This window comes from Centropristis striata, chromosome 15 (genome assembly GCF_030273125.1).
Source record: "Centropristis striata isolate RG_2023a ecotype Rhode Island chromosome 15, C.striata_1.0, whole genome shotgun sequence".
NCBI classification, from domain to species: domain Eukaryota; kingdom Metazoa; phylum Chordata; class Actinopteri; order Perciformes; family Serranidae; genus Centropristis; species Centropristis striata.
Genome location: NC_081531.1, coordinates 35,067,668 through 35,211,846, shown reverse-complemented (window position 1 = coordinate 35,211,846; position 144,179 = coordinate 35,067,668). Strand labels below are relative to the sequence as shown.

The window sequence follows — 144,179 nt, the reverse complement described above, 5'->3', positions numbered from 1 at the left end:
CCAATGGTGACAAACAGAGGAAAGGATTTTATATCCATCTATATAGCTGCTGATGTATTATTACGCTGAAAAAATGTCTTTTTCTCTTGTAAGGTTATTAAAGGAGACATTTTTTTTGCTTATTTCAAGAGACATTTTCCAGAAATATTTGAATGTCCTTGCAATTATTCTTATTTTTTTTATTTTTTTATACACTGTTGGTGAGACAAAATGAATTGGCTTGGCTAGGAGGAGGATGTGAAATGGGTTTAGTTTTTTTTTTTTTTAATAGTCAGCAATTGACTGCAACTGAACATTAATGTTTATTTAGCCAGTTATTTTATTCTTTATTTTCTCAGTTATCATTTATAGAATTGGCTGACAATGCAACTCATTGTATATTATATTATTCTATTATTTAATAATTTACAAACAATCCACATAAAAATGGCCCATTTTCATTCCAGCTCAAGAAATGACTAATATTATTAAAGGAGACATTTTTTTTGCTTATTTCAAGAGACATTTTTCAGAAATATTTGAATGTCCTTGCAATTATTCAGATTTTTGCTTTTTTTTTAATACACTGGTGGTGAGACAAAATGAATTGGCTTGGCTAGGAGGAGGATGTGAAATGGGTTTAGTTTTTTTTTTTTTTTTTAATAGTCAGCAATTGACTGCAACTGAACATTAATGTTTATTTAGCCAGTTATTTTATTCTTTATTTTCTCAGTTATCATTTATAGAATTGGCTGACAATGCAACTCATTGTATATTATATTATTCTATTATTTAATAATTTACAAACAATCCACATAAAAAATGGTCCATTTTCATTCCAGCTCAAGAAATGACTAATATTATCAAAGGAGACATTTTTTTTGCTTATTTCAAGAGACATTTTTCAGAAATATTTGAATGTCCTTGCAATTATTCTGATTTTTGTTTGCTTTTTATACACTGGTGGTGAGACAAAATGAATTGGCTTGGCTAGGAGGAGGATGTGAAATGGGTTTAGTTTTTTTTTTTTTTTTTAATAGTCAGCAACTGAACATTAATGTTTATTTAGCCAGTTATTTTATTCTTTATTTTCTCAGTTATCATTTATAGAATTGGCTGACAATGCAACTCATTGTATATTATATTATTCTATTATTTAATAATTTACAAACAATCCACATAAAAAATGGTCCATTTTCATTCCAGCTCAAGAAATGACTAATATTATCAAAGGAGACATTTTTTTTGCTTATTTCAAGAGACATTTTTCAGAAATATTTGAATGTCCTTGCAATTATTCTGATTTTTGTTTGCTTTTTATACACTGGTGGTGAGACAAAATGAATTGGCTTGGCTAGGAGGAGGATGTGAAATGGGTTTAGTTTTTTTTTTTTTTTTAATAGTCAGCAATTGACTGTAACTGAACATTAATGTTTATTTAGCCAGTTATTTGACAATGCAACTCATTGTATATTATATTATTCTATTATTTAATAATTTACAAACAATCCACATAAAAATGGTCCATTTTCACTCCAGCTCAAGAAATGACTAATATTATTAAAGGAGACATTTTTTTTTGCTTATTTCAAGAGACATTTTCCAGAAATATTTGAATGTCCTTGCAATTATTCTGATTTTTGTTTGTTTTTTTTATACACTGGTGGTGAGACAAAATGAATTGTCTTGGCTAGGAGGAGGCTCCAAGGAGAAAAGGTTGGGAACCAGTGGTCTCCAGGACCTGGAGTCCATGTTAACGATGTCAAGGTCACGTCAGTGTGAAGCGTCCTCGTAGCCAGAGGAGCTCTCGGTGTTGCAGCGGGATGTAATGGGCCATTTTCAATTCCAGTAGCTAATTCTCTCTTTCCGGCTCTGCTTTTCACAGCAGCACAGTTAAACTCTCAGCTCCACGCAGCCCCCCCACCCCCTGCTTTCTGTGGCCAGGTAGACAGCCTCCATCAGATGAGCTTGTTGCCATGGGGACAGTCAATGGGCTGGTGAGTGGGGACTTTGGGCCAGACATAAACACTCAGCGTTTAATTTTACCAGCTGGTAGACAACGGGAGAAAGACACAGGGGGGGGGGAATTCACAAAGGAGGCGAGCTGGAGGGCCTTTCTGTCCTGAAACAAAGCAAACGAGGACCGGGTCTCCCCTCGCTGCGCTCAATATTACAACATGTTCACATGCTGGAGACTAACAAAAACGAGGGGAAGTGAGGAAACATTTTGAATTACATCATGTGCGGCGTCCCACATGTGCGCGCCGGGCTGGGCTGGGTTGGGTTGGGGGGTATGCAGCATTAGAGAGCGAGAGATGATGTCATTTATAGAAGCACAAAGAGGCAGAGCAGTCTGAGTAATTGCACGCTCAAAAACCTCCAGAGAAAATAACTCACAGGTGCTAAGGTGCTTTATTGAACTAAAGTATCTCAAAAAAGGTTTGACAAAATAATGCTCCACTGACAATTTTTTTTCTGCCCTTCCAGAAACTTTACATTTTTTTTCTCCCATATATACAAAAAACAAACATGATCACAAGGTGCTTTTTTCATTGACAATGAGAGTTAAATCTTTACCCCTTTGAACAACAGTGACTACAGGAAATGAAAACCTGACTGATACCTGTGAAGTCGAGATGCTCCAACTTATTGTACATAAAAATGCATTCAAGCTTCATCTTTTTGTATTTTAATTAGAGCCCGACTGATATATGTGTTGATATTATCAAAGGCATATCGATATGCGGTGTATAATCTGTCCGAAACTTTTTTATATAATATATAATGCAGAAAACATTGATGGATGTGAAATGGGTTTAGTTTTTTTTTTTTTTTAATAGTCAGCAATTGACTGCAACTGAACATTAATGTTTATTTAGCCATTTATTTTATTCTTTATTTTCTCAGTTATCATTTATAGAATTGGCTGACAATGCAACTCATTGTATAATATTATATTATTCTATTATTTAATAATTTACAAACAAGCAATCCAAATAAAAATGGTCCATTTTCATTCCAGCTCAAGAAATGACTGATCGGCCACCATATCGGTTATCAATGTCTAAAATAATTATCCACATCAGTCTCAAAAATCCCATATCGGTCGGACTCTAGTTTTAATGCCTCTTGGTTTGCAAATATACTGCATCATTAACTCATAGTGTCATAGTGACAGGGGCAGGAGAGAGAGTATGGCACTATGGAGTATGCAGAAAACAAAAAAAAGTCAAGAAATAAATCTCAGAGCAACAAAACAGCATCCATAAGTAAACAATATCAAGAAAACACATTTCTTCTTCTAGGTATCTAAGGCACTAGTTGTAATTCTCAACCCAAAGTGAAGGACAATTCTCAAGGTAAAGATATTGATGACTGATCTCTATACAAAATGTCACAGTACAAAAGAACTTCATTAATCCAGGTGCGGGGCTGCAAACTGACGAGTCAAGCAAAAATAGTATATTGATTAGTGAGATTTCCGACTTAGTGCATAGAAGCAAACACAACAAGGGGTTAGGCAGCTGTGCTTCCTGTTATTCTCTGGATTTATGTGAAAATGCCCAGAAAGGCAGAAGAAAGGAGCTTCAGCTGCACGCCCACCCTGCAAACCTTAATTCAACAATCTAAATGAGGTTTTGTGGTTCACTAACTTCCACTTAGTTGTGGGCACTCCTGTTAAAGGGTCAGTTCACCCAAATTCAACATGTAGCGGTAATAATGCAGATAGTTTTGGATTAACTCAGGTGTTAAGAATCTCTCAGATCTCAATAGGATAAAGATGGAAGGTCATTTTGTCTGACATTCAAACATTTTACAGCAACATCACGATAGAAAAACAGGATTCTGGTTTCTTTTCCACCAGGCAACAGATACGAAAACGGTCCACTAGTGGTAGGTGAGGATTTATGTTAATGTGATTCTAGTGAACTGAAACTTAAAGGGGGTGGTTTTGATATTGTGAAGTGGGTTTGTAGAAGGTTCTTATCCATAATCAGTGTATTAACTTCAGTAGTTTCAGTTTAGTGGGAAACTGAAGCCCTTTGACAAACAGAACATGGTAGCTGCTGGTCTACTGCTGCCGTGGTGTTTTAGAAGGTTTTTGTTATTGTGTGACTTTGTTGATTTAAAGTCACACAACAACACAAACAAAACAAACAATTGAGGCAGTTGTTCACCACCACCTCCCTTCTTTGCGAGGTAAAATTACTGCATTTGTCAAAGGAGTCTGGTGGCTTTGACCAAAACATAAATCGGCTTCAGTTCCCCTGCGTTAACTTAAAGAGGAAGATAAAGAGATGAATTATATACACTACCGGTCAAAAGTTTTATAACACCCCAATTTTTCCAGTTTTTTATTGAAATTCAAGCAGTTCAAGTCAAATGAACAGCTTGAAAGGGTACAAAGGTAAGTGGTGAACTGCCAGAGGTAAATAAAAAAAGGTAAGCTTAACCAAAACTGAAAAACAATGTACATTTCAGAATTATACAAGTAGGCCTTTTTCAGGGAACAAGAAATGGGTTAACAACTTAACTCTATGGAGTCTTGGGCTATTTTGTCCATTTTTTAATTATTTTCATGCCTTTGTAAGTCACTTTGTGTCTTTTTTTTTTGGTAATTTTGTGTATTTTTTAGTCATTTTGTGTCTTTTTTTTGTCATTTTGTGTCTTTTTTTGTCATTTTGTGTCTTTTTTTAGTCCTTTAGTCCAACATAAAATGTGATTTTTACTTTCAAAACACTATCATGCTCAATAAAGAATTTTAAATGTTGCAAATGTGCATTCATTTCAGAGTACACTGAGACATTAAACTGCATCATTTTCAATTAAATTCTGGAAAAGTTGGTGTGTTCTAAAACTTTTGACCAGTAGTGTATATTCCAAGTGTAATGTAAATTAAGATTTTTTCTTTTAGCTGGGTCATTTGAAGGCAGCTTAAATAACTTTTGCTGACGGCCCTCTACTGTAGTAATGCAGTGGTTGTGGAAAAGAACCTTTAAACAACCCCATGTTACCATTAATGTATTTCTTCTGTCAATGGAAATAAATCAGTTCTGGTGTACTGCAGCGCATTTGAAACAACCGTTGAAACAACATGAACTGCAATAAAGGGGTCGTCTTCTCTGCTTGAAGGTTACAGTGGCACATTATCAAATCTCACACTCACCCACACAAAATTCACACCCTGACAAATCAGTGAGGGTTCATAACAATATAACTAATTCCCATTTTGACAACTGTTACTGTAATATTAAAGTGGCCTAAAGCATCTTTTCACTTCTATTTCAGGCTACAGGACCCTGTATACAACAGTGATACGTTAGTCATTTATATAAGCTTATAATTAGTTGTTAGCTAGTCAGCAATACTTATGTGAGACTGTCATCATATTTATACATACAAGTTAAACAAATATTTGGCATCTGGCAGCAAATATTGTATAGGTGACCACACTACTATAAGTTGGCATGTATTCACAAACACTAGTGCACATAAAATAAAACTGTTGGATCTTCTCCATGCAGTCTGGTAAATAGGTGCAAAAAAATGTATCTGTGTGCATCTGATCACGTACAAAAAATGATATTTATCTCAAAATCTAAAGTAGCTTTATCTAAGTTTGACACCTGAACTACTGGGGCTTCGCAGCCCGATGACACCGACATGTAAAACACCTTGTTCTCAGTTCAATCACAGTACTTGGTACATCCTGCAACGTTTGAGTCTTGACCAACAATAAAAATGTGGCTGGTTACAAATAAATACAGATTGAATTGTAAATCCAGCCCAAAATCCCTTTTAGAAAAAAAAAAAAGAACAGGGTGTATAGTATATGTACTTGACAACAAAATATAGTCAGTCTCATGTGGTAAATAAGCACTGTGCTGTGGCTTTGATAACCAACACACCATCACAGAAGACCTGATTTATCTGCATAATGTATAGTTTGCTGTGGTAATACTGGTCGTAATAATAAATGCATAATTTAAATGAAACGACTGGTGAACATGATTGTGCAGTTGCACATGGATAAGCAACAATAATCCTATTAATGCCTCAGATTGTGATTGTGCCACAGACTTTTTTTTTTACAGATTAAACAGAGTAATGAAATTAGTCCATCGGTGCTATTTGTGGTCGAGTGTGCTGGCTGCACTCTTGAATCACTTCTTTGTGTAACAAAATACTTTGTAACTAGGAGGCCAGCGTATGGTGGCTGCCATACTGTAGCCCGCTTTCAACAATGCCCCTGCTGATAGCACTCTTGAATTTCCAAGAGGTCTGGGTTTGTGCCAGAGTGCAAACTCTCAAACACATCCACTACCATCTGGTCGGACAGTAACGGAGAATGTGTTTGTGTCTCTACCCAAAAATCAATAAATCACACAAATGTTAAACACAAGTAATATTATCCCAGCTTATCTAAACTTGCAGAATTTTTTAACACGTTTGCATAACAAGGCTTGCCTTTGATAAACCCGGTCTGTAGTTACTGTGGAGTAGTTGCCTCACTCATGCAGACATCCTCCATCCCTCCCTCCTGGGGACAAAAGATGAGGCGAGGACCGACAGTAGAAATGTTCTTAAGTTTCCCCACTCGGTTTTAAAAGGACATTATTAGTGGTCAAGACCCCAAGTCTCCCACCATGGAAAGTTACAAAAAGGGTAGGCATTAGAGTAGAAAACGAATGGTGCGGCCATCTGTTTTAAATTTTGCAAAAGGGATATTCATTTCTGCAAAAAAAAAAAAAAAAGAAAAGAAAATAATATTTATATGCCCCTACTGAGTTTGGAAATAAGAATGAATTTTCATGGATTTAGTTCCATTCTTGAAATACCAGCCAATCATAGGGTCAGAGGTCAGTGTAAGCAATATCAACACATATAAATATGAATGAGCAAGTGTCACATAGCCTGAGAAGGCTGATTTTGTAGAAACAAACTTTTTTCTACCACAACCATATGTGATCTGCGAGCCCCCAGGGCTTTCAAAACAACTGAAATACATTAGTAATGCTAAATAAATTAGCAGTCTATGTAGTAAGGCAGAGACAGCACATACATCATGATCTTTCGTTAAGTCTCTACACACACAATCTAGTGACATGCCGACTTCTGTAGGCGTGTAGCTATTGACTTTCAAAGTGGCCGTGCAGTCCACAGTCTGTACACACTAAACAGAACATCACGTCTCAAGAGTCGACCAGGACCCTTGAACAAAACGAGGGAACTACAGAATTGAGATTAGTAGAAGTGCATGTGCGTACAGAAGAGAAATAGTGTTAGCGTTTTGTTTTCTTTCTAATTTGATAAATGAAACCTTGTGGTTTCTGTCACATCTCTGCTCCTGCAGGGATCGCTAGCTTGTCAAACGTACCACTCCCTACGCGAGATGACGGAGCCGTCCGTGTGAGAGACGTAGTCGCCCTCGGGTCCGCTATCGTAGCAGTCATCCGACAGGTAGGGGGTGCCGTTTCCCTGTGGTTTAGTTGAATGAGGGTATCTGGCACCTCTGGCCTGCCGTGGACTAGAATACTGCTTGTGTTCCCGGTGGTGGTTCTGTTGAGGGCTTCTGTGATGGCTGCTCTCCCTCATGGCCCTCGTGTAGCCGTTAGCGGGATACTCCTCGCCGCTGTAGCTGCCCTGCTGGCGGCGGTCGCGCTCCTGTTTGAGCTGGCGGTCGCCCCACTCCTCTCGATCCTGGTCCTGTTTGTTGGAGCTGCTGCTGCCGGCTTTGGTAGGGTGGAGCTCGTGCTGCGTGGGGGCTTTCTGGAGGTCGTTGGGACCCAAGTACTGCTTGGTGTAGTAGTTCCCGTGGAAGGTTTGCTGCTTCCGGAGGTAACACACGCCGACCAGAGATAGCAGCAGCAGCAGGAACAAAGCCCCGCCCACGGCACCCCCCACTATGGAACCAAGATTACTCTCAGGTAGGGCTTCAAGAGTGGGGGAGCTGAGAAGGACATGGCTCTTATCATCGACTAAGGTGGAGGAGGCAGAGCCAGTTAGGACAGGAGCAGTAATGGTGGAAGGCATGGTGGGAGGATCTAATGGAGGGAAGGAGGGTGAGAGAGGAGTAGAGGGTGGAGGGGAGAGATGAACAGACAGAGAAGCACAGAATGTCAATGCCAACTACATCAGCATTTACTAAGACAGGTTGACTAAAACATCATCTAAACTACCACACAGACTAACTAAGCAGCCCGTGCTCACAGCTAGCCTTAGGTTTGCATCGCCAGCTCCTCAGAGTCTAAGTCAGGGGTGGGCAATTAATTTTCCCAAGGGGCCACATGACCAATACCACGAAGGTTGCAGGGGCCAGACCAAAACTCTGACTGAACTAAATTCTGCTTAATATTAATGTAATCGCTTTATAAAATACAATTATCTGGTTTTGGTTAATGTGGAGTAAATCAAATATAGCAGTAAAAAGTAGTAAATACTCCAATCACTATCACTTTTACATTTATAACTGTAAATGACCTTTAGCAAGGTTCTATCCTATAGGTGTTTTTGTATTATATAGCTTGTTTTTCATGTTTGTAAATTTTCTAGGTGTTTTTCAATGTTGTGATGCTTTTATTTTGAAAAGGTGCCGTCCAGTGTGAAACGGGTGCTTTTATTTTGAAAGGTAGCGACAGGAAATAACAAGTGGAACGGTAAAATGAAAAACAAACGGTAAATAATAACGAGTGCGTCGTAATTCATAGAAAGTTGATATAAAGTACCAAAAATGCTTCTATAGTGCAAGTAAGTTTATTTTCTTCTGTCATATATTTTAGTGGCTATATTTGTTGTCTTAACGATTATTGTATATAGTAAAGTGCTTGTTTGGTCAAGTGCTAATGCTAATGATTGTTATTTCTCTTATGGTGGATTCACAAGGTGACCAAGGAATGTCTTATTGTTATTTTCATTTTACTCACTACGACCCTGTATTTCACTGCAGTATACAAGTCCTGTGCCTCTATGGAATCAAGTGGGAAGTATTTTTAACCAGATCTAGTTCCTATGATTTATTTTTGGCAATGTTTTAAATGAGACATGTAGAATAAAGTGATCTAGACAAAAATATCTAAATTTTAAGGTTCATTTTGGAAACTTAACCATAATGATCCATTCAAGGACTGTTGGAAAGTCAAAACTTCATGATAATGCCCGTTTTCACAGTTTCTTTCTATGATAAACTTTGTATTTTTAGCGATCTTTTAAAGAAAACATAAGTTTTAATCCTGCAAGATGGTGAGGTTCTGAGGGTTAAACAATTATAAATATAAATAAATAAATCATTGACATTCATATAGCAAAATGGGCTAACACAATTAACAATTAACATGATGGACAATAAAAAAAAGTTTGCCAGAAGCAGGTTCTGAACCCTCCTCTGTTAAAATTCAGACAAATACAGAAAAGTGCACCACATCCCTGGTAAGGTTTTCAAATTGTCACCAAATCACTGTAGTGTCTAATATCTTCCAAAGATAAGTCACAGTAAATACAGATCTGAAATATATTGAACAAGTATTCACTACCCTTTTCAATATTTAATTGGTTGGTTGGTTTAATTGTAACAATGACCATGGAAAAAAATCTTTTACAAATATTTTACAGACTGTTTTTCTGCATTAGCATTTCTTTTTATGAACACAGCTCCAGAATTGAATGAGCTTTTTACAGTCAGTTTCTGTAATTGGCACTTCAGACAAATATAACTCTGGATATTCTGGAGGCGAAGCAAATGCAAACCAAAGGCGACTGAAGAAACTGGAGACTAACAGGGTACTCTGTAGACAAGAAACAAACATAAAAGAACTTGAGTGAATGGATTTGGGCATAACTACAATAGGAACCTAACATGGAGGACACAACAAAAAACAGTCTTCAGATGGTTTGGTATTTATATTTCATGCAAGCATTTGCTGTTGGACTCGACGATATTCTTGTAAGTAATCCCTTGGTAGCGTGTCATATTTTAGAATGACTTGGTTCAGTAGGTGATAATATTGTCTCAATCACTATTTTTATTTGTTTTGCAGGAATGGTCAGGGATGTTAATAACAACCACCTCAACCTGAAACACTTCATGAGTGCAGCTCTGAAACAGCTCTTGCTTTTTTTGCAGAGGAGCTTTTGGTTGTTTAAATTCCTTAAACTTAAACAGTCTCAATTGAAATCACACAAATAACGACTAGTGACTGAAACCACTTTGAGTTTCTCAACTTCAGGATCCTGTCACACAATATCCAGAGGAATTTATAGTAGAGGACACTGATATATTGGCATGTGTTTGACAAATTTCTACAACCCCTAATCCCAAAAAGTTGAAACGTGTGTAAGAAGTAAATAAACACAGATGCAATTCAGAATTAGTGTTTGCATTTAAAAAAACAAACAAGTTTCCCACTTTTGCATTCTGTTTTTTAACTGCTTTCTTCACAACATTTTTGGAATCGGGGTTGTAGAACAAATAAGTCATGACTAATATTACCTTTGTGAAAGTCACTGCAGCTTCGTTTTTTTGTTGATACTGATTCAGAGAGTTGTTGATAAAACTACATTAAAACTGTGTAGTTCTTTAGGCTAAACACAACTGCCTTAAACATTACCAGTGGGTTGAACTATTAGCAAACTGTTACTGTAGAGAGCAAATGTGCAACTTACTGAGGTGATTAATGACAAAACTTTACAGAGAAACAACGTGATTAACCTTCTTGCACATATATTATTATTATTTTCAAATTTAAAAAGCACATAACCAAATTATGCATAATATAATGGATACTTTAATTGCATGATAATAAAGTATTACTGATTCTGAATATGCCTCCACAACCCTATTTTGCAAGTACAATGATGCATTGCCACTATAACATTATGCCATGATTACACCATCAAACTTAAAATGACCTGGATTTAGGGGATGCCCACAAAAAGGAAAAGCCAAAAGCCATAATCAGGAGCTAAAGTAGTGGAAAGAATCTGAGTCTAAAAGCTTTAATGGTGCTACAAAATTACTCTGCCACTTTAAACTCGGTGCCAGGCCAGATGTGAAGAAAAGACTCACATCTGAGAGATGACATAAACCCAAAAGTTTGTAGTTGCTAAGTATATGAATTGTACAACTCCATGCAGAGGCAGTGAACTGACACATGAGAACACACCCACAGCAACACATACAACCAAGGGTACACCAACATGTGTAAGCTTGTGCACACCAGCACAGGTCCTCTCAAAGGAAAATGAAATATGGATGATAAATAATAAATAGGAGTTGAAAAGAACTAGTTAATGTTTTATGAATCTGGGACATCATCTCACAGTAAGGCTGCAGGCTTTTGCCTCTTACTGCATGACACATGCAGAAATAAAAGAAACACAGAAAGGAAGTGAGAGAGATGTAAAAGAAAAATCAAATCATAATCAGAACTTCATTCAGGAAGAGAGCTTACACAGACAAGGCAGATTTTGTGAAACCAGAGGAACATGCTCATCATACACAACAGAGAGACACACTTAGAAGCCAAGCCAAGACGACAAAGCAGAGGCAGTGCACTGTGGTCTAAAGAGGCCTTAAATATTTGCAGCTGTTTGGCCCAGGAACTCCCCCTTTGAACATCTGGAGACCTAATGTTAATCAAGGCTAATCAGCATGCAATTAAGACTAAATGTAAAGGTCAAATATTATCAGTGCCGACACACTTTAGCATGGCTGAATGCTCGCTAGACTGTCAGTATATTCAGAATGGGTGAGAGTGATACAGTGTCACATTTCAGCTTGAAGGACAATGTCACAGGCAGTGATACTCTCCATGACGTGCACGCACAGTGCTTCCTAAGGGAAGAGAAGGCGATAGGAGTCAGCTGTGTTCCGGTGTGTATATTCCGCTCACCTTGTATGAGAATGCGCACATCCCGACTGCGGAGGCTGATGTCATTGGCAACCTCACACCTGTAAACTCCAGAGTCATTCCGATGTAGGGGTCGCAGGAAGAGCAAAGTGCTGTTCCTTACTTCCACCCCTTCTGGCATTTCACTGTCCAACCTATGATGCAAAAGAGGCGCAAACATTTAGAAAACCAGACAACTATCCTGTTATTTAACGATACACATGTGACATTTTATTAGGACAGTCCTCGCCGAAAGAAAGTCTTGCAATTGATTTAATCAACAGATCTGTAAAAATAAGTTTCTCCACAAAGAACCATGTAAACCCATCACTTTAAATATTGCTTTTATCAGCATGAAAAAGGCTAAAAAAAAATAACTCATCAAGACATCTTAGCCAACTAAGACGTCTAAAGTCAGAAGTCTAAAAACTGCATTTTAGGTTTCATGAGCTCACAACAAGCCACATCTCAATGTTTTGAGCAGCTAAAAGATATATTTTTTAAAATTTTACTTTATACTTTAAAAAAAAAACAGGTCAAAAAAGATTTTGGCCTGTTGGATAAGTTTTAACTCATAAAACAGACGTCATACACACCTGATCCATCTGAAGTGATTTGGCGCTGGGTTTGCATTGGCTTTGCACGTCATTTGAACATTTTCCCGACCCACATACCAGTCTCCATCATAGCCCACAACGGAAATATCAGGAGCAACTACAGAGGGAAAAAATTGAGACATCACATGAAACTGTCCAAAAACAATGTTGAACTGCACAGGCTCACGCTCCCTTTAGCCTTTAACTAAAACTAGTACCTGGTGTGCACCGGGGTCATTTTTCATATATTAAAAATATTTCTGCTGTGTTGTATTGACAGTTCTGGCAGAGGCTTTGTGCTTTACATCAGCAAACACATGCAAGAAGACAGTTTGCCTGGTTTGTGTGCAGCATTTTATGGAGTCTGAGGTCAGCTGTGGCCTGGAGACAGGAGCCTGTGTCCTCCAAATATACACTAAGGTGTTTCATAACCTATACAATCAAAAACACTGTACAATGTACAGAGAAGCAGACATAATGACTTACATGGTATGATGATTGCTAGCTATTTCTAAACCAATTTGTTATTATTCCCCAACTGCAGGCCAAGTTATCATGGGTTTTTTTAGTTTAGGGACACACACGGACATGCGCAGACAAAGAAAAAGAAAGAGAAATACAACAAAAAAACAGAATGAAAGAAAAAAGAAAAATCAAGGAAAACACCAAGGACAGCCTTTCTTGAACCATAATTAATAACTGTAAGGAGCCTGCATGGATTGTCCTTGATTTTCTCTCTGTCAATTCAGCCGTTTTCAAAAGTGAATTGTTGTTGAAGTGCTTCAAATAAATCAAACATCAACACTGACAGGGCCAAGCATCATAAACTAGATGCTGTTCGAAATGAAATACCTTTACTTTTAAGACCTGTACTTTCTGCTAAATACAGAGTTTAACTGTTGAAGGGAAGTAAAGGAATGGATCAAGGAAACGCTGTACTTGTTCCCTTTAATTGACAGATTGGAGCACCTCAAAGATTCACTCCATTTTAAAATGTAGACTTAACTACACCCTTTAATCCACCCACAAAAGCCTGCACATTTATTCTATCCTTAAAAATAACAAATGAAAGTCTTATAGCAGGACAGAATCAACATCAATAAATGTATTGACTATAAGGCCCTCTCTCAGCTGTTAAAAAGTTATCTATAAAGGCACCCACACTGCACATTGAGCTGGTAGGGGATCCTGAAGTCACTTTGCAGAGCCGGGTGGCGGACCACACAGGTGAGTGTATGGCCCTGGACGTGACGCGTGGGCTGCCAGAGGTAGCTCACTTGTGTGCTGGTCGTTCCGTTGGTTTGGTCAAAAAGCTGCACTTCTGACTGGCCAAAAAGGTTGGACTCCCAGGACACTTCGGCGGGGGGTCGTGCCCGCTCAGCAATACAGGTAGCCACCACGGTATCGTTGCCGCCGTCAATCAGGGCAGACGAACCTGCAGACACGTAGACTTTTGGCTCGACTGTGATTCAGAGAGGGAGCAAAGAGAAGGAAAGGAAACAGTTGGTACATTACAATTGCAAAATCCTTTTATCAGTACCAGTTTTCTTTTTGTATGTCGTTCCTCTACAACTTATTATAAGCAGGCCTAGCTACCCCCAAGGTAAACACATGCATTGTGTTTATGTGTCGGCAGTGAAAACCTAGGATGATACAGCCCAAGTTCTGAAGGCCATACTGAGGTAAAGCCCTGACTGAAGACGACAATAGTTCAAACATTGCTTGGCCCAGGAAATGGAAAATGTACAAAATCTACTTAAAGGGATAGTTTAGACTTTTTAAGTGGGTCTTTATGAGGTACTTACCCACAGTCAATGTATTACCTGCAGTAAATGATTGTCTGCGCGTTCCGTGTTTGGAGAACTAGATGCTCACTCCAGGTGATATACAAATGAATGTATTGCTGCAGACAGGGACTGCAACATAAAGTATTTTAACCAGCTAAATAAAGGCCCACCCTAAAACTAGAACTGAACCATATTCTGACCAAAACAGCTGAGCTGCGGCAGTGCATGAAGCATAGAAGTGCGCTTTTGTGTAGGAACACGGAATTCTATGACTGAGAAAGGACCAAACAGAACAAAAATTGGGTATAACATTTTTAGGGTGGGCCTTTGTTTAGGTGATTAAAATATGTTTTGTGTCAGTCTCCCTCTGCAGCAAAACATTAATTTGTTTCCTGTCTGGAGTACACGTCGGGTCCTCCAAACTAGCAATGTGCAGAGCATCATCTACTGCAGGTAACACATTGACTGTGGGTAAGTACCTCATACAACCTCACTTAAAAAAAACAGAACTATCCATTTAACCCATTGACGCCTGAAACGCCTGTAAAACCTCTGGGCGATTTTAAAATAAGCCCCTAAAACCTGAAGTTTTTCTGGAAATTCAACAGAAGTGTCAACGCTTCTACTAAATAATGCATTTTTCAGCCTCTGTAGCAGATAGAAATGAAATTCAAAAAGTATTTGAGAGCTTATACAAATACTACAAAACAACGTATCCGCTTTCCAGGTTTCAATGGGTTAAAGTTAAATGAATAAACACACATAAGAACACACATGTGTATGAATATTCGTACTTACCAAGTACATTGACAGTAGTGGAAGCTTGAGTGTTTCCCAGAGGAAAAGTGGCAACCTTACAGGTATAGATCCCAATGTCGGAAAAGCCCACGTTTCCAAGCACAATGGTGGCATCGTGGGAGGAGGGCGAGCGGAAATACAATCGATTGATAAACTCTGGAGGGATGGAGATGCCATATCGTGGGTTGTAGACAGCCACTGTGACGGAGCCTGAAGGCAGACGGCGCTCCCAGGAACTCTGAGTAAGAGTGAGGTTAGCGCCCACCTCCACCCTGCACTCCAATGTCACATTCTTCCCGAGCACAGCATTCACCCTCTGAGGCACCACCACCTGACTTCCCCACACACCTGCCAGAGAGACACACAAACAAGACTTTAAGCATATACAATCATGTTCATCTGCAAACCGCTTTGGATAATCTAACACTGTTAATAAAACAGTGGGAAGTTAAAAACACTTACATCTTTGATTGTTAAAACATTTTAAAAATGTATGAGGCCCACTTCCTTTGAAGCGTAATCCATACAGCCTAATTGGTACCGTAATTTTTAATTTGTACTAATCCAGATTCTTCAAAACGAGAACTCCACTGCTGGCAAAAACATTTACCTCCTGTTAAATGTTATTTAGCTATTTTGAGACCTCTTGAGAAGTAAATAAATTCCACCAGTACAGACACTTCAACTGAAACAATTAATTCAAGTTAATCAATAGAAAAAACACGTTTCTTAATAAATCATTGGGTCTATAAAATGTCTTAAACATTCAGTTTCCTGTCTCAAAATAATACAGAATAAGTTATTTTTCAGCAAACAATTGTTACTGATTATTTTGTGTTGACTGGCTGACTAATTGATGCTTCTTTAGTTAGAGCTTGTCAAATGTTGTCATTTTTCTTTATTTTATTTGTGGTTTGGTCAGACTAAACACATTTAAAAGAGGTCCCTTTGGGCTCCTAGAACATATGTCATGAACTTAATATTCAATTGTTTCATCTAAAAATAGTCAAAAGATGAATCTCTGATGAAAAACATTGCTTGTTGTTATTGATACGGCTGGCAATTCACTTTACTGATCAGAAATACAATGCTTTATTCTACTCAATGGCACAAATGATCAGAAGGAAAGTAAAGGAATGAAGCAAAGAAATAACTGCTGTACTTGTTCCCTTTTAATTGACAGATGGGAGCCCTCATTTGGATCGGGATTATCAGAGTGGACGAGTCATCAGTCTAATACCGAGTGACAAATCAAGAATACCACGATAGCATCAGTGAGTGGGGAGTATTTTCGGTGTTACCTCTGACGTCAGTCATTAAAACGAAGTTCAGTACTATCTGACATCTGTGGGTATCAGACTGGAATCAAAGCTAGATACCACCACAGCAGGAGTCGGGCTTTTAACAAGTACACAGCTGACTGAGTGATCCATTGATGAATTTGTTTTTTCTCTATAGCTTTCCTCTTCCTGACCTAAATTTGGGAATTAAAAAGCAGGCTGTCTGTATGTCCTTTGTCCAAATATAACTACCTCGTGCACTCAGTCACCGGCACTTGTCAGAAATGTGCGGCATGTCTCAAAAAGAAGAGAGCTCAACGTCGTGTTGAGGAAAGTCAAAGGGATATGAAGGGAACAGACTGAGACCGGCAGGAAAAAAAAAGGGGAAGAGATATGCAAACACGACAATGACATCATCGCTGGGAGAAGAAAAAGAGCACTGGGAGGGAGGAGAGGCATGAGCAAAGTCACGAATGAAATACAAGCAGAGGAAATATATCACCAGGATTCCAGTAAACAAAATACTGAGGAATTACATTACTGATTTAGAAAAGACAATATAGCACTGCTAGACTGCCAAAGCCCTCAACCAGATCACTAATTGCAACAAGCTGCCAGCAGGAAGACATCATCATAAATCAAAACCTTCTGCGCTGCTTGGCAACTGACTCCAAATATTCTATTGTTGTTTTGCCAAAAACAGCTCTGACTCGGGCCAATCTCCCTCTAAAAGGCCATTTCCTCAAATATTAGTGGGAATTCTCTCTTCTCCCTAAAGTATGACGTACAAATGTCTATTTTTTGTCTTCTGATTTTTTTTCTGGCATTGGAATAAAGTTGAAGTTTGTGAGAACACTGTACTTATTTGCCAGAGCTTATATCTTACCCTGTTTAACTTCAATGTAACACAGAAGGTTCAGGCATTAATCATAAGGTGAGTTATTAGGCACAGCAGTTCATGACTTAAGAAAATCTTTTTTTTGGTGTGATTCATTTGCCAAAGTGGGGGCAAATCTTGCAAATAATATCAAATTATAAGTACTTATTAACCCAATTTGTGAAATGTAATAATTGACACTGTAAACTTTAAAACTTTTTATATTTTGGCCCAGATTAGGCTGTAAAATATAGGCCAAATGTTCAGTTTTGGTTATCAAATCTTGAAAGCATATTTTTGTGGAGTCGGTGTAATGAGTCATCGTATTGCTCATACAGAGAAAGGGCAGCAGATATCAGCGCAACAGTGGGGAGATGTTCAGCTGTGGATGCTGTGGAAGCACTGTTCCTAAATTTATGTGCTATTTGGGCTAAGCATGGGTTTGGCACACACGTTTGCTTGCTTTAATCATTCCTTCTGTTCATACAAGCCAATGAGACATCCCCTCCTTATGCGCTTCCGATGGAAGTGATGTAGAGTGAACCCCCGTTCCTCGTTCTCTGCAAAAATGCATTCAAAACTTTAACTAATGAGAGTTCAGCAGTTTGAGTTATTCAAATCAAGTGGCTTGTCAAAGTTGCAGTCTTTTTAATAGAGAATTCCCTCTGCGTTTCATAGTGTCACTGGCCAATTTCACAGTGTCACAGAGGAAGCACAAAGAGGGTATTCTGTACTTCAAAGGCTGCAACTTTGGATGATGCCCACTTGATTTGGCTGACGCAGACTGCTGAAGCAAATAAACTTGTTGTGGAGTGCGTTTTTGCACAGAACGAGGACTGTGGATTTTGTAGCCCATCATGACTATTCGAAGCACGGAAGGAAGGAATACTTATCGCCTGTATGAGGAAGCAAAACACTTTCAAGGCACATTTAAGCACCTCTCTATTAGTTTAAGACAGACTTGGAAATGTAAAGCTATCCTTAAATCCAAAAGACAACTCAAGCTTACTCAGCCATGATAAGCTTTCATTTCCACTAGTGAATCCAATACAGTATGCTCAGCTATTCTACATTGCAGAGGCTGTTTTTTCTAGCAGGGTGGAAAGAATGAACACTGGATGCTTAGTTACCTGTGGCTTCCTGCTTCATTGAATATGTATTAGATATCTGAGTAAGAAATCTGGGTTAAAAAACTGTTTCTGTTTGCAAATGGTTTTCAAACTCTTGCATCACATTTCTTCAATTTATCCACATACATTAGACACCGTCTGCATTAGAAAACAGCAACTTCTATGTACATAGTGCGGTAAGTGAAACTCTTCTGAATGTAAAGGCATAGTCCCACGCTAATGGTGCCATTGTTTAGATGCTTCAGTTAATTAACAAGGGGCGTTTTTGAACGTACTGCATGGTTTGTTTTCTCTGGTCCGAATCAGTTGGTGATTTAGAAAGCTTGGTGTTTTCCCCATGGTTCTTTTTTATTTATTTATTTTAAACGAAAAAAAATCCAAGCAAACAAAGACGGGTGACTAAAAACCACATGAGAACACTCTGCTTATTGGTCAGATGTGTCTTGGATGGGACCAGGAAGAAGGTCCTGTGTTCTGGACTAGTGTAAACGTCTATGAGAGAAACACTGCTATGCAAATCTCTTGCTAGCTGCTACTTATACTAAGCAAGGTACCACAGTCTGCATGCTCTGCTGCATCCTAGAATGCAAAGCACACCTGGCTACAGGAACCATTCAGCTCAACCTTGCAGAGTACATCTGGTTGTTGGGACGGATCTAGGTCGGATCACGATACAATCACAAACTAACCACTCCAGAGATTGTTTGGAACCAGACAGAGACCACCTCCTCAGTAAGTCTTGGTGCAGTTTTTCTGAGTCCAAGTGCGATTACAGCATTTGAAACCTGCCCAAATGAACCATAGTCTAGTTTAACAAGACTAAACAGCGCTGGTAAAAAACCCTTAGTTAGGTGATCACGTAAGGAGGCAGAGGGCTGAAAACGCATTAAGATGAAGTGGTACTTTTTGCATATTTGTTGCATTTAACAGGCAAGGAAACAAGACAATATATTTTATAATTAATTATATGATAACATAACGCATAACATATTTGCTCCCCTTCTTGAACCTAAAATGTATGAAAAGCCACACTTGAACCGAGGCGGCAGCTATTGTACTGTAAGTGAGCCTCTGCCTCATGTAGTAAACCCATTTTATGACTTTGTCATGATCAGGCTAGAGTAAGACAAGAGTCTCAGCAGAGTAAGAGGAAAGAAAGCAGCATTTTTCCTGCACTGAATATGTAATGCAAGAGGTATAGCGACGTTATTAAATTTTTATTGGTGACATGACGACAACCTTACATAAGCTTGCCCTCGTTTTCTCCAACTCAGAATAAAGAAGTGATGAGAATACGGGCAAAGTCTATCTGATCTTATATGCAGCCTATCTTGACATAGCAATAAGAATGTTTTCTTATTGTGTTTTCAGAGACAAAGAAAAGAAAGTACTTTAAGTTCTTCTTTCACCCTTATATCCTCAAAGAGAGCAGCTACTGTAGACGCCGAGTTTGGTTTGCAAATGCAACACAATGTGTCTCATTCACTCACACACACACGTACACTCACAGAGTAGAAAACAGATTATAGATATCCTGGCATCAAGGACACATTGCTCCCTGGGGACATTCTGCTGCTCGTTCTCACTTTAGTCAATATTACCTTCACATGCACCACTTATGTGGCAGCAAGTGTATTAATATGTGTGTCTTGCCAGAGGGCAGCATGTCTTGTTAAAAGTGGAAATCAGAACATAAATGGTGATGGTGTTAGGGTGAAAGTGGCAGAGCCAGCTGTGCAGAACAGGACAGGGAAGGGTTGCACGATTCTTTGACAGTCTGGCTTTTCAGACCTTCAAAACTACTTTTCACACACATTTTCTAACCGGCTGCACAAAGACGGACGGAAGACTGTCCACTAATCCAGCTAGTAAAGGAGGATATTGTGATGCAATACAAATTTCAGTTTTCAAAACTTTAAACAAAAATATACAAATAAAACTTAATTGGCATGGGAAGTTTTTAAATTAGGTATTATAGTTGTAAGGCCTTTAATTTGCATGATTTTAATGATCAGATTTAATTTAAACTGACTGCAAATAGTGCTGATATTATGGATAATTAACACCAGTTATAAAGCCTGTGCTAACCAACTGCTTATTTATAAATGATTTACTCTGAACCCCTTTGAAACTTCCAATTGGATGCTAGTATTGCTCAATGAGTAAGCAGGAAATTGTTTGCTATAACAACTTTGGAAGCTAAATGTATTGTATGCATCTGTCAGCTTGTTTACATATTGTTTGGTCCCCTAGTGGCAAATAATAAAATTAATACAGCTTTTATAAAATACATGCACATCTAGATATATTAATCTAAAGAATGACATGTTTGTTCCTTTTAAGGTTGAGACACAGAGGGTGTGTGCATCAAATTTACATTCAGAAAAGGCACAAGGTCAAACCTCTCATTGAAATGTACATCAGACCTTAACTGAAGTTAGACAAAGGGGCGCCTGTCTTTGCACCTTCACTTGAACTCTCTGAAGAAGTAATCTGTCTGTTTAAGAATGGACAGGGATCCTGGTAATAACGTGGCACAACATGTAGTAAATTTGTAAAGTGATAGAGTCTCTAGGTTGCATCTCATGTCAAGTCTTTAAGGGTTACAGATCCATCCATGGGTTCAGTCCCAGTATAGTAGAATATAATTTCTTCTCCATACACTGTGCAGTTGCCTTAGTGCAAGAAAGGCATAACATTAACAGTATAGTGCTGGGTACACAAGTATCCTAGCATTTGCAGTATAACCATTTACTATAGCAGTGTAACCATACTTACTATGTCTAAGGGATGATGGGCATTTTAAAACCTTATATACTATGTAAATGTCAGTTTGATGCCTGAAATAACAGCCATTGTTTAACTGACAACTATCAGTGAGGAATAATGAGTGAGAAGAAATATTGAAAACCTCATTACTGTTCACTCGCTCTGCAGCAAACTGTTTGTAGTTACTATACATTTTGTTTGAGTGAACTCAAGTGTACAGGGATTTTTGGGTGCAGCGGTGTTGCATTTTCCTGTTTAACACTGCAAGATGTTCTCATCAACATATTAAGGGTACTTTTTCTAACTTACGATAAGCAAGAGAAATATGGTATGAGAAACAGTGTAGAGGACAAGCACACTGGCTTGATTTGTTCATTGGTCAGTGATGGTGTAGGCCTATCTGCAAGTAAAGGCAGTACAGTAAACCATTCACTGTTACCTTATTGCGATTATTTTGAATCACGATATTGGAGGAATTATTCTTGCATTATCATTCTCATTGAAAATTGTGGATTTTGTGAGGATTTTACTAAACAAAGACTTTTCTTCTCAAGTCTGTAGAATATTATTTGTAGGCTGGTAGATTTCTGCAGCACTACCAGACTTACTTTAGCCTTCTATGATTTGGATAGTATACTATTCCATATGGCAATTAATCAAAATTAAGGTTCACTGTTCAGCCCTAATAACACTTGATATTATGACATTTTACCTTTTTAATCATGGGTTTTTCTTGAACTTTAAATATTATTAACCCTTTGAGCCACCTGCTAGCGGGATTTAAACATATGTTTTCTTTAAAAGACCATCAAAGATACACCATTTATTAGGGGTGGCGCGAGATTAAACTCGACGATATTTCTCATTGCATTAAAAATCAGTCTCGCGAGATTTGTGAATTATCCAAACTTGTATTTGTGACCTGTGGGGCAGTAAAATGAAAAGAAGAAGAGGAGGAGAAGGAGAGGAAGCAGTAAGCAGCCAGAATGAAGTTGCAGGGGCTGGCGGCTTGTTAAGAAGAGGAAGAACGAATTGAAGCGGCACAGTCCTCCTGCAGCAGTCTCTCCCAGCTGCAGAGCCGGAGTCTGCAAATTGCTAACAGGCTAACAGTTAGCTCTGTAGCAGTACAGTGTGTATGTGCTGCTGCTACAGGAGGTGTTCACTTAGCGATCTCTGTTTGTTTACAACAAGCACCGGACACTCTGTACACAGTTAGCGATGCCGGTTAATTCAAGATGCTATGTTTATGATAATTAGCCATGCTGCTTTGTTTTGCTGCTGATGTTGTGCAGTTAGCGACGCCGCCACAGTTGCGTCTCCCGTCTTTAATCCGTCGCGTATGTGATCACGGTCGAAACTGTCCCTAAGCGATTACGAGACGATAGAAAAACCATACGTCACCTCCGGAGTCTCATTAATCCCTCTGGGGGATTTTATTTTTTTATTCATCTTATTTTAACATTTATAAATTTTAGTTTCAATTTGTGGAAGTTTATTAAAAGCTCATGCTTACATCATGCATGTAAAGAGTTATAATAAAACATTTCAAAATGCATGTGCAACTTGGTTAAATAAAAGTCTGTTGGTCCAGTCATATATTTTGTCATTGTAGTTTTCTTAAAATCTCGTCTCGTTCTAGTGAACCCAATATCGTGTCTCGTCTCGTGAGCAGAGAAATGTCACACTCCTACCATTTATTGTAGAAAGCAACTGTGAAAACTGGCGTTATTGTCGAAATTTGAACTTTCTGATGGTCCTTGAACAGATCATAGGTCACGAAAGTTTCCATTAGAAAAAGTTCCCAAAACGAAGCTTAAATTTGTGATATGTCTGTCAAAATCATTTTATTCTACTGGTCTGGATTAAATCCTGCACTCTTCAGAAACACGCTGAAGCCATGATTGAGAGGAATGTGACAAATATTCACTGAAAATCATACAGAACTGCAGGCTGTTTACACAGAGCAGAGGGGAGAGGACAGGATAAGCTGTTAAAAATACAAATAGTTCAAATAGTTTGATATTTATGGCATGTGGAAACCCATCCCCCCAGCATTCATGACACTTGTGGCCACTTGGAACAGTGTTTTAGATATAAATTCCATTTGATATATTTTTCCTTATTTAATGATTTATGTTACAATAACATTACATAATAAAAATTTGGAATCTAGTCATGATTGTGCTGATTCCGTAGAGGTGCAGGACTTATATATTTTATATATTACTGTGAAATACAAGGCCACACTGAGTAAAATGTAAAAAGAGCAAAAAAAAAACGGCGGAAACGGCTTGGGGTTCAGAGGGTTAATCATTAATCTTAACTACTAACATGTAGAAAGGGAGTTGGTATGGAAATCAGTCTGTGGGCAATACATCCTATTAATTATCACCACAATCAGCCACTGCTGGTTTCTTTTATACACATAATGTGCTACCTTCAGAGTAGGAAAGTTTTGAGTTTGTACAGAAGCACCACAGCACTGGACACCAAGTTGGCGTGTTTCAGGGTGGAGGTGGTGAATTAGCCGCCCCTTGATTAAACCATAATGAGCTCAGGCTGCACTGCAGGCACATGGTGGTTGACCCCCAACCCGACCTCAGAAGTACATAGCATTATCTTCTCTGGTGACAGAGAAGAGTTGTTTTTTTTTTGCAAAAGCAGCTGGCGTGACACATAACGTAGCACCATGTTACTTTAATAGCAATTTTTTTGGAGCCAATATGGCTGCCACTGAATCTGCAGTGACCCAAGTGTAGGTTGGGTAACGTTATAGATCAGGGATGGGCAACTTAAATGCTGCAGGGGGCCACAATTTTTCATCGACACTACCACAGGGCCACATATAGGGCCGTGTACTTAACCAGATATGATGAAGCTGCGATTTTAAATATGTTTACAGTGCAGTAACTTAACATATTCCATGCTCAAATGCATGTATAACAGTATAAATAGGAATATAAAAGGTTTGAAGCAAACAAAAAAATAACCACTTACTGTGATTTCTTTTTTTTCAGTGTAAGAACAGCAGGCCAACATTAATTGCAAGAAGTAATTATGTGCATTTTTACACTGCACTTTTAACCCTATAAAGCCAATTGTATCATATTTGATACACAAGTTTTTGAGACCTATACATCATCAGTGTGATATTTTTTTCCTGAAAAACCTGAAGTATACAAAAACTGAGCAACAAATTGCACAAAAATACAAGATATAGCAAAATTTATATGCATGGTCCACTGGTGGATCAGTCATTGCTGCGTGAAAACTTCATATCAGCAGATGTACGATGTTGTGTTATATGGAAAAAAATATTTTGCATGTTTGAGGAAAATGTTAAAAGGAAGTAAAGTCTTAAAAGGTTAAAAATGTTGGGTTTTATATGTTTTTGTTAGTTCAAGAACAAACTGTGAGCAACAAATTGCACAAAAAGAACTGATGTATCAAATATGATACAAATTAAAATCATATATGCCTATTGTTTTTAGATTTTTGTGTTAATTACCTGTCAGCAGGTTCAATAAACACTCCAGTTTAAAAAAAAAAGGAGAATTTTCTGGCAATTATTTAGTGGTTCAGGCTTTATAGGGTTAAGATTTCATGCTCAATAGCATGTAGTTGTACTGAGGGCCACTTCAAGTGAGGGTGCGGGCCGTATGCGGCCCCCGGGCCTCCAGTTGCCCACCCTTCAGTGGTGGTTCTACACAGGGGCCTCCAGGGGCCACTGCCCCTGTGAAGAAGCCCTTGGTGCCCCTGCTGTGGCCCCTGTGTCAAAATAATAATAAAATGATCGATTTATAACAATGAACAATGGAGCAATTCTAACCTTTTTTTTGTTCAAACAATATCTCATCGTACACAAAAGAAACCCAGAATGTGAACATTGTATAATAGTTTAACTCTATGGAGTCTTAAAGGGCTATTTTGTCCATTTTTAAATCCTTTTCATGTCTTTACATGTCTTTGTAAGTCATTTTGTGTCTTTTTTTGGTAATTTTGTGTCTTTTTTTGTCATTGGTGTCATTTATGTGTCTTTTGTGTCTGTTTTAGTTATTTTCTGTCTTTTTTTGGTCATTTTGTCTTTTTTGTGTCTTTTTTAGTTATTTTGTGTCTTTTTTGTCATTTTGTGTCTTTTTTGGTCATTTTTATGTCTTCTGTGGGTTTTTTTTTGTTATTCTGTCTTCTCATTTTGTGTCTTTTTTTTGTCATTTTGTGTCTTTTTCAAGACATTCAAAGATTTTGAATGCTTAAAAATCATCTTTGCCATTTTTTCATGTGCTAATGTGTCCCTCTGATTAAACACTGGCCCCTCCTTGGCCCCCACAGTAAAACTGGTCTAGAACCGCCACTGCCACCCTTGATACAGATAATTGGGAAGCATGCCTTTGCTTCTCGGCGGTTTATGGAGTGTTTCTAAGGCAGCCTCGGGTCGCATCACCATCCATGGCTAGCTACCACTCAAAAAGCGTCGGAGTGAACTTGCAACCAAGTTTCCTTTGCTCTTTAAAATGACACCTGCTAAACTTACTAAACTTCAAAACCACCCACACTTTAAATCACGTGCTGCTGGCTGTTTTTGTTTTTCGCGGCTCGTTAGCATGATATTCCAGCTAACGAGTGATGCGCGAGACAGTCACAAAACTTCTGTGTAACGGTCGCGGAGCAGATAAAACTACCGTACAAAAATCCCGACTCACCTGTAATACTGCACAAAAGGTGAAATAACGCGACCCTCCCTTGCTTTCCGATGTTACTCCGGTGATTTTGAGACATTTTTTCTTCAAAAGCAGTGCAGTCTCCTGCTACATACAGGACCCAAGCGTAGGCTGCATGCCAATTTAACGGTATGTGCCGAACAGTGGAACCTCCTCAGCAACAACTCCGAACTGCATGTGGACTGTACCATCTGCGCAGCGCGGAGCGGGGGGGCCGGGAGCTCACCTGACAATGGAATTAAACTGCCATTTGTCGTGATCCTCCAGAAACACCCCCACTGAAGGAAGGAACCATTAGTATACACATTACGTCATCTCTGTTGATAACCCGACATACATTGATTGATCAAACCACTTTATTCTTCGCTGTCTTTGGCGGTTACCCACTGGAAACACATGGTTTTACTACTAACCATAAAGGATATATATTTTATTTGGAAGTTCACGAATTATTTAACAGATTCCAGTCAAATTAAGTGGAAAGTAATAGGCCTGTTAATCAAAAAATATTTTTTTTGTGTGTGTGCAACTGAGGCTATCGTGTGAGAATTTAAAAAGGCAGCATTTCTTTTTCTATACATTTAATATCACAGCCATATTAGAATTTGAACAATCTAAAGTTTTTCCCCCCACCTGTTTGTCCCCCTTAGACAATTCAAAATGTCTGCAGTATAAAAAGGTTAACACCATCCATCTGGGTAGGTCCCTAGCGAAAAATCACAATTTATATCCCTGTGGGTTATAATATTATGGTATTCAGGAGTTTATGACGGTATATACTTCGAATGTCTTATACTGTTAAAAATACAGTTAATATCTGTATTTAAAACTATATATCTGTAGAATAACTTAAAGTTTTTTTTATTAATATGATGGTAAATGTTTGGCAACTTTTGCTGCCAGACCTTTTCTTTTTTCTTTTATTACATTAAATTTAAAGTTTTTCCTATTAAAAGCAATAGAAGCAATAGAATAATACTGTATATATATATACTACTATTCCAGTGCATGCAGGATACGATGTCTATATATATAAATCTGTGTGTGTGTGTGTGTGTGTGTATGTATATATATATATATATATATATATATATGTAAAATAATACAGTACATTTCTGGAAAATCACTTTTTACAATGTGCAGTCAATTTATTATTATTTTTCTTACAATTTATCACTGAATTAACTCATAGATGGTATGGTGTCTTCAAGTGATGCTTGTGACCTTTAAAAGTTGTTGATATTTTAACCTTTGCTCTTGCTGGTCTGTCACAGCTGTATGGGTCAGCCACATGCAGACGTGTACTTTCTGCTCATAGTCAGTCAACAAGTTAATCTTTGCAGCGTAATGTGTGGTTGGGATGGGGGTTGGGGGGCAGCACCCCCCTCTGCTGACAGAAAGCTAACCAGGTCAGTGCTTTAATTTGAGTCTCAGAGCTGTCTTCTGCAGAGCCACAAGGGATACAATTACTCTCCCACCATCCCATCCATCTGCAACTCCAGAGTGCAAACGTTTGTGTGTGTGTGTGTGCACACAAGCATGTCTTCTTCTTTTTTAAATCTCAAAGTGTGTAAAATGAGTGCATTGAATATTCCCATTGTTCTTAAGTTCAGTCAGAATATTTTGCCTTGAGTGCAATGCATCCACATGAAAGCTATATGTTACTGTGGCAAAGAATTTGTGATGAGGCAGAGAGAAGAGCAGACTAAAAGACTGCATCATTCAATTTAGGGATTTCTTCTGAAGTCTCAGCCATATTAGAATTTGTACACACTGTAAAATAGAAAAAGAAATCATAAAAAGAAACGTTAAAAGTCTGGCAGCAAAAGTGTCACTGTTATTTAACAGTCAAGACCATTAAGCAATTGAATAATACTATTAAAAAATATAGCACATTTCTGTTAAATATCCCTGTTTTATACAGTGCATTCTAAAGTTTCCAGACAACGAGCCCCTGGGCACAGACATGCAAAAGGACCCACCACCTTTTCTACAAGAGGCACAGATTTACAATGGTTTTACCTTGTTTCTTTTAGTCGTTTGTATCTTTGTGTCATTTTATGTCTTTCTTGAGTTGTACTGTATCTCTTTGTTGTCATTTTTTGTTTTTGGTCGTTTGTATACCTTTGTAGTCATTTTCAGTCATTTTCTTAAATTGTACTGTATCTCTGTATGTACCATTTTTAAAAAATCTATATGTAGTCATATTGTGTTGTTTTTGGTCTTTTTTAATGTCTTTGTAGTCATTTTGTATTTTTTTTGGTGGTTTGAATCTCTTTGTAGTCTATAATGATTTTTAGTCATTTATTATCACTGCGTTGTCATTTCATGTCTTTTCATTGTTTTTTTTTTTTGTTTTTTTTATCTCTTTGCAGTCATTTTGTGTCTTTTTTGTTGTTGTTTTTTGTCTTTGTCATCAATTAAATTTTTTGCAGGCTACTGCACTGGTTTACATCATAATGTGTATAGATTCTTGGTATTTGATCCCCATCTACTGTGCAAAGTTTTCACTGACTGACAGAAGAAAAAAATGTTTTATCAGTGTCATTACTCTGACTTTTTCCCATGAAAACTTTTTTTTATCTGTGCTTTTTACTGACATGTAACCCAAAAGTGCAATTTTGCCTTTTCCTTTAGATCACATCTCAGTTAATTAGCAAAGACAGATTTAAAGTTTATGTACCTTGAGTTATTCACCTAATGCCTTTCTGGATGCTCTCCCTGAGAGCCCCGTAACCTATGGAAACACCACAACACAGTGGAACGAGTGACAAATAACCTGTGTGTGACCACCAGTAAAACTGAGGCTGTGTTAATGAAACTAGCCTTTATTAAAGCAAAGCCACACAATCCATTTTCTTGGTTTTGAGGATGTGAAGGATTCTGTTATCATGGATAACAACCTTTCCCTCTTGCTCTCGCTCTGAACCAAAGCTGCTCTCCGTCACCAGGTACTTTCTCTCTCTGGAATGTTTTTCAACCCTTCAAGTGCTCTTTCATGAGGGCCGGAGAGGTACTGAGAGGGCTACAGGATTGTGGCGAAGTAAAGATCGGTTAAATTAGTCCACCTCCCGCTCAGACGCTTCTTTTATTCTATGGGTCAGCACCTCCCTCCCTGTTTACCCACATAAATTGGTCTCTTTCTGCTTTCTGTCTCTATCCTTTCTCCTACACAAGCTTCCATCTGTGACTGTGAGAAAAAGGAGGGAACCGGAATTTTATTAATAATATCACAAGTTAATGAACATCCCTATTTTTCACAGCCTCATACAAGTTTCCTTATGTGCATTATGTCTAAATATCAACCTTTTAACACATAAAAAAAATCAATTATTTGAGAGATAGGTCAAAATGTATGTATAAGGCTTCATTTAAAAGTGTTTTTCTTGTTTTGTTTCCATGTTGTTGTTGTTTTGTGCAAATGCCATGAAAAAATGAAAAGTGAAAGGGACATTATATAGAATTATCATTATTTAAAAAAAAATATTAGTAGTATTTTACAGGATTATTCAGTTGCTTCTTGGTCTTGAATGTTAAATTACAGTGATTTCTATTTAAAAACACAAAAAATACAGATCATGTTGCTGTATGTAAAACAAAGCAACTTTCTCTTTTGTTACAGAAAAATTTTAATTGGATATAAAGATTTTTTATTTTTTTTAAATCATAAAAAAACTAAAAAGAAAACAGCAAAAAGTCTGGCACATTAAAGTTAAAAAAAAAGAGAAAAAAAATCTGTTATTCTACAGATAGGCTATATATTTTTAAATACAGATATTTACTGTATATTATTTTTATTTTTTAAAGGGATTATTTGTTAAATAACTGTTATTAATGGTAAGTGTTCTGAACTTTTTTTTTTTACAGTGTACATAAACTTAAACATGGGTTTAAATAGTTAATAGTGTTTTGGTCCTTGTAAGTCATATTTGGATAACAATAACTAAAGGTTTAAAGACGACAGTGACACCACAAACTAAAACGGCCTGAAGGTCTGGACTTTTCTATAGGTGTGGTTGACAACATGTAGGAGGTGTGTTTATAGAAAAAAAGAGTTGTGGGGGAACTATATACAGTAATAATATACATATTGTCTAAAAAGCCACCAGGTTGGAGGTAAAGACTAAAATAAAAGGCTGTAGTTACATCATTGTGTAGTTTTGGACTGTATTTACAAACCGAAAGTGACATCTGCTGGTTAAAAGAAGAAACGCAGTCAGACTTAACATTATGCTTTTTAATGTGTCTTTTCAGCTTCTTAGCTTGCTCTCTGAACGGAATCACGGAATATGGAACATTTGAGACTAGATTAAAAATATCTGAAGTAATGTGTTGATATGTTACTTGAAAATGTGTATCTGAACTGCACTGATCTTTCATAAATGCTTATAGAATATCTTTGCAGCAATTGAAAATTCAAAATATGATATTTTTTTGCTCCTACTACATGTATAATGTGTAAATCTGTTTGATCAACTAGAGCCATTTTGTCTTATTATTGGAAATAAATCGGTTGTTTTTTTATTATATCAAAAAAGCACAACGATAATAGCAATTATTAAATATAGTGTGTTTAAAGTGGTGAATCTGGGAGAAAAAGTTCCGCGACTTTTTTTGCACAGATTTGCCATTTTTATCTAGTAAATTTGCAACTTTTTTGTCAAAATATTACCTGAAGTTACCAAAGATAGTTCTTTGCCTGATAAAGGGTTAAAGGCAACTGACAACAACATACTTAAGTTTAAATGACAGTGAATTCCATGCAAAAACAAAATACAAATCATATTGCTGAATGTAAAACTAGGGAAAATCTCTCTCTCTCTTTTCCAGTAAAACTTTAAATCCAATGTGGAAATAAAAAGAGAGTAAAAAGCCAGGCAGCAAAAGTTGCCAAACATTAATATTGAAGTAAAACTTTAGTTATTCTACAGAGAAATATTTTTAAATACAGATATTTACTGAATATTTTCTGTATCTTTAAATAAGATATCTGTAAAATAACTGATATTTGTTTTCTGTCAAAGTATCTCTCTCTCTCACACACACACACACACACAGACACACACACACACACACACACACACACACTGGTTTTCATAGATCATGGGGACTCTAGTTTTAATCATCACTTGTGGCGTCCACCCTTTCTAGAGGTTGTAGAGAGCTGAAAAAAATTGAGTTAACTTGCCATAACTCAGTTAACCTTCAAACCTCTGAAATGATGAAGTGATGTTTTAATCAGGCTTTATGGGGACATCCGGAAAAACAAGTAAACATGCTTTCAGGGTACATCATTTAAATGAATTGACATATTTCACACAGATTACTTGGTGACTAATGGGGACCTACTTTTACATAAAACAATGAGAATTAGATACTTTTCTAAGAAGCCAATTCTATAATTGTGGAATTTGCAAAAATAGTAAAACTTCAATTCAAACCTTGAAGCACACACACACACACACACACACAATAATTGATGGTAATTGTTGGGCAATTTTTACTGCCAGACTGTTTTTTTTAAAAGCACAAAGCAATATTTAAGTTCAAACTTAAGGTTTAATCTTGAATCCGAAGGTGAAATAGTATTTGAAGACGCGTCTGAAGGTGTGATCTCTGAGGCCATATATGAGAGGACTCAAACACTTGGGGAAAATGATAAGAGCTACAAAGAGGGCATACTGAATGTCAATGGCCACAGCAGGACTTACATTCCACTTGCTGCTGGTGTTTATCATCATGAACAGAGTGGAGGTGAGACACATGCAGAGCTGGAGCAGATGCAGCAGCACAGTCTTATGGGCCTTAGTGGCATTACGGACATTAGAAGAGGCTGATTTCACAGTTAGCATTATAGAAATGTATGTGTAGATGACAATCATGCTCACTGATACAAAAAACACAATTTTGATAGCCCTGTGCACAGAGTAATAAACTTGTAGCTGGAGGACCGGGTTGGCGCGGCAGATTCTTGGCAAGGTGACGCCCATGTGATCATAACTGACAAACACAAAAAGGTCAACAAACGACTCCAGAGTGACCACGGTCCACATCACAGCTATGACCACGCTGGTCTTCCTGGCGGTGACAACATCAGCATGCCTCAGTGGAAAACAAATGGCCACGTACCTCTCTAAAGACATCACAGTAATGGTCATGGGTGACATTTTGTGAGTGATGGATGCACATATTGAGATAATAACGCAAACATAACTCATCATTGTGACCATGGTCAGGGCGAAGATGTACAGCAGCATGGCTATGAGAAGCTGCAGAGAGTCAGTGAGGAGTAAATGACCAAACAGGATGTAGCGGGGAGACTCCAGCAGCAGAGGCTTCCTCAACAAGACAAACATCATGATGCAGTTCACATAGAGACAGAGGAGACATGGCAGCATGGACAGCAGTGCTTTGACAGGTTTGTAAACCAGCATCACTGAGATTACCTCTGTTGTGTCATTCATGATCACAGCTTCATGCACGGCACACAAACAACTGATCCTTAATCAACATTATGAACAGTCCTGAAGCCTGAAACAAAGCCCCCATCAGTTCAAAATACTACACAGCATCACAATGAATAAAAACATTCAAAACATACATATGATGCAAAAGTTAAAGACACAATACATAGATTTAATGTACATCTGAGGCACATTACTTACTCGTTTGCTCTGACTTCATTTGACAATAATGAATCACACTCCAGCCCCTCCTGTCCTTTTTTATACAAGTAATTTATGTGTTGACATCATCTCCGTCAAGGAGGGGCCAGTGTTTAATCAGAGGGGCAAATTTAAAAAAAGCAAAGATGATATTAAAGCATTCAAAAACCTTTATTTTAGCTGATTTAAACATCTCATTTAAGTATATTTGGAAGATACAAATACATTGATTGAAACAATGAGACTCACCAACAATAAGTTATTTTTGACATTTGTCATTTTTGTGACCAATTACTTTTTATTTTATTTTGAAAGTACAAAACAGTGAGAATGATCTTTTTTTATTTTTTATTTACACAAGCTTTTATTGCACAATTTAACTATTATACAATGTTCACATTCTGGGTTCTTTATGTGTACAATGAGATATTGTTTGAACAAAAAATAGGTAAGAATTGTTCCGTCGTTCATCGTTATAAATTGATCGTTTTATTATTAATTTGACACAGGGGCCACAGCAGGGGCCAAGGGCTTCTTCACAGGGGCAGTGGCCCCTGGAGGCCCCTGTGTAGAACCGCCACTGGTCACAACCAGTCAAATCTCTGCACAAGTCATTGTTAAGGAAACTTTTTTCCCTTCATTTACTGAGCATAACAATATATTGTATCTACTTTAATGTTATTCCAGATTCTTAAACTTAAGTGCACAAAATCCCCCAAAATACTATGTGGGGATTTTTTAATCCACAATCGCACAATCATGGCTAGAATTGGGAAAAACTCATATTTGTATTTTGTGCAGTTATAATGACACAAATCATACAAAAAGAGAAAAATGTCTCTGATAAATTGTTGTGTAAAAATAGGAATATCCTGTCCTCTCCTCTCTGCTCTGTGTAAACAGTGAATATTTGTCTCAGCAGAATCAATCGTGGCTTCACAGTATCGCTGAGGAGCAGAATTTATTGTTTTAAATGGGACCTTCTTGACTTTTATTCAAGCCCAATTGAGAATCTTTCTGACAAATATTGAGCTGAAGTTCACTTCATTAGCTGGTTATTGTGGCACGGCTGCCACTCAGGAATGTCAATCGCACCAAAGTATCATTTACAGACATTAATAGATCCACCAGTGGTGCAATGTACATTTACTCACGTATTTGTACTTTACTTGAGTTTTTCCATTTCTTTAACTTTATACTTCTACTTCACTACATTTAAGAGGCAAATATTGTACTTTAAACTCCTCTAAATTAAGCTGCCAGCTTTAGTAACTTTTCAGGTCGAGATAAAAAACAAAAATCATTTTAAAAGGATTTTTATAAATTTAACCACAAAACAGTATATTAAGAAGTTAAAAATAGCCAGGCCATGACAACTTTAAAATGCTGCTTACATATATGCATAATAATAATAATGATATTCAAATAACATATTTAGAAAATATAAAACAATCTGAGTGGATCCATTCTGCATAACGAGTACTTTTACTTTTGTTACTTTAAGAACATTTTGATGCTGATACTTTTGTACTTTTACTTTAGTAAGTTTTGAATGCAGGACTTTCTCTTGTAGTGGAGTAATTTAAATTTAAATTTGTGGTATTAGTACTTTTAATGAGGTAAGGGATCTAAAATACTTATAATTTACATTTACATTTAGTCATTTAGCAGACGCTTTTATCCAAAGCGACTTTCAGAGAGGGGAAACAATCAAGGTATAGTGTGATAAGAAGCGTTAGTGCAGCAATAAGTGCTAGTGATGATGTGACGAAGAGGCAATCAGAGACCGATGGGTCATCAGGAGGAAATGACAGATAGAGCTGAGTGTCATCTACATAGCAGTGATAGGAAAAGCCATGTGAGCAGATAATCTGACCCAGGGAGGTAGTGTAAATAGTGAATAGCAGGGGCCCCAGCAGTGAGCCCTGGGGGACCCCTGTGGTGAGGCGATGTGAAGCAGGCCTTGTAGATGAAGGACATAGCTTGTTAGACATGAGTTCAGAGTAGAGCAGAGTGGCATCATTAACCTTCAGAGAGGAGAATGTGCTGAGTGTAGGTAGGGTGGAGGCGACAATAGAGGAGATCAGTTACGGCGGAACCTAACCCTTGATGGAGGAGCAGAGGGAGTGACATTAAACTGAATAAAAAGTGATCTGATACCACCAGTGCATCTGTGGCACAGTTACGGATGAGAATCAAGTCAAGGTTTTTGCCAGCTTTGTGAGTAGGACTGTGGACCAGCTGGAGATCAAAGGAATGTATTAATGACATAAAGTTATCAGAGTCTGGACTGTATCAGTGGATGTTCATGTCTCCAGGACAATCAGCGGGCAGTCATGATCAGGTATGGAAGACAGCAGGGTATCTAGCTCATCTGTAAAGCCTCTTTAGCAAGTGTCCAAATAGGATATGGCTCTGTTCAGACTGGGCCACATTATTGACTGATCTGACAGGTTGCCATAGTGACGGCGTCACGGTGTCAGACGTCATATAATTGCGACAGCGACAAGAACAACAACAACAAACATGATGGAGGCAGGTCACCTCAGTATATTGGCCTTGTCACTGTCCAGTAGAGGTGCAGAACATCTCAGACGCACCAGGGGAGAAACCGAGCGGATGGACGCCCCGTCGGGCCGCATGAGTCGGGCGCGGCTGCCGGTGGACACCTCGTCTCCACGCTGCCGGCGCTACGCATAGAGTGACGTCACGGACAGTCAAAACCGATCTGAGTGTTTGGAGGTTCAGACTGAAACGCATCTGTCCAAATGCGATCTGAAACTACCTCCCGAAGGTGGTTTCGATCCGGTTCGCAAAAATTGGATTTCATGTGATTTGTGACTGTTCAGACTTCAAAAGAGCCATCCAGTTCCAATCTGGATGGGCTAAAAATCGGATTTTGGCTGGCAGTCTGAACGCGGCCTAAGAGGGGCCGTTGCTGCAATGGCATGGTATTAGAAAGTGTCATAATTGGTGGAATGCAACAGTGGAGTGAATTTCCATTTGTTGGAAATTAGCAGGCCGGTCCCCCTGATTGTGACTAGCGTAGCCCGCCCTCTGCCGTTGCCATGATCGGTTTTTCAATTGAGGTGCAAATTTCACACACCTGAGTGTTCTGATCACCTGTAGATGACCGAAGCTCACAGCTCTTTATTGTTCACTTGCCCTCAGTTGTTTACAACACACAGGAGTTGCTGAATGATTTCAGAATTCAGATTCAGACTGCCACAGAAATATTCTGACATATTCAGACCGCCCCAGTTGTGTAATGCTTACAACTTAATACTCTGACCGCCCCACACTGTAAAAAAGATAAACAATAGCTACTCAATAAAATTGAGGCAACAATTTGCACGCAATATTATTAATTAAATCTAACTACGTTACAAGTTGAGTTAATAACAACTTAACAGGAAGTGCCTGTCAAAAAACCCGGACTATTTCTATTGTGTTGGATTCATTCAAAACTATCTTGATTTAGAATTACATACACATAAAGATTATATTGAATGTGATCAAAATAAGTAGATTCTATCTCAAAAATGTTTATATTAAAGTTACCTAAACAACTGCCTCAAAATCAAGGACTCATTTATATTGAATACATTTTATCAAATATATTAAGTAAAATGAAATGACTACAGAATAATTTATGATAGTGCAGTCAGTATAGTGTAATGCTTACACCAGAGGACCTTATAATACTATCTGGACTGGCCCATGGACTAGTACAGTGCGAATACATCAGTATAAACCCCAAATTATTATGTTTGCTGTGATTTCATTCAGAATAGACAGATGAAAAGGATGCAGACATAATTACATCATGATGAAAAAGTGTGAAAGGTTTTAAATCGTGCTTTGTCAGGTCTATCTGCAAGACAGACTAGACAACCAAACAACTTTGTTTTCTGAGCAGTTTGGATCAATCAGAGCGTGTCTATCCAGGATAGAAATTCACAATTTTATTGTTGACATTGCATCACTGCAGCATTGATCTGTGGCACGTTCAAGGGTGTTTTTTTAGCCGCATCTTGTAAATCCTGCAGTTTTCTGCTTCATCTTCATCCCACAAGTTTAAGACCTTGTGGAAAATGTTCATCAAGTTCAGGGTAATATTTTTTAAGGATGCCACCAAAGACCAGCTTTGTTTACAGACTCATTATGATCTCAGTGACTGCAAGTCTTTGGAGGACAGTCATTAATGGTATTAATAATTCAGATGTTTATATTGCACATACTTGTAGTATCTTCCTCAGTGTGTTTGTCCATGGAGGGACAATTAAAAGCTGCATTTAATTCCCTGAAGTCAATGAAGAAAAACATGTCACAGTGGCCATTAAGTTTTGAAAACAACCTTGTTTTCTGTTTCTTTTTCGGACACATATCCTGCAACCAACTGCAGGAAAACGGGTCTTATGTCCCGTATCTGGGATGCTTTGATAAAAGAAATGGTCCATACAGCTACATGTGTTTAAAATATTCAGATATTGACATATGAAACCAATAAAAGAGTCAGGTGTACAGCATCTTTTCCAGATGATACTGAGAAATGGTCTCCACCAGTGTGACCCCTATTTGAGTCTTTGCACAACTTTTTTGCTTCACCTTTCAGCCGTCTAAACGCCACCATCCTGCTGCCGTATGTTTTCTTGAAAAGAGCGCCAAAGATATGATGTTTATCATGGAAAGAAACTAACATTGTCGTTGGAATTTGAACTTCCTGACAGTCTTTGAACAGATCGGTTGCAAAAGTTTCTGTTAGAAAAAGTAAATTGTGATGTGTCTGCCAAAATCACTTTATACATGTCTCATTTAAAACACAGCAAAAAATTAACAGTTTGGAATAACTAGATCCTGTTAAAAACATTCAATTCTGCTCCTCGGCGACACTGTGAAGCCATGATTGATTCTGTTGAGACGAACGGTCACATGACAAATATTAACTGAAAATCTGAGCAGAGAGGACAGGAGACATTGTAAAAATGTAAATAGTTCAATTTGTATAGCATGTGGAGACCCAATTTATCCCCTCAATATTTATGACACCTGGAATATTTTATATAATATATTATATAAAGTGCATTTTATTCCAATTGGAAATAAATAAAAATATCAGAGAAATGTAATGTCATTATAACTGTATTATTTTACAAAATACATTTTGAGTTGTTCCCACTTCTAGACATGATTGTGCTGATTCCATAGAAGAAAAAAAATACAAGGAAAGGCGACTTGTAACTGTCTCTGAAACAGTTTATATGTGCTTGTTTTTGCTTTATCCAGATTCATTCAGGTTCCTAAGGTTATTCAAAGGTATTTCCAGCAATTTCATTTTGTCTGCTTCTGAATATTATTTCTTAGTTTCTTTTGTTCAGACAGGGGTAAGTACATCTCCTACTTACCCTTGTCTGAACAAAAGAAACTAAGAAATAGTTATTAAAAGGTGATTAAAACTACAATAAATAAGATGGTTTGTTGATATGTCTTATAAAATGTTTGGTTAAATGTATTTCCTTTTGAGGGACTTTTATTGTGAAATATAAGGGTCTGATTTGAGGGCATTGTGGGAAATGTGAGGCTGGGTCAGTTTTGTTATGGTTCAGTTGCATTATGGGTCAGAGCAGCAGAGAGGGCTATAGAGGAGAGCAAGCAACGCCAAAACAATTCTACATGTGGTCCAAGTGGTGCACACGGTAACTTTCTGTTGATATGTTTACAACGATAATTAACAGTGAGTGGGAGTTGCATGTTTTCAAACTTGTCAGGCCAAAAGTTTGTACACACCTTCTCACTCAATGCGTTTCCTTTATTTTCATGACTATTTACATTGTAGATTCAACAAAACTATTAATGAACACATGTGGAATTATGTACTTAACAAAAAAGTGTGAAATAACTGAAAACATGTCTTATATTCTAGTAAGCAAAGGGTGGTTACTTTGAGGAATCTAAAATACAAGACATGTTTTCAGTTATTTCACACTTTTTTTGTTAAGTACATAATTCCATGTGTTCATTCATAGTTTTGATGCCTTCAGTGAGAATCTACAATGTAAATAGTCATGAAAATAAAGAAAAACGCATTGAATGAGAAGGTGTGTCCAAACTTTTGGCCTGTACTGTGTATATCTTTATTTATTGTAGTTTTAACGGTGTCTGCTGAAGTACTGAGAGAGAGAAAATAAACCTTTGAGACATCTGTATGAATCGTGGCCATTCATTTCGTTGGACCGATGTTGTTACATGATTAAAATGTGAAAAAGAAACAACAAAAAACGCCCTGAAACAGCATGTTGGCGTTCAGATGGTGGAAGTAGCGTTACCAATTTAATTTTCATCAACCATAACAGTGATCTTATAGCATGAGTGTTTCCTGAATCTGGTAAATAGTTTTTGAGCTGCAGGCCAGAGTCACTGATGCAGAACAAAAAGCAGGCACTGTTTAGTCATGTGTAAAATGTTCAATGAAGAGGATTTAGAAATGGGGAGCAGGCATCAGAAGTTTATAAGAGATTTTATGTAAAACAAACACCTGAACATAAAGTGGAGCTGCAAAAAATAACCACTAGATCTTCCCTGTTTGCCTAAAGCAAACTCTGTGGCAAATAACTACCACATTTAAAATCATCATGATGTCCTTTTTAATGCACAATAAAAAAATATACAAGCATGAGTGATATTTTTGCGGCATCCATCTTTAATCATTGTTTGAATTCAAACATTACAGACACATTAAGGATGCAATCACTCAAAATAAAAACATTAAACAAGGAGAGCAATACTTAAAAAAAATATATTGTAACGGAAAAGTACAATCAAATCCCAGTGCTTTAAAATAAAAATAAGGCAAAGCTCAAAGGCAAAGTATCTACACAACAAAAGCAACATAATAATAATAATAATAATAATAATAATAATTATAATAATTTCCTTAGTTAAATTGTACAGGGTTGTGGATGAATCTTGAAACTTTTCTTCTATGGCTGCTGGCTATATTTAGACTGAAAACTGGAAATTAGCTGTGGAAAGAGTATTACAAAATGAATACATTACATAATTTAAACAATCAAATTAATATTACATAATGGAATTGCTTCCACATTATGATCCTATATTCTGTAAAATAACATGAAATGTTACATATAATTAATACGGTGCATAAATTCTTTGGTACAAGTTCACTTACCACAGGTATCCTTCCTTAAACTCAGTGAATTTGTGCCGGACCATAAATGTTGCTAGAGCATCTGCTACCTGACAACAGATGACAGAGGAAAGAAAAAATGCAATAAAGTATTAAAAAGGTTTATTTTGAAAATCTAATGGGCAGTGGTGGAAGAAGTATTCAGATCCTTCACTTAGGTAAAAGTACTAATACCACACTGTGAAATTACTCCACTACAAGTAAAAGTCCTGCATTCAAGTACAAAAGTATCAGCATCAAATGTACTTAAAGTATCAAGAGTAAAAGTACTTGTTATGCAGATTATTTTATATATTATGGGATTATTATTATTATTCATGTATGTATGTATGTAGGCAGCTTTTCAAGGTAGGGCTCATTTTAACTACTTATATACTATATATACTTTTATGGGGTTTAATTTAAAAAATATATATGTCTAATTACTTTAAATGTATCATGTTTTTTATGTTATTGTTATTATGTTTTATTATGTTGTTATTATTATTCATGTATTTATGTAGGCAGCTTTTCAAGGTAGGGCTCATTTTAACTACTTATATACTATATATACTTTTATGGGGTTTAATTTAAAAAAAATATATATGTCTAATTACTTTAAATGTATCATGTTTTTTATGTTATTGTTATTATGTTGTATTATGTTGTTATTATTATTCATGTATTTATGTAGGCAGCTGTTCAAGGTAGGGCTCATTTTAACTACTTATGTACTATATATACTTTTATGGGGTTTAATTTAAAAAAAAAAGTCTAATCACTTTAAATGTATCATGTTTTTTATGTTAAATCTCGACCTGAAAAGTAACTAAAGCCATCAGCTCAATAGTAAAAACTACAATATTTGCCTCAAAATGTAGTGGAGTAGAAATATAAAGTTACATTAAATAGAAATACTCAAGTCAAATACACGTGCCTCAAAATAATACTTAAGTACGGTTCTTGAGTAAATGTACTTAGTTATATTCCACCACTAGTTATTGGACATGTTGAGGAGAAAAACATACTTTTTCAGGTGCGTCCTCGTGGACAGCGTGACCACACTGAGGGAGGACCTGCATCTGGAACTTCCCTGTGCACAAACAGGAGAACATTGATATTTTTGAGGTGTGCTTATTCGACCAAAAAACAGGAAAGGATGCATAAAATCTCAGTTTGTGCTCCTTACCTTGCATTTGTCCAATAGTAAGGTCTTTGTCGAGCCGGTCCACTCCTGCACAATGGATTAAGTCAGGGGTGAAATTGTGCAGTCAATGGCAAAACAGCTTGGAATAAGAAAAATCATTTGTATTCATCCAAACTCTGCCCTGGAATTGTGTTGATCTGGAGACTTTTTATGCATTTGGAGTAGTGAAGAATAATTGTGAGAGATCTAACCTGCAAGCAGTAGCAGTTTTGGCACAGAGCAGGTGAGAAAGAGAGCAGACAGGCCCCTGAACCAGCCCTCCCAGTACTTTTCTGTCTTCGACAGCTCCACTCTCCAGGTGAAGATGCTTTCCTTTTTTATCTGTAGAAAGAAATCAACAAACATGCATATCTCACAAACATAATCACATTAATATGTGACAGAGGAAAGACAAAACGCTAAGAGAGCTGGGACCTCTTGGTCGTCCTCCTTCATCCTTTTCTTGTTGGATTCTTCCTCCACTTCTTCATCCTCTTCCTCTTCTATTATACCTTCGATGCTATTAGACACACCTGGACTGCTGCTGGATTCCTCACATCTGTGAGAGACACAACAGATCAAATGAACACACAGTGTAGAACAGTAGTTCTCAACCTTTTTGAGTCGTGACCCCCAATTTAACATGCATGTTGTCCGCGACCCCCGCTCACTGAACACAATCTCACACGCACAGTTCAGATCACCCAAAAAAGAAACAAAATGACCAAAAAAAGACACAAATTGACCACAAAATGATCAAAAAAAGACACAAAATTACCAAAAAAGACAGAAAATTACAAAAAAAAGACACAAGATGACAAAAAAAGACACAATGACCAAAAAAAGACACAAAGACAAAAAAAAAGACACAAAGACAAAAAAAAGACACAAAATGACTAAAAAAAGACACAAAATGACCAAAAAAAGGAAACCAAATTACCAAAAAAGACACAAATTGACCACAAAATTATCAAAAAAGACACAAAATGACCACAAAATGATCAAAAAAAGACACAAAATGACCAAAAAAGACACAAAATGACCAAAAAAAAAGACACAAAATGACCAAAAAAAGACACAAAATGACCAAAAAAAAAGACACAAAATGACTAAAAAAAAGACACAAAATGACCAAAAAAGACACAAATTGACCACAAAATGATCAAAAAAGACACAAAATGACCAAAAAAAAAGACACAAAATGACCAAAAAAAAAGACACAAAATGACCAAAAAAAAAGACACAAAATGACTAAAAAAAAGACACAAAATGACCAAAAAAGACACAAATTGACCACAAAATGATCAAAAAAGACACAAAATGACCTAAAAAGACACAAAATGAACAAAAAAAGACATTAAGTGACCAAAAACACTTCAACAAATGATTTGGCGACCCCCAGAAATCATCTCCCGACCCCAAGGTTGAGAATAGCTGGTGTAGAAAACTGTCAATACTTGCTATACCCAACTTGATTTCTTTAATGATGTCAGAATGAAAATAGGCTCTATGGGTTGCCACAACTCTCTTCTTTACTCGTGCATTATATTCACCTATTACATATGAATCCAGAACAGCAATCTCCAAAATGTCAAGTTTTTGGAACCAAATCACAGCATAAATGTTTCTATGTTGTTTCAAAGGTCTTGGTGTATAGATATAATATTCTGAAGGGTTTTAATCAGCACCGAAATGTGTGTAACAAATGCCATCGACGTATTAACAACTTATAGGACATAGTTGAGGAGAAAATGGACTTCAGAAGGCCAAACATTAATGTTCAGAACCAATATACACATTAACAGGTTTAATTAATTGTACAGCCAATTTAAAGCACAGGAGAAAACAAAAAGACTTACTTCTTCACCTGGCCTCCCATTGACACTCTCGCTGACTCGATGTTTCGGATCTGTCCGCTCTTCACGCTGAACAAAAGAAAAAGTTTCAGACACAGTTAGATGTCATGAATACTATAAAATTAAATCTAAGAAAAGGAGGGCGTTAAAACTACACAATCAAAAGACAATATCAACAAGGCTCTGATTGTTTTTTTTAGCAAATAATGTTTATTAATAATAACTACATTCCAAAAGAGCGTAACTTGGTCCACTCATACAGCATCACTAACTGATCAGGTTTACCTCCACTCAATGGCGTTCTCCAGAGATTTAAATGTCTTTGGCCGACTTCTGAGGAAGTTCTGCATACTGTTCAAAGCATCCATTGCTGTTCCTGAATGCAGTTAATGTAAAGTACACGTTAATACACAGTAAAATCAAACTGTTATTTAAAGAGCAACACAAGTTATGATTTTACACAGATTACATATCTCCCCTCACCGCAGACATTTCTCTCCCCTATGTGTCTCAAATGTAAAACTGAAGTGGGAACCTTAACTCATTGTTTCTGGTCTTGTCATAAACTTCAAAGATATTGGGCTGAAATCATAAGTGAAATGGGGAGAATTTTTCATATTAACATAGAAATGGACCCCATTTCCCTGATTCTGGGTCTTCCAAGTGACTATTTGAAAACAGCAGTCAACAAAAGATTGTATAATATTCTAACGTTTGCAGCTAGGATAAATATCCTTTTGCAGCGGGTCAGTGACGAGGTTCCTTCTGTCTGTGCTTGGCGCAAAATCATTTTTGATCTGATCCCTTTAGAACATGGGTCTCAAACTCGCGGCCCGCGGGCCAATTGCGGCCCTCGTGACGATATTTTGTGGCCCCCACCTTGATATGAAAGTTTAATGTGAGTTTTATATGAATGGCACTTTACCGTGTTGTGTTTGGAAGGTCCCATTCTGTGTCTTTTTGGTAATTTTGTGTCTTCTTTAAAATAATTTAGTGTCTTTTTTTAATAATTGTGTCTTTTTTTAAATAATTTTGGGTCTTTTTAAAATTAATTTTGTGTCTTTTTTGGTAATTCTGTGTATTTTTGGTCAATTTGTGTCTTTTTTTAAGTAATTTAGAGTTTTTTCAGTAATTCTGTGTCTTTTTCTGTAATTTTGTGTCTTTTTTTTGGTCATTTTGTGCCTTTTTTGTCATTTTGTGTCTTTTTGAGTAATTTTGTGTTTTTTTCAGTCATTTTGTGTCTTTTTCTGTACTTTTGTGTCTTTTTTGGTCATGTTTTGTCTTTTTTTGGTCATTTTGTGTCTTTATCAGTCATTTTGTGTCTTTCTGTAATTTTGTGTCTTTGTGGGTCATTTTATGTCTTTTTTTTTTAAAAGTCATTTTGTGTTTTTTCAGTCATTTTGTGTCTTTTTTGTAATTTTGTGTCTTTTTTTGGTCATTTTGATACTGCCTCCAGCGGCCCCCAGGTAATTTGAGTTTGAGACCCCTGCTTTAGAATATCTTACCAACGTCATACATCACAGTGTAGATCAGTTCTACAGAGTGTGGCGCCCATTTTTGGACTATATCGGACCTCCACGCTATTAAAAGGTCTGATGTGCACCTGAATGACATTTGTGTAATGTAAAACTGATCCACCACCTTGTGTATAATGCCATATGTTCATCTTTTTTGTAAGAGCTGTCATGTTTTGTGTTTTGTGTTTGTTGTTTGTCTAGTTTTGTAGACAATTTTGTTTTGTTGAATGGAAACAAAAACTGCAATAAAAACAATGAAGGAAAAAAACTGTTATTCAGTTAGAAAATATCTGTGACGATGTTTTCGAGCAAACCTTCTACAACATCAATGACACAGAGGCCGAGCAGAGATGGTATATGATTGGCGGCGGCTGTGTGAACTGCGATGGCTCCGCCCATGCTGTGTCCAATAATCATGATGGGAGGCGGGTTCTCTCCATACAGAACCTCCACCACTTTGCCAATATCCCTTTGGAAAGATAGAGAGCAAGGACAACTTTGTTACATGTTTATCACATGTGGTCGTGTTTTGGATTAATACACAAAACCTTCTGGCAACAGAAAATGCGAGTGAATCCAACAGTGCAAAGAGATGCAACTTTAAGGTTTAATTGGTGACTCTAAATTGCCCGTAGGAGTGAATGGTTGTCTGTCTTTTCTGCACACACAGAAACTTACTTGGCCATCGTGTCGGCAGAGAGATCATCAGAATTTTTCACTTTGGTGTCGCCTACATGTGATGACAGGGAAGCAAATTTCACCATCAATTCCACATTTATTGATGTTTTAAGCAAAACCACTGCAGATATTTTACCTTCATCTTGTGATTTTATTGTAGAAAGTTTTAACAGTAAACTAAGGCTTGCAATTGATATATATATATATACACACATACATACACACACACATTTTTATCATGCTCAACTTCTTAATTATTTATTTATTGTTTTATCTTTTTTATTTCAAATTTTTTTATTTTATTTTCGAGCTTTTTTTATTTTTTTACTTTTTATTGTTATTAGTATTTACTTTTTTTTTTTTTAAATCTTATTTTATTTTAATCTTACTTTATTTTTTTATCTAATTAATTTCTAACCTGCCTCCAGTGTTTCCTCACTGCTCCATCGTGGGATGGAGGGTACTGGGCAGAGGGTGTTTGTTTGTTTCTATGTTTTGTTATTTTTATTAATATTACTTTGTCCTTTTTTAATGTAAAGCACTTTGTGTTGCATCTCTCTTGTATGAAAAGTGCTACACAAATAAAGTCTGATTGATTGATCACTGTGTTCTTATTGGAGGTCTGTTTTGTTTTGTTTTCAACCGGCATACATGCACATTGTCAATGTTTGTATACATAATCGGTCTATATTTACCATGAGCTCGAAGGTCCATAGCCACCACCCTGCAGTTGATCCTGCTGCAAATGACAGCCTGCAGAGACACAAACAGAAACCATTTGAATCAAAGAGCATTCAGTAAACATGCAAAATAAAAGAGGAGCTTCATAAATATTCCACTTTATGTCAGTGTGCATTTTAACCACATGGTTTATTAGAGTTTGTGTCGTAGTGTTTGTGCTCACAGTGAACACTGCCCAGGAGAGCGCAGAGTGGCCTCCTCCGTGGAGCAGCAGCAGCACAGGACCATGGGCACCACTGCAGTAAATTCTGAAAATGTTAATGGAAGTCAAGGAAATGTATAACAGAGGTGTGCAAGAGTTAGATTAAGATTCATATTCAGTTTTGCACGCACAGTCACTCACACTCACACACAGAAACAGAGAGAGCAAGAGTTAGAAAGTAGGAAAATGCTGCTCTCAAGAGAATAAATATTCATTGTATAAATTGCTTATCCAACAAAGTTGAAGTTAGACAGCACACTGGTGTACAGAAGCAGCTAAATCTGAAATGACCTAGTTGGATGTGAATGCTCTGGGTGATTGCCACCCCAAAGTCTCAATAATTCATGCTTGTTTTTTTCTGATAAATACAAGCAGCAGTCAAGGATATATCTTTGCCATTTTCATTTTCCACCTCAACATCTTCCATGGTTTCATAGTACTGACTCCAGGGCAGGGGGGTGAAATCTCTCTTCCGCCCAGGTCTGTATATACAAAGAAAAAAGACAAGCAAAATGTAAACATGTTGCAGCAGAATTATTAAAACATAGCAAATCCAAATGTTTGCATGGCTTTCTGTGAAGCTGGCCCTCTTTTACTGTTGCTTTTCCACAAATGCAACACTGAAATGAAAAAAATGTCATTGTTCACTGCATCATTCAGTGTTATTTATTCTCCAATCATTACGTCTTTACCTCAAACCTAAAGCAGCAAAACATGTAGCTGAGATTTGTAAGACTCTGGCTATTGAGCTCCGATGATAAGTCGATCGATTAGTTAATCTACAAAAGAATAATCGAAAAACAATAGAAAACTATAATATAAAAAGTACTTGTATGAAATAATAATAAACTATATACATCATCTATTAATTGTTAAGGTAATATTTCATCCAATACGGCAGAAACTGCTATTTTCATTCAGCCTCTTCATTATAGAAATGTCCTGCTTCTCTTTGTTTAACCCATTGAAGCCTGGAAAGCAGATACGTCGTTTTGTAGCATTTCTATAAGCTCTCAAATACTTTTTGAATTTAATTTCTATCTGCTACAGAGGCTGAAAAATCTATTATTTAGTAGAAGCGTTGACACTTCTGTTGAATTTCCAGAAAAACTTCAGGTTTTAGGGGCTTATTTTAAAATCGCCCAGAGGTTTTACAGGCATTTTAGGCGTCAATGGGTTAACATCATATTAAACTTAAATGTCTTTGGGTTTTGGACGGACAAAACAATGCATTTAAAAAAAATCACCTTAAGAAACAGATTAAAAGATGGTAGAAACAATCAGCCCAACCGTCCACTGGGGACTTTATTGAGGGTAATGTTCTAGTGTTTGTGAGTTGGTGTAGTTGTAGTTAGCTTGGCTTTATTTAAACCCCAAATATACATCACTGTGATGAAAGTGGTATAATATATGGGTAAATCTCCATCAGAGCCAACTTGTTCATGTAATCACTGATGTGAACCATTAATATCTTCAGACACTGCTCCTCGTTTGTCATGCATCCTCTCTCTTATCCTACATATAAGCTAATATCAGTTAACCCTCCTGTCGTCCTTCCGGGTCAAATTGACCCAATCTGTTTTGACTATTCCTTCTTTCCTCCCTCCTCCTGCCTTCCTCTCTTCTTTCCTCCTTACTTCCTTCTTTCCTCCCTCCTCTATCCTCCGTCCTTCTTTCCTTTCCTCGCCCCTCCTTTCTTTCTTTCCTTCCTTTCCTTTCCTCGCTCTTCCCTTCTTTTCTTTCCTCCTTGCGCCATCTCCTTTCCTTTCTCTCTTCTTTCCTTCCTCCTGATTTCCTCTCCTTTCCTCCTTCATTCCTTCTTTCATCCCTCCCGCTTCCATTCCTTCCTCTATCCTCCTTCCTTCTTCCCTTCCCTCGCCCCCCCTTTCCTTCCCTCCTTTCTTTCTTTCTTTCCTTCCTCCTTCCTTTCTGCCCTCTTTCCTTCCTGCATCCCTCCTTTTCTCCCTCCTTCCTTCTTTATTTTTTCCTTCCTTTCTTCTCCTCCTCCCCTTTCTTTCCTCCATCCTCCTTCCTTTCTCTCTCCTTTCCATTCTTTCTCCTTTTCCTCCTCTCTTCTTTCCTTCCTCCATCCTTCTTTCTTTCCTTCCTTCTTTCCTCCATCCTTTTTTACTTCCCTTTGCGTCCTTCCCTCTTCTTCCTTCCTTGACCCGAGGACAACAGGAGGGTTAAAATAGTTGTGTGCTACAACGCTGAACTGAGTTTAACTTAAACTAAATAAAAGGTTTAGGCTGTACTCCAAAAGATACGAACTAAACCGCGATTTAGCCGCAAATTGGTCAACTTAGCTTAGCATGCTAACGCGATCTGTTCAGCTGCCCTGTCCTGCAACAAACTGTAAGGATACGAGTCCAAGACAGCAAAGAGCTACTGGTGTGATAGTTGATAATATATAATATAACAATAAAAATAATAACAATAACAATAATAGTCAGCCAGCGGAGTTGGCAGCATGCTATTAGAGTGCTAGCTAGCTCACCCCATTTTCATCTTGGAGCTGGACTGGAAGCCTCCTGCCATAGGAGGTCTGGATGTTAGCAGGTTTAAATGCAGCTGTTTCTCCATAATGTCGGTGTCTGTCAGGGACTATTTAACGGGACTTTCCCTCTCTTTCGCACCATATATATATATATTTCCTTCGACACCTGCACCGACGCTAGCCAGGCATCGGATAGATGTCAGCTAGGATAACAGCAGGCTAGCGGCTAGCGCTCTTCTTCTTCTGCTGCTGTGATTATTTTGGGTCGATCTCTTCTTCTACGGTTTATTTCTTAGCAGCTGAACATGGAGGTTTGTAGTCGTTGCTGCCACCTAGCGACGAAGTCAACTACAGCAAACTAGTTTATTTTTTATTTATTTTTATTTTTTTTACATCGTTTCACTTCTGTCTACTAAAGACTGATTGAAGATACATTTTTTGTGATAAAATGTGTTTATTGTTTATTGTTTATTGTATCCTTTGGATCCCCATTAGTCTTCATAGAGATGAAGACTATTCTTCCTGTGGTCCACATTAAATCAAACAATTATTACACAATTACATCATTACAGCATTTACACAGATAATAACATGAAGTCATTCATCCTAACATGATTATAATGTATATTAACATGATTATAATATATATTAAGTAGTACAAGGTATGATTTTAAAAAGAGGTACGAGGTAAGCATACATTTTACCATGACGTTCAATGCAGATGTATTAACATATTTGAGTTCAACTTAACATGATTTCATATTTTCATAGAAGACTATTGGGTATTGTGTATTGACTTTTTAAGCACAACATTCACAAAGTAAGCTGACAAGTATGATAATCAAACAAAAATAAATCAAGAAAAAACATCAGTAACAACAAAAAGAAAAAATAAACAAAAAAAGACGACAACACAAGAATTGGTGTTTCTGGCATTCCTTTTTTAACTGATACTTTATTTTCCACATTAATATAGATAAAAGTAAAAATTTAAGACAGCACATTGTAGGATGACGTCATGTCCTCCAGCGTGTAATATTCTTCTTGAACACAAGGTGGCAGCACTGCACTCTTTACCCACATAACTGAGGCAATTTACTTAAAGGGGTACTGCACCTATTCTACATGCAGAGTTCAGTTTAAATGTACGATAGGAGTTTTGGAAATGTAGTTTTTAGAGCTATACCTGTATTTAAAAGTTTGTCTCTCACAAGCCTGTTGAGAACCCCTTCATGACTTGTCAATATCTGGGCAAACCATTAATTAAAGTAATGTCATTAACCACCATGCTGAATAACACAGTTATAATGACATCCATCATTAAAAACAAAACAAAACAAAAAACCTGGAAGTTGAATTTTTCTGTTATTTAAAAAAAAAGGAATAAAACTGAATTTATATCTACAGCACTTTTCCAAGTGCCCACAAGTGTCATGAATACTGGAAAATAAAATGGGTCTCCACATATATTGAATATATTGAACCACTTGCAAACAATTTATAGGCTATACGTGCAACTTCTACTGTCCTCTCCTCTCTGCTCTGTGCAAACAGCCTTCAGCCTGTCTGATTTTCAGTTAATATTTGTCACGTGGCGTCTCAGCAGAATCAATCACGGCTTCACAGTGTCGCTGAGGAGCAGAATTTAATGTTTTTAACAGGATCTAGTTATTATAAATTGTTTATTTTTGGCAATGTTTTAAATGAGACATGTAGAATAAAGGGATTTTGACAGAAGAATCAAAATTGTAAGCTTCGTTTCGTTTCGTTTTTCCTCATGGAAACTTTCATAACCTATGATCCGTTCATGGACATTCCAAAAGTTCAAACTCTGATGATAATGCCAGTTTTCACAGTTTCTTTCTACGATAAACTTTGCATTTTTGGCAGTCACTTAAAGAAAACGTATGTTTCAGAGTTTCAGGGTTCAGAGTTATTATTAAATATATTTATAACGAATAATAATTGTATAAATCAGCAGGTGTTGATGTTACTGTCACAGCTTCATGAGCACTAAATGTGTAGTTTTAGTACTGTAATGTGTCGGAGAGACGTGTTAATGCAGTTACATAAAGAGCAACAGCTGATCGTCTACAGTTTCAGACTTGCTAATTTGATTGTTCGAGGCACAAGAGGTGAAGGTGAATGATATTGCATTTAATTTTACTTGAAACTCTCCTCAGCAATCATTAGGAGGACTCAGGTGATAAATATCTTCATCAAGTATCAACACAATGCAGAAACAAGCAATTGTCACTGTTGCACTTTACTTTGCGAGAACAATGCCTTATTACTTGTCAATTAATGGTTATTAACCCTTTATCAGGCAAAGAACTATATTTGGTAACTTCAGGTAATATTTCGAGAAAAAAGTTGCAAATTTACGAGATTAAAGTGGCAAATCTACAAGAAAAAAAGTTGCAGATTTAAGAGATTTAAAGTGGCAAATCTGTGCGAAAAAAGTCGCAGATTTACGAGAAAAAAGTGGGGGAAAAGCAACTTTTTTCTCCCAGATTCACCACTTTAAATCTCATAAATCTGCACATTTTTTTCTCGTAGATTTGCCACTTTAATCTCGTAAACTTTTTTCTCAAAATATTATTTTCGTATGTTTTTTTTTAAACATTCCGTCTGTATGTAATATCCTCCAATATTCTCTAGGGTTGAAATTTGGAATTTGCAAGTATTTCAGTGAGTGTCCTATTAAGGGTTAAAGTGGTGAATCTGGGAGAAAAAAGATGCTTTTCTCCCACTTTTTTTCTCGTAAATCTGCGACTTTTTTCGCACAGATTTGCCACTTTAAACCTCTTAAATCTGCGACTTTTTTTCTTGTAGATTTGCCACTTTAATCTAGTAAATCTGCAACTTTTTTCTCGAAATATTACCTGAAGTTACCAGATATAGTTCTTTGCCTGATAAAGGGTTAAGGACCTTATTATAAAGCGTTACCAAAACGTTCAGTCCATATTTGTGTGCTCCACTAATCATGACCCCAGTGACGCAGCGGCTGACTTTATTTATAGTGTGATGGTCTTTATTTATAGTGTAATGGAGATTAGCTGTTTCACAGCTCTCATTCGAAGTTCATGGTACTGGAAGTGCCAGAGAGCGAGCGGTGACGGGGGTCCGCCTGCTCAGTTTCATTTTCAGAGAGTGTTGGCGAGGTCACTGTGAACTGGTCAGAGCCGGACCACTGAGCTGTTTACTGGTCTCATCTCAATGTGTTTAAAGGTCATTCACACAACGTTCTCAAGAGCCTGTTTTTAGCAAAGGAACCAGGTGCTGGAATTAACGGTTCCCGAGGGGGCTGGTCCTAAGGTTTAACCATGTCCAAAAGGAAAAGAAGGGGTTATTTTTCCAGAAATTGACTGTATTACTTCAGGGTTTGTTCGTATTATTTTAAGGTGATTCCTTTTCAGTGCAAACACCATAAATAAATAATTACAATAAGGTCCTTCATAACCATTAATTAACAAGTAATAAGGCATTGTTCTCGCTTTAGATCCGGTAGTTGCAAAAAGCATAGTTAACTTATAGTTAACTTATAATAGATGAGCAATAAAGTATATTTTAATATCAATAAGCAAACAAAATAAGATTAATAAAGGCATGGCAAAGACATAATGGGTGGGTCATGGGTGTTTGTAATGCAAACCCTAGAGAATATTGGAGGATATTACATACAGCCAGAATGTGTAAAAAAAACATACGAAAATAATATTTTGAGAAAAAAGTTTACGAAATTAAAGTGGCAAATCTACGAGAAAAAAAATGTGTAGATTTATGAGATTTAAAGTGGTGAATCTGGGAGAAAAAAGTTGCTTTTTTTCCCACTTTTTTCTCGTAAATCTGCGACTTTTTTCGCACAGATTTGCCACTTTAAATCTCTTAAATCTGCAACTTTTTTTCTTGTAGATTTACCACTTACCAAAAATAGTTCTTTGCCTGATAAAGGGTTAATAACCATTAATTAACAAGTAATAAGGCATTGTTCTCGCTTTAGACCCGGTAGTTGCAAAAAGCATAGTTAACTTATAGTTAACTTATAATAGATGAGCAATAAAGTATGTTTTAATATCAATAAGCAAACAAAATAAGATTAATAAAGGCATGGCAAAGACATAATGGGTGGGTCATGGGTGTTTGTAATGCCATTATTAACACTTATATAAGCTTATAAACACACAATATTGTTAATAAGCATCTAGTAAGGACTTACAAGGGCCTTATTACTTGTTAATTAATGGTTATTACAAGGACCTTAATATAAAGTGTTACCAAATTACTTTTATAACAAATATTAACCATAAAAATACATCAAAAATAATTTTATTTATTCATTTACAGGATTATTAATGGTCTTGAGTGTAAAATTGCATTGAATTCTATATAAAAAAAAATATATATATACACATTATATTGCTGAATGTAAAATTAAGGCAAATAAAAGTTAAAAAATGAATGTAAAAAATGTAAAAAAATAAAAATAAAAAAAATAAAAATTGGTAAAAAACAGTTAAAAGTCTGCAGATAAAGTTGCAAAATAATTATTCAAGTTAAAAAATGTTATTCTACATATATATATATATATATATATATATATATATATATACAGATATTTACTGTGTATTATCTGTGTTTTTAAAGAAATTATCTGAGAAATAATAAAATAACTTACCGTTGTTTACTGTTATTTATTGAAAAATTTATTACTGTATTAGGCAAGGCAAGGCAAATTTATTTGTATAGCACAATTCAACACAAGGTGATTCAAAGTGCTTTATATACACATTAAAACAGCAAGACACAATTGAAAAACAGTAAAAACAGTCAATCAAAACAGGGAAATAGAAATAAAAATAAGATAAAATAAGATACAGCAGGATAAGAAAATAGATAAAATGATAAAAACATTGCGTAGTTATAAAGTAAGGGCAGTAGAGTAGAGCAGATAAGTGTAAAAGTTAAGAGTACGCTGCAGTAAACAATAGTGTTTTTAGTCCTGATTTAAAGGAGCTGACCTCAGATTGATATTAATGGAGTTTACTGGGAAAACACTTGTGTGCATGTCACAAGTGAAAGAGCTAGCACAACAACATCTTGGCACATATGGCAGCAGGTTGATTAGATATGAGCGGACAGTTTTGCACTGTCAACTGGCTGATATGGCATGACGTAAGCCTGCTGGGGCCCCGACCTGGAGCTGCTGTGGAAAGTCACATGTGTGGAGGCATGCAGCACTCTGACACTCTACTGACAGAGTGAGCTAGCATCGCTAACACTTTCCATTCAGCATCCAAGTCCTCTCTTTGCTGTTTGTTGCCTGAACAGATGCTAATGGCTGAACATGATTGCATACAGATGCTGCATGCATCCACCCACCATGTTCACCGTATGGATTGGCTGAGAAGCATGGCGGTTCCTTTGCTTTCGTAACTTTATGACTTGCAGGGAGGAGGGATTCCTTGAACTCCTCAACTAGTTGCAGGGGTACTACACTGTAAAAAATGTTTGTGGAAATTACAGTAAAAAACTGTCAAATTGCATCAGAAATAGGTCGTAAAATTAAACATTGTACATCACCGTAGTAGATAGTTTTAATTACTGTAAATCAAAGAATAGTATAACACTTTAAATTCTACTGCCATAAGTTGTAGAAAACACACAGTTTTGCTGTAAAAATATAAAATTTCCATGTAAAGTTAATGGAGAAATACCATAATGACACAATTATCCTAAAAGTAATGGGATTATTCTGTATAAATTACAGTTTTTGCTGATATTTACATTTACATACGCTCACTGTATTTTTTACGGTGATGTTCTGGCAACCACAGCTGCCGGTATTTTACCGTAAATTAAACTGATTTTTTTTTTTTACAGTGTAAGACTGAGGACAGGATGTAAGGCAGAGGTGTCAAACTCAAATACACAATGGGCCAAAATGTAAAACTTGAATAAAATCGCGGGCCAACATTGAACAAATAAACCTTTTAACCCTCCTGTTATGTTGCGGGTCAAATTGACCCATTTCAAAGTTTAAAAATAAATAAAAAAATAGTGCGAGTAGTATTTTTTTTCGGGATGAAACTTCTTCTGCTTGGCTTAATGAGTGTAATCAACATATAAAATGAAAATGGTTCATTTCACATATTTGCATGTGTATATTACATAGATACTGTTCGAGTCAATCTGACTCCATAAGAAGAAAAATTTTAATTTAATTAAATAAAATTTTCAAAAACTCAACGACATGTAAAACCATTGTATATTATATGTAGATCTTTCCAATGTACATTTAAAAAAAGTTTTAACATGCAATTTTTTTTATGAAAAACGAGTGACTTATCCTCATTGAACCATGATCTGTGAGAGGTAAAGGACATAATTGCACTAAATATTGATTGAAATGGTTAGTAATGGAGTTATTAATGAAATATAAACCATGTTTATAGGGATTTGTTGGTTTCTGACACTTTTGGATAATTAAACATAACAGGAGGGTTAATATATACCAAACATGTTTCGCTTTAACATTAAATATGGAACCAGCAACGCTTATAAACATACAATATATAACTAAATAGTGCAGACATGCAAAGTCAAATTTCAAATAAAAAACACATCAATGTCATTAATTTACAATAATAATATAATAATTTGGTATTGCCTCGCGGGCTTACACTCCGGGCCAAATTTGGCCCGCGGGCCAGAGTTTGACACCCCTGATGTAGGGCAAATGTTATCCAACAGTTCTTGTCAGCCAGTCAAATGCCCCATGAAAACATCTAGAGAATCCAGACAGGCCTCTCCATCTGATTGGTCGCATATATCAACCAATAGAAACACACTCCTAGATGTCAGGGCAGAAACATGAGCCGGTATCCTCACATGAATGTGTGAAATGTTATGTAAACTCCAAGCTCTGAGTTTGAATATATTCATACAATTTTTTTTTACCATGGCTTTAGCTATGACAACATGTTTATGTGTCCTCACAGAGTCCATACCAGGCTGCCATAATGACGCTGTGAGGACCAGATAAACAAGTGCTCAGATATCCGGCTGTGTCTCACAGACTGGTAAACATGAGATATACGTAACAGGTGTGTACTACTTGTCAGGCTGCCCAGCAGTCATGTGCAAAAGGTGCCTATAAAGACAGCAGCTTCTTCTTTCTCCATCAACAGAAAGCGCACAGCGTGAGACGAGGAAACTAACAGGACTAAAAGGATTATATATTCTTTCCTCTGTGCTGGATTATAACTTTCGTGGGAAAAATTTAGGTAAATTTAACAGTGACTTTTTTAAATCACAAGTTCAAATTCAGACTTTGTCACTTTATTTTTAATATTAAACACGAAAAAAACAACATAAAATAAGTATTTAAATACTTGAATTATTATATAATTTGCACCACTGAACTTAATTATAATGTATGACTCAGTTACCACAATGATAAAGCTGTTAATGAAATGGATGAAAACAACAATATACTTGACAAGTAAATGATGAATGCTTGTTTTTGCAGTGAGTGGTGGTATGCTGGCCGACTCACACCAAACAAAGTTTATGGCCCGGGGCATTTCCACAACAGAGATTACTGAGCTTCTCGAGGAAACTTGAAACTTTCAGGTATACATGATGTTCAGCGTGAGCGCAAATTCTCTCAGTTTTCATTTTTAGAATTGGTTAAATGTGAGAAAATAAGAGCAGTAATATTGTGTACGCATGTCTTGACCTGAGAAATGAGCATGGCACTAGGCAAATGGTGCTAAGGGCAAATTTTTCCATTCATGTCATCAATGTAGGTGTAGAAATGGTTGGCGTGAAACCCAAAGACGCGGTGCCCTCTGCGGCGGTTAAGTTCTTCGGAGCGGGCTTGGCGGCCTGCATTGCTGACCTCATAACCTTTCCACTGGATACCGCCAAAGTCAGACTCCAGGTGAGACGCAGGAACATTTTAACCCATAAGAACCTATGGTGACACCCGTGTAACAAACACTTTAAATCTTCTAAAATCTGCCATATTCAGCTTTATGCTTCACCTAAACTCATTAAATCCCTAAGTGACGTATACTCAACACCCTGGTGTGGTGGTCATGTGACTTTAACAGGAAGTGACTTCTCCAAAATATGTGTGTGGAAACAGAAATGTGAAAAAGTAGCTAATTTCAAAAAGCGTATTTTTTGTGACTAGGCTAAATTTCAACCTGGTCTCACAGAAATCCGTGAAATAGCCACGGATTTCGCTACAATGCAAGTTAATGACAGTCATATCCCGTGGCTATTCCAACATACAAAGTGATTATGTACATTCACTGAGTGAATATTTAGAAAATAAAACATATATTTCTCACTAGAAATGTGATCAAAATCCATTTTTATGCAGAAATTAAGTCAAAATATTGATTTTTCACTAAAAATGAGAAAACTGTCCGCCATGTTTTTTGTTCTGACCGCCGGGACCTTGAAAGTCACGTGACTTGGAACAAACCAATAGCCACGGGATATGACTGTCATTAACTTGCATTGTAGCGAAATCCGTGTCAGTTTCACGGAAATTTGAGCGAATCCGTGGCTATTCCACGGATTTCTGTGAGACCAGGTTCCTAAATTTAAAACCGTTTAACAATTCTAATCCGTTAATAGAATGTCCTGTATTGCATTTAACTTGTTCTGACCAGATTTCCTGAACAAATTAAAGATATATGTTGTGGAGATGCAAACAAAAAGGCAAATGGTTATTTGTTTTTATTTATTATCGATGTATTATTATTTTGTTACTTAAAACAAATCTGAAAAATAATTTGTTGTTAAGCAGCACTATTAATGTCACAATTTTGATAGATGTTGTGGAGATGCAAAGAAAAAGGCAAATTTGTGTCTCTGTAAGCAGAAAATGTGTCTAGTTTTTTATTTTAAATCAGAAATATTATAAACATAAATACCTTAAACGCCCATTGTATCGTATGGAGTCGAATGCCACATCACAGATCTTTGATATTTAGGGGTACTATTTAAAAAAAAACCCATCATAAATGTGTTCTATGTGGTCCACTTGGTCTGTGGTATATCCCCCATAATTTTCCTTCAAGGATAAATAGATCTGGGTTCTTATGGGTTAATTATTTTTTCCCCCTAAATGTTGTTTTACCTGCTGCTGACAATCTTTCCTGTTGCCCAGATTCAGGGAGAGTGTGCGGCAGCTGAAGGGGCCAATGCAGTGAAGTATCGAGGCGTGTACGGCACCATCACCACCATGGTGAGGACCGAGGGGCCCAGGAGTCTCTACAACGGCCTGGTGGCAGGACTCCAGAGGCAGATGAGCTTCGCCTCGGTCCGAATCGGTCTTTACGACTCCATGAAGCAATTCTACACTCGAGGCACTGAGAGTGAGTCACACCACCTGAGTATCATTGAGGGTCATGCAAGAACATTTTCCTCTTCGTATATCAACCTTCTGAACCCCGACAGTTGCTGTTTCAGGGTGTTTTTTTTTGCTCTTTTTGTTTACATTTTATTCACTGTGGCCTTATATTTCAATGCAATACACTGTAATAAATTATTCTCTAGTCATTTCATTTTACTTAATATATTTGGTAAAATGTATTAAATATAAAGGCGTCCTTGATTTTGAGGCAGTTGTTTAAGTAACTTTAATATAAAAATGTTTGAGATAGAATCTACTTATTCTGATCACATTAAATATAATCTTTATGTGTATGTAATTCTAAATCAAGAGAATTTTGAATGAATCCAACACAATAGAATTAGTCCGTTTTTAATTGACAGGCACTTCCTGTTAAGTTGTTATTAACTCAACTTGTAACATAGTTAGATTTAATTAATAATATTGCGTGCAATCTGTTGCCTTAATTTTATTGAGTAGCTATTGTTTATCTTTTTTTACAGTGTAATCTTGCAGCTCTATGAAATCAGCAAAATCATGGTTAGAAGTGTGAACAACTCAAAAATTGATTTTGTGCAGAATGAGTTATAATGACATAAATCATTTAAAAAAAAGTTGAAAAACGCAAGTTGAATCAATCTGATGAATTATTTTTTAAAGTTTAAAATTAAGTGGAATTTAAATATACAACACTTTTTCAACTGTCATGAATATTGGGGGAAATAATTGGGGCTCCACATGCCATACATATTGAGTTATTTGCATTTTTACAACCTCTCCTGTCCTCTCCTCTCTGCTCTGTGTAAACAGATTTTCAGTGAATATTTGTCACGTGACCGTTCGTCTCAGCAGAATCAATCATGGCTTCACAGTGTCTCTGAGGAATGTTTTTAATAGGATCTAGTTATTACAATTGGTTTATTTTTGGTGACGTTTTAAATAAGACGTAGAATAAAATGATGTAAACTATGATCCATTCAAGGACTGTAGGAAAGTTCAAACTTTGACGATAATGCCAGTTTTTACAGTTAATTTGTGCGGATCAGAGGCTTACCGTTCTCTTACTTTACAAGTAACAATATTTACTGTAAATCACTGTAAAGGAATGAAATATACAATCCATTTCATGTGAAAATATAAGAAACTTGTTAAATTCAACAAGTTCTCCTGAGTTATTTGTACAAGCCGCTAAAGAACAGCTTCATTTTGACTTGGTGCTGCACAGGTTCTGGGGTCGTGACTCGGCTGATGGCGGGCTGCACCACAGGAGCCATGGCTGTGGCTTTTGCACAACCGACAGATGTGGTGAAGGTCCGTTTCCAAGCCCAGGTCCGCCTGGCCGACGGCGGGAGGAGATACAACAGCACCCTGGACGCCTACAAGACGATCGCTCGAGACGAGGGAGTACGAGGCCTCTGGAAAGGTAGCTGCCACCTTTCAGCAAATATTTTAAAAAAAATTGTTTTTTGTCTGAACTGGTTTTGAAGTAACCATCCCGTCTCATTTCGTAGGTTGTATGCCCAACATCACCCGTAATGCCATTGTGAACTGTGCAGAGCTGGTGACCTACGACATGATCAAAGAACTCATCCTGAAGTACGACCTCATGACAGGTGAGGAGGAAAAGTTCATGAACTATTGCAGAAAGTGCAGATTAGTGTTGGGCCTATTGGTGATGTGTTAAAAACCCTGTAAAATAATACAGTACATTTCTGTAAAATGTTTTTTTTTTTGCAATATAGACTAAGGCTTATGGCTCAAAAGCACAAAAATTAAATAAGTAAAATAATATTCAACATGCATATAGGGATGGGTACCGAATTCGGTACTTTTATAGGTACTGACTGAATTCCGTCGGTACTACCGAGTACCGATTCATGTAAAATCAAACGGTACCATGTTTCGGTACCTAAACGGCGTTAACTTTAAACTGATCATTGATTTCAACCTGTTTTCATTTAACGTCTTTGATTAACAAGCGTGCTGACGATCGCACTATTTTTTTTATTTTTTATTTACCTCCTCGTCTGGTCCTGTCTGCTCACCGCGGCCACTAGCTGCTGCCCTCTTCCACCCCGGCGCAGAGACCAACAGCCGGCTCTAGGCCTATACAGTCTATGCTCTAGGCCTGCTAGCCGCCAGCTGCTATCTCTCCAATGTCTCTATCTGGGCTTGGCCTTCGTCTGCCTCGAGATTGGACCTTCCTTACTCCGTTTGCTCTCTCCATTCTTCTGTAGACCAGTCATTAGCAGCTAGCAGCTAGCTGCTGCATCTTTGGTCCTCCACTAATACTCCGCTCATCAACTCAGTAATATTACCTGCCACTTTACTCCTTTTATTATTAAACAAATTAACATTTATTACCACATAAACAAATGCAAAAGTACCGAAAATTGGTACCGTTTAGTACCGGTACCGATTCCCAGGTACCGGGTATTGGTACCGTATCGGTTCAAATGTGAAAGGTACCCATCCCTACAAGCATATATATAAATGAGTATGAAAGAAATTGTAAAAATAACAGCGATATCATCGTCCATAGCTCAGAGACCCAACCCTCCTGGAGATATTACTCCAATATTTTACACATTTCAAATATTGTGGAAGAATGTGACTTAGCTTCTTGTTTTCTCCTGCAGACAACCTGCCGTGCCACCTCACTGCTGCCTTCGGTGCAGGTTTCTGTGCAACAGTTGTGGCTTCTCCTGTGGACGTGGTTAAAACACGCTTCATGAACTCAGCAGATGGCCAGTACAGGAACGCCATCAACTGTGCCATCACCATGCTGAGAAAAGAAGGAACGGGTGCTTTCTATAAAGGGTAAATACACGCTGACATCACAGAGAACCAAGCAACAATCACAAAACCTGTTTAGGACTCTTTTTTTAACTTTTCTTTCCTGTGTCTCCTTCAGGTTCATGCCTTCTTTCCTGCGACTGGGGTCGTGGAACATCGTGATGTTTGTGACGTATGAGCAGCTTAAAAGAAGTATGACCAGGGCACAGCAGTGCTGGGAGTCGCCCATTTGACCTCAGACTGCTTCTTCAGACAGGACTGAATGGACTCAGCGGTCACACTGGTGACTCAGGGTTGGAAAAAGATGCTATAAAGACTTGTTGCCGGAAGCGGCAGTTTTTCAACTTCCTGTTTGAACACAGACTCTGAGGGCGTCGTTGCAATAGCAGAATGATGGAGGATCAAAGACCCAGATCACCCTGTGATCCTGGTTTCATCACGGAAGATGTGTCCAAGTTGCACCACATCGTGTTTGAAAAGCGAGAGATGGATTTCAATGTTTACAAGAATGAACTGTGAGGAACCTGGTCTCACAGGAATCCGTGAATTAGCCACGGAATCACTCAAATTTCCGTGAAACTAACACGGATTTCGCTACAATGCAAGTTAATGACCTTCAGTCATATCCCGTGGCTATTCCATGGATATTTGTTCCTATTGGTTTGTTCCAAGTCACGTGACTTTCAAGGTTCCGGTGGTCAGAACAAAAAACATGGCGGACAGTTCTCTCATTTTTAGTGAAAAATCAATATTTTGACTTAGTTTCTGCATAAAAATGGATTTTGATCACATTTCTTGCGAGAAATATATGTTTTATTTTCTAAATATTCACTCAGTGAATGTACATAATCACTTTGTATGTTGGAATAGCCACGGGATATGAGTGTCATTAATTTGCATTGTAGCGAAATCCGTGTCAGTTTCACGGAAATTTGAGTGATTCCGTGGCTATTCCACGGATTTTGAGTTAAGCGAATCTGTGGCTATTTCACGGATTCCTGTGAGACCATGTTGACTGTGAGATAATGTTCTTCTTATTTTTTATGTTAAGTAGGTTTTCCATGATGGAAAATACACAGACTGACCCAAACAGTGACCATTTATATGTTTCTTATGTTGATTTCAGTGTTATGGCTTATAATGTTTACTATTGTTTGTGCATGTGGTCAGGCCTTTATAGGGACGTCAACGTGCTGCTCATTGTGAATAGTAAGATTTATTGCTGGTCGATAAGTCATAAAAACTATATGTTCAAAATTAATAAATATTGTGCCCTTTTTTTCTTTGTCTAGTCTTGATTTTGACTGTTTTTGACTGACAACCCTGGAATACTGAAAAGAGAAAAAAACACAGTCAAATTTATCATTTTACATACATTTTTTTTTTTTTAAATTGGAATAAAATGGAATTTACTATACACAATCATTATGAATATTGGAAAAATAAGTGCGGTTTTCACACACTATACATATTGAACTATTTGCATTTTTACAACCTCTCCTGTCCTCTCCTCTCTGCTCTGTGTAAACAGATTTTCAGTGAATATTTGTCATGTGATCTCAGCAGAATCAATCATGGCTTCACAGTGTCAATGAGGAGCAGATTTAATGTTTTTAACAGGATCTAGTTATTCCAACCGTTTTATTTTTGGCAGCGTTTTAAATGAGACATGTAGAATAAAGTGATACATTTCAAGCTTTGTTTTGGTTACTTTTTCTAACCTGGATTTTCGTAACACACACTGCAAAAAAAGAAAAGTTGGTTGAACTCAAAATTTCAATGCAACAAACTTCGATAAAATTTTAAGTTGGACAATTAAACTAAATATTTTAAGTTTTGTTTTTGAGTTTGCTCAACTCTGAATTCAGATTTTTGTCAACTCAACTGTAAGTTGTACTAACTTACAATTTAACATTGTAATAACTTTTAATCCTTACTTCTGCTAACTTCTGCAATGCGATGATTTTAAGGCCGCTATGAAATGTCAGCTAATGTTGCGACCACAATTTTGAGTTAGCATTGATACGCTAATGGCTACTCTTGTAGCTGTAACAAGCAGCGCCGCTAGCATCAGTTAGCCACTAGCATCAGTTAGCTGCTAGCTTTTGCTAATGACCGAATTTCACAACAAAGAAATAAGAGTTATCAGAACTATTGTCCCTTGTTGTGAACCCCAACTTAAAGATATAAGTAACAACAACTCAGCAACTTGTTTTTGAGCAGACAACTGGCTTCCTTTGTTGTGCTAACTTACATTATTGCCCTAAATGTCAATAATTTATATTTCCAAGTTTTACCAACTTAAATCACTGTTTTAGGCCAAAAAATACAAGTTGGCTTTTTTGCAGTGTATGATCATTTAAAGAATGCTTGAAAGTTCCAATTTTTAACCAACACCTCTACCTGAACTCATTTATCATTTTGGAGGGCAGATGTCTGTTTTAGGAAAAACTCAATTGAGTTGAACTGTTTTGCTGACATTACTTTTTTGTATTATCTTTTGTGTAATTTCCATCTCATGCAAGATTAGATTTTCGATTTATTTTTTTACAAATTAGTTTGAAATTCTTTTCCTTAGCTGCTTTAGTAAACCAAACTACATTTCCGCCTGCAGTTTAACAAAGCAGCTTCCCCAACACCTCCTGCCTGCTACACAAGGACAGCTTGTACCCAGCCACTCATTTATAACGATTTGCAATTTGGATTCCATATATTTAATATTAGATGACTCCCTTCCCCCCCTTTAACTTTAACTTATCCCATAAGAACCCAGACCAAGTAATCCTTAAAGGAAAGTTATGGGGGATATACGCACTGCAAAAAAGCCAACTTGTATTTTTTGGCCTAAAACAGTGATAAAACTTGGAAATATAAATTATTGACATTTAGGGCAATAATGTAAGTTAGCACAACAAAGGAAGCCAGCTGTCTGCTCAAAAACAAGTTGCTGAGTTGTTGTTACTTATATCTTTAAGTTGGGGTTCACAACAAGGGACAATAGTTCTGATAACTCTTATTTCTTTGTTGGGAAATTCGGTCATTAGCGAAAGCTAGCGGCTAACTGATGCTAGCGGCTAACTGACGCTAGCGGCTAACTGATGCTAGCTGCGCTGCTTGTTACAGCTACAAGAGAAGCCATTAGCGTATCAATGCTAACTCAAAATTGTGGTCGCAACATTAGCTGACATTTCATAGCGGCGTTACAATCGTGCCAGAGAAATTCAGAGTTGAGCAAACTCAAAAACAAAACTTAAAATATTTAGTTTAATTGTCCAACTTAAAATTTTATCGAAGTTTGTTGCCTTGAAATTTTGAGTTCACCCATCTTTTCTTTTTTTTGCAGTGCGACCATTTCTGATGTGTTTTCAAAAACACTATCCTTAAATGTCAAAGATCTGTGATGTGACATAAACATTACATTGGGCGCTTATAGTATTTATGTTTATAATATTTATGTTTATAATATTTCGTATTTTAAAATGTAAAAAAAATAGACACAAATTTGCCTTTTTCTCTGCATCTCCACAACATCTATCAAAATTGTGACATTATTAGTTCTGTTTAACAACAAATTATTTTTTTAGATTTGTTTTTAAGTAGCATTATAATAATAATAATAATAATAAATCGATAATAAATAAATACAAATAACCATGTGTCTTTTTGTTTATCAAAATTGTGACTTTAATTTGCTCAGGAAATATGGTCAAAACAAGTTAAATGCAATACAGGACAAACTATTAACGGATTAGAATTGTTAAATGGGTTTTAAACTTATCCTGGTAACAAAAAATAGAAGATTTAGCATGTTTGTTACACGGGTGTCACCATGGGTTCTTATGGGTTATAATGCAAACTGTATACACTACCGGTCAAAAATTTTAGAACACCCCAATTTTTCCAGTTTTTTATTGAAATTCAAGCAGTTCAAGTCAAATGAACAGCTTGAAAGGGTACAAAGGTAAGTGGTGAACTGCCAGAGGTAAATAAAAAAAGGTAAGCTTAACCAAAACTGAAAAATAATGTATATTTCAGAATTATACAAGTACGGTAGGCCTTTTTCAGGGAACAAGAAATGGGTTAACAACTTAACTCTATGGAGTCTTGGGCTATTTTGTCCATTTTTTAATTATTTTAATGTCTTTATAAGTCATTTTGTGTCTTTTTTTGGTCATTTTGTGTCTTTTTTAGTCATTTTGTGTCTTTTTTTTGTCATTTTTTGTCATTTTTTGGTCATTTTGTGTCTTTTTTTAGTCCTTTAGTCCAACATAAAATGTGATTTCGAATCTTTTTTTTACTTTCAAAACACTATCATGCTCAATAAAGAATTTTAAATGTTGCAAATGTGCATTAATTCCAGAGTACACTGAGACATTAAACTGCATAATTTTCGATTAAATTCTGGAAAAGTTGGTGTGTTCTAAAACTTTTGACCAGTAGTGTATTTGTGGTGGGGTTTTTAACCTTCCAATCAACATTGCAGGAACAACAGATCATGTTGGGAATAAAAAGGCTGTGGTGCGATGGTGAAGACTCCAACATCAGGATCTAATTTGGTGTGCGATGTTGTATGTGTTCTTGTGTTTTCAGCATGACTCAGCATTTAATCTGCAAGTCTGTACTTTGTGTACCGTAACGAGATGTGCAGAGACTCAAGCAAATAACTGGCTGAATTAAATTTGTTTCAGCAAGGTAGAATATCTAATTCAGGAAGTAATTTTTCCCCCACAAAATATTCAATATATTGAGTGTGTCTGATCAATCATAACTGTGCTTTTTAATGTCCCTTGTGTTATTTTTGCTACCGAGGAAACATAGAAAAAGCTTCATTGTGAGGTCAAAAGGAAGGAGAAGCAAACACATTCCAACACAGATAGTAGTGGACAAACAACCACAGGCTGTTTGTCACCGTGGCAGATTTATAGACGTCCACTGGACCAGCAGGCGAGATGAGGTGGGGGTGGGGTCCCTGCAGCGCACAGACCATGATGTAACAAGGACACGGCAGTATTTAAAGAGGTGGCTCTGTTCTCCACGGCCATTCACTCATTCACTTGGCTTCTGTCCCTTGGAGAGGCATTTTAACTTCCACAAATCAAATAACGGTACAGTATTTCACCCTTTTCTTGGCATATCATTATTGTTATTATTATCATTATTTCTGGTCCCCTGCTTTTGTTTTTTTTCCAACCTTATTTGTGTCTTTTTTTCAGGATTTGGAGTATGATTTTAAGGCTCATCGCTTCTGGAAAATATTCTATGGAAAAACAAGAAACCCAATTTATAGCTGGGACCAAGTTCAGCCAAAGGGACACCTTTAGAGAATCCTGATCTCTAATGTTTCGGTCCTAACCAGCTCCAATAAAGGTAAGAATTAATAACAGAAATGTAAGACTTAAAAAATAATGTGTAAAATAAAATAAATGATTGGTTTATCCACATTTTTCTTTCGTAGAAACTTCATTAAAACAAATCAAAAATATTTAGCTCCCTTAGGACATGTGCATCTGAATTTCTCGTATTCATATCTTTCATAATTTTAAAAATACTCCACATATTCCTGTGGCAAAAATGTAACTTTTTTGACATTTTTTCATGTATTTATTACATGCTTTAAGCTAGAAACACCATTCAAATCTTAATCTTTCATACATTCTACATGTCATTCAACTTCTAAATTACATCTTAGAGATTACAAGACTTTTTTTACTGTTTTTTTTTTTTATGAATTGCATTCTCTAGTTTGAAAAGCATGTGGGACAATTCTTACGTACAGAATGTACCAAGCAGTTATCTTTAGCCTCATTAAAACCTCTTGTTAAATGAGCAGCTGGAGCTGTTTTCACTAAACGTTTGGATTGGATGTGTTTTTCAGACTTTGGAGGAGCTTCTTGTCCTGCTCACATTAATAAGAGACTGTTCAATACTTATATTGACTGAAATAATTCTGGAAAATGGTTGGATTTGGACCGGCAGATGTGCCTCCATCAGCAGCTGTGAAGTTCATCGGAGCAGGAACTGCAGGCTGCATCGCTGACCTGCTCACCTTCCCCCTGGACACCGCCAAAGTCAGGCTACAGGTAAACAACAAGTCGCCTTTTTGCAAATATTAAAGTGAATTTCCCATCAAATTCTGACATGTACAAATATGTGAATATACTGTATACAGTGGCAGAATCAAAAGGGCACATTCTGCACAACATGGAGCCCCTCCAGCACGCAAAAAGCTATGATGCATCATGTATGATGAAATATTAGCATTAAGTTAAAAGGAGATCCAGATCAAAGTAATTAATGATACGGTACTGACAATTAAAAGTATGAAACCAAACCATCTAGGGGGGTCCGAGGGCATGGCCCCCCGGGAGAAAATGTGTAAATTTTTAAGTAAAATGCATCTATTTTGTGCACTTTGAGAGCTAAATGAGAGCAAATATCTCACATAACATTATTCACAGTCGGGTGATACGGAATCTCTAGAGCAGCTATTCTCAACCTTGGGGTCGGGACCCCAATTGGGGTCGCAAGATGATTTCTGGGGGTCGCCAAATCATTTTGGAAGTCAGCTCTGTCTCCACTGTGTTAAAGTGTTCATGTGTTTTAGTCTTTTTGGTCATTTTGTTTCCTTTTTTTTGGTCATTTTGTGTCTTTTTTTGGTCATTTTGTGTCTTTTCTGGTCATTTTGTGTCTTTTGATCATTTTGTGGTCAATTTGTGTCTTTTTTTGGGCCATTTTCTGTCTTTTTTTGCTTAATTTTATCTCGTTTTTGGTCGTTTTGTGTCTTTTTTTGATAATTTTGTGGTCAGTTTGATTCTTTTTTGGGTAATTTTGTGTCTTTTCTGACAAATCACAAAGTAGCAAGTTATTACTTTACAAGGAGTCTCTGGCACTGTGTTAAAATGTTCATGTGATGATGTGTTTTAGTCTTGTGGTCATTTTGTGTCTTTTTTAGATCATTTTGTGGTCAATTTGTGTGTTTTTTAGTCATTTTGTGTCTTTTTGGTAATTTTGTTTCTTTTTTGGGTGATTTTGTGTCTTTTTTTTGGTAATTTTGTGTCTTTTTTTGGTAATTTTGTGTCTTTTTTGGTCATTTTGGGTCTTTTCTGGTAACTTTGTGTCTTTTTTGGTCATTTTGTTTCCTTTTTTTGGTCATTTTGTTTCTTTTTTGGGTGATCTGAACTGTGCGTGTGAGATTCTGTTCAGTGACCGGGGGTCCCAGACAACATGCATGTTAAATTGGGGGTCGCAACTCAAAAAGGTTGAGAACTACTGTACTAGAGGGCAATCAATACGTTTTTTCATTTGTAAAGGGCAGCCAATAAGGCACTTTCTCTCATTTTCACCACTCTTGAGGGCACTTTAGCGCGCTTTTTCAACCTCGAGTCCGCCACTGACTGTATATAAAAGTTCCACATCATTACCTTTTATCCTGCTCAGATCCAAGGAGAGGTCAGAGCTTCAGCTGCAGAAGGGAAAGCAGTGAAGTTCCGTGGAGTGTTTGGCACCATCACCACCATGGTGCGCACCGAGGGAGCCAGGAGTCTTTACAGCGGCCTGGTGGCAGGACTCCAGAGGCAGATGAGCTTCGCCTCAGTCCGCATCGGCCTCTACGACTCTGTCAAACAGTTTTATACAAAAGGCTCTGATCGTGAGTATTCTAATGGTTTATCTAGTTAACTCTTTATCAGGCAAAGAACTATATTTGGTAACTTCAGGTAATATTTCAAGAAAAAAGTTGCAAATTTACTAGATTAAAGTGGCAAATCTACAAGAAAAAAAGTCGCAGATTTAAGAGATTTAAAGTGGCAAATCTGCGCGAAAAAAGTTGCAGATTTACGAGAAAAAAGTGGGAAAAAGCAACTTTTTTCTCCCAGATTCACCACTTTAACCCTTAATAGGACACTCATTGAAATACTTGCAAATTCCAAATTTCAACCCTAGAGAATATTGGAGGATATTACATACTGCTGGAATGTGTAAAAAAACATACGAAAATAATATTTTGAGAAACCAGATTAAAGTGGCAAATCTACGAGAAAAAAATGCGCAGATTTATGAGATTTAAAGTGGTGAATCAGGGAGAAAAAAGTTGCTTTTTCCCCACTTTTTTTCCGTAAATCTGCAACTTTTTTTGCACAGATTTGCCACTTTAAATCTCTTAAATGCAACTTTTTTCTCAAAATATTACCTGAAGTTACCAAATATAGTTCTTTGCCTGATAAAGGGTTAAGGGAGTGCTGCACCACTAAGGCCTGACACCTTCCTCCTTCGGTCCAGATGTTGGTATCGGCAGTCGGCTGCTTGCAGGATCGACCACTGGAGCCATGGCGGTTGCTTTTGCTCAGCCAACAGATGTGGTGAAAGTCCGTTTCCAGGCGCAGGCCAGATCCAGCGGACACGCCAGACGCTACTGCAGCACCATTGATGCTTACAAGACCATTGCTAAGGAAGAAGGCATCCATGGTCTGTGGAAAGGTACAGCAGCTTGGGTTTAAGAGGGCGTTTCAGGGCGTTTCAGGGCGTTTTTTGCTCTTTTTACATTTTACATTTAACTCACTGTGGTCTTTTATTTCATGACAATATTCAAAATATTTAAATCCTGCAGCTCTATGGAATCAGCACAATCATGGCTATATGTGTGAACAACTCAGAAATTTGTTTAGTGCAGAATAACAGCTATGATGTCATACATCATTTAGAAAAAGAAGAACGCAAGTTGAATTTCTTTGAATTTTTTAAATGATTTCTTTTAAATTTGGTTAAAATGGATTTTTATTTTTATAAATAACACTTTTCCAAGTGCCCACAAGTGTCACGAACATTGGAAAAATGGTTTCACAGTGTCGCTGAGGAGAAGAATTTAATGTTTTTAACAGGACCTAGTTATTACAAACTGTTTATTTCTGGCTGCTTTTAAATGAGACATGTAGAATAAAGAGATTTTAACAGAAACATCACAATTTTAAGCTTTGTTTTGGTTACTTTTTCGAACAGACAGTTTCGTAACTTGTGATCAATTCAGACATTCAGATAGTTCAAATCTTGACAATAATGCCTGTTTTTACAGTTGCTTTTTATGATAATTGCTATAATTTTGGCAGCCTTTTAAAGAAAACATACATTTCAGAAGATGCATGTCTGATCATTTCTCATGACATATCTTTTCTATTCTGCAGGTACAGCTCCAAACATTGCACGAAATGCAATAGTTAACTGCACTGAACTGGTGACGTACGACTTCATCAAGGACACACTCCTAAAGTCCACTCCTCTAACAGGTAAAACAATCAACATGGTCTCACAGAAATCCGTGAAATAGCCACGGATTTCGCTTAACTCAAAATCCGTGGAATAGCCACGGAATCGCTCACATTTCCGTGAAACTGACACGGATTTTGCTACAATGCAAGTTAATGACAGTCATATCCCGTGGCTATTCCAACATACAAAGTGATTATGTACATTCACTGAGTGAATATTTAGAAAATAAAACATATATTTCTCGCTAGAAATATGATCAAAATCCATTTTTATGCAGAAACAAAGTCAAAATATTATTTTTTTCACTAAAAATGAGAGAACTGTCCGCCATGTTTTTTGTTCTGACCGCCGGGACCTTGAAAGTCACGTGACTTGGAACAAACCAATAGGAACAAATATCCATGGAATAGCCACGGGATATGACTGTCATTAACTTGCATTGTAGCGAAATCCGTGTCAGTTTCACGGAAATTTGAGCGATTCCGTGGCTATTCCACGGATTTTGAGTTAAGCGAAATCTGTGGCTATTTCACGGATTTCTGTGAGACCAGGTTGAAAACAATGGCTGCAGAAGCATGTAATACAGAGTTATCACATAATACCCCAGTGTTGGTCTCTGCGGGGCAATAACTCCCAGCCGTCTCTTCACAGACAACCTGCCCTGCCACTTTGTATCAGCGTTCGGTGCAGGGCTGTGCACAACAGTAATTGCCTCTCCAGTTGATGTGGTCAAGACAAGATATATGAACGCTGCTCTCGGCCGCTACAGCAGCGTTCTTAATTGTGCTGCTGCCATGATGACCAAAGAGGGACCACTTGCCTTTTATAAGGGGTAAACATCCACTGCATGTGCAAAATTAAAAGGATTAAGGAGGATATAAATCAAACATTTATAGGGGAGAAGGCGGGAGGGTGAAAACAGCTATTAACCCTATAAAGCCTGAACCACTAAATAATTGCCAGAAAATTCTCCTTTTTTTTTTAAACTGGAGTGTTTATTGAACCTGCTGACAGGTAATTAACAAAAAAAATGTAAAAACAATAGGCATATATGATTTTAATTTCTATCATATTTGATACATCAGTTCTTTTTGTGCAATTTGTTGCTCACAGTTTGTTCTTGAACTAACAAAAACATATAAAACCCAACATTTTTAACCTTTTAAGACTTTACTTCCTTTTAACATTTTCCTCAAACATGCAAAATATTTTTTTCCATATAACACAACATCATACATCTGCTGATATGAAGTTTTCACGCAGCAATGACTGATCCACCAGTGGAACCTGCATATAAATTTAGCTATATCTTGTATTTTTGTGCAATTTGTTGCTCAGTTTTTTTTTCTTCAACACATGTATACATCAGGTTTTTCAGGAAAAAAATATCACACTGATGATGTATGGGTCTCAAAAACTTGTGTATCAAATATGATACGATTGGCTTTATAGGGTTAATATGAACATATTGCAATCAATCATGTTGTTCTGTTTGTTGGTTCCAGGTTCATGCCTTCTTTCTTGCGCCTGGGCTCCTGGAACGTGGTGATGTTTGTGACTTACGAGCAGCTGAAGCGAGCCATGATGGCAGCAAACCACAGCTGCACATCTATACTGTAAACATGATTGTGTGTCAGAAGGCTTCTGTCCTTTACAAATGTCTTTACTTGTATTACAATGTGATCAATATTTCAACGCCAGAGCTTGTTTGATCAGATGCTTGCTCTCTGCGGAGAGCTTCTCTGGAAACTGGACGTCAAAAGTGAGGATGAGGTTTCCTCTCTGGGAAGGATCCTGGGACTCTGGCATCCCCTCTCCAGTCACCAGCTTTCTGTACGCAGGGCTGATGTGACAAACAAATCAGAGACAGGAATATGGTGATTGATGCAGAGACACGAAGCATATCAGTTAAGAAATGTCCCTGTTTTTACCGTTCATAAAAAGTGCCTGAATTGCTTCTGATCGTCTCTCCTTGTTTTCATTCAACATGATCTCACAGGAATCCGTGAAAAAGCCACGGATTCGCTCAAATTTCCATGAAACTGAGTGATTATGTACATTCACTGAGTGTATATTTAGAAAATAAAACATATATTTCTCGCTAGAAATGTGATCAAAATCCATTTTTATGCAGAAACTAAGTCAAAATATTGATTTTTTCACTAAAAATGAGAGAACTGTCCACCATGTTTTTTGTTCTGACCGCCGGGACCTTGAAAGTCACGTGACTTGGAACAAACCAATAGGAACAAATATCCATGGAATAGCCACGGGATATGTCATTAACTTGCATTGTAGTGGAATCCGTGTCAGTTTCACGGAAATTTGAGTGATTCCGTGGCTATTTCACGGATTTTGAGTTAAGCGAATCCGTGGCTATTTCACGGATTCCTGTGAGACCAGGTTCTTTCATTTCAACCCTCTGAACCCCAACAAGCTGTTTCTGCACCCTATCTATCTCTGAATCAGCACAATCCTGGAGATAAGCTCAAACTCAAAAATGTCTTTTGTGCAAAATAACACAGTTATAATGACTGTATGTTCAATCTAATAAATCATTATTTTTTAAATGGAATATCATTTTATAATTTGTATATTTGTCACATGACCGTTTGTCTCAGCAGAATCAATCATGGCTTCACAGTGCTGCTGAGGACACATTTTTACGTTTTTAACAGGATGTAGTTATTCCAAAAGGTTCATCTTTAGCAGCGTTTTAAAATTAGATATGTAGAATAAAGTTAAGTTGACCAAATATCATAATTTCAAGCTTATGATCCGTTCAAGGACTGAAGGAAAGGAAATTCCAACAGGAAATTCTGACGATAATGCCTGTTTTTACAGTTTTTTTCTACAATAAATGGTGTAATTTTGGTGATATTAAAAAAAAAACATGGTTGGGTTCAGAGGGTTAATGTTTAAATGATTCATTCAGCTTGAGTTTAACTGTGAAATTGATATGATTACCAAATGCAATACGTTTTATGAATGTTATTTAGTATTTGGCCACAATATAAGAGAGCACTTACTGCACAATGTCATTGATGGGAATACAGATCTGTCTGCCATCTAGTGTCTCCACGTCCACAGAGAAGCCAGTCAAGGCCTGTGGGAAAGCTTCAGTCTTTATTCTACTTAAAATCAAAGTATAGCTTATATGAAATAGTTATTATGGCTTTCATTAACATAACTCACCATCTCCAGAGTGACCAGGACCTTGTAGAGCAGGTCATTGTGTTGTCTCACAAACAGAGGGTGGCTCTTCTGTCGCACTATGAACACAATATCTGCAGGGATGCTGTTTGGTCCCTAAAGGTGAAACACAGCAGGATGGTTACCATGGAGACAGGCTCTTTACCTGTGTGCACACAGCTCATTTTGACCAAAACTCACCAAATCATCAAGCAGAACAATAGAGGCAAAGGAGAGAATAAGTCCCTCATGACTGTGTGCTTTAATTCATAAAGGCAAGTGTGAGTACATTAAAAGAGGTCAGCTGGGGCCATCTACTGGTGGAAAGTATAACCATGATTTTTTTTTTTTTTTTTTTGCATTGTTTGATGCACTTTGAAAATCAACCAAAATTATGATTATGATTTATTTAATTATATACTTACTTGTACATATTAAAGAATTATTTTCTACTATCTTTAACTGTTTCAAAACTAGGGCAGATTATTGGACATTTAAAAAAAAAAAATAGCTTAATGTTTCATCAATAATAATAACATATACACTCAAACTTGATCCTATGTGAGATGAATTATCTGTACAATAACTTTGCAACTTTTGCTACAAGACTTTTGACCGTTTTTTAAAGATTTGATTTAAAAAAAATGTTTTTACAGTGTACATCTGAGCAAAAAACACCAAACAAAGAGGGTTGGATAAATCAGCACCAGGGACAGCGCCACAAACCCAAACTCCAGAACACTCACGATCTAGTGACATTCTTCACAAGGAAAAGAAATAATGAAACAGTGCAGACTCTGGCCAAAGCCTTGTATTTACCCCCAAAAGACTCATCTGAAACTCAACCATAATAACTTATGCTAACCAAGCAGGCGCAGCAACTTGGTCAGTAGAAAAAGAGGTAGAACAACAATAACGTACGGTGGCCTGGAAGTGCAAAACACTTTTACAAAATGTGAAACACTTTTACAAAGCTTGAGACAAATTTACATTTGAGAAAACAGTTTTACATATCATTAAAAAAAAATACATTACCACAACACTTTTACAAACACTGAAAACAAATTTACAAGTGACAAAACACTTTTACAAATGAAAAAACACTTTTGGGAGGGATGTTTTGCCCGTTTTGTGGCCAAATGACTCGATTTTGCTTTTCGTGTGGTCGCTCTTTAGAGTTTTTAAGAACGAGCGACCACACGAAAAGCTAAATGTTGGCCACAAAACGGGCAAAACATCCCTCGAGTGCCGTCCATCCTCCATCAATATATCTTCATGCCACAGAAGCACAGAACCTTGAGTTGTCGCTCCCGATGATTGGCCCATCCAGGTTCAGCCCTGGAGCCGGTACATTCCTTTTCCGGTTGAAAATTGATTTGTAAAAGTGTTTCGGGACTTGAAAATTTGTTTTTTGAAATGTAAATTTGTTTTTTGAAATGTAAATTTGTTTTTTGAAATGTAAATTTGTTTTGCCATTTGTAAAAGTGTTTTGCACTTTGCACTTCCAGGCCACCGTAATAACGTAATAAGATTCTTTTTACAGTAATGACAATGGTTACTTGTATTATACATGACCATAACTACAGCTGTCTTAAATCTCAATACCCCATGATGATGTTTAGTTATTTTACCTGATCTCCCTCTTTGGGGAAAATGACTCTTGTGCCTTCTTTCCATCCAGGCTTCACATCAATAGTCAGGATCTTATCTTTGATACTGGATGTGTATCCATCATCATTCATCACCTGTTCAACAAATGAGGCAAAAAAATGAATGAATGAATCACTTGTACTTTATATTTTATAGCAGTTTCCATACAAATGAAATGTAACACAAAGGGCTGCACACAATGCAACACTGCCCCCTCCTCAAACACACACACACACACACACACACCCACAAACTAAGCAATAAATGACTTAACCCTCTATGGTACGCATTATGATGCCAGTTAGGGAAAAAAATGTTTGGAGTGATTTTTGTCTTAAAATAGACTAAATGAACATAGTCTGAAGAAATTTTATAATCCTTTTTTTTTTGTTTGTTACCCGTAGGAAACATTGTACCATAAGTGAAAAAGAGAGGTTTTTTTTTTTTCAATTTGAACATTATTTATTTAATAGACATGTGTAAAATTTTCAGTAGCTTCAACAGGGTACAATACAAAACATTTTAAATTTAAAAACAACATAAAAGGAACTTTTTTAAACCGGTTTCTTGTCTGGAGTAGCAATATATATTTTTCCAGATGGAAAAGGGCCAGGAAATTATGTTTTGAGTGCTTTGTTGTGGTGCGAAATGGCAAAGCTTTTTCCTTTGGAAAAGTCTGCAAAAAAGGGTTTCAATATGGCCTCCTGGAGGTCATATGAAACATTAAAGCATTGCTATTGGTTCCCTAGACTCTTCCCTCTTTTTTAAAGTATCGCATCACTCAAAAACATGCATTGTAGAAATGTAATAAGCCAAAAATGGGTATGTTGCCTGAGGGCAACACCGTACCATAGAGGGTTAATAATGAATTGTGGTAATACAGCATTCAAAATGGATTAAAAGCAAGAACCGAGGAAATGCTATCTTAAATCTCATCAATATACAGTGGAGAAAAACCAGAGACAGCAGCCTGTACCAAGAGGGAAAAAGAGATGAAATTATATAAATAACCTAAAACAATACAAAACAATACATATTTAAACAGATAAAAAATAACATAAATAAATAATAGTAATAATGAAATAATAATAACAATAATAATAGTTATTATAAAACCTAATTAAAGACTACACTAAAAAGTAAATAATTACACAGTTATATAAATAAATAAAGCTCTATCAAAAGTCAGACTAAGACATTAAAAGACAATCAATCAATAAATAGATAGATTAAACTCAGTTAAGTTGCTCTCACCCTGCGAGAAATCTTTATCTTTTTGGTGCATCCGTGAAAAAGATCATCCAGTGATAAATGCAGGTCTCTCTCTATGTGACAGTCTTTTGTCTTCACATCTCCTGGTTGCAGACCACAGAACTGAAGTGGTGCATCATTTGCAAAGAAGTCTGGAAAAATATGAAATGAAGTTAATTTAACTTGTATGACATTTGCACAGGTGTGCATGGTGTGTGTTTCTCACCTGCAAACGGGTTGTCGCCTCCAAAGAACTGTCTGAATGTTTTGTCTGGGTTGCCATGGTAAACATATTTAGATGACCAAGCCCCTCCGCTGCCAAACTCCAGTGGGATGCCTCCTCTCAGACCCTCCTCACCAAACTTGTCATAGGTTGCCTTCTTTCGAGCTGTCAGAGAAATAAATATTGTTAGGAGACACACACCGCCAGTCTCTATGCAGTGAACAACTCAAATAATGGTCTTTTGGTAAAGGGTGGATATATATATATATATATAGCACACAATGAGATCTCATTTTATTCAGGACTATCAAAACAAGACATTATTATTATGCTATATATATAAGCTATATATATTTATATATATGTATATATATATATAAAATTAGTATATATATATACATATACATATAGCATATATATATAAATATATATAGCATATATATATATATATATATATATATATATATATATATATATATATATATATATATATAATAATTAGTTCTAGCCCTGTAAGTGTAAGTGTAAGTGCAGACAAGGGTCTCTTTACCCATTACCGTTATAAAAGATTATACACAAAAAGGATTTGTATTATTATTATTGATTATTCCAATTTTTATTCCCAGCCTTACACTCTAAATACATTTTTAAAAAATGTCAAAAAAATATTAAACGTCTGGCAACAGAAGTTGTCAAACACTTACCCCCAAATAATAGTAAACAACCATTCCTTTAAAAATATGTATAATATACAGTAAATATCTGTATTTAAGTATACACGTTAATATGACAGTGTTTGGCAACTTTTGCTGTCAAATTTTCTTTAAAAAAATGTCAACGTAAAATTTAATTAAATTTAATCTAACAGCAAACAAGCAGTGATGTGTATTTTTTTGTTGTATTTTTTTTTTTTTTACATAGATTTTACTTTAATTTAACATTCAAGACAATTAAGCAATTGAATCATACTGTAAAAAAGAAAAAGAATAAATTAATTTATAGATTTTAACTATTATTTTATGGTTAATATTTGTAATAAAAGTAAATTATAAGTTACTTTTTTTATGGCATTTGCACTTTATGTAGAAGAAAAACGTGACTGACCCTGTAAACTACTACTGTAAATATCTGAGAAAAATAACTCTCTTTGTTATGGTGTACCTATGCTGTATTTTTGATAATGACCAGCATTATTTAATTGCTTTAAAACAGGGATTCCCAAAGTGTGGTGCGTGGACCCCTGGGGGTGCGTGAGCTGCTGCTAGGGGGTGCGCGAGATGAAAAATGTAATGGCGGTCTGATAATGACACAATTACATTTTTTTCCCCCCACACAATAAAGATGTGTTATTAATTAATTAATTAATAAATACAGGCTATTCAATTTTGTGTCATTTTTTGTTCATTTTTGCATCTATTTTGGTCATATTTGCATCTATTTTTTGGTTGTTTGGTAATTTTCTACATGTATTTTTGGTCAATTTGTGTCTATTTTGATAATTTTGTGTCATCTTTGGTCATTTTTGCATCTATTTTTTTGGTTGTTTGGTAATTTTTACATGTATTTTTGGTCAATTTGTGTCTATTTTGATAATTTTGTGTCATCTTTGGTCATTTTTGCATGTATTTTTGGTTGTTTGGTAATTTTCTACATGTATTTTTGGTCAATTTGTGTCTATTTTGATAATTTTGTGTCATCTTTGGTCATATTTGCATCTATTTTTTGGTTGTTTGGTAATTTTCTACATGTATTTTTGGTCAATTTGTGTCTATTTTGATAATTTTGTGTCAACTTTGGTCATTTTTGCGTCTATTTTTTGGTTGTTTTTGATCTTATAATGAAGCGTAGAAGAAGTTATCTTCTTGTTCTTGTATCATTTTTCCAGCCTGTGTTATGATGACGGGTTGTTTTAGCTCCACGCTCATTTAAATTTGCTGCAATTTTTGTTAAACCCAGCTCAAAATATTATAACATTTTCCCAACTGATCTGCTTTCTGCCTCTGATCCTGAGCCTGTCATCATCCTCCACCTTTAATATGGCTATAAAAACTCTTATTGCATTTTGTTTTTTTTGAAGGTGTGGGGGATTGGGGGTGCATCAACCTGGTTGGGACATAGAAGGGGGTGCACGGCTGAAAAAGTTTGGGAACCGCTGCTTTAAAAAATAATTATGTTAATTAATGTTTGGCACTCACGGTCGCTCAGCACATCAAAGGCTTCACCCAGCTGACTGAACTTCTCGTTGCTCCCTGTTTCCTTGTTGGTGCTGCACGGATGAAACTTTAAAGCAAGACGTCGATATCTGGTTCAGATAAAAGAGGAAAAAACGGGAAACTAAGCAAAAAAACACCTGTTGCTTCAAGTTTTACCGTCTGAAAATTAACGCTTGTTAGTAAGTAAAAAAAAAAAAAAAACAAAAAACTTACGCGTGTTTGATATCTGCGTCTCCTGCATTTCTGTTTATCTCCAGAGTCTCGTAGTAATCGCTGCCCATTACGGAATTAAAAGCTTAAAATTACATAGAATACTAAATAAATCAAAGAAAACCTCAAAATGTGGATCTAACTGAACTCAGAGCAGTGGTTGTTTGGTTTGGTTTCCAAGGTAACGGATGTTCGGGTAAACTCGCGAGACTTCGGTCGTAGAAATAGAATGTATCGAATATTCTATTTAAGGGATGGGCAACTGGAGGCCCGGGGGCCGCATACGGCCCGCACCCTCACTGGAAGTGGCCCTCAGTACAACTACATGCATTTGAGCAGGAAATCTTAAAAGTGCAGTGTAAAATTGCACAAAATTACTTCTTGCAATTAATGTTGGTCTGTTGTTCTTGCACTGAAAAAAAAATTCACAGTAAGTGGGTTATTTTATATATTTATTTTTTATTTATTTATTTTATTTCAAACCTCTTGTATTCCTATTTATACTGTTATACATGTAGTTGAGCATGACATACAGTACAGGCCAAAAGTTTGGACACACCTTCTCATTCAATGCGTTTTTCTTTATTTTCATGACTATTTACATTGTAGATTCTCACTGAAGGCATAAAAAATATGAATGAACACATATGGAATTATGTACTTAACAAAAAAAGTGTGAAATAACTGAAAACATGTCTTGTATTTTAGATTCCTCAAAGTAACCACCCTTTGCTTACTAGAATATAAGACATGTTTTCAGTTATTTCACACTTTTTTGTGAAGTACATAATTCCACATGTGTTCATTAATAGTTTTGATGAATTTACAATGTCAATAGTCATGAAAATAAAGGAAACGCATTGAATGAGAAGGTGTGTCCAAACTTTTGGCCTGTACTGTATATTAAGTTACTGCACTGTAAACATATTTAAAATAGCAGATTTTGCAGTGGTAGTGTCGATTGGGAATCATGAATCATTGAATCATGTTCTTTGATTTTTCAAGCGCATTCAACACCATCCAACCCTCAAAAACAAGCTGCCAGAGATGGGAGTGGATCTTTCCTTTATCTCCTGGATCACAGGTTACCTGACAGGAAGACCACAGTATGTCAGGTTGGGGAACTGTGTTTCTGGGACATTAATGAGCAGCACAGGGGCTCCACAAGGCACTGTTCTGGCTCCACTCCTTTTCACAGCGGACTTCAAATACAACTCTGAGTCCTGCCACATCCAGAATTACTCAGACGACACTGCTATTGTGGCGTGTATCAGGAATGGACAGGAATCTGAATATATTGATCTGATAAAAGCCTTCAGTGACTGAAGACAAGAACTATCTCCTACTAAACACCTCAAAGACTAAGGACATGATCAGAGATTTCCGCAGACTCAAGCCCCATCTTCAGATCCCTGACTTGAGTAAAAGTACTAATACCACACTGTGAAATTACTCCACAAGTTAAAGCCTTCAAAACTTTTTTTTTCAACTTATAGATATCACCATGAACCTTCCCATTTGTTATTTAAGTTCAGACAATATTTTTTTGCATTACAAGATTTCTGAAATATTATATTTAAATATAGTCATCCTCCTTGGCATTTTTTTTTTTGCCTAAATCATCTCCTCATGGTGCTGGCCACCAGTTTTTTGTGTCTTATTTTGGCTAAAACATGAAAAAAATGACAGGCCTTTTTTTAATAGGGTGTCAACATGCAAAGTTATTATTTTCATTTGTCAATATAGTCAATAGTTTTTTTTACTGAAGGGAATTGGTATATCTCCTTTTATCAGGAAGTACACTCAAAAACAAAAACATTTTTGTAATGTTTTAGGGACAAAAAGTTATATAAATCAGTGTATGAATGATATATAGACAATCCATCAGAATATAGTTAGAAATAAAATAAGTTTAACTTACCGCGAGTATAAATGAAGTTGAGATTTATGGCTCAGAGCATGAGAAAAAACTCCTTAAAAGATTCTCCATGGAAAATGAATATTCATAGAAAAAATATTGAATTTAATTCATAGCAACAACAAAATAGAACATGTCAAACATAATATTGTGCAGGAGAGTGGGAGCTTTTTAACGATGCCAATGACAACCAGGTTTAGACTCTGCTTGTAGTAGTTCATGCTGTAATAGAATACTAACTCGGTGAATTTAGGATAAATCTACAAAAGGAAGTAAAATATACAACTTTGTGTTTGTTTTGGATGTTTTCATTACACTATTCTGAAAGAAGACATGTTATGGGAGAAAAATAGCCCAAAAGATCAAAACTGACTAGTGCATGAAATACAAGGCCACAGTGAATTTACAATGTAAATAGTCATGAAAATAAAGGAAACACATTGAATGAGAAGGTGTGTCCAAACTTTTGGCCTGTACTGTATGTATGTATGTATGTATGTATGTATATATATATATATATATATATATATATATATATATATATTAGGGCAGGGACTCGATTAAAAAAATAATCTAATTAATTAGAGGCTTTGAAATTAATTAATCGAAATTAATCGCATTTTAATCACATATAAATATTTGACCTGAGAACAGCTTGCACGAAAGAAGGCATGTTATGAGAGAAAAATAGCCCAAAACATCAAAACTGACTAGTGCATGAAATACAAGGCCACAGTGAGTGAAATATAAAAAGAGCAAATAATGCTCTAAAACAAGGTTGAAGCAGAATCTTAAAACTGTCAATAAGTCAGTGGTTAATTCCAGCAGCAGTGACAAGTGTATTTTTATTCTTTCATTTAAAACCATTCCAGACAGAAACGTTAAGGACTACTTTGCTATACAAATCAGACTCTCCTCCGTTAGTTTACACAAACATTGCACTGTATTATCAGTATGATCAAATTGCCATTTAGAGGTGGTAGAGGGGGCAGTAGAGGCTCTACTGATTCTGTTAGAAGTGGTCCAGATGGATGCATATATTATTAGCGACTCAGGACTCATACCAAAAGTGAAGATATTAACAGCCATAAAAAAAGAAACATGAATCCAATAGAAATAAATATTACAAGTCATTGTGGATTAAATACACATGTAGAATAATCACTAACAAAAGATCAACGCCAAAAAATAAAAACAAGCAAAATAAGTGTCCATAAAACATACCAAACATAACTAGATAATCCCAAAGTCAAGGAAGCCCTCTACAATTAAACTCCAAAAGGCATGTATCTGCATATCTACTGTTTACAGAGGGTTTTTATGATTATGACTCTTAATATATGAGAAAATAAATCTCAAACTCTATCTTCAAAGAAATAGTTTTAAATCTATGATAGCTGTAGTCTTTAGAAAAAAAAAAATTAAAGATCTATTCAAATAAAAAGGGAATAGAAAATGGAAGCAAAGGTAAAAATAACCCATCTGACGGGACAGATGTGGGGAGAGAGGAAGGACGGTAATGAGAATGATGTAGTGAAGTAAAATGTTTGTGCACCATGCAGCGGTGTGTATTATTTCTATCATATCTTTCTTGTAAATGTTGGTAGAAATGTGACTCTGCACAATCAGAGGACACACTATTTACTGTGGCTTCAGCAACTGATCTACTTCAGCAACCGTTTTCCACAAATTATTCCAGATGGGTAGAAAACAAAAAAGAAAAAAATAGCATAACTCATGAATTAATCCTTGCCAATCAATTGCAGCAGTACAAATGGTAATTGACAAATGCACCCAACATCCACATTGTGCTTATTAAGCTTAAAGCAATATTTATCTTTTTATAGAATATTCTCACTCAAACACATACTTTGATTTGACATCTTAAATGCACTCTCTTGCTTTCAGTTTGGTTCAAAAAGTCAATCTACATCAGGGTGAGTCATTCCTCTTCCTGCCAGTATCTTTGTCTGTTGGAAATGACAGACAACATCCGGGAATACTGTCTCAACGTATGTGTGTTACAGTGCAAATATTCAATTGAAGTGATTTATGACGTCCTGATGAGAGAGCAGCTTTCCACAATGGCAAGGACAATGGCTGTAGTGTTCTCTGTCAGGCTGCTGGGGAGCAGAGGCGGGAGCAGTGAAGGGTATAGATACAGAAAAAAACCAACTGGGTTTTGAGAAAAAGCCAGTAAGAGAGAAATATTTAGCAAGGACAGAAGCCGGGATTAGCATGAACAGCCTCCGTCACTGACAGGTAGCTCTGGTGGCTTCTCCAGCTTAATGTCAATCACTGAAGGGTTTAAGAGTTAAGGAACATCACAGAACGGGAAAAATGTAAATCTAAAAAAGGTACATGAAATAAAGTCAACCCCACAACGGCTTACCAGGCTTACATTTCTGGATAAAGTTCTGTAAATGTGTTATATTCTACTGCAGGACAGGACAGGGTTAAATAATTATTTAAATCCGTAAAAACCAAACAGCTGCTGCGTGAGATTGCAACTGTATTACAAATATCCTAAAGGCTAAACTATAAAACTAATGTAAGTTCTTTGTAAAAACTGTAAAAAATTATAAAAATGTAACTGTAGCACCACACTATTTACATATACGAACTAAGGTGGATGCCATTTAATTCTATATTAAATAAATAAATAAATATGCTTATAAAATTAATACATAAACATGCCTATCAAATGAGTCATGGTGTAAACAAATGGGGGGATAAATACGTCAATAAATAACACATTTTCAAACCACTACATCTATAAAATAAATAAAAATGGAATGAAATATGACTTTTTTATGAAATAAAAGTCCCCTGAAATTAAAAAAACATTTAACAAATCTATAACTATTTATTGCCCATTTAATTATCTAGGAATTTATTCAATTGGTATATTTGTTTATTTAAAAGTAAAATCTATTTATTTTGGTGTAAGTTGCAGAGTGTTAGAGATACCGGCCTTCTGTCACATATTATTGCGTTTATTTTTTAACGTGTTAATTTTTGTGTAATTAATTAATCTTAATTAATGCGTTATATATATATATATATATAGCCGATATAATCGCCAAAAATACAGTTTATCATAGAAAGAAACTGGAAAAACAGGCATTATATAATTTGAACAATTTTCTTTCATTTTCTAAATAAATTCAACTTACGTTTTTTTCCAAATTTTTTTAAAGATTTATGTCATTATAACTGTTATTCTGCACAAAAGACATTTCTAGCCCTGATTGTGCTGACTCCATAGAGCTGCAGGACTTGTATATATTGCAGTGAATTAAAAAGGAAACATTAAATTAAATGTAAAACAAGCAAAAAAACACCCTTAAACAGCTTGGGGTTCAGAGGGTTAATACAGACTTAAATAGCATTTCATAACAATAATAATAAGGTAGATTAACTCTTATCTGCTCAGACTTCAGCCGAGAAGTATTTCTCTCAGATTATATCCACAGTAAAGCATTCAGTGAGTTGGAACACGATACTCAAAATAAATCTAAAGGGCCACGTGGGTTAAAAACCAGCAGCTAGCTGTCAGAGTGGAGCACTACATCATCCCTCTGGCAGCGACTATCTATACGACACAACAGAAGAGAGCAGGGACACCTCCTGACGCTCTCCTGTCATGTTCAGCCACGGACGCTGACGTGCACACAAAGGATACTGTCCTCTCTACTCTTGTCCTGCGTGGTGTCCATGCCAGGGAGGGCGGCTGCCACACGACGGAAAAGCTGCAGGGAAAGAGAAGCAGACGTATTCTGTCAGACGAGGAAATATACTCAAAGCACGACAAAAAAGCACAAGATGAAATTAAGATAGCGTGCTGTGCAGATTCCCTTTACATGATTTAGGTTTGCTTGAAGCTCGCACAGAGGAAGATGGCCACCAGAGCTTTTCCAAATTTGATTTAAAATTTAGCAGCATGTGTTTGAGCCACTGCAAGGCCATATAGCTTGAAAGGAGGGAGTGACTGTTCCTTCCTGAGACCTTCCAATGATAGAGCTTGGAGGATTTTAGATGATTGATGGATTTAAATTCATTTTAAGGGTTGAATTAAAGCTCCTTTCAGACTGCGTTTCCGTAAAGGTCCTTTGTGCCTTAGGTTATTCATATTCATACAGTGTTATATTTGCGTATATTCAAATTGCAATCCGGCATTGTGGAACAAATTGGGAGGAGACGGGACTGGCACGTAACAGAGCCGTGGCAGTGATGTACAGTAGCACAGTGCTGTAAGTGTACAATAAGCGGCTGCAGCAGCAAGTGAATTCAAAACGATAATGGCTGAAGAACCAGTGGTGGAACAAGTATTCAGATCTCTTACTTAAGTAAAAGTACTAATACCACACTGTGAAATGACTCCACTACAAGTAAAAGTCCTGCATTCAAAACTTACTGAAGTAAAAGTACAAAAGTATCAGCATCAAAATGTACTTAAAGTATCAAAAGTAAAAGTACTCGTTATGCAGCACGCCCCCACTCATTGTAATGTATAATCTAATATATTATTAGATTATTTATATTGATGCATTTATGCAAGTAGTGCTTTAATTATTTTTTAATGGGGGTTGGTTTTAACCACTTAATATACTGTTGTGAGGTTTAACTTAAAAAAAATGTCTCATGACTTTACATTTTTTACGTTTTTCTGTTAAATTTCGACCTGAAAAGTAACTAAAGCTGTGAGCTAAATGTAGTGGAGTAAAAACTACAATATTTGCCTCAAAATGTAGTGGAGTAGAAGTATAAAGTCACATAAAATAGAAATACTCAAGTAATGTAAAAGTACCTCAAAATTGCACTTAAGTACAGTACTTGAGTAAATGTACTTAGTTACTTTCCACCACTGTGAAGAACTGCACGCCGTAGTTCACGCTGTAGATATTCTACAGTCTCAAATAAGTTGTTCTACATTTTAACATGGTTTGATTACTGTCGGACTCAAGTGAGAGGCGTGCTACTGATTATAGCTCCACTTCCTTTCTTATTACCCGACTGTTGGTTGATCTAATAATTTACACATTGGCAATATTTATCAAGTCAGAGCCACTAGGAAGGCAAAGGCCATATTGTCAAACCTCCTACATCCTCTACAAGCAGAGTTTCGACTCCTGCCACTAGGAAGGAGATATACTTACAGGAAGAGGGCCAAAACAAACAGATATTTAAAATCATTTGTTCCCTCAGCTGTTGGCTTCCTCAACAAACTAGGGTAGTAGCTTTGTCTTTCTTAAGCAATGTAAATTATATATTCCATGATGTCTCCCATAGGCTTTTATGCTTTAATGTTTTTATGTTCTGTGTTTTGTATTTATTATGATTATTTGTTTGTTGTGTGACATTTTTTACTACTGAATGCAGAACAAATTGCCCCTCGGGGACAATAAAGATTTATCAAATCAAATTTACGTCACATATTTTCCGGCTTACCGGCTCCATCGGTTCACATTGATACTGCCTTAAACAGTCTTGCCAATTTAACATCTGTGACTAGCTCTGAAGGCGGACAGAGCAGGGACCACTGAGACGTTCAGATTACAGCCGAAACATCACAGAGGTAAATATCGTGGATTGAAACAGCAGTCTGAAAGGGGCTAATGATGATTGCCAACATGCCCGCCCCGCACTAAGAGCATCACATAGAGCTAGACTTTATATGCATGCAACAAAAATTATGCTAATCAGTGTAATGGGGAGTATTTGTTTGCAAACCCTGACCACCTCTCAGGCTGTTGGGTCAAAGGTCAGCCCAGAGAAATGACTCCCAGCAGGTGGGACAGAGGTTGAAAAAACAAATCCACACACCTCACATTCAACCAGAGGAAGCCAATGTTTGAAGCACACCTTTATGCACACATGCGTGTGTGAAATAGAAGCCAATCACAGAAGAGCATGAGCACTATGAACACACAGACACACACACAAGGTGCACCCGCTCTACCTGTTTGACATTGTAGCCTGTCTTTGCACTTGTTTCAATAAACAGAACATTCATCTCTTTCGCTCTCTGTTCTCCTTCCTCTGTGGTTATCTGTCTGTGATGAGCCACGAGTCACCGCGCACAACACACAAACACCCACAGGGACACGCACATATCGCCACAGACATTGAGAAAAAAAGACAAGGGGGGAAAAAAATAACAGACTGTGATTACGTTGAAGTGGATTAACAAGCCGTGCCCCTTCCTGATGCTACTGCCACCTGAGCTACAGACCAACCGTCGTCCATTAGAACTTTAGGCTGTTAAAGGAACACTCCACCGTTTTTTCATATTAAAACATGTTATTCGGGTAAGTAAGACTAGTTGATACAGACCTCTTGCGTCTCAATGCGTGCACTCAATCGCCCTGGCGCGCGGAGCTACTTGGCTAGCACTTAGCTTAGCCCAGTTCATTCATTAGGATCCAAACAGATGGACAGTTAGAAGCGACCAAACTCCTCCACGTTTTCCCTATTTAAATACAGCTACACGAGTAGTTAAACGACCAAGTATGGCGACACAAAATAAAACGTGGCGCTTTTCGAAGCGGATAAAAAGGAGAACTATAATGTATGGCGGAATAGCACTTGGGAGCACTTCGACTCGGCGCAGTAATATCATCACTCCTGACGGAAGTGAGAGGGAGCGGAAGTGATGATATTACTGCGCCGAGTCGAAGTGCTCCCAAGTGCTATTCCGCCATACATTATAGTTCTCCTTTTTATCCGCTTCGAAAAGCGCCACGTTTTATTTTGTGTCGCCATACTTGGACGTTTAACTACTCGTGTAGCTGTATTTAAATAGGGAAAACGTGGAGGAGTTTGGTCGCTTCTAACTGTCCATCTGTTTGGATCCTAATGAATGAACTGGGCTAAGCTAAGTGCTAGCCAAGTAGCTCCGCGCGCCAGGGCGATTGAGTGCACGCATTGAGACGCAAGAGGTCTGTATCAACTCGTCTTACTTACCCGAATAACATGTTTTAATATGAAAAAACGGTGGAGTGGTCCTTTAAGTTTGTTACGACAGGGACAGAAACCTTTAAATTTGGACAGAAAATGAACAATGATTGAGCTGGTAGGATTTAAAAAGGCCTATTTACAACCTCTGACCTCTGATTTCTTCAGGCGACCTTTGGAGGTGGAGCCCAGGTGGCAGCGACCGCAGCAGGATTACGGAGCACGACTCACACACATTCTTACCTGCTTTACGTTGTAGCCCGCTTTCGCACTAGTCTCAATAAACATTACATTTAGTTCTTTGGCTTTCCGCTCACCCTCTTCAATAGATACTTGCCTGCAGTAGATAAGGGGGTGAAGAGATGCACAGTGAAAGATATTGCACAACTTATTTAAATTAGACAGGTGGATGAATGTTATCACATGGAAAATTTGAGATCAAATATTATCAAACATCACAGTTGACAGCTATTTAAGTATTCCTGATTAAATGATCAATATCTTCAAACCATATGGGCTTTAACAAAGAGAAAGAGTCAATGAGGGCTTTGATATCCAAAGGGTGGAGATAAGTTGCTCTGAGGAACTCCGTATCGACGGGCCTGCAGCAACAATCAATGACTTCATTAGTATGCTCTAAATGGAGGAGAGCCACTCACACAGAGGGGGGAGGAAGGAAGGACGGATTACCTTTTGTCTGCAAGGTCTGTCTTGTTTCCCACCAACATGATAATGACATCACTTCCTCTCTCTGTTCTCACATCATCAATCCATTTTGTGGTTTGCTGGAAGGAGTTGACGTCTGAAAGAGAGAGGAGAGGGGAAAAAAAAACAGGAATCAGAGCATCAGAACTCAGAAGATGAAAAGACTCAGCTGTGAAAACAGAAAGGAAGTAGAATTACAAGTCATACACATTTTAACACGTTTGGAGTTATAGAATTTTTGAAATATAAAAAGAATTGTGTGCTTGCAATGCATTATGAAACGAAAAATGACCAACTGTAGTTAGCATTTAAGGGGAACTGAAGAGATTATTTCTTAACGGTCAAATAAACTACAACAAGTTTAACTGGTTATGGACCAGTTATAATTTACGTGTGTTTAAGTGTGCAAAAAATTACATTTTTAACAGGCAAACTTCAGCCATGAGTTTTTCTTTAAATATAATAGCTGGTGAGGGCCAGGCCTGGAATTTCGTCATTTTAGGGGCGAGGCTACTTGGCCTTTTGTGTTGTCAATTTTTTTTTGCCATGGCCCTCGTGAAATTCCTGATAAGAACTGAATTTTTTTTTTTTAAAAGCTAAAAGGGACAGTGAGTGAGCATGGTTGAAAACACGAGTCAACCTTAATCGGTCATTCAACAGAAGAAGAGAATTGTGGGATTTGAAATAATTAAAAAACAATCTTGAATTGTCCTTGTTCCTCCTAGAAATATATAAATGTCTATTTTATTAATGAAATACATTGGGATACATGTTTAACATCAATAGGAATATAATAATATACAAAATTAATTATATATAATGTCAAAATGAACTAATATTGGTATACGGTTATTAATCTTACATAGCTACAAATAGATACAATACCTCAAATATAGATAATAGATACATTATCACTATGCAACCTGCAAACAGCTGTGTTTAACCCATTGAAGCCTGGAAAGCGGATACGTCGTTTTGTAGTATTTGTATAAGCTCTCAAATACTTTTTGAATTTCATTTCTATCTGCTACAGAGGCTGAAAAATCTATTATTTAGTAGAAAGCAGTGACACTTCTGTTGAATTTCCAGAAAAACTTCAGGTTTTAGGGGGTGATTTTAAAATCGCCCAGAGGTTTTACAGGCGTTTTAGGCGTCAATGGGTTAAAGAAAAAGTATTAAAAATAAACTCTTCCACTTGATTCAAGAACAAATGCATGGCCCAGCCAGATTAAGATCTTTACCACAAGAGGAAGTGGTGTTCAAGGAATCACTACAACTTCTCCTTGTAGTTGCTTTAAAAAACAAATGTGGCGTGTTAATCCACCTACTTGTGATGTCGTACACTACGACAGCAGCTGCTGAGTCTCTGATGTAACTCGGGATGAGGCTACGAAACCGCTCTTGCCCCGCCGTGTCCCACAACTGCAACCTGATCTGTTGGGCAGGAAGAGGAAGGGGATGGGAGGAAAAACAAAAAGGAAGAGAAAAAGAAAACAAAAACAAAAAGGGATGAAAATAAAACAAGAAAAAAACTAGGTCAGAAATGAGGTAAGTTATGGTGACAAAAAGCAAATTGAAAAAAAAAACTGAATAAAGTCAGACGAATGGGAAAAGGTAGAGAGAGTTGAGAGAGAGAGCGTAGTGCATGCAGGTAGTGGATGACCACCAGAGAGCGAGCTGCCTGGGCCCCGAGTGGCAGGGGGGGTATAAATTAATAATCATCCTTCACTTGTCATCAACCCTCCTCTCTTGATCAAGTAAGGTGTTTAATTTCAAAACAGGGATGAAGAGAATAGATGGAGGGGTAGGAAGGAGAGGAAGAAAACTTGTGTTGAGGGTAGAAACAAAGAAAGGGAAGACGGTCCAGGGGGAACGGCATCCAGCTCAGACTCGGAAGGCAGAACAAATGCTGCGTGTGCTCGTTAGAGAGAACATAACTGAATTATTGAAGGAAAAAAAAGAACAACACGAAATTATGTCAGCAGTGCGCATCTGAGTGCACCTTCATATCTCCAAAACCTGACAGTCAAAAATAGAATTTCCCCAAACAACAACAACCACCAACAACATTTGAGGACTGATTTAACACTAGTTGTCAAAAAAAAAGTATGACTTACTGTTCGGTCTTCAAGGTACATCGTTTTCGACAGGAAATCTATTCCTATTGTGGCCTGAAAATGAGTAACACGTAGTTAAATATGCATAACCTTCTTCAATCATGAACATCTGAGTTTAAAATAACATTAACACTATTAATGGTGATTAATTGAGGTGAAAGTGTCCGTCTCACTTGGTAAGTGTTGTCGAAGCTGTCGTACATGAACCTCGTGATCAGCGAAGTCTTTCCCACTAAAAAAAACCAAACAGAAACAATAAAGAACATTAAGTGCAATGATCATATTTCAGTTTATTCTTTTATTCAGTTCTTATTTAAAATAAACAAAAATATGTGGCTATCACAAGCAGGGTTTTGATAAAATTATAAATCTATTAACACATTTTTTTTTTACTTGTGATTGTTTTCTATCCATAAAATGTTGGGGAAAAAGTGAAAAATGTCCAATGTGACATCTTTAAATTTCTTTATTCATCTCTAACATATAAACCCCCCAAAATATTGAGTTTATTATTATTTATTTTTTGTCGTCTGTCTGTTTTCGCCGTGTGGCTTTGTACTGGTGTATCGTTGTTTTCATTTTTTGTTGTTGTGGTTATCCTTTATATTATTCTTTGTATGTTATTTGTGTGTACAGTGTCTACTTTGTAAATATGTTCCTGAGTCTTTGTTGTCTAGAATTGTGTTTTAGTGTTTTGTTTTCATATTGTTGCTCCTAATAAGTAATCCACTGTTCTTTTCTTTGTTTCTTCTTTAATAAAAATAAAAAAATAAAAAAATATTGAGTTTATAATAATATAAAACTCATAAAAGCAGCATTTTGAATGTTTTTCACTTTTGGAATAGGTCTACACTTCTGTCCAAGACAGCCTGTGGACATGTAACTCCTGCTGCCCTCTAAAGGCTCTTGTCCATTAAAGGGTGTGGTGTGCACAGTTATTTGTAGGAGAAGTTGGTGGGTTGAGGAATGTTGAGAGACCAGTAGGGTTGAGACTCAGACTCCTCATTTATTTCCCTTCGGAAATGTGGGTCTATGCTCCTCATTCTCTAAACATGGCAGCTGTAAAAATGCACCCGCGCTGGGCTTTAAAGTCTTGGAGTGCTTTGCTGAGCTCAAATTACATTATCAGTTACACTGAGCATCAAGAGACGATGACATGACCAAAGCCAACACTGCTGTTTACGTGGAACCACAGCTGTAATACACTGTCTGACACACACAAAGTCTGTCTTATCTTGATGGGAATGGAGAGTCATATTACAGGACACAATACCTTTTGGAAAATAATCACTGGCAGGGGAGAAATTATCCTCTTTTATCTGCTACCTTATCCTGTTTCTACACTCGGGATGCACTAATCAGATCAGCTGGATCAGTATCAGTGCTGCTACTGACCTTATTAAACCAGATCGGTTATTTTGAAACCAGGAGGGATGGATCCACATTAAATACAGACTGTGTACAAATAACAATGTAATTAATTTGACTGTATTCAACTTTTTTTAGTACCACAACAATGTCTGGCCTTATGTTAACATACACACAGATTTTAAACTTGTAATAAATAGAGTATTAGTATTATGTTAGTGTTTGGTAACAGTGGATTTATTTCACACTTGGTATACTTAAAAAGGTGAATCAGTGCATTTCAATTTTACATGAAGCCTAAGGCTTTCCCAGCTTGCTTGTTTCTGTATGCTCAACACACAGCTGTGGAAACTGCCGAAAACTGTGGATGTAAGGTGCTGGACTTTATAATCACCTCTGCACTTTACCTATGAGAACAGATTCTTGATTGTTAATGAATGTATGGAGCTGTATTGAACAACACCCTGCCCTCCTCTTTCTTTTCAAGGACCACCACACCAGGTGTTCAGTTTGGCTTGAAAAAGGTTAGTGTAGGAAAACTACTGGGCAGGTATGGTAATTAGGATGCGTTCCATGCATTCAAAGAATTGCCCCAAAGGTAGACAGACACGACTGTGTAATCACTGTCATGTTTTTTGTGGACTTTGACTGAGATTGATAGCAGTCTTCTGCATTAAAACGCGGTATGTCACCTGTTGCCAACTCATTCTGTTACTGTAGCCTCTACTTAGAAAGTGTCAGTGCTGCTACGGACCCAATTAAACCAGATAGGGGATCATGGGTTTGCCTGGAAAAGGGGGGAGGGATGAGTAGTGTAGGAATGCTACTGGGCAGGTTTGGTAAGTAGGATGCGTCCCCTTTTCACAGAAATGCCCCAAAGGTAGACACGACTATGTAATCACTGTCATGTTTTAGTGGACAATGACTGAGATTGATAGCTGAATAAAGCAGTGTGCCACCTGTTGTCAACTCAGCCTGTGACTGTGGCCTCTTCTTAGAAACCAGTGCAAGGGCAAAATACAACTATAACTTATTATACAGAAAGTGCTTTCTATGTTAATCACCCTATTTAACCAATTAATTAACTTTCTACTGGCAGCCAATGTCCCCGTCAACACTGACGTCACTGTTTGCTGCCACAGCTCGCCACTGAAGTTGGCCAACATGCAAACAAGTCAATTTTAACCCTATAAAGCCTGAACCATGAAATAATTGCCAGAAAATTATATTTTTTTAAAAACTTGAGTATTTATTGAACCTGCTGACAAAAAATAAATCAATTTGCATATATGAATTCTAATTTGTATCATATTTGATACATCAGGTTTTTTTGTACAGTTTGTTTTCTTGAACTAACAAAAACATAAAAACCTAACATTTTTATCCTATTAAGACTTTCCTTTTAACATTTAATTCAAATATGCAAGAAAAAAATTATTTATCTGCTGATATGAAGTCTTCACCCAGCAATGAACCTGTATCATTTTTGCTACATCTGGTATTTTTGTGCAATTTGTTGCTCAGTTTGTTTGTTTTTAACCTCCAACACATGTATACATCAGGTTTTTCAGGAAAAAAATATATCACTCTAATGATGTAGAGGTCTCAACAACATGTGTATCAAATATGATACACTTGGCTTTATAGGGTTAAGACATGACTGAAACTATCAGGAAGAACACTCCCATGACGTCAGCATGGTCAAGCATTTAGCAACAAGTTACAGTGTTGCAATGCCATCACAGTGCCAAGTTTAACGTTGGGCAGCTAATGCTAGCTAAGCTAACTGGCGAACGTTAATCACCCCACCAAAGCTACCAAACTCTGCTGTTAGCTCACTTACATCTCCATCTAAATAGATTTTAACATCAGACTTACCACTCTGCTCCCCGAGAAAGACCAATTTAAATTTTCTTAGAGGGTTTCCGAAGTCTCCGGCCGCAGACATGACTGTATGAGACGAGTTACTTTTCTCCCCAGCTAGCCAGCTAATGCTAGCTAACCAGCGTTTAGTCAGTTATTAAAAGGTCCGGGACCCGTTTTTACCAGTTTGTCAACCCTTTAGACGGGCCACCTGGCGAGGTTTCGTGCTCTAAAATGCCTCCTTAAAGCTTCCAGGCACTTTTTGATAACTCTCTAACTACTGCGGCCAAACTAGCATTACTGTCAGTTCACTGACATGTCTAGACCAGCTAGCCTCCCTCCTCTTCTTCTTCTTCTTCTTTGTGTTGTTTTATGGCGGTTGACAAACAACTTTTTGGTGTATTACCGCCACCTACTGATATGGAGTGTGGACCGGGACTTTACACATTCCTGAGTTTAACTAAATAATAATAAAATAATAATAATAATAAAAATAAATTAATTAATTAATTTAAAAAAAAAAAAAAAAAAGGAGAAAGTACATAAATTATATTCTCTCTATTAATCTTGTTCTCCTAAGATACTGTAACAAAAAGGAATAACATTTCTCCTCTGAACTTCTTTGTAAAAGATCCCGTAAATCAAAATTCAACTTAATTTCTTTAAGGTTCAATATCAGTTCCCTTCTCTCCTGATCATACTTCTGACAATAAAGCATCACATGTTCTAAATTTTCTTCTTCATTACAATATTCACATCTTCCCGAATTGTGTTTTCCCATTTTAAATAGTGTACTGTTTAATGCTGTATGACCCAATCTTAATCTGGATATTATTGTTTCCTCTTTTCGTGTTCTCCCCACGCTTCTCATCACACCTACTTTTCTTTGAATAACCAGCTAGCCTCCCTCCTCTTCTTCTTCTTCTTCTTCTCTCCCCGTGTTGTCACCTGTTTGGACTGTCGCCTATGCTGCCCCCTTCAGGCGGAGCGGAAAACACATTATGACAAAAAGGGTACAGCCCTGTGGCAGAGCAGCGCACTGAAGAACTTAATACGAATAGCCTCGGGATGAATTAAAAACCACCTTCATTTTATAAACTGGCTAAAGGCTAAAAAAAAAAAAAAAAAAAAACCCTATGAATGAAGTCTGCTGTGTCTTTGTGTACCCACCAGGGGGCGTAACCTCCCTGATAGATAGATAGATAGATAGATAGATAGATAGATAGATAGATAGATAGATAGATAGATAGACAGACAGACAGATAAATAGATAGATAGATAGATAGATAGATAGATGGATGGATAGATAGATAGATAGACAGACAGACAGATAAATAGATAGATAGATAGATAGATAGATAGATAGATAGATAGATAGATAGATAGATAGATAGACAGACAGACAGATAAATAGATAGATAGATAGATAGATAGATAGATAGATAGATAGATAGATAGACAGACAGACAGATAAATAGATAGATAGATAGATAGATAGATAGATAGATAGATAGATAGATAGATAGATAGATAGATGGATAGATAGATGGATAGATAGATAGATAGATAGATAGATACAATTAACATATAGGATGAAAATAGAATAAAAATAAGACAAATAAGAAAGCGCTATAGGTTTATACAATATATACACAAAAGAGTATTCTGAATAATAGCAAAATCAGTTCTCAGATATCAGAAATCAGTGCAAATTTGCTGTAGTAAGTATTTTATGTATATAGTATGCATATAATGTATGTAAATTATGTGTGTACATGTCTTATTGTATCTTAAGCTGCTGTGATGACTTAATTTCCCCACCTCCGGATAAATAAAGTCTTCCTTTATCTTAGGGCAAATTAATTGACCAACAGCCTTTATGACAGGGATGCTGCCGCCACTGCAGGGGGGCCACTTCTGCAAAATGAAAGGAAGCCAGAGGCCAGTTAATGAACAAACATTAATCATGTTTGTCAGATAAAATGAATGAACATTAAAAAGGCCCATAATCCAGTTGTAGCAGAGAGGCAAAAGCCAGGTGTGCAGGGGTCCTCACCTGGCACTTTATTATAATAAACAAGCTCTATTTTGATGCTTTTGAAAATGCACTCTGGCATCTTATTTACCATCGTTTACCTTCTTATCGTGGGTCAGATTGGCCCCTAGTCCGTAAATTGAATATCACTGCTTTATAATAATCTCACTCATTCGTTGTGTAGCAGCCTACTGATATTGAAATGACATTTTGAAGACATTTGAAGAATCTGTATTCTATGTATGAAAACATGACATACCTGCGACAAATATCTTGTCTTTAATTTCCTGTTAATGCTCATTTCACTTCATCACTTAATGAGGCCTATGCATGATATGCATTCTTATTTTTCCAGCAGAAACTTGAATCGACACAGTTGGTTAGTGAGTGTACTCCTCGAGGGATGTAAATCACAGGTTAAATCAGCATAAATTCTTTGACAAAATATAATTTGACAGTTTTAATGCAGAGTTCATTCAAGAAGAAGACATTCAAGTTTTTAAAAAAAATGTAAGAAGAAGAATAAATATAAAGTGGGAATTTCAAAATAAAGGAATCTCTTTAAGATGATGGTATGTAGTGATATGCAGTTTGTATCAATGGTATTGGCTTGTTGATCATTGAATCAATATATATCGAGCAGATCGGTGTATTGTTACACTCCTTTATTATAACAATAATAACGTCTGAGTAATACCTGTATAACAATGCTAAATATAATAATAAAATATAATAAATAAAATACCTGTTATATAAATAGGAATGCTAAAGATCTGACACACCTTCCCTTGACAATATTAAGCTAACGCCTTGTTGGTATTGAAAGAATGCGGCCTGTTTTTGTTCAGGAGATTTAAAGACGTCACTGCATTGTGCACACGTAGCCCACAGTCCTAAAAATGTTAAGATCAAGCCAACTGGCATGACAGATATCACTGTAAGAAATATTAAATCGCAGTTATAGAAGCAGTATGTAGATGTAAAAATGGAAGTGACAAGTATAAGTCAGACACTTTTTAAAATTGGTATGATGTTTACCCACTGTGGCTCTCATTTTTATTTTTTATTTTATTTTTTTACATTTTGTCTTTATTTAGAATCACATTTCAATATCACATTACAACAGTCATCACCTTTTTGATAATAGACACTGTGATCCATATTTTCAGATTTTTATAAACAAACAAATGAACAGAACTTGGGGGTGTTTCATCTACAGTAAGTAGTAAAAAACAGATTATAACATTTTTTTTAAAAGAAAGTTACACAATACTAAACAGAAGAAGGGCGTTTCGGGGCGATGTACAATCTCCACTTCTCCCAGATTTCCTCAAATTTGGCTTTTTGAAGCCTCACAGAGAAAGTGATTCTTTCCATTACAAAAATTTCATAGATGATGTCATACCACTCGTCTATAGATGGGCTGTCTGGCTTAAGCCATTTCCTTGTTATGGCTTTTTTAGCAGCTACACTCAGTATGCCAAAAAGGTATTTTGTGTTTTTATTTGGGGATGTAGAGTGCAGAAGGTGGCTCTCATTTGATTGACCTTCATCTTACTGGACAGCTGCTGTCCAGAAGGTTGAACCCTGCGGCAACATACAAGGTGACTTCATTCACTTGTGACACTCAATGACGGACACACAAATTAATATATTGATGTAAGGGGTTATTGAGGTCACCCTCTGAACCCAATCATCATCTTCCAAATTTAAACTTTCCTAATGCCCTTGTCAGATCATAGGTTATGAAAGTTTCAGTTAGAATAAGTAACCAAAACCATTATTCTGTCCAAATCACTTTATTCTACATGTGTCATTTAAAACATTGCCAAAAATAAACCATTTGGAATGAATAGATGCTGTTAAAAACAATAAATTCTGCTCCTCCAGTTTATTGTTATTCATTTATGTATCTTTTGGATTTGCTATATTTGCTCTTTGGATTTTTGTTGTTATTCTTTTATGTAAAGCACTTTGGTCAACCTTGGTTGTGTATTTGAAATTGATTCAATCATTGATTCTGCTGAGACGAACGGTCACGTGACAAATATTCACTGAAAATCTGTTTACACAGAGCAGAGAGGAGAGGACAGGAGAGGTTGCAGGTTGTAAAAATGTAAATATTTCAATATGTGGCTTAAATATTGATTATCCATATGGGACATATGCAGTATTGGGTATGTGTACATTGGCCTCTTTATAATATCAAACTAATAAGACATTTTATGTTTCAATTTTTATCCTTGCAGGATATGACGTAAATATTCCTGATTTTGCATTCACGTTTATTTTAATACATAATTGGTGTTTATTTTAATACATAATCCATATGTACTCCATCAGGTTGTAAGAAAATACAGATACTCTTCAATATTGCAATATAATGTCTTGTAATCCTACTGTATTGATTGTATTTGATTGTATAAAATGACTTTTATACTTATACTTATACTTATATTTATGGATATATTGATATTTTCTTTATGACATTTTCTGTAAAAAAAAAAAAAAGTATTTAACCCATAAGAACCCAGACCCAGTTATCCTTAAAGGATGTGTTCTATAAGTGGACCACATAGATCACATTTCTGATGTTTAAAAAAAAAAAAATACAACCCCTAATTGTCAAAGATCTGTGATGTGACATAAACGTTACAATGGGCGTTTATGGTATTTATGTTTATGATATTTGTTATTTTAAAATAGAAAAAAACTAAACACATTTTCTGCTTACAGAGACACAAATGTGCCTTTTTATTTTGCATCTCCATAACATTTATCAAAATTGTGACTTTAATTTGTTCAGGAAATATGGTCAGAACAAGTTAAACGCAACACAGGACACAACTATTAATGGAGTAGAATTGTTAAATGGGTTTAAACTTAGCCTCATAACAAAAAATAAGCTTTTTAAAATGAGCTACTTTTACACATTTCTGTTTCCAGTCACACAGTATACGTCTCTTAGGGATTTAATGAGTTTAGGTGAAGCATAAAGCTGAATATGGGAGACTCTAGAAGATTTAAAGTGCTTGATACACGGGTGTCACCATAGGTTCTTATGGGTTAAAAATGTGTAATATATCACCTTAGCTACTTTACTACACTGTATTGGATATAACCCCTGTACACTCAAAAATATAACTTGTTCCCAGAACGAAATAAAATTATGGAAATAATTTCCACCTAAATAAAATGTAATTTAGCGAGAAACTGTTTTGTTGAGTGAACAAAATGTAAATATGTTGGGTCAACATCATGTATTTGTGTTACTGTTACTTAATGACCAGGGCTCAGTACAACTAGATTTGTAAGGGTAATTGTAACATACTAACGTGATTTTCTTGGGCCATTTAAACATGTATGACATTATTAAGAGTTACTTTATTTAATAGGTTAGTTACAACTACTTTTTAAAATAGTGCAGTACAGGAATTAATTGTGCTGAGCCAACAAAACAAAGTTAGGTTGAAGTGGTTTAGCCTAAAAGATTACCTTTATCATATGAAAATGAACATAATAGTAATTATTCAGGAAATAAATCATTTTTAAACACAGAGTGTTATATTCAGCAATTTAATTAGGTTGTTTTAACATAAAGTAATAATAATTATTGTTTTGTTTTTAATTGTTTATTGTAAGGTGACCTTGAGAGTCCTGAAAGGCGCCTATAAATAAAATGCATTATTATTATTATTATTAAAGTATTCTAGTAAATTTTAAAGTGTTGCATTTTATGCTAAAACTACATGTTTTAAAACTGTTCAACCACAAAACATCATTTTATTTAGTAGAAGCTACACGTTAGACTAAGGAGAAGGTAACAGACACCCAGTTTGCTTTTTTTGAGTGTATCATGATAGATATTGTATCGCCGCAGCCCTATTATAAATGGAGATGATTAAGATTTTGTGAGTACAGTATGTGTGTTTATGCCTGTTTGACGCTGGCTGTTCTAGGTCACTGAAGACACACCTGCGCCTCCCTCTCACTCATGTGCCATCCAGCTCTGAACGCTCCTCTCGGAGCGCCAACCGGCTGATGCCAGCGCTTCAGCTGCTCTGCTGGCGACCTGAGCCTCGCCAAACTGGAGCCATCACACTCCACTGCCCGCCTCCTCTCTCTGCTCTCCCCAACAGCACCATACACCATATGTCCTTGGTGAGGGAAAGACCCCAAGTCCCCCCCTGCTGAAGATGCTGAACTAACAAAATCCTCTTTTGCTCCGTCTCCCCCACTCTCTCTCACATACACACACACATGCAGATGCATTTTGCATGTCTTCATGCACGTACACGAAAGATAGATCGATCATTAATGCACTGTAGAGGTTGTTGTTGTGTATGGGGTTGTTATTGTGAATTTGCCCACCTTGCTGTTATTTGTTTTCATAAATACAACAGCACAGGATTTGAGGATGTTAAGGTGGAATAACATTTTTCCAAAGCGCCCCAAAGGCATGCACCTTATTCCACAACAAATAAGCTGTCAACTAGAAAAGCACGTCATCCAAAATCAAAGAGGCGTAACTAAATGGAATTGCAGCATAAATGAATTGCACTTGTCACCTCAAGCCATGACTTCATTCTAGTGTGCTGGTCTCATGTCATGCCACTGCATCATTTACTTGACTCAGTCTTCTAGATGGGAAAACCTTGCGATGACTCACATATCTTGGAGAAAAAAAACTTGTGGTTCTTCCCCTTTCTTGTTATATATCCTGTGTTTTCTTGTCTCAGACTTAGATAAAGATACTCATACGCATGTATTCGCCTGCTGTGTAGGCACATTTTAATTACACTCCTTACATCTGCCTGTGTGTAATGGAGGGAGACCATCCCATTTCCACACCACCACCTTAATATAAATCTAATGAATGCAGCTTTCAATGTCACAGCAAAGTACAATACAGTGCTCATCTCTCCTGAGAGGGAAGGGAGCATGGGGGCTGTAATGGAGGATGGGGGAAATGGGCAGAAAGAGAAGATGAGGAGAGGAAATACAGGATGGGCTCGAGGGTTGGGTCAGGGTAAAATAGGTGTGTTGTCATTCCTAATACAGTACGATGGAGAAAGGGGGGAGGTAGATGGGGGATGGGGTGGAGCAGAGGCACAATTCAGCTGTATTCCTCCTCCTGGAAGCATGGGCTGGATGATGTGTGACAGAGAGTGAGCAAAGAGAGGAAGAGAGCGTTTAAAGTCGGGGAAACACCGCTGAGCTCCCAGACTGGAACAAAGGATTGCACAGAGACAGGGCAGAAGGCACGGTTAGATCTCGAATCCCTTTTTTCTGTGCAACATCACATCAGGCAGGAACAGACACAGCAGTACAGTGGGAGGCATTCTTGCAAGCATAAGTAAAGCAGCGATCAGGGTAGCAATCCAAGCACATTTACCAGAGGAAGGAGGGCGGGAGGCAGGCAGAGGGAGGAGAGAGAGGAGATCTATGAGAAGAGGAGGGGGGGGGGGGTGTTGCATGCTCGCAGAGTGTGACAGAGATAGAGCGATTCCATGAGCGAGAACAGAGAAAGAGAGGGAGAGCACAAAGCAGAGATGGGGACCGAACACTGAGATAGAGGTTGTTGGCAAGACTGAGATCTGCACAGAAACGTGAGCAAAGGAGGGGAAGGAGGAAGAGAGTGGAGGTTGAAGGAGAGCAGGAGGAGGGGGAGAGAGGGATGCAAGATGATGGAGCCCAGAAATAGGCATCACAGGACAGCTTTTCTTCCCTGCTTTCTGCGGCAGACATGACTCTGGGCATTGGACTGTGCTGAAATTAGCCAGGGGGACAACACAGGACAGCAGGTCTGCAGCACACTGCCTTGGTTCAGCCTCACTGGATGCAGCAAGGCAGCTGATTTATTACTGAGGGGCTGGGTGGCAGCGTGTTTGCGTGTGCGGCTCTGAGTGTGTATGTGTGTGTGTGTATGCAGGTTTTTATGGGTCCTTGTAGCGCTCGGAGCTGTGGGAGCGACCATTCCTCCAGTCGTAAAATGACATTCAGCAGGCAGGAGCTTTGTGTGCTGGTGTGGATCTGCAGTCCTCAGTAGGAAGTGGGAGAGTGGGATTCAGAGCTGTCATCGAGTGCAAGTGTGTGTGTTTACAGTGCTGTTCTTAGCTGAGGTGAGCCAAGGAGGATCAGCTATATGCAGTGTGTGTGTTTAGGTTAGAGTAGCAAGGGTGCAGCAAAGGCAAAGATCCTACACAATGCAAGGACGAGCGCAGAGCAGCACTGATGGCAGGGAGTGCAGGTAAAGTACAAGGAGTGCCCTGGGGGTAGGGTGGAGGACGGACGGACGCTGGGACAGAAGGAGGAAGAAAAGAGCAGAGAGGCAAATGGAAAAGAGAGGGTGATCATGGCTGTCATACAGTGAGCTATAGCATATGCTGTAGCGCAGAACAGAGTGGTGCGGCAGGGGGGGAGGACAAGCATCACCGCACAGGGGAGGGGGAGAAGGGGAAGAGGCAGAGGGAGAGAGGAGGGGGAGGCAATCAGCTCAGCACCTCTCCTCCACCAGGAGGAGGAGAAGCACAGCGGGACAGGCCCGGGAGAAGACACTCAGTCAGAGACGCACTGACAAGCGTCCAGGTCAACGTGTAGAGGTCATAAGTGAGCTGGTGCGGGGACGGGGGACCGGTGTCCCCCCGCTGGTCGGCAGGTCCACGAGAGAGAGAGCAGGCCGGTCCTGAAAGGAAGGAGCAGGAGTCCGCCGGAGAAAGGGGGGGGGGGGGTCGCTTCCCCGAGTCGTTCTACTCCTGACAGCCCTACCACCTCTCCACCACCATGGGGGAATGGACCATCCTGGAGAGGCTGCTGGAGGCGGCCGTCCAGCAGCACTCTACTATGATCGGAAGGTAAGACACTGATGGTTTGTGTGAAGTTTACATTTTTTTTGCTTTTGTTTCTCCTGGCGAGCTGTGTGTTTTTATGTCCAATATAGTGTATGAGGTGATAAACCCCCCTCCTCAGGCTTGTCCCAGTGCTCTCCTCTGTTCTACAGTCCCCCACAGTCATCACTGCGCCCCCCATCCTTTCCTCCTCCTTGCTCTCCTCACCCTTATCCTCGACACCCATCATTAGTTAGGGGCTAAACTAATTGCACATAATCAATAGCGGGCTTTACTTGGCATTATGGTTAATACAGAGAGGTTCCCGTGTTGATACTACCTAATAGCCAAGCTATTGATAGATTATGCTTGATGCTGTTGGCCACAGACCAATAGGACAGAAGGAGGAGAGGGGAGTGGGAGTGAGAGGCGAACAGAGGTGCGGAAGATGAAAGGATGATGAACAAGCAGGTGTGGAAGGTAGAATCAAAGGGGGAGTAAATGGCTCTGAACTCTGTGTGAACCTGAGAAAAAAAACATTCACTTTGCTCTTATCAGCAGACAATTATTTGCATCATAGAGAAAGTCTGATTAGATCTTTTCTCATATTTTGTTTGTGGTGGTTCGTGGTGGAGGGTTGAACAGATGAGCTCTTAGTTTGATTAGCAGTGGAGACATGCCATGGAGACATGCTGTAAAATCTGTGTGAAAAAAATGTGCTCCACATCATCTCTGTGATTAATTAAATGCAAAAGTGGAATTTTCCACCCATTAAGCACAATCCAAATGTCACGCAGGGATGCTCATTTGCAAAAGTGAGTCAAAGTGGTTTAGCCGGTGAAACCCGAATGTATAGATCTGTAATTTTAAAAAATTGCTTTTCAGAAGAAAAAAATTAAAGCCATGAAAGATGATGAATTTGACTGCACTGCTGTGCTCATTAACCCAGACCTCAGGTAGTCCGCAACAAGGGCATGGCCTAACCTTCTCTCTGCTCCACTGGATGTTTGTGAGTGTTCCTGTGTGTGTCTGTGTGTAAGTTAAAGGAGTGAAAATTGGCTCATGCCTTTACTGACTACACAAAGCACTGTGCGCATAGAACCATTCATCTACCTGCTTTAAAGATTGTACCTGCATTAGAGCAACAGAGATGATGTGAGCCGCATTACAGCAAAACTTCTCTTGATCACAGATCTGAAACGATGTGCGATGGAGATTTTCCTTCCAATCAAACACTACACCAAGTCATTTCAGTGATTCCTCTGTGGTAGAAAGTGCCTCAAATAATGAAATCACCTGGTCTAGTCCTCAGATGGAATGAAAACCTGCATATAGCATGTTGACTTGATTTAAAGATGCATTAAGCAATATTTTGTGCCATTTATTATACGACTCCGTCCTGCGTTTGGGATTGGTAGTACTGCCGGTATCTCACTATGAAGCTCTACAGAGCTTTCAGACATTTTCAGCTCGTTGTTTTGGTTTCCTGGAGCGACAAAACCAAAACAATGACGGGTTGTATAAGTGTGGGCAACCAGCTCCCAACACAGAAGCTAAAACAGGCTAATTGTATGCTGGGCGCGAAACAGCAAAGAGCCGAAGTAACTGGTGAAGAAAATTTCGCACACCAAAATCAAACGATATTTCACTCGTGCGTTGGACGACCAAACAAGGGCTAAATGCCAGTGAATATTGGAATTACATTCAACAGGTGGCCAGAAAAAGGAGACGAAAGGGATGTCCGTGTTGCTCTGTTTCTGCTGGATTTGTAAGTAGGCAACTGTTTGCTAACATGTTAGCCCATAACAACATCATAAGCTAATTGCTAACTGTTGTGAAAATGTTCTGGAGTCTTTCCGCCCCCTAGTGGTCAAAAAATTACTTAATGCAGCTTTAAAATCCAGTCCTGGCAGCTGAATCAGTATCACCCTGTGAGCACAGGGTGCAAAGAATGCTGAAAAATCAATCTTTGGATGATTCAATGACTGTAAGCCTACAGTTTTTTTCAGAGGCACCGAAGCAACTCTCAATTTGTCTGCTACCTCTTTCAAAAGTCATAATGAGTTATGATGTAACAAGCTTTCTCTTTTATGCTTGATTTGAGCTATTTGTTGATCATGCACGTCACTGGTTGAACATTTAAAAAAAGGTTACCTGAAAACCTAATATAGATTTAGTCTTCTTTTCTGTCTCAATTTAGAATTTGTGCACCAGTGTTTGTTTTTCATATGATAGAATCTACTAGATTAATTACCCGCTGTGTTAAAGCTTCCAAACATTCGATAGTGGAATGATATTATGAGCCAGTAAAATAATCCCCTCATGCAGTCAGTAGTTTGTGTGATGTCCAGGACACTAGCTATGTGCTATAGTGAAATGCTCTGTAAATGATCCCTATGTGTTTTGGCTTCCCTCAGACTGTGTTTGTCCTACAAGGCTCTGTAGTTGACCCTAGGGCATTAGCTGTAACATTAGCTGCTTTCCAATGAGGTTCCCTCTTTCTACTCTGCTTGTCTATGCTATGTGAGTCCACAAAAAGTGTCTTTGGAATCACTTTGTCCAGTATTTTGTGAGTATTTCAGGCTGTAGATCCCTTAGTTTGCAGATTTTAATGTGTCCCTGTTAGCTAGCTTGTTTGCAGGATATCTTTTGAAAAAATAAATTGGAGAATTCTCATGCCGTTTGGTGGACAGAGAGACCTCGGTATAGGGATAGTGGTGGTCTGGATCTTGGCTTTTTTTCCCTGTAGACAGACATTTTTAGACAGTAGACACTCTTAAGTCACTCGTAGCAATAACACAAAAAATACTAAAGATAAAGACTTGATTCCTAATCCTAAGCATGTGTCCGCATGGTCAGGAAATCAATGACACTTAACATTTAAATAATCAGAATGATGTTTTTGGATGTACCAGCAAGTTGGAGAATTGTTCACCACTGGCACAGTTTTGTGCTGTAAAAAGATGCCTCCTAGATTGTTAATGAGCAACTCCACACTAAATCATGTATGGAGCCAAAATTGTTGCACTGACCTCTATGGGTTGAAAGGTTCAAGTCTGTCGCACCACTGACCACACCCAACAACACACAGTTGGGTGTGGTCAGGTGTGGTCTCTTGCACTCGTGAACACAACCAACTGTGATGTAGTGTTTGCACTGTTGTGCAGAGTGAAGTCCTGCACTTCACCGGGTGTGGCCGGAGCATGCAGCAACTGCTATAGATGGCATCATATGTAGGACGTTGAGCCTGTGTGTAGTTTATCTGAGAGAGTTTATTTGCATGTGTGCGCTTGCAGTTCAAAAGGATGCCGTTCCAAAGGACAGAACAGTGGTGTCTCCCCATGGCTGAAAAGTCTCCCCTGCATCAAAACTTTGGAACATGGTTTGCATGTCAGTCATCTGTTTGAGTGCCAACCCTCTCTCTTGCAACGTGAGGATGTAGCTCCACTACAGTCAGATAGCATTGTCATCTAGCTACAATTAAGCTGAGTCTTAATTGTAGGTGTTAAGCTAACCTATGCCCCGGCATAGGATAGATAATTAGCCCAGGCATACATAACAGAGTAAAAAATAGAAATGTCCACGCAGTGGCATAGGTTAGCTTAATTATGGTGTTTGAAAGAGACAGACAAATTGAGAGTTGCTTCTGTGCCTCTGACTAACCACAGGTGGCTTGCATTATTATGACTCATTCAAAGATTAATGTGTGTGTGTACTGTGTATTGTGATTTCCATGCGCCTGACTTCTAACTGGACAATGTACAGTGTGTGCATGAATAACCAATAACTGTAATCATGATTACACAGTCAAAGGAATCATTGTCAAGGCTGCATTAACCTCATTCACTTTGCCCAAACCAAATATGGTGTTATTCACAGTTTTAATGACCGTGGGGCTTTCAGCATTAGATAACTGACTGTTTAGTATGTCCTGTAAAATGACTCTTAGTGTGTTAATTGAAGAAATTAATTAATTGATAATCAGTTTCTATTCTTAATGGACATACATTACCTACATACTTACACACATATTCTAGGTGTATAAAATAAAAAATTCCACCTTACAAAGATTTTTGGACCGATTCAATGAGAATTTGTAGAGAAACATAGTTGTTACAAATATTCCTACAAATATTTCTTTGCAGAGACTTTGTTGATGTTTCCACTCAGCAGCTACAGATAATCATACTTTATAAATACTTCTATGAACCTGAGATTTGTCACCAAAATTAATAAATTGTTTCTGTGTCGATAAGCTGATGATGCACTGTTGTATTTGTTTAAATTACAACACCAACAGCCTTGACAATGTTGTCTTATATGTCTCAAAATGTTGTACACATAATGACTAATTAACATTTAGTACAGAAAATATATTTTTCATAACAACAGGTTTGCACTAGAGGTTTGTTGGTAGGTCTGGTGAAGAACTTTAGAGTAGAATCATGAACAAAAAGCCACATCTTGTTATTGCAATTAAAAGTGCTGCTTTCATTATTTATTTTCTTTTACTTTCAACCTTTTTATTAATCTTGCTTATCAGACTGGTATTTAAAATCCTTGACAATATACATTCTCTCACATAAAACTGTCAGCAGCGGTATAATATCTTCTTTCCCCCCATGTTTTCAGTAATAAAATGTTTAATTAATGTTATGTGAAGAAACCCTCTCTAAAAAAAGAGATTTCTTGTTCATAATATGAGAAAAAAAAGAAAAAAAGCCTTTAAAGATATGCATTGTAAAATGCCATACATTTTGAGACAACAATTATTTTTTAGTTTTTAAGTTTTCCGAAATGTTATGTTTAAACTTGAATGGAGCATTATTAATGCAAACTTTTGCGCAATTTAGAATAAATCTACAGATGAAAATAGACAAGCAAATAAAGACCTAAATTATATTAAGTATTTCAGATTTTTTTTTTCTACTAATCTGAAAAAAAGTGCATGAAAAAATGTATGTAAGAATAAAAATGATATGAAATGCACAACAGAACGCTTCACACACACACACACACACACACACACACTTACCATCAAATAACAGTAAACAACCATAAGTTATTTTACAGCTATTTCCTTTAAAAATATGGATAATATACAGTAAATATCTGTATTTAAAATCTGTAGCATGAGAAAACTTTTTTTATATGATGGTAAGTGTTTTGCAACTTTTTATGCCAGCATTTTTTCTACATTTAATTTAAAGTTTTACTTTCAGAAAACAGAAAGTTGCATTCATTTTACATTCAATTTTTGTATATTTTTTTACATAGAGTTTACTCTAATTTTACATTCAAGACCATTAAGCAATTGAATAATACAGTACAACACACACAAAAAACCCATCAATGAATACTTTTTTTCCAGTTAATGAAAAAGCAAGAAAATAATAACTTACAGTGCAGTTCATACTACATATTTTCATATTTTGAACGTGGTGCTCAGGTGTTTAGCGGGCCACAGGTGTGCTTGTATGTGTGTTGTACCATGAGAAGATGAAGCCTTTAGGTTTACACCTTGCAGGTAGGAAGGATGGAAGGAAGGAACAAGGAAGGAAGGAAGGAATTAAGGAAGGAAGGAAGTTTGTTGATGCATCTTCTCTCTACACTGCAATGCTGTAGTGAGGTCAGTGCCAAAGACAAGCAGAGCGGAAAAAAAGAGGCAGAGATAATGGAGGACTAGAGTGATCTAAGGAAGATAAAATAATAAAGGCTGCCGGATGGAAGGGTAGAGAGGAAAGGATGTGAGCTGTCGAACAAAACGGGCACAGAGGAGACAGAGGAAGGAAGAGAAGTTTTTCCTCTGCAGAGGTTCAGAGCGGTGAATCTGTGTCAGAGCTCCTTCGGACTGACCTGCTGCTAAGGACACAGGCTGCACAAACTCAATATGTGTCCTCCGCATTGATGAGGATATCTAAAAATACACAAGACCTTTATGTTTTTTAATTCCAAACTCCAACATTCAATATGCAGCTCTCATTAAAAGATGAGGACGATGCAATCCTGAGAGAAATTACATGCAATATTCACCATCTATGCAAAGACAGCGGTGCAGGTTTGGCTGAATAAACAATAAGACGCAAAAGAGAACAAACTCTCCATGTATTTTGCATCACATTTCATTCACTGCATTTCAGTCAGATTTTAAGAAAATAGAATGTGTTCATTTTTTATTCATGTACTGCATAAAAAAAATCTATATCCATTTACTTTTTATTTGTTTTTTCCCGCATAACAAAGTTAACCCATCAATTATTTACCATCTATCGCCACACACTTCAGCATCATAAGTACTTCATAAAATCTTAATATGTTATGTGGCCCTTGTTGCAACTTGAGACTGATGTCAAGTCATCATTAAAAATGAATGCGGATTTGTCCAACCTTTTAATGTAATGGACAAAGTGATGTATAAAATACCTTGTTGCTCTTTAACTCTGTTTGCTAAAAACAACAGCACGCCCTAAAAGGATCAAATATATCCTGATATCCTTTAAAAGCAAAAATACAGATGACAATCTGCCTAAAAGTTGTTTTGTTGTTGTGCACACTTCTGCGTTCTCTCTCTACTTTGCTTAAATAGGTCAGGATATCCACAAGACGGAGGTACCCTACTTCGAGAAGGGCACCCTACTTCTCCCAAAATAATTTGAGATGTAGGAATGCTCTGTTTTAATTGAGGACGTCATCCGACAATGGCCATGTCATTTCAGTCAACCACAACTAAAAGAGGGGAAATTACTGTTTATGTTAACCCTCTAGAGACTTTAGGGTGTTTTTGCTCTTTTTACATTTTACTCACTGTGGCCTTGTATTTCACTAATATATATATATATATATATATATATATATATATATATATATATGCCCATTAGAGCAGCTATTCTCAATCTTGGGGTCGGGACCCCAATTGGGTTCGCGAGATGATTTCTGGGGGTCGCCAAATCATTTTGGAAGTCAGTTCTGTCTCCACTGTGTTAATGTGTTTTAGTTTTTTTGGTCACTTAATGTCTTTTTTTTGGGGTCATTTTGTGTCTTTCTTTGATCATTTTCTGGTCAATTTGTGTCTTTTTTGGTCATTTTGTTTCCTTTTTTTGGTCATTTTGTGTCTTTTTTAGGTAATTTTTTTCTTTTTTGGGTAATTTTGTGTCTTTTTTTGGTCATTTTGTGTCTTTTTTAGGTAATTTTTTTCTTTTTTGGGTCATTTTGTGTCTTTTTTTGGGTCATTTTGTGTCTTTTCTGGTCATTTTGTGTCTTTTTTGGTCATTTTGTTTCCTTTTTTTGGTCATTTTGTTTCTTTTTTGTATGATCTGAACTGTGCTTGTGAGATTCTGTTCAGTGAGCGGGGGTCACAGACAACATGCATGTTAAATTGGGGGTCGCGACTCAAAAAGGTTGAGAACTACTGCATTAGAGTCCATGAACCCAAGAAGACTGACAGATGACTGACATGCAACCCAAGAATATATAAATTAAAAAAATATATTTTTGGGGACATGTGAATTAATGAAGTGATTTTGACAAAAAAATCACAATTTCAGCCTTGGTTTTGGTTACTATCAGATCAGATAATAGGATCAAGGAAGCTAATCTGATAAACATTTAGAAACATTTGTTGGGTGTAAATTCCTGCATCCAGGAATATCTTCCCTCAAACCCTCACAAAAAATGAGCACGGGCTTCATCCTCTCTACTGCTGAACCAGAATATATTTCATGTATCATTAATAATAAGCTCCTGGGATAAAATCTATACAATCTGAGAAGATTGTGTTGCAAAGCAAAACAGAGGCAGCAATATATCAGCATTTGACAGGATTAGTAATCCATCATCCTTTGGCGAGGAGCAGCACTGTCTTTCAAATTAAACCATTTTTCTGCACATCTAGAGTTGTCATTAGTTTATTTGTGTAGCAATCCCTGATGTTGAATGTTATTGATTAAACTGTTCGACAGGGGGATTTTGCCAGTAAAGCTGAGCTCAGCTTTCATTCAGCGCAGGCTATTATTCATCTGAGCAAAACATTGATGGGGTGTGAATGAGCTTTACCGGCCGTGTAATGTTTCCCTATACATAGCTTAAATGCTCTTTATTTTCCCATGTTTTAAACCATTAATTAAATAGGTTAGGACAGGATTTCTTTACCTTTAATTACCTACGGGCCTGTTTTTGGGCACAATGTTTGGTTCTATTTTCAAGTAAAATATACAGAGGTATGATTTTTTATTTTGCAATAAACAATAAATATATGAATCTTAATAAAAATTGTATTAACCCTCTGAATCTCGAGCCTGTTTTCAAGGTTTCAGTGGGTTAGCATGTAATGTTATTTTACCACTGAAGTACATTTACTCAAGTATGTGTACTTTACCAATTTAAAATGATTATTATGACATTTCTTGTTTAACTTAAACATGATAACTGTATATTGAATAGTGTAAATGAGCCCTATCTTCACACAATCAAATGCAGCTTACTGAAATGCATCAATACAAATAATCTAATAATGAATTTAGAATATATAAAACTATCTGAGTGGGTATATTCTGCATAATGAGTACTCTTACTTTTGATACTTTAAGTACATTCTGATGCTGATACTTTTGTACACTGCAAAAAAAGAAAAGTTGGGTGAACTCAAAATTTCAAGGCAACAAACTTCGATAAAATTTTAAGTTGGACAATTAAACTAAATATTTTAAGTTTTGTTTTTGAGTTTGCTCAACTCTGAATTCAGATTTTTGTCAACTCAACTGTAAGTTGTACTAACTTATAATTTTACATTGTCCTTACTTCTGCTAACTTCTGCAATGCAATGTGCTGAATTGGCACGATTGTAACGCCGCTATGAAATGTCAGCTAATGTTGCGACCACAATTTTGAATTAGCATTGATGCGCTAATGGCTACTCTTGTAGCTGTAACAAGCAGCGCCGCTAGCATCAGTTAGCCGCTAGCATCAGTTAGCCACTGGCATCAGTTAGTCGCTAGCATCAGTTAGCCGCTAGCATCAGTTAGCCACTGGCATCAGTTAGCCGCTAGCATCAGTTAGCCGCAAGCATCAGTTAGCTGCTAGCTTTCGCTAATGACCGAATTTCCCAACAAAGAAATAAGAGTTAGCAGAACTATTGTCCCTTGTTTTGAACCCCAACTTAAAGATATAAGTAACAACAACTCACCAACTTCTTTTTGAGCAGACAACTGGCTTTCTTTGTTGTGCAAACTTACATTATTGCCCTAAATGTCAATCATTTATATTTCCAAGTTTTACCAACTAAAATCACTGTTTTAGTCCAAAAAACACAAGTTGGCTTTTTTGCAGTGTACTTGTACGAGTACAGTTCAGAAAAGGTTTGCAGGACTTTACTTGTAGTGGAGTAATTCTCCAGTTTGATGTCGATAAGTCACATGACGAGGGCTTTTAAGAGTTAATTTTGTGTGATGGAAACGGCCCAGCCTCCTTACAGTATTTTATTTTTCTGTTTGAAACACAGTTCTTATTGTACTCAAAGAGCTGCAGTTAAACCGGAGCACATTGTACCGACATGGCTTCACCTCCTCAGCCGTAATGGTCACTGACTCGGCTGACTGGTCATTGCCCCACTTGGCCAGCTTGTGTAGAACAAAGTCAAAGATGGAGGATTCAAGACTGTAGAAAGAAATCTGACCCGACACAAACAAGAAATGTTTATAAATGTTTTTGTTCTGAGAGAATAATCCATTTCCAACTGTCTATTAGGATTACTTCATCAGTAATCATGAAACAAATGGATAAGCATTGACTATTAAGAGAAAAAAGCTTTGCTATTACTGCTGAGAATAATAATAAAGATATTAATGAAGTGTATCTTTGCTGCTGAATTAAAAACAATTGCAACAACAACAAAATTGCAGGCTGTAAATCCAAAAACAACGAGCTAAAAGATGCTGTAAAGGGCTCTGCAGAGATTCACATTACACATTGGCATTTCCATATAATAACATTAATAGGGTAATTTATTTTACTTATAGATATGACCATGAAACTTCCCCAGTTTGTGATTTGCATTAGGACAATATTTTTTTTGCATTACAAGTTTTCTGAAATTGTATGTTAAGATATGCAAATGAGGCGTGAACTCTGGAAAAATTACTAAAATTTCCATATATTTCCAGGGCATTAATCTGAACATTGGATAAAGCAAATTTCAAAGGTATTATTTTATTTTGTTACTGTCAAAATCACTTTTTTCTACATTCCTCATTTAAAATTTCACCAAAAATAAACCATTTGGGATAACTAGATCTTGTTAAAAACATTCAGTTCATAAAAAAAGACACTGTTAAACAGTTTTTATTCACATTATCTATCGTTTGGTTCAAAATCTACTCAACATCCACATAAACGATGTACATGGCATTTTTGGGTCTAATTTGTTGTTATATGTTTTGCGTACAGCTCCAGTTAAACACATAAAAGTGTAAACTGTACAAACAGGAAACATCAGGTTTAGTTGTCAGTCTGTCAGAATCAAAGAGAAAGGGATTCTCTCTCGTCTCACCATTATCTGTGTGAGTCACTGCAGGGCTGGCAGCCACTCAGCTGATTCATGTCCTCAGTAGACCACAAAGCAACTCACTTTTCTTGAGAATATTTTTCCACTGCAGCTACACCTGAATCAAAGGTGCCTATATAAGTCCAGGCATGTTGAAAGGAAACACAAAGTTTAGAATTCAGAGAGTTTAACTTTTCTTAAAGAGACTTATTTCTGCAAACTTGTGGTCAAAATATATTTTTTAAAGTAACTGTGTCTCAATTTGGATACTTTTGTTAGAACAATATGTACACAATGCACTTACTTAGGAAGTACATGCATTTCAACAGGGAAGTATTCTTGCAAGGATGTTATGCACTTAACTTTTACATTATACTCACTATGGCCTTGTATTTCACTGCAATATATATATATATAAATATATATATATATATAGTATATTAATATATAACTGCAGCTCTAAGTAAACAGATTTTCAGTGAATATTTGTCACGTGATCGTTCCTCTCAGCAGAATCAATCATGGCAGAATTTAATGTTTTTAACAGGATCTAGTTATTAAAAACAGTTTATTTTTGGGAGAGATTTAAATGGTACATGTAGGATAAAGTGATTTTGACAGAAGTCTCACAATTTTAAGATTCATTTTGGTTTCTTTTTCTAAGGGATACTTTCGTAACTTGTGGTGCATTCAAGGACTGACAGAAAGGTCACATTACGACAATAATGCCTGTTTTTACAGTTTCTTTCTATGATAAATGGTGTGTTTTTGGCGACTTTGGAGAGTACAAATTGTTTTAAAAAATAGACCTCTTCTATACTTGTGATTCTACACAACAATCATAAAAGCCTTTTCAAACTGTGAATTTCAGAAATGTAATTATCTCACTTGCTCGTTTAACAACTGTGAAAGAAATTACTTCCAGCTGTTTTTGCAGGAATAAAGGAGGAAACAGAGAAGGTTAATTTGGGGAGACGTGACAGATTACTGCCTCAATAGCTGGGATAGATATGAACAGGTTTCCAGTTATGATCATTATTATGATAACAGTTTATTTTTGGGATGGGTTTAAATGAGACGTGCAGAATAAAGTGATTTTGACAGAAATATCACAAATCAAGCTTTGTTTTGGTTTCTTTTTAAAGGGAAACTTTCGTAACCTATGGTGCATTCAATTTCTTTCTAAGATAAACAATGTATTTTTGGTGATATTTCAAATAAAAAGATACATTTCAATGATGGAGGGATTCAAAGTGTTAATATCCACCTACAGTATAATTATACTTTTCCACAAAATTTCCACAAGTTTCCCAAGTTTAAATGAAGACACAGCATCATATTGAGCTAAATTAGGTTACAGACTTGAATGAGTGGGCTGAGTGAAAATAAGTCTAATCTGCTCTGTGTCCCACTGAAAAATAAAATGATCTTCTGTTTGAAGCTGAGTCATCCATTAAAAAAACACACACATGGTACATTTTGTGTTGTCTGTACAGAACCTTTCAGTATGTCTAATACTGGAATAAAAGCCATCCTCTGCTTTTATTTGTAATGTGTTTGTCATGTTCCTGTCATCGCTCTGAATCCTGAAAAGCTGCAACGTGATTTATGGATTATCCTGAAAATGCATATTGATGCAATCAGCAAAATGGGAAATGCTGATACTGTTTATTTGAAGGTTTTTTTGAACTTTCAAGTTATTTTGGAGAAAATACCCAACGCTTAATGTTTGCATCCCTTAGCGAGAGTTGAGATGAAAGGGTAATTTTAGATGAAAGGGTAATTTCAGATGGAATAAAGACAAATGAGATGAAAGGAGGCTGCATCTGGCGTCCTCTGACATCATCACCACGCATGGTTAAGCTGTGCACTGAGTTAATAGAAAAGTTGTGTGTGCGGAATTTCTTCAGACACGAAATCCTCCAGCTGTGTGTCTCTTCTTCAACAAAGGAGAAAATAAAAGTAGATTTTAGGCCATTTTTTTAAATTATTGTGAAGCATCACTTCATAATATTTTTATATAATTTATTATATTTATTATTTATTTATAGTTATTTATTTTACATTTTTTTGTCAGTACATATTTGCATTGTGGTTGTGTGCTCACAATAATTAACACATTTAATATATATCTAATATTTAATATATATTTAATATTTAATATATATATATATATATATTTTATATGCATATTTAATCTTTTATCTCTTATAAATGTTACATTGTGTTCTTTTCACCTCTCTTCTTGTATGTTTGCACATTTTGTTTGTCATACAAAAGCCTTCTCTTTATTATTTTAATAATTATCATAACTCAAAACCTGTTCATATCTATCCCAGCTATTGACGCAGTAATCTGTCACGTCTCCCCAAATTAACCTTCCAACAGCTGGAAGTCATTTCTTTCACAGTTGTTAAACGAGCAAGTGAGATAATTACATTTCTGAAATTCACAGTTTGAAAAGGCTTTTATGATTGTTGTGTAGAATCACAAGTATAGAAGAGGTCTATTTTTTAAAACAATTTGTACTCTCCGTAAAATGTTGCTGGTTGTAATTAACATGTGATTTCTTTAAACGGTCGCCAAAAACACACCATTTATCATAGAAAGAAACTGTAAAAACAGGCATTATTGTCGTAATGTGACCTTTCTGTCAGTCCTTGAATGCACCATAAGTTACGAAAGTATCCCTTAGAAAAAGAAACCAAAATGAAGCTTAAAATTGTGAGATTTCTGTCAAAATCACTTTATTCTACATGTAGATCCTGTTAAAAATATTAAATTCTGCTCCTCAGCGACACTGTGAAGCCATGATTGATTCTGTTGAGACGTGACAAATATTCACTGAAAATCTGTTTACACAGAGCAGAGAGGAGAGGACAGGAGAGGCTGTAAAAATGCAAATAGTTCATTATGTATAGCATGTGGAGACCCAGGTTGTTGTTTTTTTGACACTTGTGGGCACTTGGAAAAGTGTTGTATGTGTAAATTATTCAACTATTTCAGAGAATCAGAAGAAATTCAACCTGTATTTTTCTTTTGTTCATGATTTATGTCATTACAACCGTGTTATTCTGCAGAGAAGACATTTTTTAAGTTGTTCCAGCTTGTAGTCATGACTGTGCTGATTCCATAGAGCTGCAGGACTTCTATATTTTATATATTGCAGTGAAATACAAGGCCACAGTGAGTAAAATGTAGCAAGAGCTAAAAAAAAATGCCCTGAAACAGCTTGTTGGGGTTCAGAGGTTTAAATAAGAGGCCAGAAGTAAGTGAGCCGCCACACAAGTTTAGCTTTATATTACTGTATTGGTCACAGCACCTCAGGCGGTCATACACGTCTGCCTGATAAGTGGGCAAGACCTAAAACTATTAAAACAGTTTGATAGAGGAACATTGGATGAGGGGCGGGAGGAAAGAAATGTCTGCACTCTGATAATTAAGCTGCCTAATTTCTATGCCTGGTAAGGTCTTTATTCATTATGTGCTGCCATCAGCAATCAGTGGAGCTTATTATTGAGAGCGTACGGGCGGGGAGAATATTTTTACTCTCTGCAGATAATGCTGCACTTAGCCAGTCCTTCAGAGAACTGTCAGACATTAACCCTCCTGTTGTCCTCGGGTCGAGGAAGGAAGAAGAGGGAAGGATGCAAAGGGAAGTAAAAAAGGATGGAGGAAAGAAGGAAGGAAAGAAAGAAGGATGGAGTAAGGAAAGAAGAGAGGAGGAAAAGGAGAAAGAATGGAAAGGAGAGAGAAAGGAAGGAGGATGGAGGAAAGAAAGGGGAGGAGGAGAAGAAAGGAAGGAAAAAATAAAGAAGGAAGGAGGGAGAAAAGGAGGGAGGCAGGAAGGAAAGAGGGCAGAAAGGAGGGAGGAAGGAAGGAAAGAGGGCAGAAAGGAAGGAGGAAGGAAAGAAAGGAGGGAAGGAAAGGGGGGCGAGGGAAGGGAAGAAGGAAGGAGGATAGAGGAAGGGATGGAGGCGGGAGGGTTGAAAGAAGGAAGGAAGGAAGGAGGAAAGGAGAGGAAATCAGGAGGGAGGAAGGAAGAGAGAAAGGAAAGGAGATAGCGGAAGGAGGAAAGAAAAGAAGGGAAGGAGGGAGGAAAGGAAGGAAAGAAAGAAAGGAGGGGCGAGGGAAGGAAATAAGGAAGGAGGATAGAGGAGGGAGGAAAGAAGGAAGGAGGAAAGAAGAGAGGAAGGCAGGAGGAGGGAGGAAAGAAGGAATAGTCAAAACAGATTGGAAGGACCCGGAAGGACGACAGGAGGGTTAAGTACATACTGCACAGCATATGTGCAGACATATATGTGTTGACTCATATACAGTAAAGGGTAATTTATATTCACAATGTGTGTATGTGTGTGTGTGTGTGTGTGTGTGTGTGTGTGTGTGTGTGTGTGTGTGTGTGTGTCAATGCATCTGCTGCTGGGCTAGAGGCAATTGTCGTCCCCGGAGGCCGGCATCAGCAGCTGCTGTATGAATGAACGTATGTGTGTGTTTGTGTGTGTGTTCGTGTGTGTGTGTGTGTGTGTGTGTATGTGTGTGTTTGTGTGCGTGAAAGCCTCTGGGAAAGACACAGCCTGCATGTCCAGCCGACACACCAGCTAAAGAGAGCAGCTACCATTACACTATACACACAATCTCACAGGTCAGTCAGCTAAAGCGACACAGGAGAGGAGCATCTTCATCTTCAGTTCCTCCTCGCTGGTCGCTCGTCTGCTGATCGTTTTCACTGTGAGAATTCAAAAATAACTGAGCCCAATCCAGGGATACAGATTAATTTTACTCCAAATCTTATTAAATCTCTGGCAGAGTGTCAGGGATTTAAAAAGTCTCCAAAAAAAACGCCATGATGAGTGTTAGCTGAAGGCGACTAAATGAGTGGTGACTGATGTGGGAGATCATTTAACGGCCATTTAAGGAGCTTTTGGTTTCAGGCAGCATTGTAGTGTCTTTTTCCTCTTTTTTTTTTTTTTTAATACTTTATTGCAAGGCTTCTTACTTTCACAAACATAATGAGTCATTTAGTTTTCTTTACAATATTGTACCTTGCATTTTTCCCCCCTTTTTTCAAGGTATATATTCACAAAGTAAATAACAATAATAATAATAATAATAATAATAGGGTAAACAGACAAACATATATACAAGGCAAACTGGTATTCCCCAAATGAGGATCTCTAAGAAAAGAAATAAACAACAAAACTAATTTAATAAAAAAAAAAGGTAATAATATAATGAAAAAATAAGCGGTGGTGCATGTATGCGTGTTCATGAATCTGTGTGTGTGTGTGTGTGCATGTGTTAGTGTTAGTGTTGGTGTGGGGACCATTTAGTTCATCTCCTTAATTTGATTAAATATTTCCACTGTTTTTACCAGCCTTTCTTTACAGTATAACTTGTTCCAAATATGTATTTGTTCCCTATTTCTAAAAGTTAGTCTTTCCATCTCTAAACTTTGTTCTGCTGTTAATACCCATGCTCTTAATTTTGGTGTATTTGATTGTTTCCATGCTTTAGTCTTTTTCCTCTTTGACGCAGCCGGTGGCCTTATTTTGATATTCTGCCCCCAAAAAATCTTTTCCATCATTAATGGTGGTTATTGAATATTCTGCAGGTTCAGGCTGTCCTGTCCCAATCGGCCCTGACGTACAGTATTGGCTCGTTCCTCCGCAGGACTTAAAACACTGATGTTTGCAGATAACCTTCGTCCACTGCTTTCTGCTAATGCAGCAATCTGCCCCGTGCTGATTATCCTGTTATCCAGCAGTGGAGTACACACACACACACACACACATGGAGACACAAACACACACAGCACAGCACAACACTCAATATTTGCACTGTCTTGGATTTTTTTTAACGACGTAAATCCGCTGGACAAACAAGTGAAGATGGAATATCTGCAGTACGGTACTTAAGGAAAGTTTTCTCTATAACATTTAAGGAAGTCTGACTGTTAAGGTGAACAAAGCTGCAGTAGTCAGCTGGCGTGAAATGGACCTGCAGCACATCAGTTTATTCTCATCTATGGTTTACAGATCTGAAAATATATGTTCTTATGATATCTTACAAAAAAATGACTGCTCTGTGAACGCAGTTTTAAACCCCTGGTTAATGTTGGGACACGGGACTACTTGGTTAGGTTTAGGCAGCAAAACTTTTAGTCAACCCTTTGGATTTTTGGGCTATTTTGTCCGTTTTTGAATCCTTTTCATTCCACCTGTATATACCACTTTAAAAATTTTTTACAATGCCATGTTGGTATCATATTTTTTCAACACAACTTCACCTATATGACCTGATAATTATCTTTTTACTTTGACTTACAGGATCAACATTCTGCTCAATAAAAATGTTACATGTTGGTTACGAATATAAAATATTAGAGGTAAAATGAGAAGAACATATTCTATATATCTATATTTTTATTCTAAATATATTTCACCTTACCTCCAGTTTTACGCTGCCAAAATGGCATGGAGTTTCAAGTCAATACTTTATAAGGAAGCTGAAAACACGCTGCTTCATTTTTAAGTTGTGACGTCATGAAGAAGTCATGTGATCTGACATGCAGAGGGATAACTTTACACCAACTAGTTATATTTAGGAGACATTGACTGTGTTCATTTAGAAAATCCCTTATGACAAGCACTTTTTGTTTCAAACGGGACACAAATAGTGGTCTAAGTCCTTTGTTTGTCCACTACTGATGTGCAGTATGGGGATAGGCAGGCTTGTTTCCAGTGGATTGCAAACTGCTTACACAGAGGTGTTGTATATATTTATATTTGCAGAAATTCCCTGTAAATAAAATGAATACAAACCACCAGTAAGGTCTAAATTATAAAGCATATTTGAGAGAAATTTGACTATTTTAGTGGACATTTATACCCCGAAAGACCTGTCTACTCTGTGAGCTCGAGTCACTGAACAGAGATGTGGATAGCAGGCAGACTTAGTGACATTTAGTTAATGCTATTATGATGTAGTAATTATCAGAGTCACGAGAAGAAGCAGACCTTGAATAGAAAGAGACGGTGAAGCTGTTCGCTTTAAATCCACATCCTGAGCTGCAGACTCTCACACTGATGCTGAACATGAGCTCCTTCCTTCATTATATGAACAAATGTTTGCAAGTAAATAAGCAGTGTCGATCACAGGTTTCTATCTCAGCAAGCAGAATGAGTCAATGAGTCCTCGTGGTGCAGAGAACCGTCAGTGTGAGCCCTTCAGTGTAACTATGGAAGTAAATCTGTGTCATCGGAGTTTGAAATAAAAAAGACGTTGAATTTCTAGCACTGAATATTTATGCATTGAAATTATGTATCTGAATGTTTTTCAACCTTAAAAAATTCAACCTCAAAAAATTCAACCGCAAAAAATTCAACCTAAAAATTAGCGTTTGAATTTTTTGCGGTTGAATTTTTTGCGGTTGAATTTTTTGAGGTTGAATTTTTAACGTTGAAAAACATTCAGATACATAATTTCAATGCATAGGCTAGAAATTCAACCGCAAAAAATTCAACCTCAAAAAATTGAAACGCAAATTTTTAGGTTGAATTTTTTGCGGTTGAATTTTTTGCGGTTGAATTTTTTGAGGTTGAATTTTTTGCGGTTGAATTTTAACGCTGAAAAACATTCAGATACATAATTTCAATGCAGAAATATTCAGTGCTAGAAATTCAACGTCTTTTTTATTTCAAACTCCGATGACACAGATTTACTTCCATATGTAACCCACTGCTGTCAAACAAGCAGTGAAGACAGAAACATGGAGCTCACAGCAGCACAGGACCACTGAAAGAGTGTAAATTACATACACGACCTGCATTTAACCTCCAGTGGACCAAAAGGTGCAGAGAAGCTTTATTCTGTTGTGCTTCCAAACACACTGAGACTCAGTGTAGCGTGTTTGCTCACAGCTGCTCAGAGCGCTGACGACCGGACATGTTTGCCATTTTGCACACACATGGCTGACTCTCCCCTCTTTGTCTCTGTGTCCTCATGTCTGTCTTTCTCACACATACACACAAAAAAATAAACCCACACAGGCATGCTCTTGCAGGTGGAGCAGCGGGAACAGTCCTGCAGCGGAGCGATGCTCTATTTTCAGTCTGTTTCGCGCTCACACGTGTTCCTCTGATACCTCTCACGAGCTGTCTCCTCAATCGACATTTGTCACAATTTACAGAGAGTTTTTCTTCCATATCGAGTCTACACCCCTCTTCTCTCTGTGGAAACAAATCCTCACCTTAGGAACCATAGAAAGCAGGTGTCTGAGGCCTGATTCAATGATACACTATAGACAATATGAACTTTTCCAACATGGTCTCACAGAAATCCGTGGAATAGCCACGGAATCGCTCAAATTTCCGTGAAACTGACACGGATTTCGCTACAATGCAAGTTAATGACAGTCATATCCCGTGGCTGTTCCAACATACAAAGTGATTATGTACATTCACTGAGTGAAGATTTAGAAAATAAAACATATATTTCTCGCTAGAAATGTGATCAAAATCCATTTTTATGCAGAAACTAAGTCAAAATATTGATTTTTCACTAAAAATGAGAGAACTGTCCGCCATGTTTTTCGTTCTGACCGCCGGGACCTTGAAAGTCACGTGACTTGGAACAAACCAATAGGAACAAATATCCATGGAATAGCCACGGGATATGACTGTCATTAACTTGCATTGTAGCGAAATCCGTGTCAGTTTCACGGAAATTTGAGGGATTCCGTGGCTATTCCACGGATTTTGAGTTAAGCGAAATCCGTGGCTATTTCACGGATTTCTGTGAGACCAGGTTCAACTTTTCATGTGCACATTTAAAATGCAAGATGAATTAAAAGGCTGTTGTCACATGTAGCTGACATTTACCCCGCTTGTTCTCACCCACCTGGGGCCACCTCCCATCTATCTCCGTCCCTCCAGTTGCCTCGGGTGACTTCTTATGCTGGGAAACGAGTGTGTTCGAGGTAATTGGCTCCTCCACGCAGGGAGCATGCACATCCACTGCATTGTGGCATAAATACCAGGGAGCCCCATGATGTGCAGGCTTTCCTCGCTCATTAGAAAGAGCTGACAGTGCAGCCCTAAAGCCCCAGTCCTCCTCCGCAGTGCTCAGGCTGGATCGACACCAGAAGATAACAGCACACAGCACACCAGTCTCTCAGAGGCCTTGAAAAGCAGCCACACTGTTCTCTGGATGCTCCAGCCCCTGGACACACATCTCTGGCACTGCAGTGAAGCACTAATGAGGCTCAATGGGAAGATTTTAGAAGATGCCACCTGTATGGTTCAGCACTCTGCTGCTAATAACCAGGACTCAAACTAAGACTCTGGGAATAGAGACGCTGCCTCCAAGACTAAACGGAAAACACAGTTTTTTTAGCTGTGCCTTTCAGTAGTCTGGTCTGCTGTTCATAATTATTATTATTTCTATTTTTTGCAACTCTTGTCTTTTACAAGAAGGAACAAGATTATTATTATTCTAAAAAAATGCAGGTAACACTTTACAATAACCAACTAAGTAATGTTTATAGATGGTTTATAAACCAATTATTAACCATTTACAAAATTCTATACATATTTATTCTTTAAATGTTTTCTAACAATTTCTTAAAGGTATAAGAATAATTTTGAAATAATTTACATACTTAATATGGTGTTAAAAATGTTATAATGAGTGCAAAACTATTAATAAACTAATAATATAATGTAATTGTTTGTTTATGGTGAAGTAAATATCAATTTACATTAATATACCATCTATTAAAAAAAATGTATAGTTCAACATTAATACATTTTCTATTTACCATTCTAAATGGCCTATATACGGTTTATAAATGATGATTAAACATTAATAAGCTATCTGTTTACCATTTATAAATGGTCTATTTACCATCTATAAATTATGGTTATTGTAAAGTGTTACCAAAATGCATTATAAATTAATATTTTAATGAACACATATAAGTGAGTAAGGGGAAAATAAAAATAATACATGAATAAAATAATATTACAAATGAAATAATATAGATTAAAAAATAAAAATAAATAAAAAACATTCAAAAATTTCAAAAATGTATCAATATGATTGTGGTTTAGTTTAAGTCATATGTCTGAATTCTTCTAAACTTAATTATTCAAATTTCACTTTGATGTTTTGTCTTAACACTATACACATGGCTGCCTCTTCTGTAAAAGCTCATGTGTTGTACAGCACATTTAGGGATTGAAATGTGCCATGCATAATATAATATAATATAAATAAGGTTGTGCTTGCTTGCTCTGTTTCAGGTTTCAGGCCACTGAAAAAATAAATATTTTGTAAGGCAGCTTTGCAACAATGACGATATTTGTAATAGAATACGATGTATCGAAAAAATGCTAAAAATGTATTTCTCAACACTGTTCCCTAAATGAGCATAGCAGTCACTGTTAAAGCATAAGTGTGCAGCCACACACACACTGACTGTTGTTCCGTTTCAGCTCCACAGTGAAGATAAGTGTGAAATCACCTTTATCTTCCGACGACCTCCTGTTGTTAGTCTCTTATGATTGTTCATGTGTGCATGCTATCTAGAGCACAACTCTACCATCCTACGGTGTTGTTTGTCACAGCAGCTGAGTGATTACACATGCAAACACACACACACACACACACACACACACTGATGCATGAACCTACCGATGCACACACACACACGCACACAAACACTGGCAAAGAGATCTGTTTTCTTTCTGTTGCTCTGCAATGGTTTTAGGGTGCAAAGTGATCAAATCAGTTTTTATTCTTTAACCAATCAACTTTAAACAGATATTTCCTGAATCTCCTGAATGCATTTGTTCCTCACTAACTGACATTATCTGTCTCTCTTTCACCCCCTCCCCTTCCTGCCCTTTCCTCCTCCTTCTGTCTCTCTGCAGGATCTTGCTGACAGTGGTGGTGATTTTCCGTATCCTTATAGTCGGCATAGTGGGGGAGAAGGTGTACGAGGATGAGCAAATCATGTTCATCTGCAACACCATGCAGCCCGGCTGCAACCAGGCCTGCTACGACAAGGCCTTCCCCATCTCACACATCCGCTACTGGGTCTTTCAGATCATCCTGGTGTGCACGCCCAGCTTGTGCTTCATCACATATTCTGTCCACCAGTCTGCCAAAGCGCGGGACCGAAGCTACTCTCTCCTGCATCCTTACATGGACCATCACGGTCACGGTCACCACGGCCGCCATCACGACCACCACGCTCGCAAGCTTCACTCTCGCAACATCAACGGCATCCTGGTGCACCCCGACAGCAGCAAGGAGGAACACGACTGCCTGGAAGTCAAGGAGATCCCCAACGGCCCCCGGGGGCTCCCTCAAACACACAAGAGTTCCAAAGTGCGGCGACAGGAAGGCATCTCCCGTTTCTACGTCATCCAGGTGGTGTTCCGCAACGCGCTGGAGATCGGCTTCTTGGCGGGCCAGTACTTCCTGTATGGCTTCAACGTGCCAGGGATGTTTGAGTGCGATCGCTACCCGTGTGTGAAGGAGGTGGAGTGTTACGTGTCTCGTCCTACAGAAAAGACCGTGTTTCTGGTCTTTATGTTTGCCGTGAGCGGCATATGTGTGCTGCTCAACCTGGCTGAGCTCAACCACCTGGGCTGGAGGAAGATAAAGACGGCCATGCGAGGGGTGCAGGCCCGGAGGAAGTCCATCTGTGAAGTGCGCAAGAAGGATGTTTCACACCTGTCCCAGGCCCCAAACCTGGGCAGGACCCAGTCTAGTGAGTCAGCCTACGTCTGACAGAGGCTTCTCTGCCTGGGGGATCGAGGACCTCGAACATTTTGGAGAAGAGCTTTTCCCTGGTCCAGGACCCCCAATCATTAGGGCACAAAACTCACCACTGCATTATTATTCAGGAGCACAGATAGACTCTGTGTAGTCATGACAAAGCATCAATTCACAAAGTAGAGACACGTCAAGAGAGGAGAATCACCTTCCTAAAAACTGTAACAAAGCTTACACCTAAAGCTGACATGATGGAGAGTTCTGCTCTGCCTAGGTGACACTAGGTGCCTTCAAACAGATAAAACTGAGCAGTTACTAATTATATTAAAATACTGTAAAGATAGTCTGAGGTTGAATTATCTGAAGTTCTTTATTATTTGCCTTTGCTGTAGGTCAGAAATAATCCCCTGATTTTCCAATTATGTGTGCTTATGCAAGAGCTTAAGCGTGTGCATGCATACGCATGTGTGCGGGAAAAAAAAGCCAATGTCTGACTTAAGTCAGAAAATTGAATGCTAAACTAATCCAAGCTACAGAGAGAAAGATATTATTTCTATTATATGTGTTATTTCGCGTTGTCGAGTAAAGTCACTCGGCGGACAAACAAGCACCTTTTTCAACAAGAAACAAAGTCAGACAGAAAAACCAACAGTAGAAACTGGAGTATTTGATGTCAGCGTACCAGGCTTTTTTCATAAAAAATGTCACTCCTCTTTATATGTTTGTGTCATTAGGTGCCAATCAGACGGCAGACTGACATTGCCTGGGAGCTTTTGTTCAAAGCGAGACACATGGTGCATTGAAGATGAGTTAGAGTTACTTTCCAACACTGTGTCACGCACCACAATGCTCTCAATGCCTGCAAGGCACAATGTTTACTCTCAGAAACCACTGAAAACAGTCGAGACTGAAGTGTGCCAGCGTTTCCACTTTGCGATCGCTGTCTGAGGGGCTGAATGGAGTTATATAAAGATTTGTATTCAGTTAAACAGGAAAAAGTATTGTAGTCACAAATATTTTAACATGTAACCTCAAGCTTTTTTCACAAGCAGATTTGGTGCCATATTTCAAAGTTACTGTACATAGATGATATGTAATAATAACACGTAGCCTTTTCCCTATGCGGTGTAGACGGGCTTCACTTGGACGGGGTAATGAAGATTAATCATAGATTGCCAGCTTTAACAGTATGTATTATTAATGTGCCCTTTGTTAAGCCTCCACCCTCTAATGGAGATCATATGTTCCAAAAAAGTGTCCCTCCCCCCCGAAACCCCCTCATGGACTTTGAAAAAGGCATGTTATTGAAGCATTAATAGAATGGATAGATTATGACATGTAACTTAAAAAGAGACTGTTTTATTTATTTGCATCCTGCTCCTGTGAAATGTTATACTCAGCATGCATGAAGATGAAAAATATAAAGAGATATGAACATAGTATCCCACTGTGGGAATATTGAAAGTGAATACCCGAGAGGCTCCAGAACTGCAGCAATAATAATATATAGTATGTGAAAAAAATATGTGAATAAATTATTATGCAAACAGAGATTTTGGCTGTGCTGTGTTTTCACAAGAAAAGTATGAATTATGCTGCTGTTTAACTTTAATCTGGATGTTGTGAGCGTTAAAGTTACTGTACTCAACTTTCACAAAAAACACATGACTCTCACCACTGACATCACAAGCAAACAAGGAGGAACTGTACAATGAAGAAGAAGAAAAAAATTCTGGCAGCAAAAGTTGCCAAACAACTGTAAATTATTTTACAGAATTCCTTTGAATATACGGATAATATACATAAAATATAGATTAAAGTTTATACTGTATTTTAAGTGTTTTTACAGTTTTTTCAAAAAAACTAAGGGGGAAATGGACCAACGACTGTGCAAGATGGGCAATTTGGCGGCCATTTTGATATGCAAATGAGAAGGTCAAAAACTCAAATGTTTGTTTGGGAACCATTTTTTTTGGACTCAGCACCCTTGAAATATGTAAAGTAGGCCGGTTCCTGACTTGTACCCATAAATGCTCCTCACTTCTTATAGAAGGCTTTTCTTCTGAAATCCGTCTAGACTATAATAACAACCTGGTCTCACAGGAATCCGTGAAACTGACACGGATTTCGCTACAATGCAAGTTAATGACAGTCATATCCCGTGGCTATTCCAACATACAAAGTGATTATGTACATTCTCTGAGTGAATATTTAGAAAATAAAACAAATATTTCTCGCTAGAAATGTGATCAAAATCCATTTTTATGCAGAAACTAAGTCAAAATATTGATTTTTTTCACAAAAAATGAGAGAACTGTCCACCATGTTTTTTGTTCTGACCGCCGGGACCTTGAAAGTCACGTGACTTGGAACAAACCAATAGGAACAAATATCCATGGAATAGCCACGGGATATGACTATATATTATTATTATATATTAACTTGCATTGTAGCGAAGTCCGTGTCAGTTTCACGGAAATTTGAGTGATTCCGTGGCTATTCCACGGATTCCTGTGAGACCAGGTTCCTAATAATGATGCAGACGTATTTTAATTGGCGTTATCGGAAACCATGGTTCGTTTCATGCAGACACTAAAGGCTGTTGTGTTTCTATATGTTCTATATGTTACGCATTGACCAAACATCAGTGTGTGACCAGCTGAGAGTGAGAATGTGTGAACATGCAGTAACATAAAATATACAGTCGCTCTCTGTGCCATTATACATGTACAACACAGCGCAGAACTGATTCAATGCCAACATTCATTATTCAATGCAGAGAGATGATACATCTCTGAGAAATACATAAGTGCACTTCGCTTGATAAATTATAGATATTTAACCCGTATTTCCACGATATAAAACTCCCGATTAATCATGCAAGAACTCTCCATTATGCTGTTGCTCATTTTTACAGTAAAATGTTGCTCACGCTGTTGTTTTCTCAGGCTTAACGTGACTTGTAGGCAGGTAAGTTATTAGAGCGGAGCAGATCATTCCAGTAATGAGCGAGGTTACTGGGGGAGAGCGGAGAGATGTGAGGGGGCGGTGAACCTTTTAGCGTTATTAAAGCTTCAGGCGTCATGTCGCCGTGTCCGAGGGAACGCTGACAGCACGCTGGGACGAGGAAAAGAAGACGTGGAGGGACGAGGTGTGTTCATAAAGCTGATTGTCTGATAGGATGTAGAGTAATGAATTTCATGGCTGTTCATTCACTTAAAGGCCCTCGCGGTCTTCTTATTGACATGTGGGTTTCCACCATTGACTCTCTGCTGCATGTGATATACATCATCATCATCATCAGAAATTTTATTGAGTAGGATAAACCCATTGAGAGGAATCCTCTCGTTTCCGAGGGGGTCCTAAAGTACATTACAAAACAAAACACTCAACAATTTCAACCTGGTCTCACAGAAATCCGTGAAATAGCCACGGATTTCGCTTAACTCAAAATCCGTGGAATAGCCACGGATTCGCTCAAATTTCCGTGAAACTGACACGGATTTCGCTACAATGCAAGTTAATGCCAGTCATATCCCGTGGCTATTCCAACATACAAAGTGATTATGTACATTCACTGAGTGAATATTTAGAAAATAAAACATATATTTCTCGCTAGAAATGTGATCAAAATCCATTTTTATGCAGAAACTAAGTCAAAATATTGATTTTTCACTAAAAATGAGAGAACTGTCCGCCATGTTTTTTATTCTGACCGCCGGGACCTTGAAAGTCACGTGACTTGGAACAAACCAATAGCCACGGGATATGACTGTCATTAACTTGCATTGTAGCGAAATCCGTGTCAGTTTCAAGGAAATTTGAGCGATTCCGTGGCTATTCCACGGATTTTGAGTTAAGCGAAATCCGTGGCTATTTCACGGATTTCTGTGAGACCAGGTTCACAATTTACAGACATACAACAACAAAGACAACAGGCATCAACACAAACATAGCAAACAAAAAATGAACACAAGAATAATCACAACCTATCAATGGCCACAAGTTGTCCATAACATTAGCCTAGTAAAAATGAAAGAAGTAACAAATGAAAATGAAAAAAGAAAATGAAAATGAAAGAAGTAAAAAATATGACATAATATTATCTGAAACATGTGCAGTTTAACTCAAAATAAGAAGACAGGGCATATTTAAAACTATGAAAAGACGTCAATGGTCGTATGTTTAAAGGAAGATTATTATTATTTTTTACATTAAATTTAAAGTTTTAAAGTTAAACAGAAAGTTGCCCTAATTTTACATTCAGCAATATGTTGTGTGGGTTTTTTTTTTTTTTTTTTTTTAACATAGAATTCACTGTAATTTAATAATAATATTATCTGAAACATGTGCAGTTTAGCTCAAAATAAGAAGACAGGGCATATTTAAAACTATGAAAAGACGTCAATGATCGTATGTTTAAAGGAAGAGTATTATTTTATTTTATTATTATATGGATCGTATGTTTAAAGGAAGATTATTCCAGTCCGATGGCGCTTTGAACTCAAATACTTTTTTACCAATTGTTTTGTTCACTGTAGGAATGAAAAAGAAGTACTGAGATGAGTGTCGTAATTGATATGTTGAGGAATATGGAATCAAAAATTGTCGTAAATAGACAGGATAATTGCAATGTATACATTTAAAAATAAACTGTAGCCAGTGAATATGTCTTCTTATTTTGAGTGTGGGCCATTTGAGTGTGTTATACACTGTAAAACTTTTTACTGTAAAATTACAGTAAATTACTGGCAGCAGTTTCGCCAGTAAGTTACTGTAAAATGTGTAGTACCTCTACTGTTTTATAGAAATACAGGTCTGTTTACTGACAAACTGTCTCGTAACGCAGAAAAAAAATGGCATGACATTTAAATGTTTAACTCTAAATTATGTTACAACTAATCTATTTAAACTCTATATTAGGATTGCTGGAAAAACAAAACACTGTGATTATTTCAGCCCAGACAAAAAATAAATAAAATAAAACTTGTCTTCTTTTCGAAAAAAAAGACTTTATTTTCCTGACATGCTCAGCTGAAAACAGTAAATTCCTAAAAAAAAAAATATATAATTTTGATCGTTGGAATGCCTGAGCCTGATCATGATAACTCCCACAATGCATTGTTTTCACAGCAATATACTGTACAATCATAATACAGCAAGTTACTGTTAGAATTTGACTGTAAATTTACAGCAAAGTCTTACAGTGTACATGATACAGTGATGAGTGTAAAATAAACAACCAAGAACAAATCTACATAGACAGTTATATGCTGTGTTGAGGGGTAGAAGATTGGTTTTAGATGCATTTAGATAAACTACATAAGCGTAATACATGCACATCAACAGCCACACGGTATGAGAGCGTCAGTGAGAGACAATCAATGCCTAAACAAAAGCATTTCTGAGGATGTAGCCAGGCCAGTTGCTGTGGTGACAGGAGGACAGTAATGATGTTAAGCACCACAGAGACTCCAGGAGTGAAGGGCAGAAACAGCACTGCAGCAGCAGCACGGCAACCTGCACGGCAACCTGCACAACACACTCAGTACGGACTCATTCATGGTGAAAGTTACGCACTGCTGCTGCAGAACTAAATAACACCTGAGTACAGAGATTAGCTGCTGAATATAGTGGCTGTAGTTATCATGATGCAGAGCCTAAAACCCTATAATATTAACCCTATAGCAGGGGTCTCAAACTCAAATTACCTGGGGGCCGCTGGAGGCAGTATCAAAATGACCAAAAAAAGACCAAATTACAGAAAAAGACAAAATGACTGAAAAAACACTACATTACGTTAAAAAAATTACGTTAAAAAGACACAAAATGACCCAAAAAAATACACAAAGTGACCAAAAAGACACAAAATGATAGAAAAAAACTAAATTACTTAAAAAAAGACACACAATTACCAAAAAAGACACAAAATTATTAAAAAAAGACAAAATTACCCCATAAAAGTAATAAAAGGGACCTTCCACACACAACATGGTAAAGTGCCATTCATATAAAACTCACATTAAACTTTCATATCAAGGTGGGGGCCACAAAATATCGTGACGAGGGCCGCAATTGGCCCGCGGGCCGCGAGTTTGAGACCCCTGCCCTATAGTATACCAACCTGGTCTCACAGGAATCCGTGAAATAGCCACAGATTCGCTTCACTCAAAATCCGTGGAATAGCCACGGAATCACTCAAATTTCCGTGAAACTGACACGGATTTCGCTACACTGTAAAAAATGTTTGTTTAAATTACAGTAAAAAACTGTCAAATTGCATCAGAAATAGGTCGTAAAATTAGACATTGTACATCACCGTAGCAGATACTTTTAATTACTGTAAATCAAACAATAGTATAAAACTTTAAATTCTACCGCCATAAACTGTAGAAAACACACAGTTTTGCTGTAAAAATATAAAATTTTCATGTAAAGTTAATGGAGAAATACCATGATGAAACAATTATCCTAAAAGTAATGGGATTATTCTGTATAAATTACAGTTTTTGCTGATATTTACATTTACATACGCTCACTGTATTTTTTTACGGTGATGTTCTGGCAACCACAGCTGCCGGTATTTTACCGTAAATTAAACAGATTTTTTTTTACAGTGTACTATGCAAGTTAATGCCAGTCATATCCCGTGGCTATTCCAACATACAAAGTGATTATGTACATTCACTGAGTGAATATTTAGAAAATAAAACATATATTTCTTGCTAGAAATGTGATCAAAATCCATTTTTATGCAGAAACTAAGTCAAAATATTGATTTTTTCACTAAAAATGAGAGAACTGTCCGCCATGTTTTTTATTCTGACTGCTGGGACCTTGAAAGTCACGTGACTTGGAACAAACCAATAGGAACAAATATCCATGGAATAGCCACGGGATATGACTGTCATTAACTTGCATTGTAGCGAAATCCGTGTCAGTTTCACGGAAATTTGAGTGATTCCGTGGCTATTCCACGGATTTTGAGTTAAGCAAATCTGTGGCTATTCCACGGATTCCTGTGAGACCAGGTTCTATTATACATATAAACCTCAAAGCTGTTGGAGGGCATTTTTTGTTCTTTTTACATCTTACTCACTGTAGCCTCGTATTTCACTGCAATATATAAAATAAATATAAAATTCCTGCAGCTCTATGGAATCAGCACAATCATGGCTAGAATTGGAAACAACAAAATTTCTCTTGTGCAGAATAACACAGTTATAATAAAATTGGGTCTCCACATGCTATACATAATGAACTATTACAACCTCTACTGTCCTTTCCCCTCTGATCTGTGTAAACAGATTTTCAGTGAATATTGAGGTGCTGTGACCAATACAGTAATATAAAGCTAAACTTGTGTGGCGGCTCACTTACTTCTGGCCTCTTATTTAAACCTCTGAACCCCAACAAGCTGTTTCAGGGCATTTTTTAGCTCTTGCTACATTTTACTCACTGTGGCCTTGTATTTCACTGCAATATATAAAACATAGAAGTCCTGCAGCTCTATGGAATCAGCACAATCATGACTACAAGCTGGAACAACTTAAAAAATGTCTGAAATAGTTGAATAATTTACACATACAACACTTTTCCAAGTGCCCACAAGTGTCAAAAAACAACAACCTGGGTCTCCACATGCTATACATAATGAACTATTTGCATTTTTACAGCCTCTCCTGTCCTCTCCTCTCGGCTCTGTGTAAACAGATTTTCAGTAAATATTTGTCACGTGACCGTTCGTCTCAGCAGAATCAATCATGGCTTCACAGTGTCGCTGAGGAGCAGAATTTAATGTTTTTAGCAGGATCTAGTTATTCCACACAGTTTATTTTTAGCCACATTTTAAATGGGACATGTAGAATAAAGTGATTTTGACAGAAATCTCACAATTTTAAGCTTCATTTTGGTTTCTTTTTCTAAGAGATACTTTTGTAACTTATGGTGCATTCAATGACTGACAGAAAGGCCACATTACGACAATAATGCCTGTTTTTACAGTTTCTTTCTATGATAAATGGTGTGTTTTTGGCGACCGTTTATAGAAATAACAGGATTTTTAACAGGATCTAGTTATTACAAATGCTATATTTTTGGCACCGTTTTAAATGAGACATGTGGAATAAAATTAGATTTTGACAGAAATATCACAATTCTAAGCTTCATTTTGGTAATTTTTGTAACATGTGATCCGTTTGAGGACTGTCGAAAAGTTAAAATTTGGACAATAATGCCTGTTTTCACAATTTCTTTCTATGATAAATGCCACTCTTTTAAAGAAGACATACATTTCAATTGGCAGGATGGTGAGGTAAGCTGACATAACAGTCGTGACTGGATATTCAATATTTGGCATTGAAGAAGTCACAGTTTTAAATAATACCGTCAGACAAAATGTGCACATTGTCTGCTCCAAATATCACATTTTCAGGATTACCAACTGGGTGAGGTGTCAAACCAGCATCAGAAGAGATATAAAAGGAGATAATGAAAGCTTTGTGAGCTGTCAGAAAAAGATGTATCCGTTTTTTTGTCAGCACACTCTTTGAAAAAGGCGACAAAAGGGAGGAATCGAGGTCAGAGACAGTTTATGAAGTGTGATGAAGGGCTTTCCCTCGCTACTCGAGCTTCAGCAGCTCTGACAGATAAAGATCCAGGTGGGGAAGCCGGAGCAGGCGCACATGAAAGAGGACAGAGAAGGTCAGAGGAAGGCAGGAGGCCAGGATAAAATGTGGAGGTGTAAAGAGAGAGAGGAATGAGTCAGGTGGAGGAGGAGAGGACCAGATGGAGACAGAGAGAGAGGAAGGGAGGAGAGACTGTGACTGTGACTCTTTTTTGGTCATTTTGTGTCTTTTTTTTTAGACATTTTGTATCTTTTTTGGTCATTTTGTGTCTTTATTTGGTCATTTTGTGTCTTTTTTGGTCATTTTGTGTCTTTATTTGGTCATTTTGTGTCTTTTTTGGTCATTTTGTGTCTTTTTTGGTCATTTTGTGTCTTTTTTGGTCATTTTGTGTCTTTTTTTTAGTCATTTTGTATCTTTTTTGGTCATTTTGTGTCTTTTTTTAGACATTTTGTGTCTTTTTTAATTATTTTGTGGTCAATTTGTGTCTTTTTTTGGTCATTTTGTGTCTTTTTTTTGTCATTTTGTGTCTTTATTTGGTCATTTTGTGTCTTTTTTGGTCATTTTGTGTCTTTTTTGGTAATTTTGTGTCTTTATTTGGTCATTTTGTGTCTTTTTTGGTCATTTTGTGTCTTTTTTGGTAATTTTGTGTCTTTATTTGGTCATTTTGTGTCTTTTTTGGTCATTTTGTGTCTTTTTTTAGACATTTTATGTCTTTTTTTGGTCATTTTGTGTCTTTTTTTAGTCATTTTGTATCTTTTTTGGTCATTTTGTGTCTTTTTTGGTAATTTTGTGTCTTTATTTGGTCATTTTGTGTCTTTTTTGGTCACTTTGTGTCTTTTTTGTCATTTTGTGTCTTTTTTCATCATTTTGTGGTCAATTTGTGTCTTTTTTTGGTCATTTTGTTTCTTTTTTGGTCATTTTGTGTCTTTTTTTAGACATTTTGTGTCTTTTTTTGGTCATTTTGTGTCTTTTTTGTCATTTTGTGGTCAATTTGTGTCTTTTTTTGGTCATTTTGTGTCTTTTTTTTAGACATTTTGTGTCTTTATTTGGTCATTTTGTGTCTTTTTTGGTCATTTTGTGTCTTTTTTGGTCATTTTGTGTCTTTTTTGGTCATTTTGTGTCTTTTTTTGGTAATTTTGTGTCTTTATTTGGTAATTTTGTGTCTTTTTTGGTCATTTTGTGTCTTTTTTGTCATTTTGTGGTCAATTTGTGTCTTTTTTTGGTCATTTTGTGTCTTTTTTTTAGACATTTTGTGTCTTTTTTTGTCATTTTGTGTCTTTTTTTAGTCATTTTGTATCTTTTTTGGTCATTTTGTGTCTTTTTTGGTCATTTTGTGTCTTTTTTGGTCATTTTGTGTCTTTTTTTTAGTCATTTTGTATCTTTTTTGGTCATTTTGTGTCTTTTTTGGTAATTTTGTGTCTTTATTTGGTCATTTTGTGTCTTTTTTGGTCATTTTGTGTCTTTTTTGATCATTTTGTGGTCAATTTGTGTCTTTTTTTGGTCATTTTGTTTCTTTTTTGGTCATTTTGTGTCTTCTTTTTAAGACATTTTGTGTCTTTTTTTGGTCATTTTGTTTCCTTTTTTGGTCATTTTGTGTCTTTTTTTAAGACATTTTGTACCTTTTTTTTGGTCAGTGTTGAGTGACGGTTTTGTTTATAACATATAGAAGCACCTGCATACAGTATCTCTATTGTTCACAGTCCAGTTAGGTTATTACTGGCTGCCAGTGCAATACACTGTCACTGCATAATGTGGCTTACAGCTGAAGGGGAGGAGAGGCAGTAAAATAGCTCTGCTGTAACACTGCACATCTTTTTTTCACTAATGATTTATGTCATTATAACTGTGTTATTCTGCGATAAAGACATTTTTCAAGTTTTTCCACTAAATTCTGGGTTCCTCGGTGACACCAAGCCATGATTGTTTCTGATGAGATGACAGTCACACAACAAATACCGAACTTTCCAACAGTCCTTGAACGGATCATAGGTTACGGAAGCTTCTATTAGAAAAAGTGACAAAAAAGAAGCTTAAAATTGTGATATTTCTGTCAAAATCACTTTATTCTAGACGCCAAAAATAGACTGTGCCAAGCATCACGCAAGGATACCGAGTCACTTACGGAGAGCAGAATGGAGACTGACACAAATTGATGGGCCGAGACATTAAGAGGCTACAAGTGGAGCAGGCTCCAGAGAGGAATAAGCCAACTCCAATTTCATCTTTATGAATGAGTGAAGAGGCAGAGAGGGGGAATATACGAGAAACACGGGAGAGGAATAATGAAATGATTCCTCGCTTATTGCCGTCTTATCACGAGGATAGTAATGGATCAGCTGTGCAGAGGAGGTCGCACAGCTGATGAAAATTTGATGAGGAGGCAAAGGTGAATCCTTGCAAATGGAGCGTCAATCTGAGAACACAGAACAGAGAAAATAATATATACTTTATTAAATTACATTTATTTACAGAAGGTCAAGGTCAGCTGAACATCCTTTCTGACGGACCTGAGCAGGGGAACATGCAAGTTCTTTATTCAAACTGTGTAATGCAGACCTGGGCATTGGGCTTTTATTTTGAAAAAAAAAAAAGCAAACATTATCATTAGCACTAGAGCTAACAAGCACTTTTACGATAGTTAAGACAACAAATATAGCCACTAATATGTATGACAGAATAAAATAAACTTTAACAAACCTTGTGTCCTGTCAGTCAGCCACTATAGAAGCATTTTGATACTTTCTATCAACTTTATATGAATTACTACGCACTCGTTATTATTTACCGTTCGTTTTTCATTTAACCGTTCTACCGGTTATTTCCTGTCACTACCTTTCAAAATGAAAGCACCCGTTTTACACTGGACGGCACCTTTTCAAAAATAAAAGCATCACAACATTGTAAAACACCTTGAAAATGTACAAACATGAAAAACAAGCTATATAATACAAAAACATAAATATGAACCTTGCTAAAGGTCATTTACAGTTGTGTTTAATATAAATGGAAACGTGATATAGTGATTGGAGTATTTACTACTTTTTACTGCTGTATTTGATTTACTCCACATTAACAGTCTTATCATAACATGTATTCTTATCAGTAGCAGCTCAAAACCAGATAATTTACTGTATTTTATAAAGTGATTACATTAATATTGAGCAGAATTTAGTTCAGAGTTTTGGTCCGGCCCCTGCAACCTTCGTGATATTGGTCATGTGGCCCCTTGGGAAAATTAATTGCCCACCCCTGGTGTAATGGGTTAGGGTTTGATATTTGGTGGTTTGTGTGGAAAGTAAGTTGCATGTTCTTGTGCACATAGAGTGTAAATTCACTGTATAGAAAGCGAAGAAAATTGATCATTGCAGAAAATAAGCTCTGTGGCAAACACACGTTTCCGATGCTGACACGTTTTGTTCAGCAGGATAATCTTCACAAATGAACACCACTTTAATGATGTTTTAGTAAGTGCTAATGGAGCCGACAGAAGTAGAAAAACAACACGTCCCCATGACTTGAACGTTACTACCGTTAGCTTCAGATCTACAACGTCATTTAGCAGACGCTTTTATCCAAAGCGAATGTCATTATAACTGTGTTATTCTGAACAAAATACACTTTTGAGTTGTCACACTTCTAGCCATGATTGTGCTGATTCCAAAGCAGTCAAATACAAGGCCACAGTGATAATAATGTAAAACGAGCAAGAAACAACCTGAAATAGCTTTGGGTTAAGAGGGTTCATTTATCTTTAGGAACTTGCTGTGTGTCGGACAGATTTAGCAGTTTATTTCTAAAATATCCACCAACAACCTCTTGACAAACTCGGTTATAAACTTAGTACAAATCTGACTCTAATGCAGCACTTCTGGTGATTTTGCTTCATGACATGGAGGACAAACTGAAGACTATATTGTCCTATTTTTTTTAGATTCAGTTCTAATTTTGTATACTTAAGATGACAGGGAGTGTCCAAAAATAAAGCCAACAATAATCTTTTCAGCAATTACTCAGATTGCACTTTCAGCCCTTTTAAGTGGTCACCAAGACGTCAGAAAAAAGGAGAAAGATTGGCACTGTAAGCAAGTTAGTAAGCTGGAGAGTTACTCTATCTGACATGTGCAGCTGAAAAGCAAAAATATCCTCCGCTGCTGAAGAATGACGTGTGAGGTGGACATATCTCAACACACACACACACACACACACACACACACACATTTTTGTACTTCTATCTCTGTGAGGACCCTCATTGGAACAGTGAATTCCCTTGCAAGGTTATAATAGTTTTGGATTTTTCATCAGTTTTAGTTTTAAATTTGTTGTGAATTTTTGTTTTCAAATTCAGTTAGTTTTAGTTAGTTTTTAGAGTGAGTTTGCTAGTTTTAGTTTAGTATTTATTTTTGAAATGCTTTAGTTTTTATTAGTTGTAGTTTTTTGTAACGGGGTATTTGTTGGGTGGGAGATTAAAAGAGGTCACAGTAAATTTTTGCCTTTATTTCCTTTGTCTGATCCATCTTCATTATGTATGAAAAAAAGTTGACAGAGACGAAAATGAAGGACATTTTCACTATAATTTTAGTTAGTTTTGTAACCACACAATACAGTTTCAGTTAATTATCATTATCATGTAACCTTTAATCCTGAAAACAAAGTCTGAAATCTCAAAAAGCCTTTAAAGAAGTGAGGACCGGCTGAAATGTCCTCACTTTGCAAAAATGTCCTCACAATGTTGGTTAAAAACGTGTTGTGGTCCTCACTATGTAGGAAGAACAAGAACACACACACACACACACACACACACACACACACACACACACACACACATGTACATCAAGACCGCTCCCCGCATATTTTTTATAGATCCTGCTTAAGAAGACCTAATCCTGCACTCAGAGCACCTAAACCTGCATCACGTGTAATGACACTCTTTCATTTCTTGCCTGGTGATTTTACGGGTTTATGATGTAAGAAGTCATGAGTCATTGATGCAGATTTTAGTTTTCTAATCCTGCACGGCTGTGAGTTCTACTGTCAAACTTAAAGTCTGTATTAGAGAAGTGGACGTAGCCTCAGGGCTGGAAAGTAAAGTGCCCCTGAAACTGTATGTTTTCAAAAATACACCATTTGTTGGTTTAAAAATAAACCGGTAAAAACAGGCATTATCAATTATTAAAATTTGAACTTTTCCTACAGTCCTTTGACATAAGTTTCTGGTTCACTTTATTCTACATGTCGCATTTAAAAAGTTTCATAAATAAAATGTTTGTAATAACTAGATCCTGTTAAAAACATTAAATTCTGCTCCTCAGTGACACTGTGAAGTCATGATTGATTCTGCTGAGACCAACGGTCACACATATATATATATATATATATACATATATATGTGTGTGTGTGTGTGTGTGTGTGTGTGTGCGCAAAAGCTCTTCAGAATGAAACAGATCACTTTTGATACATATATGTTTTTATATTTTTTTATTTTTAATATTAAAACATACAACAATCGATTTTTCACTAATTTCTAGTATATGTGCAATAAAAATAGTCTCAGGAAAAACCCTATGTGCAATATCAATAATAATGAACGTTCAATAGCAGCCATGTAAGTATCTTGTGTATATAATGTGTATATATAATGTATGCATATGTAAGTATATAATGTATGTTTTTATGCAAATGTATTTTAACATTCTTTGTAACTCCCCCGTCTGTATCTTAAGCTGTTATGACGACTGAATTTCCTCACTGCAGGATAAATAAAGTCTTATTTTATTTAAAGGTTTGCACACAAATCCAAAAACACTGAGCTGTGTACACAGAGCTTCTGCTCACTCAGCCCATCCCCCACACATGCACCTCTGCCTCCTGGATCAATAAACAGAGGTCACATAAATTAAGTCGAAGTCTAATCTTATTTTGTAATTGCAGCAGATAGCATGTAGTTGACATCCATCAGCAGTGTGCAGGGAAGTCAAGTTGCAGAGAATGCAGATGTTCTCGCTGCAGGTGAGCTTTGAAATGTGACATTTTACAAAAACCTTGGCATGCAGTCACATCTCTAAAGGTAGAGGGTGCACTCATCTGATTCAGGCTAGAAGGTAAACAAGAATTACCTGATTACTGCACTGAGAGAACACCAGCTCCACCTTGAACATGTGAATTGCACTGTAGACCTTTTTTTTTTCCTGCACAGCTGCTTCCCGTCTCATGGCATTATTAGAGGGGGGAAGTGGAGAGCAGAAGATTTATATGGACATTTAGGGGTCACAGTTTAGAGGCTGAGTGTCAGCAGAGTCAATGGTCTGTTCAGTGGTTAGATCACACTGAAACACAGCGCCACCTAGAGGATCAAACTGCACACTAAGGCCTCTAGTGTGAGAAAACATACATGCAATACATGCAACATACATCCCCTAAAATCACACTGAGGGTATAGGTTTGGATATTATTTTGGTTTTCTGAGTGGTGTGAAAGGGACCAGCCCCCCGCTTAAGATTGGAAGGTGTCTCGCTTTCTTTAAATATATATTTCTGTATTATTATAATTATATATTATATCATTTTACTTGTAATTACTTTATTTATATTTTTCATTTTATTTTTATATTGTTTATCATCTATTATTACATATTATATTATATATATTATATTATATTATATACTGTACTATTATTATTATTATTATATACCGTCTAGTCACTATAGCATTGTTGCCATCATATCACCAGTTTAATTATTACCATCATCTGCCAACCATCCTATCAACTGATGTTCTTCTTTTTTTAACTTCTTAAGTGTCCTTGTTCTATTCTGTGCTTTGTTTTCTATTGTTGTTTTTATTTATGCTACCTCAGTATTTTATTGTATTGTATTCTATTGTATATTATTGTACTTGAATACCGGACTGCTGTGAAAAATGAATTTCCCTTCGGGGATGAATAAAGTAAAGTAAGTATCTATCTATCTATCTATCTATCTATCTATCTATCTATCTATCTATCTATCTATCTATCTATCTATCTATCTATCTATCTATCTATCTATCTGTCTATCTATCTATCTATCTATCTATCTATCTATCTATCTATCTATCTATCTATCTATCTATCTATCTAATAAGTTTTTGACTTTGGCAAGCTTGTGTTTCTGTGCATATTATTAGAGCTATTTTGATTTACCCCATGTGAGGGAATATGAGTTGTGGGGGTTGGAGTTTTGTGCATATCCTCTGTAACCTGTTTGTGATAAAAAATATAATATAAAAAAAAAAACAACATTTACAGTAAAATAGTGTTTTACTGGATTAAAACTTTATATATACTATATTTTTTTCTACATTGAGTGCAAATGCCATAAAAGAAAAAAATTAATTACTTAAACCATGAAAATTATAGATTTTTTTTTACAGTATTATTCAATTGCTTAATGGTTTTTGAATGTTTGCAGCAAATTTTATGTAAAAATAAATAAATGAATGAATTAAGGCAACTTTCTGTTTTCTTACAGTAAAACTTTAAATTTAACGTGAAAAGTGTTTTAAAAATAAACTGTAAAAAAAACCATACACTTAACATCATATTAAAGTTATATATAGTTATATATAAAGTTATATATATATATATATGTATATATATATATATATATTCCCTTTTTCCCCTTTTTTCGTATTATCTATAAAATAACTTACTTTTTACATTCTTTTATTTCATATTAAAGTTATATATATATATATATATATATATATATATATATATATATATATATTCCCTTTTTCCCCTTTTTTCGTATTTCTAAAGGAATTATCTATAAAATAACTTACTTTTTACATTATTTTATTTTTTTTACAGTGCACCCAGCACAGATTCACAGACTCAAAGTGGAAACAAGGTTGTGAATAAATGAGGAATTCAAACAGATGTTCCCTGCCGTGTCTAGCTAGCATTTCATCCTAAAGGATCAGACTCTGCTATACCACCTGCAGTCTTAATCTAGATTTCTTTATTCATCCACATATCATCATCCCACCTCCCACTGATGCTCTGTGGCTGTGTGCATGTAAAGTCTAGATGAAAAGATGATCCTGCACATTGGTCCAAAACACTGCCTGTTTATTAACATTTACTGAAACACTTCTTTATCAGTTGTCGTAACTTGTGAGTTGCTTTTCTATCAGACGAGAAAAATCTGCAGGCCATTAAATATGAAATGTTCTATGCATGAAAACATGAAACTCAGTATGAGGAGAGCCAGTTTCAAGAACACAATCACGTTAGCATCTAGTTTCAAGCTGGCGTGTGGCCACAGGAGCTTTTACAGGAATATGCAAACACAATCAGGACCTCAGTCCCATGCCTAATAAAATGAATGAAGGCAATACATTAACAAAGGTTAAAAGGATAAGCAGCATCCTTGGCTTGCTTCCCAAAATTAAGATTTAATGATTTTTATTCTCTGATAATCATAAAGTAGGTAAAGCTACAAAGCAAAACATGTGCATGCAGCATGATTTTCATAATTCTAGCATCGTGACTTTAAAGCTTAAGGACAAACCAAAATTCCCTTTGTTTCAAAATTACATCTTTTAATTATTTAATTCTGGTTCCACAGCAAAGCAACGTAAGATCATAATTTAATAAACATAGTTTTGCAGGTTCTTGATCATAAAATGTATTGGTCTAAAAAGTCAGTATTTCTCAATTTTATGCATTCTGTGTGCAACACACTGCAGTAAAAGTAAAAAGTAAAAGGGTACAATTTATAATAACTCATCAATAAATGGTTAATTGATAGTGGACTATAGCAATGCTTCCATTAGTTTGACCTTATTACATTTTTCATCTGGGATCTATAAAAGGGTGGTAATAATATTTAGCTAAATACAATTTATAATTGCTTTACAGAGAATTTATTCAACATTGAACAAGGTATTATAATCATCAGTTGCATCAGTTGAATACATAATTAAAAATAACAATACTAATTATTTAAATTAATGTAACAATAAATAAATAAATGTAAAGTTAATAATGATGGTAATTAAAAAAGCTCATGTTTTGTCTCCTGGACATCGTGCTGAACTCGCTGTTTACCTATTTATGTTTTGACCAAAGACACTCTGATTATTTATAACTATATAAAAGTCAGAAACCACTGAGACATATTTATTTGGAGCATCAGAGATTGTTTTGGTTGCTTGCCCTAAAATAGGTTTGTACTTTAATTATTCAACTCTGAGGCTGAAAAACAACAAAAACCTGCACCACTTTTCCTGTGCCGGCCCCCCTCAGTGCTCAGTGATTCCTCTCCATCTGTTTAGTTTCTCTTTCTGTGTTAACAGCTTCAGATTTACACCCTGATGACATTACACTGTCGCGTCCACCATGCGACTCTTTTTCAATTAGCAGCTCTCAGCACGGGCACCAACAACCAGCGGGGTGCTACCTGAAAATAAAATTAAATCTGTGTTCCGCCGCTCTCTAGATGAGGTTGATTCTAAAGGACAATTAGTTTAACAGGTCAAATTGTCCTTTTTGTTGCATAAAATCACCTGAGTGTGGAATATAATGCTGCTTTTAGCTGTTTGCACCCATGCAGAGGGGTTAAATCTCCACCACAGAGGAAGAAGCAGCGGGTGGATGTCTGCTATTTGTCCCCCCTGAGCCACCAGATGTTGCTGTAGTGCAGAAACCGCCTGCAGAGACTCACAGAAGGGCAGACCGGCATCTGGAATACTTTTGTTTAAAGCTGCAAAACAAGCTGTATTTCTTACTTCCTGCAAAGGCAGCATTCTGCAGAAGTTTAGACAAGTAAAAGGTCTGACTGATGTTTCTGGACAGATACATCTTGCTCCAGAGAGAAAAAGGACAAACTGTTACCACTTCAGATTGGAAAAAAGTGCGTCCACCTCTTGCCCAGAGCTCAACCACATGTGGAATTTCTCATCTGTGTGTATTTTCACCATTTACACATTTGCAGGGTAATCTTTCCCATGTTCTCCCACACACACCCAGCTATCTGTCATCTGGTTGAACATGAACAGTAACAGCCCAGTGGCTCCCCTCCCCGCCGGGTCAACCAGTTCACTGTACGTCCACCAGGCATGGGAAAGAACTGCTGCCAGTGGTGGAAAAACAGTACTGCTTTACTTAAATAGAATAATACCTGAGTGTAAAAGCAGCTTTTATCAGTTTAAGTGTACGCTATATTTAGAATATTTCACCCATGTTATCTTGCTGTCAAACAGCCCTTTCTGATGGGGAACTGAAGCCATTTTTTCTTCACAACCACCAGAATCCTTTGACAAAAACTGTAATTTTACACTATATTAAGTTGTTAAAATTAGCCCTATCTTGACAACAATTAAATGCTGCTTAAATAAATGCATTAATAATAATAATCTAATAATAGATAGATAGACAGAATAGAACAAGGACACTTAAGAAGTTAAAAAAAGTAGATCAGTTGGTAGGTTGGCAAGATGGTAATTATAATTATACTGATGATATGATGGCAACAATGCTATAGTGACTAGACAGTATATAATAATAATAATAATAATAATAATAATAATAATAATAATAATAATAATAATAATAATAATAATAGTACAGTATATAATATAAAATATGTAATAATAAATAGTAACAATATAAAATAAAAATAAATAAAATAATTATAAAATAATTATAAATAAAATAATACAATATATAATATATAAATATATAATAATAGTAATAGTAATAATAATAATTAAAAAAAGGCCAGTATAATATGATATATAATATATAAATATATAATATATAAATATATAATAATAGTAATAGTAATAATAATAATAAATAAGGCCGGTATATTAATAATAGTAGTATATAACAGTATATAGTAATAATA

The 144,179-nt window shown here is 36.8% G+C and overlaps 8 protein-coding genes across 10 annotated transcripts; 3 read left to right on the top strand and 5 right to left on the bottom strand.

The window, feature by feature from the left end:
• Positions 1-6,558: 6,558 nt before the first annotated feature.
• nectin3b (nectin cell adhesion molecule 3b) lies at positions 6,559-25,931 on the bottom strand. The gene is made up of 6 exons (XM_059351776.1): positions 25,802-25,931; positions 15,046-15,393; positions 13,623-13,922; positions 12,461-12,578; positions 11,868-12,019; positions 6,559-8,024 (listed from the first exon to the last, which is right to left on the bottom strand). The coding sequence occupies exons 1-6, from the start codon at positions 25,875-25,877 to the stop codon at positions 7,348-7,350; spliced, it is 1,671 nt and encodes a 556-aa protein (XP_059207759.1). The 5' UTR covers positions 25,878-25,931; the 3' UTR covers positions 6,559-7,347.
• A 5,440-nt stretch (positions 25,932-31,371) lies between these two features.
• Positions 31,372-32,283, bottom strand: LOC131986253 (odorant receptor 131-2-like). The gene has a single exon (XM_059351107.1). It carries the CDS (start codon positions 32,281-32,283, stop codon positions 31,372-31,374), a length of 912 nt encoding a protein of 303 aa, XP_059207090.1.
• A 6,878-nt stretch (positions 32,284-39,161) lies between these two features.
• Positions 39,162-48,596, bottom strand: ppme1 (protein phosphatase methylesterase 1). Its single transcript, XM_059351518.1, has 14 exons — positions 48,348-48,596; positions 46,239-46,332; positions 45,812-45,904; positions 45,603-45,660; positions 44,908-44,959; positions 44,544-44,698; positions 42,998-43,088; positions 42,716-42,781; positions 41,292-41,415; positions 41,069-41,198; positions 40,860-40,904; positions 40,699-40,763; positions 39,674-39,741; positions 39,162-39,506 (listed from the first exon to the last, which is right to left on the bottom strand). The coding sequence occupies exons 1-14, from the start codon at positions 48,431-48,433 to the stop codon at positions 39,503-39,505; spliced, it is 1,131 nt and encodes a 376-aa protein (XP_059207501.1). The 5' UTR covers positions 48,434-48,596; the 3' UTR covers positions 39,162-39,502.
• Positions 48,597-55,942: 7,346 nt separating this feature from the next.
• LOC131986527 (dicarboxylate carrier SLC25A8-like) lies at positions 55,943-60,901 on the top strand. Its single transcript, XM_059351523.1, has 7 exons — positions 55,943-55,982; positions 56,159-56,292; positions 57,535-57,742; positions 58,985-59,182; positions 59,271-59,372; positions 60,399-60,579; positions 60,674-60,901. The coding sequence occupies exons 2-7, from the start codon at positions 56,167-56,169 to the stop codon at positions 60,786-60,788; spliced, it is 930 nt and encodes a 309-aa protein (XP_059207506.1). The 5' UTR covers positions 55,943-55,982; positions 56,159-56,166; the 3' UTR covers positions 60,789-60,901.
• A 4,572-nt stretch (positions 60,902-65,473) lies between these two features.
• Positions 65,474-71,436, top strand: ucp2 (uncoupling protein 2). The gene is made up of 8 exons (XM_059351528.1): positions 65,474-65,660; positions 65,769-65,922; positions 66,431-66,635; positions 67,993-68,203; positions 68,833-69,030; positions 69,732-69,833; positions 70,468-70,648; positions 71,322-71,436. Exons 3-8 carry the CDS (start codon positions 66,510-66,512, stop codon positions 71,434-71,436), a joined length of 933 nt encoding a protein of 310 aa, XP_059207511.1. The 5' UTR covers positions 65,474-65,660; positions 65,769-65,922; positions 66,431-66,509.
• Positions 71,437-71,499: 63 nt separating this feature from the next.
• dnajb13 (DnaJ heat shock protein family (Hsp40) member B13) lies at positions 71,500-78,720 on the bottom strand. The gene is made up of 8 exons (XM_059351522.1): positions 78,559-78,720; positions 78,328-78,434; positions 76,136-76,297; positions 75,913-76,061; positions 74,640-74,753; positions 73,012-73,125; positions 72,846-72,922; positions 71,500-71,659 (listed from the first exon to the last, which is right to left on the bottom strand). The coding sequence occupies exons 1-8, from the start codon at positions 78,624-78,626 to the stop codon at positions 71,500-71,502; spliced, it is 951 nt and encodes a 316-aa protein (XP_059207505.1). The 5' UTR covers positions 78,627-78,720.
• Positions 78,721-81,299: 2,579 nt separating this feature from the next.
• On the bottom strand, positions 81,300-93,844 carry LOC131986529 (ras-related protein Rab-6A). 2 transcript variants are annotated; one of them, XM_059351526.1, is made up of 8 exons: positions 93,499-93,844; positions 90,426-90,484; positions 90,253-90,306; positions 89,464-89,569; positions 88,121-88,232; positions 87,674-87,767; positions 84,159-84,225; positions 81,300-82,771 (listed from the first exon to the last, which is right to left on the bottom strand). In XM_059351526.1, the coding sequence occupies exons 1-8, from the start codon at positions 93,566-93,568 to the stop codon at positions 82,707-82,709; spliced, it is 627 nt and encodes a 208-aa protein (XP_059207509.1). In that variant the 5' UTR covers positions 93,569-93,844; the 3' UTR covers positions 81,300-82,706. The 2 variants fall into 2 exon arrangements, with proteins under 2 accessions (XP_059207509.1, XP_059207508.1); XM_059351525.1 differs by lacking the exon at positions 87,674-87,767 and adding an exon at positions 86,436-86,529 and having other exon boundaries at positions 93,499-93,842.
• Positions 93,845-102,256: 8,412 nt separating this feature from the next.
• LOC131986525 (gap junction delta-2 protein-like) lies at positions 102,257-125,321 on the top strand. 2 transcript variants are annotated; one of them, XM_059351520.1, is made up of 3 exons: positions 102,257-102,372; positions 104,057-104,113; positions 123,814-125,321. In XM_059351520.1, exons 1-3 carry the CDS (start codon positions 102,302-102,304, stop codon positions 124,676-124,678), a joined length of 993 nt encoding a protein of 330 aa, XP_059207503.1. In that variant the 5' UTR covers positions 102,257-102,301; the 3' UTR covers positions 124,679-125,321. The 2 variants fall into 2 exon arrangements, with proteins under 2 accessions (XP_059207503.1, XP_059207504.1); XM_059351521.1 differs by lacking the exon at positions 104,057-104,113 and having other exon boundaries at positions 102,282-102,372.
• Positions 125,322-144,179: the final 18,858 nt, after the last annotated feature.

Excerpts from the sequence above, each read along its gene's own strand:
- nectin3b (XM_059351776.1), bottom strand. The coding sequence starts at position 25,877 with ATGTCTCAAAATCACCGGAGTAACATCGGAAAGCAAGGGAGGGTCGCG. Across the intron at positions 13,923-15,045 it reads CACTACTGTCAATGTACTTG|TCGAGCCAAAAGTCTACGTG; the intron begins GTAAGTACGAAT and ends TCTGAATCACAG. Across the intron at positions 8,025-11,867 it reads TGTGCGCATTCTCATACAAG|ATCCTCCCACCATGCCTTCC; the intron begins GTGAGCGGAATA and ends TCCCTCCATTAG.
- LOC131986253 (XM_059351107.1), bottom strand. The coding sequence starts at position 32,283 with ATGAATGACACAACAGAGGTAATCTCAGTGATGCTGGTTTACAAACCT.
- ppme1 (XM_059351518.1), bottom strand. The coding sequence starts at position 48,433 with ATGGAGAAACAGCTGCATTTAAACCTGCTAACATCCAGACCTCCTATG. Across the intron at positions 44,960-45,602 it reads TATGGACCTTCGAGCTCATG|GCGACACCAAAGTGAAAAAT; the intron begins GTAAATATAGAC and ends CATCACATGTAG. Across the intron at positions 40,905-41,068 it reads AAAACTGCTACTGCTTGCAG|GAGTGGACCGGCTCGACAAA; the intron begins GTTAGATCTCTC and ends TCCATTGTGCAG.
- LOC131986527 (XM_059351523.1), top strand. The coding sequence starts at position 56,167 with ATGGTTGGCGTGAAACCCAAAGACGCGGTGCCCTCTGCGGCGGTTAAG. Across the intron at positions 56,293-57,534 it reads CCGCCAAAGTCAGACTCCAG|ATTCAGGGAGAGTGTGCGGC; the intron begins GTGAGACGCAGG and ends CCTGTTGCCCAG. Across the intron at positions 59,183-59,270 it reads AGTACGAGGCCTCTGGAAAG|GTTGTATGCCCAACATCACC; the intron begins GTAGCTGCCACC and ends CTCATTTCGTAG.
- ucp2 (XM_059351528.1), top strand. The coding sequence starts at position 66,510 with ATGGTTGGATTTGGACCGGCAGATGTGCCTCCATCAGCAGCTGTGAAG. Across the intron at positions 66,636-67,992 it reads CCGCCAAAGTCAGGCTACAG|ATCCAAGGAGAGGTCAGAGC; the intron begins GTAAACAACAAG and ends TATCCTGCTCAG. Across the intron at positions 69,834-70,467 it reads AAAGTCCACTCCTCTAACAG|ACAACCTGCCCTGCCACTTT; the intron begins GTAAAACAATCA and ends GTCTCTTCACAG.
- dnajb13 (XM_059351522.1), bottom strand. The coding sequence starts at position 78,626 with ATGGGCAGCGATTACTACGAGACTCTGGAGATAAACAGAAATGCAGGA. Across the intron at positions 72,923-73,011 it reads TCCTGGTCACTCTGGAGATG|GCCTTGACTGGCTTCTCTGT; the intron begins GTGAGTTATGTT and ends GCTTTCCCACAG. Across the intron at positions 71,660-72,845 it reads CCCATCAATGACATTGTGCA|CCCTGCGTACAGAAAGCTGG; the intron begins GTAAGTGCTCTC and ends TTGTCACATCAG.
- LOC131986529 (XM_059351526.1), bottom strand. The coding sequence starts at position 93,568 with ATGTCTGCGGCCGGAGACTTCGGAAACCCTCTAAGAAAATTTAAATTG. Across the intron at positions 90,485-93,498 it reads CTTTCTCGGGGAGCAGAGTG|TGGGAAAGACTTCGCTGATC; the intron begins GTAAGTCTGATG and ends GGTTTTTTTTAG. Across the intron at positions 90,307-90,425 it reads GCTTCGACAACACTTACCAA|GCCACAATAGGAATAGATTT; the intron begins GTGAGACGGACA and ends ACTCATTTTCAG.
- LOC131986525 (XM_059351520.1), top strand. The coding sequence starts at position 102,302 with ATGGGGGAATGGACCATCCTGGAGAGGCTGCTGGAGGCGGCCGTCCAG. Across the intron at positions 102,373-104,056 it reads CACTCTACTATGATCGGAAG|GTGGCCAGAAAAAGGAGACG; the intron begins GTAAGACACTGA and ends TACATTCAACAG. Across the intron at positions 104,114-123,813 it reads GCTCTGTTTCTGCTGGATTT|GATCTTGCTGACAGTGGTGG; the intron begins GTAAGTAGGCAA and ends GTCTCTCTGCAG.